Source organism: Sitophilus oryzae, unplaced genomic scaffold (genome assembly GCF_002938485.1).
Source record: "Sitophilus oryzae breed Bouriz unplaced genomic scaffold, Soryzae_2.0 scaffold_810_pilon_pilon, whole genome shotgun sequence".
NCBI lineage: Eukaryota > Metazoa > Arthropoda > Insecta > Coleoptera > Curculionidae > Sitophilus > Sitophilus oryzae.
Window position 1 is genome coordinate 4,616,650 of NW_022147429.1, and position 144,179 is coordinate 4,760,828.

General features: G+C 32.1%; 9 protein-coding genes across 11 annotated transcripts in view; 6 read left to right on the forward strand and 3 right to left on the reverse strand.

Moving 5' to 3' along the window:
• The first annotated feature begins 3,803 nt into the window (after positions 1–3,803).
• LOC115889115 (fumarylacetoacetase) lies at positions 3,804–12,569 on the forward strand. The gene is made up of 9 exons (XM_030909047.1): positions 3,804–3,960; positions 4,158–4,268; positions 4,358–4,479; positions 4,541–4,681; positions 5,086–5,183; positions 7,171–7,323; positions 7,383–7,589; positions 9,711–9,859; positions 12,287–12,569. The coding sequence occupies exons 1-9, from the start codon at positions 3,877–3,879 to the stop codon at positions 12,485–12,487; spliced, it is 1,266 nt and encodes a 421-aa protein (XP_030764907.1). The 5' UTR covers positions 3,804–3,876; the 3' UTR covers positions 12,488–12,569.
• Positions 12,570–20,503: 7,934 nt separating this feature from the next.
• On the forward strand, positions 20,504–21,613 carry LOC115889119 (glutathione S-transferase 1-like). Its single transcript, XM_030909053.1, has 4 exons — positions 20,504–20,780; positions 20,844–21,044; positions 21,124–21,291; positions 21,382–21,613. Exons 1-4 carry the CDS (start codon positions 20,640–20,642, stop codon positions 21,535–21,537), a joined length of 666 nt encoding a protein of 221 aa, XP_030764913.1. The 5' UTR covers positions 20,504–20,639; the 3' UTR covers positions 21,538–21,613.
• Positions 21,614–21,765: 152 nt separating this feature from the next.
• On the reverse strand, positions 21,766–24,447 carry LOC115889111 (synaptic vesicle 2-related protein). Its single transcript, XM_030909041.1, has 10 exons — positions 24,220–24,447; positions 23,964–24,123; positions 23,811–23,907; positions 23,637–23,761; positions 23,502–23,565; positions 23,318–23,443; positions 23,033–23,247; positions 22,789–22,976; positions 22,624–22,735; positions 21,766–22,568 (listed from the first exon to the last, which is right to left on the reverse strand). Exons 1-10 carry the CDS (start codon positions 24,353–24,355, stop codon positions 22,235–22,237), a joined length of 1,557 nt encoding a protein of 518 aa, XP_030764901.1. The 5' UTR covers positions 24,356–24,447; the 3' UTR covers positions 21,766–22,234.
• Positions 24,448–24,577: 130 nt separating this feature from the next.
• On the forward strand, positions 24,578–70,007 carry LOC115889118 (N-acetylneuraminate lyase-like). Its single transcript, XM_030909052.1, has 7 exons — positions 24,578–24,979; positions 25,072–25,130; positions 43,371–43,441; positions 43,497–43,811; positions 52,857–53,002; positions 55,746–55,917; positions 69,753–70,007. Exons 1-7 carry the CDS (start codon positions 24,977–24,979, stop codon positions 69,887–69,889), a joined length of 903 nt encoding a protein of 300 aa, XP_030764912.1. The 5' UTR covers positions 24,578–24,976; the 3' UTR covers positions 69,890–70,007.
• Positions 70,008–76,385: 6,378 nt separating this feature from the next.
• On the forward strand, positions 76,386–96,874 carry LOC115889117 (N-acetylneuraminate lyase-like). The gene is made up of 7 exons (XM_030909050.1): positions 76,386–76,723; positions 76,796–76,854; positions 78,128–78,198; positions 78,259–78,573; positions 81,106–81,251; positions 86,341–86,512; positions 95,800–96,874. Exons 1-7 carry the CDS (start codon positions 76,718–76,720, stop codon positions 95,934–95,936), a joined length of 906 nt encoding a protein of 301 aa, XP_030764910.1. The 5' UTR covers positions 76,386–76,717; the 3' UTR covers positions 95,937–96,874.
• Positions 96,875–98,087: 1,213 nt separating this feature from the next.
• LOC115889122 (ras-related protein Rab-8A) lies at positions 98,088–101,462 on the reverse strand. 2 transcript variants are annotated; one of them, XM_030909056.1, is made up of 7 exons: positions 101,228–101,462; positions 100,719–100,779; positions 100,484–100,656; positions 100,256–100,428; positions 99,719–99,721; positions 98,209–98,348; positions 98,088–98,128 (listed from the first exon to the last, which is right to left on the reverse strand). In XM_030909056.1, exons 1-6 carry the CDS (start codon positions 101,349–101,351, stop codon positions 98,253–98,255), a joined length of 630 nt encoding a protein of 209 aa, XP_030764916.1. In that variant the 5' UTR covers positions 101,352–101,462; the 3' UTR covers positions 98,088–98,128; positions 98,209–98,252. The 2 variants fall into 2 exon arrangements, with proteins under 2 accessions (XP_030764916.1, XP_030764917.1); XM_030909057.1 differs by lacking the exon at positions 99,719–99,721 and having other exon boundaries at positions 101,228–101,461.
• Positions 101,463–105,080: 3,618 nt separating this feature from the next.
• On the reverse strand, positions 105,081–112,026 carry LOC115889042. Of its 2 annotated transcripts, none has more exons than XM_030908958.1 (5): positions 111,839–112,026; positions 106,246–106,566; positions 105,985–106,188; positions 105,282–105,466; positions 105,081–105,223 (listed from the first exon to the last, which is right to left on the reverse strand). In XM_030908958.1, exons 1-5 carry the CDS (start codon positions 111,936–111,938, stop codon positions 105,173–105,175), a joined length of 861 nt encoding a protein of 286 aa, XP_030764818.1. In that variant the 5' UTR covers positions 111,939–112,026; the 3' UTR covers positions 105,081–105,172. The 2 variants fall into 2 exon arrangements, with proteins under 2 accessions (XP_030764818.1, XP_030764819.1); XM_030908959.1 differs by lacking the exon at positions 111,839–112,026 and adding an exon at positions 108,110–108,336.
• A 22,955-nt stretch (positions 112,027–134,981) lies between these two features.
• Positions 134,982–137,507, forward strand: LOC115889003. The gene is made up of 6 exons (XM_030908909.1): positions 134,982–135,513; positions 135,952–136,155; positions 136,251–136,496; positions 136,556–136,755; positions 136,847–137,006; positions 137,062–137,507. Exons 1-6 carry the CDS (start codon positions 135,312–135,314, stop codon positions 137,187–137,189), a joined length of 1,140 nt encoding a protein of 379 aa, XP_030764769.1. The 5' UTR covers positions 134,982–135,311; the 3' UTR covers positions 137,190–137,507.
• Positions 137,508–143,456: 5,949 nt separating this feature from the next.
• The window catches only part of LOC115888992 (transmembrane protein 192), a 1,560-nt gene continuing 837 nt past the window's right edge, over positions 143,457–144,179 (forward strand). The window contains exons 1-3 of the mRNA XM_030908899.1: positions 143,457–143,706; positions 143,767–144,012; positions 144,117–144,179. The exon at positions 144,117–144,179 is cut by the window's right edge and continues 217 nt beyond it. Of these exons, the coding sequence (XP_030764759.1) occupies positions 143,668–143,706; positions 143,767–144,012; positions 144,117–144,179 (348 nt within the window). The 5' untranslated portion in view covers positions 143,457–143,667. The remainder of the gene's footprint in view (positions 143,707–143,766; positions 144,013–144,116) is intronic.

Sequence of the window (144,179 nt, forward strand, 5' to 3'; positions counted from 1 at the left end):
ATTTATTATTTTATGGTTTTTATATCTAGCAGTAACAGTTTACATCAAAGTTACCACACAGGATACAGGTATAATTTCTAACACAACACATTCCAGAAACTCAAAATTTAAACACAAAAATAGGATTTCTGTTCGAATAGATCAAACACGAAAATGGGTTCAGGGATAAAGAACAAGCGCTTTTCAACAAATTTGCACCTATAATTTTGTCACAAATTTTTCATTGTGAGACCCTGAGTCGTTCGTCGTTTTTCGACATTAGTTGAGGTTAGGATAGAATTTCTGCTAGAACGAGGCTAGAACTATAAGTATAAGAAAAAACTAAGTCAAACTCAACCAGTTTTGTCAGTTTCAGTCATTTTTAAGCCCATCCAATATCGACAAACGACCGAATTCACCTCGAATCAGCTCGAATTTCACTAAATGAAAGAACTTAATAATACACGATGCAAAAACAAACAACTGTCAAGATGGATTGTGGATTGTGGGAAATTTTTTGCGCGGGAATTTTAAATTCTCTGTATTACTGGGAGTGGCCAAGCTCATAAATATCCAGATTATCCAGAAGATACCAACAGGATATTGTGTTGCCTTGACGTAATATATATCTATCTGTATGGTTTATTGCATTTTATGTAATATAAAAAGTAGTACATTATTTATTTTTCCTAAATATCTAGACGATATTGTTAGGATATTTTATTATCATGAGCATGTTTGGATATCTCAGCTGGATGTACATTAGATATACGACAGAGATATCCATAGGATATTCTATTCCGAGACATCTATAGGATTTCAGGATGTCTGGAGGATATCCTATAGATGTCTTTATAAGATGATCTTATAATGGGACATTCCAACATTCTATGAATATCTTGCGGATATTGTGTGTTATATGGGATATTAACTTTATTCGTCAATAAATTGATATAAAAAAAATCAAAGTGTTCAAATTTTAATAACGTAGCAAGAAATTATTTTTTTACTATTTTTACACAAAAGAACCATTGTTTCCTTTTATATGGATATGGAGCTAAAACTTTTACTACCAAAAATAAATTTATTATTATTTAATTTTAATTTATTATTTTTTTATTTTATTCTTCTTCTACTTATCTAAAACTCATTTGAAGAAAAATATTTGTAATTTGAAAAAAAATATAAGAAAAACCACCTACGAAATTAAGCCAAAATATTAAGAGAAGAGTAATAAAATCTTCAAAATAAAACCTACGAAATTTTTCAATATGAATAATTAAGAAAATTACTTCCGCGGTCCACACGCAACAACTGAGATTTGTTGCGTCGACAGAATATACCAAATAAAACGTACAGACCAAGTTGTGTCTACATTACAACTTGCCGTTCAGTCTTCTGTATTGTGTCATATTATTATAGAGGACATACCGTATAATCGAAAAAAAAACGGCGTCTAGTTGGCTTGGAAATGACGATCGATGACATTTCCCATATAATTTTACATATAAAATGACAGCGATCTTCATTTCATAGCCATCGCTGGTGCCGTTTTTTCTCAATCATATAGTACAATTTCTCAATCAGTATAGTCACAGATAGTATAGTTTTTCAAAAATGTGCATTTTTAACAAATCGCTGTAACTTTTTTGCTATCAAAAATTTTGTATTTTTGTGAAAACATTTCCAAAGCACCTTTTTACGTAGAATTTAATAGTTTAAGTATAATTTCTTTTAATTAATACTTTAAGAATTAAACTTAAATTAAAAAAATAAATTTAAAACAGATAGTATGATTTATTATATGGGACACCCTGTATACTTTTAATTCATTGAAAATAATTTAAAATTACCTTTCCAAAAATATACCATACTTGATATTTTGCTCGTTTCCTTTCGAGATATAGAGTTTTAAACAATTCGCCCACTTTAAACAGCGCCGGCTGTAATGAAAAAAAAAATTCTAGCTGTAAGCAGCAATTAAAACGGAAAATATATTTGCAATGAGAGATGCAGAATTTTGTAAAAATTTAAACTATTTTTAACGACATCAACACATTTAAACTATATCTAATAACAATAAAAATTAATAGCAAACCAAGACATGAGATTTTTCTACAAGTGTTCGTCATGTCGACCGTCTTCTGTTATGGACAAACGGAACAGTTTTTGAACCTTTCTCGTGGAATTCATTAACTCAGTAGGGGTGAAAGATACCCTCGCATAACCGCTAAGTACTTCTAATTCTATTAATAAGAACTTTTATTCTTCCGCAAAGATAAAAATCCACAGGCACTAAGTCCGGCGGCCACGGCAGCCTCGATGGCCAACGGCTGGAATCTTGGTTAGCTATTCAAGTATTCTCGAAATTGGCTATAAAAATTTGCTGATAACTTCAACGTTCTCAGGCGGTGCCTCGTCTTGCTGGAAAAATATGTTTTCGAGTTCCATTATAGGGGTCCAAAGCCTACGAGTACTAGTTAAAAGTGGAGAACTTATAAAAAATCTGTATTTCGATGGAAACTATAACAAAATATCAATTGTGCTATATTTTTGGAAAGGTGATATTAGGATTAGGATATTAGCAGGAATAATTTGGGCCCGCATAGTCAACAGTAGATAACATTGGACCCAACTACAAAGAGATTATCTAAATATGTGAGGTAGGCTACACCACAATTGGAAATAGTTGAATAAGCTGAAAATGGGGATGATGATATCATAAAAATATATCTATATCATGTAAAGTAGGGATTTTAGGGTATTTGATTAACTGACTAAAATTTAAAAAAAACACACAAATAAAACTGTCTATAATATAATAAAATATGTGCTAACCTTTGAAATCTATGTACAAAAGCTCAAACTTTCACCTCAGTATCGTCTTTGTGCAGTTCTAAAATTTGTTCAGACTTGCTGTCCACACGCTACATTTATTTAATAATATAATTTTTTTTTTAAAACTCTAAACGTTCTCTAACCCAGTGTGAGTACATATTATCAAAGTAAAACCTCTGAAGGCGGGTAAGGGGACAAATAACTCACAATCTTAAAGATGTTTATTTAAATTTTAATGCTTAAAAAAAGCAGGGGGGGGGGCGACATATTTCGGGACTTAAACTATTCCCATCATCAGGCCCAGAAGACAAAAGTCAACCTAGGAAGTACCACCACTCTGAAGAAATAAAATTAGTTAGAGCTGTTAACATTCACACATCTCTCTCATTGTAATTATAAATTGTATAAAAATAAAAATGTATACAATTTATAATTACAATGAGAGAGATGTGTGAATGTTAACAGCTCTAACTAATTTTATTTCTTCTTAGTGGTGGTACTTCCTAGGTTGACTTTTGTCTTCTGGGCCTGATGATGGGAATAGTTTAAGTCCCGAAACATGTCGCCCCCCTGCTTTTTTTGAAGCATTAAAATTTAAACATCTTTAAGATTGTGAGTTATTTGTCCCCTTACCCGCGCCTTTAGAGGTTTTACTTTGATAATTTTTTTAATAACATATTTTTTTTCTGCAACGCTTTGTCGACGCAAATAAATCATACGATAAGTTGTTGCGTGTGGACCGCGCTTTATAATACCTAACTACATCCTCATAACTGGACTATACTATAAAGCATTTAGTTTTCATTGAGTCACTCTGTATGTGTAGGTATGTAGATATATTAAAAATAATTATTCAAAAATCTGAAAAATATATTCATAGCAACTCAAATAAAATGTTAATTAAAAAAATAGTAGTATTTTATTCAGTATTAATTTAAAACAAGTTATTTAAATGTAATATGAATATGTTTATTATGGAGACCTTGCTATTAAACTTATACAAGCTTCAGTTTGAATTAACCTCTAAGATTGTAAACAATATTATCGAACTAGAACAAAATGAAAAGTTTTATTAAATATCCTAAGTATAGTGATTTTCCAATTGAAAATTTACCTTACGGTGTATTTTCTATTGAATCTGATGTAAGTATGTTGATAGTTAATTAAATACTAATTATGTATTATCTTTTATCTTTCTATACTCAGTCCTATTGACTACTCGCATATTAAACACGTTGTTTTAAACACGCATGAGATATGGTGTAATATCAATGTAACGTATTATCGTCTATTATTATTTAAAAGAATGATTAAAAATACCAAGTAAATTTTGTTTTCAGACTGTTCCAAAAATTGGCGTTGCTATAGGAGATTTAATACTTAATTTGAATGAAATTTCACATTTGTTTCAAGGTCCACAGTTGAAAAAAAAACAATATGTTTTTAAAGAGGTAAAACCAGATTATTTCTATTAACACACAAAAATTTATGCGTAGAGAAAATATTTAAATACAAAAAATGTATTCGTTAATAATTACAGAGTTCTTTAAATGCGTTTATGGGCTTAGGACAGCCTGCATGGAAAGAAGCTAGAGAAACCATTCAGAAACTTTTATCAGAAAATGAACCATTATTAAGAGACAATGCTCAACTTAGAGAAAAGTACAAAACGCCCACTGAGTTCTTAATAATTAATGGTTCACTTTTAATTTTATGATTTTAGGGCATTTGTACCCCAATCAAAAGCTACTATGCACCTGCCCGCTAAAATTGGGGATTATACAGATTTTTATTCTTCAATACATCATGCCACAAATGTGGGAGTTATGTTTAGGGATAAAAATAATGCCCTCATGCCAAACTGGTAATTATCTACATTAACTATTATATTACACATTGTGTCTCAAAAAATCTGTGCAGAATTACAACACAAAGTTCTGAATTTTGAAATTGAATAATGTGGTTTATAACCAGAATTTTTTTTAATTTGAATTCTTCTTTATTACTATTACGAACTCTTTTATATTTTAATAAAGTAAAAGAAAATCGAACGCCTCTTAAAAAAGATAAACAAGAATTTCAGTTCAGCCGTATTGAAAAACCTTCGCGGTCTTGCTAGTTCTCTTGATGCTTCTTTAGCCTTTTTATTTAATAGAAAATTCAGGTATTTATTTAAACAAAATTTGTGGTAGAATTCTGTAGAGACATTTCGAGGACACTCTATATACAGATGGTTATAAAGTGTAATAAATTTACACCTCCTTTAAGGAAGTATTTACCAGTGGGGTACCATGGAAGAGCTAGTTCAGTTGTCATATCTGGAACTCCAATATATAGACCTCATGGACAAACATTAGCTATAGAGGGTATAAAAACCAATATACAGGGTTATTTACGAAAATGGTGGATTTGTTTATGGAGAACTAAAATAAATTAATTAATTATTTTTTAAAGGTATTAAGAAAACGCAAGGTTTAGGTATAGGAACATGATATACCTATTGTTCCAAAGAAATTTTATTAGATTATTGAATTTTTAAATCATATACAGACTGTCCCATTTTCGTATATTTTACAGGGTTTCTCGTTTATTAGCAGAGATACAATGATGCGGTTTTCACATCACTTTGCTACTTTTTTTATGGAACTAAAGATGATACACACATATTTGTCCTAGCCCTTTTCGTTCCTCACATACAGGACGAATTTAAAAATATTGCATAAACAATATACAGTTTGTCCCATTTAAAAAAAAACGTAAGTTTGACTCATATTTCTAAAATGACTTCCAGCAAAAAAAACTATTTACGCTACGTTTTCATCTTCTCGATAAGTTATAAGTTAACCGAGATACGAAGGGGGTCGAAAAATGCAATAATTTCAAATTCACCCTGTATTTCACAAAACAAGAGGGCTAGAACAAATTTATGTGTAGCATCTAGTTCTATAAAAAAAAGTAGCACAGTGATGTGAAAACCGCATCTTTGAATCTCTACTCATAAACGAGAAACCCAATAAAAGACACGAAAATGGGACACCCTATACATAGGGCTCAATTTAGAATAAGAAATTTTAGATTTATAAAAAACGGAAAAAAAGCAAGATAAATATATTTTTTATCTCTGTATGCGATATCCAGTCGGTTGCTTTAAGGCACATTCTAACGATTCGTGTACTTGACAAACATTTGTAATTGGTATACACGGTGCGTCGGGCATTTATACAGAATTTTTAAGTTATTTATTATAGGATCCACACCGCATTCCCACAAGACCCTGTATGCCAATAAGAAAAATTATAACAAATCGAAATAGTTTCCAAAAGTGTAATACTTAATATACTGAGTGATTCATTTAAAATATCAAAAATGCTACTACTTTTCAGCGCGAGAGCAGCAGGTGCCTTTATTTAAAAATCAGCGGTTCTCCATAAATGTCTACCCTATACCGGGTGCATCTCAAAAGTGACTCACCCCTATAACTTTTTTTATTTTTTCAGATAAAAAAACGGGATTTGGTTTGTTAGTATATGACATAAATTAGAATTGATTGGCATATTCAGTTGTTTTCGGCTATTTCCTGTTTCACCGGAAATGACTACAACTTTTGATTTTTAAATGGCATCCTCAGTATTTTTTTACTTTCTTCGATAAAAAATGTTACTCTGAATAGAATGACATATCATGTGTCAACTTTTGATATTTTCGCTTAAAACAAATTTGTAATTTCCATTTCAATTTAGAGTGCCATGGCTGTGTTAAAAACAATAATTTTTAATTATAAGGAGCCTTGGAAAAATAGATTTGATCGTCTAATATTTTAGTTTCTTGTCCTGGCCGGTTAAAAGATGCCCAAATCATATTTTTAATCATATCTCAATTTTTTCAAATGGAACGAGGGTAGCTCATTAGCATATTTGGAAAAAGCATTTTTTATGAATAATTTGGTACCACACACTGGTATTTCGAGTCAAATTGTCGTTATGCATGTCGTCTGCATATTGCAATTTCAAATAAACCATATTCTAAAATGACAAAAGGTGACATATATGATATGCCATTCTATTCAGAATGTCATTTTTTATCGAATAAAGCTTAAGTAACAAAATACCGAGGGTGTAATTTAAAAATCAAAAGTTGTAGTCATTTCCGGTGAAACGGGAAGTGACCATCAAAAACAATTGAATACGCCAATCAATTCTAATTTATGTCATATTCTAACATACCAAATATCGTATATTTATCTAAAAAAATTAAAAAACTTATAGGGGTGAGCCAGTTTGAGACGCACCCAGAATGCCATCGCCGAGAATCACCCTTTTTTTGAAAAATAGATTTTATTAAATAGCCTTTTAGGTGCTCCGCCTGTTTTTGGTCCTTGTAAATTGATGGATTTCGAATTAGAAATGGCATTCTTTGTTGGAACACCTAATAACCTCGGTGAACCGATATCAATTTCAAACGCACACAAGCATATTTTTGGATTTGTAATCATGAACGATTGGAGTGGTAAAATCATATTTATTCAGACAAAAAAAACTAAATAAATTATATCCTGATTATTTTAGCAAGAGATATACAGAAATGGGAATATGTGCCATTAGGACCCTTTACTGCCAAAAATCTTGGTACAACTATATCACCATGGGTAGTCACTACGTTAGCCCTAGAGCCCTTTATATGTGAAAACTTTCCTCAAGATCCAGAACCTTTTCCATATCTAAAGCATTCTGATAAATTTAATTTTGACATAAATCTTCAAGTTGATATAACTCGTAGGTCAAAATACGGCATAGTCTAGTCAAATTGTATTTTTTATGGAAAGTTTTGGTGTAGTTCTGATTTATTTTTTTCTTTATGTTTTTTGGAGTGCTGAATTCGAATCCGATATTTACTAACTAAATTTGGTGACGGAACATTGAAGAAAATGCAAAATAAAACGTGAAAAATTGCGATTTTTGAGGTTTGTTGCTAATAACTACAACAAATGTATTTTTTTCAAAAATAATACCTCTACACAAAAAAAGTAGACAAAATTCTCTACAAATTTAATCTTTATATTTTTTCCTCAGACTATCAGATTAGGCTCTAGCGCTGGTTCAAGATAAGCGTATTTTGAGCTATCGCTTCAAAATCGATATTTTTGTTGAAGTCCATGTATATAAATTCCTTTATCTACGACAGTGAGTTAAGAAGCTCTTAACTCACGCATTTTGAGTGAGTTAAGAGCTTCTTAACTCACGCATTTTCATTACCGCACTCCTTGTTCAGATGACTACTAAAGAGAAAAAAAATATTTTGTAAAACATTTATTTTGCACTAAATACCTACTTAATACCAAACAATATGTATATTCAAATATTCATACTTCTGTTTCGATCTTGCTGGAAGCAATCCAGAAATGAATGCTTCTTCTTCAATGTCAGAGGGAATACCTGGGAATACTTTCCGAATCGCTCGTTTTTTAAACTAGTGACATCAATAGTACTGTCATATTGACATTGCCATGCATGGTGTTATTTGAACAAAGGTATTAAGGTAATTGATTTTTAGGATAGGTATATAGTTAAGTGCAATAATTTTTAAAATTCATTGTGTGTTTTTATAGTTAGACGTAGATAAAATATTGTACAATACACGCGAGTTAACTCCATTAAGATACTTGTGTAGTTACACAACTCGTGCTACGCACTCGTTGTGCAACTTTCACACGCATATCTTAATGATGCTGTTAACTCACTTGTATCGTAAATATCTATTATACTTATATAAATATAAATATAAAAATACGCAACCACAATCTTCTAAAAGTAGCCATTAAATATGAGAAGGGAGAAAAAGAATAGGAGCTAAGCTCGAACCGCAAAAAATCATTAGCTCAACGTTTTACGATAATCGGAGGTGGTATAATGGTTGTAATCGCTGTCTATATGACATTTAACTTAGAACTAAAGAAATACATACGATACATACTAAACTTTAATAATAAATGAAGAGTATTGGAGTACAAAATTTAGAAAAGATTCTAATTGCTGCTAATTTTCAACTGGTCAACTGGCGAGAAACAGTCCTTAAGACTCTATTACGCTGTACTTTCGGGTCGCTCTCAGGGGTCGGGTAAAGCGGGTGTGTGGCCGAAGGAAATATATGTATATTATATTTCAGAAATCTGCCTAAAGCTTAGCCCGATCCTGTCATGTTAAGCCACATCCAAAATTCCAAACACACGTGCTTTGATTAAGGTTTGCAGAGCTTCAGCATTTGCCATAAGATAGCGAGCAATTTGTTACAAAACCATATAAATTATATATCACTGTAATGGCAAAACTTCAATCTATTTCCGTATTGTAACGAAATTTTAGATTATCTCTTTATTTTCGAGAAAATTTAGTCCAAACATAAGGAATATTTTGTTGATGTTTGACCATCAAAATCTTAAAAATAAAGAAGTTGTCTAAAAATGTGCTACAATACGGATATAGTATAATCCTTTATCTTCAATTTCCTTCTTCATTTGTGTAAAAATACCTAGCCAGTTTTACATAAAACGTTAAATACCTGACGCTTATTTTGCTACTTTTTCGGACTAGTTTAATGGACTCTTAAAACTTAATTATCAAAAATTATAGAAAAGTCTATTAACTTTAATTTTGAATATGAGGATTATTTACAAAAAGTTGATATTTTTAAAGTTATAAACAAAAAAAAAACACAAAAAATACAATTTTTTTCCAGTTTTTTTGCATTTGTCAAATCTCAGATTCAAATTCAGCACCCAAAAAACTAAAAAATAGAAGAAATTAGAACTACTTCAATACTTTCCTGCAAAAGGCTTTTTTGAGTACAAGTTGACTAGATTAACAGCACACATTTAAATCTATATCTATTTTTTTCAGCAAAAGATTCCAATGTGTCAACAACTGTGTGTCGCTCGAATTTCAAATATTTGTACTGGACAGTTAAACAGCAATTGGTTCACCACACAATCACTGGATGTAATGTTAACCCAGGAGATTTAATGGGCAGTGGTACAATTAGTGGAGATGTATGTAAATTTGTTATAGAAATGATAGGAGCAATTGTAATGAAATGGCGTCACAGTAGGCGTAGAATTTGTATTTTATTTCGAGCTTTACTATGTCTACCGCTGAAATTCTTAATATATTTCTGTCTATGTAATACATTAAAATAATTATAATGTAGTACACATAAATAATTTTTAAAATACCCGTTTCTTGTTTGTAAAACTTAATATTTTTTTACAGTTACAGTTCTTATACAGTTAAATTTACTTGTTTACAGTTAATATTTATGAAGAATTTTCTAAGCACGTATTACTAACACCGTCAAAAAACTTAAGTGATAGATATAGTAATGTTTATTAATACCTCGTCTAATATGACGCCGCTTTTATTCGGGTCTACTGTACTTTATATACAGGGCGGCCCATTAGTGCGAGGAAATCCAATAATGTCTGGTTGTAGCACAAATGAAAAAAAGTTTTATACAGATTCTGGACAGTTTTTAATGGTGCGTATCATAAAAACATTTTGTTGTGTACACATGGTGTCACAAAAAAGAGTTATGATAAAGTTTTAAGTTTTTTAAACTGCACCCCCACACCATTTTTCTGTAGAAAATTGGATTCAGCATAACATTCCGCATATAGTACACTATTTCTATTTGAAGCTAATATGTGGTGTTGCCATTCTATTTCTCATTCTAAAACGTCGGTTATAAACACTACCGGGTACGTCTTAAAACTGGCTCACACCTATAACTTTTTTATCTTTTCAGATAAAAAAAACGAGATTTGGTATGTTAGTATATGACATAAATTAGGATTGATTGACGTATTCAATTGTTTTCGGTCACTTCCTGTTTCACCGGAAATGACTACAACTTTTGACTTTTAAATGGCATCCTCCATATCTTTTTACCTTATTCGATAGGAAATGGCAGTCTGAATAGAATGACGTATCATATGTCAACTTTTGACATACTTGCTTAAAAAAAATATATTTTAAATTTCAATCTAGAGTATCTAGAGTCTAGCTGCTATAGCTGTCTTAAAACACTGATTTTTAATCAAGGAGCCTTGGAAACATCGATTTGATCGTGTCTTGTCCTGTCCCAAAAGATTCCCAAATAGTATTTTTAATCATATCTCAATTTTTTCAAATGGAAAGAGGGTGGCTCAAAATAATTTCGTACCACACACTTGGTATTTAGAGTCTGTCGACTAGACACTTGGTATTTAAACTGTCGTTACATTTATGGCCACGGCATTCTAAATTAAAATTTAAAATGTAATTTTTTGCAAAATAAAAACACTAAATGACCACAATACACCAAAACACTTTTACTTTTACACTGGACGCGCGTTTCGCTAACCATGTTAGCATCATCAGCAGATTATTATAAACTGAGTAGATGATTATAAACTAGTTTATAATCATCTGCTGATGATGCTAACATGGTTAGCGAAACGCGCGTCCAGTGTAAAAATAAAAGTGTTTTGGTGTATTGTGGTCATTTAGTGTTTTTATTTTGCTGTGTAACACCAAAGGTTCCAACCCTCAACTGTAATGTAATTTTTTGGTTAATCAGAAATATCAAAAGTTTACATTTGCTATATCATTCCACTTCATTTTCATTATAGGTATGCTTTATTCCATTAAGAATGTAATCAAATGAAGTAAAAAAATGTCATATAAAAGAATTTGTTATTTAAAAATCAAAAATTGTAGTCATTTCCGGTAAAACAGGAAGCGACCAAAAGTAACTGAATACGTCAATCAATCCTTATTTATGTGATATACTAACACACCCAATCTCGTTTTTTTATCTGAAAAAATAAAAAAGTTATAGGGGTGAGCCACTTTTGAAACGCCCCCGGCAGTGGCGTATCCATCCGTAAGTTTGGCGTAAAATTTTGAACATCCTGTACAATATACGATTACCATATTTATAGCAAAGTAAGTACAGACCATCTAAATTAAATATCTAATATAGTTTTGATTTTAGGACAGTTCTTGTATTTTTAATAATTTTTTTTAAGAAAGGCTGAAAAATATATATATTTTATTTATTTATTAATATCTTTGAAACTATCGAAATATATTTACTCATATTTTAGGATTATGTAAAGTGATCTGAAAAGAAGCCAAAAATGCAATAATACACAGGGTGTTTCATTTAAAAAAAATCATCCCGATCCGCTCACTTTTTTAAGACACTCTATAGAAGTTAAAATATTTTCTTGGAATACATCCTAAAACATATTTTAGACACTTAAACAAAATTCTAAGTTTGTTATTCTAGGAGCTATTGCTGGACCCTGTATATTCGACAATGATGACGATATTGGACTTCCTCTCACTAATGGGCTACCCTGTATATAAACTTAGCAACATATTTTAATTGCACTTATATTAAATAAGAAGAACTACTAAGTAATATTCATTTTCAGGCGTCTGATTCTTTTGGTTCACTTCTTGAACTATCATGGAAAGGAACAAAACCAATATCGCTAAATGACGGAACACAAAGAAAATTCTTACAGGATGGCGATACTGTAACAATGAGAGCATTTTGTGAAGGAGATGATTACAATATCGGGTTTGGAGTTTGCGCTGGACAACTTTTACCCGCCAAAAAATTAGCATTTTAAGAAAAAGTTACATATATCCGGCGATTACGAGTTATAATAATGTTCAGTTTGCACAAATTAAAATAAAATATACTATAGATTATATAAATTCCAAAAATGCTTATTATTTAGTTTGCTATACGTATCTCTAAAAAACGTAAAATCTAACAAGAACAAAGGGCAGCATCAAGAAATTTGTGAAATCTATTTCATTTATGTGTTTAATAAAAAAACGTGTATAGTGTATTTAATATATTACAACCTGGCCATAGTGGCCATTCCTTTTATATTTTACAGGTTTGTCCTTTTTTTGACCTGCTGTGTATCGTGGGTGTTTTGTACAATGTCCTCTATTTTGATGATAAAATATATTGATGTTATATTTGAACCGAGATATAGAAAAAGGAACAAACCCGCAAAATCATCATTATGAATAAACGACGAAACAACTCTGGTAATAAGTAATATTAAAAATGGCGTCTTTTTACTTCCCAAATAAAAATAAAATTATTATAAAACAAGAAAATAAAAATATAGACATTACAAAAGAAAAATAACACGCTGGTATAAAACAAAACATAAATACTGCAACCAAAAATATAAACAGAATAGCAATAATAAAATACATAAACAAAATAAATTAAAAAAAAATATATATTTAAATAATTAAAATTAATAATAATAATAATATTAATGGCTCCCGTATATAGCGTTTAACGCCTTGGGAGTAGCAAGGTACAGCTTGCTATACTAGAGCCGTTCGGTATACAAGGAAGGTAATGTGGCTAGCACTACGCTTCAACCGCCTATTATTACCTCAGGATTGTGAATCCCAAGTACTCATTTAAGGCTGAGTCGACCTAGGTACCCAAACTATTTTTATTTTAATAAAAATAGTCGGCTGATGAAATGCCGGGTGTGGGAATCAACACACACCTTGAGATTGGTAGATGAGAGCCTGTACCTCTACGCCACCGGGCACTTATTAATTAAAATTAATAATTATTTTAATTTTTAATTTATTTGTAATTATTTTTATTACGTTTTGTATACACTAATATACACGATATACACGATTTAAAGGGCAACCGTTTGGAAGGTGGTTCCTATTTATATCTCAGTCCATTTTTTATTTAAATAGAAAAATTGTAGGAGAAACCATTTAGACGTAGGTCTCCAAAACATTTAAACTGCGGCCCTATTATATTCCTTCCTTAGTCTTTTTATTCAAAGATGAAAACTAACCCACCTTTTAGGCTTAAAATTTTAAGCAAAGGATGTTATCGTGGGGACTGTAGTAAAAAAGAAAAACAAAATTATCGGGCAAAACCTACAGTAAGATTAGCCGTGAAAACATATGACTAAAATATGACTACCCGTAGACACTTATGTTTCTGCCTTCCAGCTTCAACAATACGGGAGGAATCAGCAATGATGAACTATAGTACTATTCTTTTAAAAGTTCCTCAATATGGCCGACCTAGTTACGAAAATTGGTAATTTTTTTTTAATGAAAAATAAGTTGGCGTTAGCGAATTCAGAAATTGATTTACTCTTTGGTTAACAATAATATTTTTCAAGATTGTCAAGTTGACGTTAAAGTTAGGTTATTAGCTGGTTGTCATAAATAAAAACATAGATTATTGAAATTATTTAATAAGAATAAAGGTATTTTACCGCAGATCCAAAGAGATTTTACTTAAAGGTATTTTATAAACTTTCTCAGTGAGAATATTAACTCCCCTGTTTCTTATATTTCAGTTAAGGGGACGTAAGAACTATAGGAAGTAAATTTTTGTTTTCATGTTTTGACGATATCTGAGAGTTCCTAGAACTATCAAGATTATTGAATAATTATAGTTGTTTAATAAGTGAAATTAATAGAAGACTTGGAAATAGGATGATGCTTTTCATGTTGTAGTTGATAAATCACCCCATTTCTCTTAATTTTTTTTTTCAGTACAGTTAATCACAAATTAAATTGATGTGTGCAAAAACAGCTATATATTTTCAAACATCTTATTTAAATAGTTCTTTTATATACTATTAAACTGTATCAACTACAAAGTATTTAGCAAAAAATTATAAGGTAATAAATTTTGTATATATAATTTATGAAAATTTATAATATATAAAGATTAGAACACAATCCTCTGAAGGAAAAAGAAATACTCAAAAACTCATTAAATATACTTTATTAAAAATAACAACATACCAAAACATCCATGCAAACTGTAATAATCAGAACATTATCCACATTATACCTTTATTAAATTTGTGTCCACACTCCTGCCAGGAAATCCAGAAATGTTTGTTTAAATATTAACTTATTTTAAATTGCCAGAAACACATCAGAATATATCACAACCACAACTATAGGTTAATCTGTACTAAATTTTATACCGAGTAAGTGATGCGTTAACTAACAAGTATAGGATAAAAAACAATTATTAATATAGAGTGTACTATACAATGTCCTGCTTATTTATGAAATGACTTTCCCTTCAAATGTGAGGAATACCAGTAAAATAAAACATAATTTTTGGTTTAGTTTGGTGTTTGATATTCTAACTACATCTATTACAAACCTTAAGTGCTTTTAGTGAGTAATTGTATTTTTTATTATTCCTTGTGTATCCTGTAAAGTAAAAAAATATTTCAAGAAATATAAAAACAATGCAATAGATATCAAACAGATTCATAAAAACTACTTACAATTATTGTACATAATTATATATTTCAAGTGTTATTTGATGTTTGGTCCCATTACCAACATTACCTTATTTAGGTCTTCTCTACCAACTCAACTTTTAAACCTGTTTTAAACCTTCTTTATATTTTAAAACTGATTTACAACAATCTGTAATGCCCGCGCTGTTTCCTGAAATATAAGTTTTAATCTATTTATTATCATATAGTAGATATTACAAACCTGAAAATTACTGATACGAGGAAACTTCTCAAAATAATTATAATAATACCTTTTACAAACATCTGGACTAATTTATTTTCACGAATTTATGAACGAGCCAATGTTTTCTAATACGTTTTTAAGCGATTTACACATTTTGAATATCTTCCAGCCTATTCGTCAACTCTTGATCGGTGAAAAGATTATTTATAACTATATAATTAGTACTGCAGGTTGCAGGTTAAATAAAAGAACAAAATCAAGTAGAATTTGTGAATAAAAACTAAAAAAATAATGAAAATATTTAGAAAAAGGAACCGTAAACGTCAATGTCAGCCAAGTGTCAGAGTTCAATTGGATTTACCACAGATTATCAATTTGAACGATTTGAAGTACAGTCGATTCCAGTTTAGAGATTTTCGTTTTTTAAGCCTCCCATACTGAAGTCCGCCATATTGGGAAGTTTTAAATGAATACAAGTATAGTGATCCTGAAAAACGAAAAAGGGGGGCAAACGAGGAACGAGGCACCATTTGCGATTTGCGATTTGCGACCTGAAAAACGAAAAAGGGAAGCAAACAAGGCACGAGGCACCATTTGCAACCTAGTAAAGCAGTAACTCAATTCTATGCTCAATTCGCGAGCATTAGGGTGCAGCCACGCTATCCTAAAAACAGCGTATCGGCGTAACGGCGTAATGACGGCGTAATAGATTTCCAGTAATTCTATTGGCTGAAACATTCATCTGTCAGAAATTTTATCTGTCAAATTCATCTGTCAAAAATTTCAGCCAATAGAATTACTGGAAATTGATTCAAGGTCGTTACGCCGTTACGCCGATACGCCGTTTTAGGATAAGTGTGGCACACCTGCTCAAGTCTCATGCATCCGAAATCCGATGACACGATAGATCCGACGGTGCTCTATTGGTCGAAATATTTTGACAACAATTTTTATCCGATATTTTTAACTAATCGTCCGACGTCGTATAAAGTTAAATTTTGTTTAACTTTTGTACGATATCGTGTGTTTTTTAACCTCACTTTTTTTGAAAACATTGGTTTTTAAAAACAAGTTTAGTGGGAAGTGGGCAATTTCGGGATATTTGGCGAGGAAGTTATTTTTATAAGTGTTTTTCCAATAAAACATGACATGAATCTCTATTCAGCGCAGCAGAAAAATGTTAAAACTGTCAAATTTCGGAACGAACTTTCGGATGTATGTGACAGGCTTTTTTTATTTCACACGATAACTTCAAATTTCGGATGTCGTACCATCGGATTTCGGATGCATGAGACTCCGGCTTTACCACCGAAATGCCATCGAAAAACCGCTGAGGAGATAATCAGTGGCGGATACAGAAAGAATACCATAAGAATTTATAGTTTTGTTTTGTGTTCAATGTTACTTATTGTATTTCATAGAAAATACATTTCTATTGAAAAAAAAATTGGGTAAAGGTGTGGATGGATCACAGGTGTGGATCAATGGACCAAACTACATGTTACTTTTAAAAACTACATAAACTACATTACATGTAGTTAATGTAATTTATGTAGAGGGTGTAGTTTATGTAACCTATGCATGTAACTTTCAAATATCAAAGGTATGAGGTGAGGTTATAATAAATTGAAGCTTTAAAAACACATAATGTATTTAAGAAAACAGAAGAAATATGGATTTACATACATACATACCTCATACAAAGGAAAATTATTCATAATATCAATACATAGTTTATTAACGTAGTTTTCATGTGGTTAGTTAGTAGTTTATAATGTTTATATCATAATTTCTTAAACATATCAAGTTAGTGGATTAATAGCAATTTTAGACATATATTTTATCGAAAAGTGTGTCGATAAGACTAAAATAAGCTTTATGTTTTATCTTTTTCTCTTTAGAAGGGAGATGGTTTGTGTCGTAGGATGCATTACAGTATTTGGTAATTACCCAGTATTTAATATCGTGTACTTTGATATTCTTTTCTTAATTTACTGCAATTTCTTGTTTCCTATAATGCCAAATCTTGACAATATGGTGAAGGTTGAGTTTTGATCTTATTAGTTTTATACCTGTGTTTATACAAGACCAAATTAAGACTTAGTTAGTATGTGATTTATATTAATATCTTTCTTATAATATTTGTTATGTCTTAATCTTAATACTGTATTATACTTTGTCTGGAAAATAAATGTTAAAATATCTTAATTTTGCATATCCTATTCCATCCTTCCATTAGGAAAAATATGGTTTATAAATCATATATGCTAAGAAAATCACATAAATTAGGTGTAAGAATAGAGAAATCTTAAGGTAGCAGAAAAATGAATGCAATATATGTATAAGCAGAATTAAATAAGGTAACTGTTAATGTTGCTGAAGCTGATTCTACAATTTTAATTACGAAGGCTACAAGGCCTTTTAAGGCCTCCGTTTTGATGGAATGTTAAATGAAAACTATTATGAACATGACATGGAGCTACAGCATTTAAAAATTAAAAAAAAAGAAAAACTTGGACACATCCCTTTTAATTTCCGGAATTTTTAATAAAGCCCTTTTTAAACGTAGCATAATAATCTAGAGCAATTAGATTAATTATAGGAATCTAGAGTTTTATTTCTATTTAATTTGATTGACTATGGAAATACATAATAAGCGTTCACGTGTTGTGCGAAATATTAAAATAATAATATAAATAATATACCGCGTACTATGACTGAAAAAAAAATAGCGTCAGCGATGACTATGAAATGAAGATCGCTGTTATTTTATATGGGAAATGTCCTCAATCGTCATTTTCCAGCCAACTGGACTCATATATTGACAAAAAAATACTGAAAAGCACATATTTGTTTTCTACTGAAAATAATTCCAAAATAATTTGCAAACTGGCAACATCGAAGATGTGCGCATGCGTAATGTCTGTGACTATATGCAGCAATAACTCGTTTCAAGGTCAGCCACCGGATCCACACCATTACCAAAAATTGTCTTTTTTTCTGATGTTTAACTATACAAATATAATATAACTTCATACTTCCATGATAAGGTAATGGTGTGGATCCGGTGGCTGACCTTGAAACGAGTTTTTGCTGCATATAGTCACAGACACTACGCATGCGCACATCTTCGATGTTGCCAGATTGCAAGTTATTTTGGAATTATTTTCAGTAGAAATCAAATATGTGCTTTTCTGTGTTTTTTTGTCAATATATACAGTATGATCGAAAAATCAGCGTCCAGTTGGCTGGGAAATGTGACTGAGACATTTCCCATATAAATATTAGCGTCTTCATTTCATAGTTATCGCTGACGCTATTTTTTCAATCATAGTACGCGGTATATTATTTATATTATTATTTTAATATTTCGCACAACATGTGAACGCTTATTATGTATTTTTATAGTCAATAAAATTAAATAGAAATAAAATTCTAGATTCCTATAATGTAATCTATGCTATATTATGCTATACTTTATACGTTTAAAGTGCTTTATTAAAAATTCGATAAATAAAAAGGGATGTGTCCAATTTTATTTCTTTGGCACATGTCTCCATGTCCCTAATTTTAATTTTTTAACATTCCATCAAACTAAACTATGGAGGCCTTTAAAAGGCCTTTTTTTAGCCTCCGTAATTAAATTTGTAGAATCAGCAGCTGCTGTTACCCACAGTTAACTTGTTTAATTCTGCTTATACATATAATGCATTAATTTTTCTGCTACCTTGAACTATTCTTACACCCTAATTCTATATGATTTTCTTAGCATAATATGATTATAAAACCATATTTTTCCTAATGGAAGACAGGAATAGATATGCAAAACAAGATATTCAGTATTAAGCATAATAGTATTAAGATTATATTATAAATATAAGAAAGATCTTAATATAAATCACAAACTAATACAAACTAATCTTAATTTGGTCTTGCATAAACACAGGTGTAAAATTAATAAGATCAACCTTCACCATGTCAAGATTTGGCATTATAAAATTACGAGCAAAAATGAAGAAAGAATATCAAAGTACACAATAATTAAATACTGTAATGTATACGACACAAAGCCATCTCCTTCTAAAGAAAAAGATAAAACATAAAGCTATTTTAGTCTTATCAATACACTCTTCGATAAAATACCCTATATAATCTAAAATTGTATATATATATATATATATATATATATATATATATATATATATATATATATATATATATATATATATATATATATATATATATATATATATATATATATATATATATATATATATATATATATATATATATATATATATATATATATATATATAATATTATATTAAAATATTATAATCAAAGTATATTATATTAGTAACATTATAGGTAAGATGTTACCTCTATCTCCCATTGACGTGTATTGTTATGTATAAGACTCGTCATGGTAGTATTTCAAAACATCAATACATATAATCAAAACTATTGTTGCCTGTAAATAACTAAAAATTAAATAACTTGAAAGAAATAAAATAATTCTAATAAGTTTAAAACCATTAAGAAGAAATCCGTACATGATAATTTTTAATTTTAATGTAAATATATAAATAAATGTTATTATTATTACAATTTTATATATTCATAACTCTTTCAATTCACAATCTTTATTATCCTTCTTATCTTAATTTTGGATATCAAGATAAATCTGAAATTATAAAATTAATTATATAGAATTTGTATTATTATTGATTAAAAAAAAATTTTCAACTGCAAATAATTCGAAAATAAACTGCAATTTGGCAACATCGAAGATGTGCGCTTGCGTAGTATCGATGATAAAAATGTAGCAAATATGGCCTTCAAGGTCAGCCACCGGATCCACAATCCACACCTTTACCCATGATAAGAATTTGGCTTGATTCTTGTTTAAAATCTAAATTGTTTATGTTTTACAATATTTTTGTAGGTAGTTTTTAACGTTGTTTTTGTGTAGTTTCTGAAGGTAGTTTTTAAAATTTTAGTAGTTATTACAAAAAACTACGCGTAGTTTTTGGCGTAGTTTCTTGCTTCTACTTAACAACCCTGCCCTTGGGTCGCAATGACCATAGATCTATGCCACAGACCACAAATGCTGTGCTGCGCTCTCAGCTCTAGTGCTGTGGTCAAGAAATATTTAACCTCAAAATCTGCTCAAATTCAAAAAGTTCTATATATATGTTAAAAAGCGGTTTTTTATACCATTATTGTGCAGATTAAACTCTTTTTTACTTAAGTTTTAAAATGGGAGTTACATTATATCATTTTCCACCTAGTGGCCCATCCAGAGGAGCTCTACTAGCTGCGAAAGCAGTTGGCCTAGATGTTGATGTAGAAATCATAAACCTGTTTAAAAAAGAACAGTTTAATGAAAATTTTATAAAAGTGAGATCGATATTTGTGAGAATTGGATTATTGGAGTTTTAACTCAACTATAATTATCTCTAGATCAATCTTCAACATACTGTCCCAACTCTAGTTGATGGTGACTTTGTAGTTTCAGACAGTCACGCAATAGGCCCATATTTAGCAAGTGCATATGGTAAAGATGCAAGTTTTTATCCAAAAGACCCAAAACAAAAAGCCATTGTAGATCAAAGGTTATATTTTGATTGTGGTACATTGTATCCACGAATAAGAGCTATTTGTGTAAGTTACGAAACAAGTATAAAACTTTAACATATAATATATTAAGCTATAACATATAATATATTAAGCTATAAATTAGTTTCCAGTACTATTTCTGGGTGAAGACACAATTCTAGATGAACATAAACAGCCTTTAGAAGAAGCATTAGGTTTCTTAGATGTTTTTTTGGAAGGAAACAACTTTGTTACTGGTGACAAGTTAACTGTTGCTGATTGCTGTTTGGTTGCATCAGTTTCTAGTATTGTGGTAAGTGTTTTTTTTTATTAACTGGCTGAATTCATTGTTTAAACTGATTAATGTGGTATGTTATTTAAATGTAAATATTAAATAATTTAGGCTGTAGGATGGGACATATCAGCCTACAACAATGTGAAAAATTGGGTCGCTAGATGTGCTTTAGCAATTCCAGGATATTCAGAAGCTAATCAAGCTGGAGCTGATGAATTTGGCAAGCTAGTAAGAAGCAAGTTAGCCCCTGGACAGCTTCCTTAAAATTAAGGTTTTTTTAAGATTTTTTTATTTTCATATATTTTTTATAAAAAATAACAAATAAAATTGTCATTAAACACTTTATTTACTTTTAAATATTATTAAGGATACATTTTTCTGATAATAAAAAAATCCCAGCACCAAAATTATCACAATCAAGTTATAGACAAGAGAAGTCTATCTGGTATTTGGCAGCTTTTTTAAATTTATTTAAATGCTTGAGAAATCTTAAAATGTTTATAATTTTTATATGAGTTTATAAAATTAATTTATATTTCATAAATAATATTTAATAAATATTAAAAAATAATTTATGGTAATAAATATATAAAATACTTTGGTATTAATTGCATTAGTAACTAATATCTTACTAAAATGAGTATTAAGTTGCTCAAAGCATAAACAGTATAAAAATATTTGTCTTTCTACTTTTTAGATAATACATTTTGACTAAACCAACTTTAGATATTGAGAGTTAAAAAAATTCTAATGTAATTTGTATAAAATATGTATCTGACATCTAAAGCATGTTTGATCACAATTTATTATAACCTTACAATTACTAAGAGTAATAAAATTCCTTAAGAATAAGAACATTAAGTACAAAAATAGGTAATAATTTAGTAATAAATTAGTTCATATGAAGGACGGATATTGTTTTATGCATAGGTAAATATTTTGTGACATATCTACACAGAAATCATTTTGTTACACTAGATTGTTGCTTTTGCTCAACAGTATTTTCTGGCAATTCTTTCCCTGATGTTTCAATAGGAAGTATTAAACAGGCAACAGCGGCCAAAAGAGCAGCTGTTGCATAAGTGGATGTTGCAAACGTTATTGAAGTTTTTAATAGAACCTGTGCCACATATGGGGTAGCCATAGCACCTAGTCTAGCCATGGCACTACATGATCCCACTCCTACAGATCTTAATGATGTAGGATACACTTCAGGAGTATAAACATAGGCAGCTTGGAATACACCTGCTATAATACCTCTAGCCAGAAACAGCATTATTGTCAATATAGCCCTCCTATAATACACAGTCATAAGATATTAACATCAAGATGTAGATATTTATCGCTTACTTTCCAGGGCACAATACCAGAAAACTGCAACATATAGCGTAAATGACAAATTGAACAGCCATAGTTTTTTTTCTTCCAAATCTCTCTATGATGAATATTGTCATAAAAATACCTGTTAATTAATAATTATCAACTTTAGAAGAATAATTAATATTTGTATTTTACCTGGAAATTCAGCTAATGTGGTCCACAGCAAATCAATATAATCAGTTGTCTGAAGCTGTTTACAATCTGCAGCACAAGTTTCTATAGCTTGAGCAGGAATTTGTTGTTCTGAACATACTATTGATGATGTTTCAAATAATTCTGTGGTCATTAAAACTAAACCATAATAACAAAAAGCACATGAAGCCCTATAATATTCAAAAACTGCATATTTTGCCTTAAAAATAATTGAAAATTGCTTTACCAAATGAACCACAAAAGTAGTGAGGTCAGTCTTAAAGAAGGTACAAGAAGATCTCTGAATCGCCCTCTATGAGGAGCAGAAGTCATTGCATCATCAACAACTAACCTTCCTAATAACATAGGTTTTCCATTATCTTTTGCAATTTTCTCAAGAGTTTCTAAGGCTTTGTCTGTTTGGCCACTAGCAACATGATACCTTGCAGATTCTGGGAGCCACTATAATTACAAGAAGCCCTTAGGATAAAAACATTTTAAAACTTTTTGGTGGTATACATTTTACACTTACAGGGCATATTAAAGCAAATGCTAGTAAAGGACCAGTGGACAATGCTAATAACCACTGCCAACCTAAAGTTGGCATAACAATAAGTGCTAAAGCTACTTCAAAACATGCACCTAATGCCCAGAAACACTGAAAAATTTATAAAAAATAAACTTCAAAAACTAAACATAATGCATGGACAACTTACATCAAGCAAAACAACACATTTGGCTCTTTGTTTTGTTGGTAAAAACTCTGCATATAATGTTACACTAAAAGTATAGGCGATTCAAGCAAATTTCAAATGCCTTTATCTGATATAATGTTACTGTATTTTACTTACGATTGAGGTGTACATCCGATAGCAAATCCTACTAAACCTCTTAATAGTAACATCCACATAAAGCTAGGAGCTATTGAACTTAATAATCCATAATAAAATAATAAAACAGCACATAAACTAAGTGCCTAAAATAGGATTGTTATAAAAAGTTCTAATTTTTTTAATGAAGCATACATGTTTACGTCCATATCTATCACTCAAATTTCCCCAAAATGTAGATGAAAGCATCATTCCCAGAAAAACAATAGTTGTAGTTAGCGCTTGTTGATATCTGAAAGAATCAGTTTGGTGTGACAAGTGATATTAGTAGAAGATACAAATTTTTACCTTGTAATATGCCAACTGCAATGTAAGGCGGGAGATAAGATTGAAAGAATAGTCATCTCCATACTGTCAGCCATCCAACAAAGACCGGTCCATAAAGATAACTTAACTTGAAACCATCCAAATCCTAGAGCATTTACAGCCTGAGTAACTGTAAATGTATCTAAAAGACAGAAGATATATTGAACGTGAAAATATGAATAATATATTGGCTAACACACTACTAAAAGTTGTAAAAAAATATTAATTGCAGTATTACCGTCTGGGACTACTGACACTGAGGCCATTTCAATTTCTTGAGGAATAGTTGTATCTGGATCGACAGGTGCATTTCTTGGCTGAGATATTAAGTTACCTTCAATATCTTGATATCCCTTTGTTCTTTTCGAAACCATATTAAAATTGGTTAAAATAAATTAAAATTTCCTATTGTTTACGTGGATAGTCCATATAGTCATTTAACTTCAGGAGTCCATAACCTATAATTTAAATAATGACATTCAAAGTCTGCAACCAGATATACAGAAAATTATGTTTTTACCCAAAATGTGTTATAATTTTATTATTATCCTTACTCATTATCTATGTAAATGTTTACAAAGTTTTTTGTGACCTTAAAATGTAAATGTCACTAAGGTTAAAATGTTTATAAAACTGAATTCTATATTTAAACCCAGTATAAATTTAAAATTTCGGTTATAGGTATCACATTTTTTATAAGATTTATTTACCATTTATAATCAGGAAATTTTCTTTAATTTGAAATTATTTTGCATTATCTATTATTCAAATATATATTTTTATCAATAAGTCAAAGTGGCATAACTTAATGTTTACTTAAAACATAAGCTTATTTTTGTATGTTATCTTAATAAGCCCTATATTTAATATTCATATTGCTAATGAAATGTTTGTAATTAAATATCTCTTATCTAATAATTAATGTTTTATACACGAAGTCAGCAGCATAATTTTGTAGTTGTATTAAAACAAACCGACAACTGAGATATAATAAAATGGTAAGTTTGATGATCTAGGTGTTTCAAACAATTTAAATGGGTACCTACTTAATATTTATTGAATATTACTTTTATACTTTTTTTACTTTTAGGCCAATTTTACATTCAGAGGCCTTATGGCTCCAGTATTTACAGTTTTTAATAAGGATTTGTAAGTTTTTATTTAATTTAAAAAAAATTGAAAACATATTTCCTATCAATATGAGAAAGATGTTGGCCTTTTCCAGAAAACACTTGGCACCAAGAAATGTAATATAGTAGTTTATACATATTTTTTGCAAAACTAACGTCAAAAAGGCATCAGGTGTTTATTTTTAAGAAGAATCAACTTATTTAAAAAACTATATCTAGAAAAATTTCTATGGTCTGTCCAACGACTCATGAAAGATTTCGACAGACTAAGAAGTGACAGAAAATAGATTTTTTTTGTGAATTAAAATGAGAGACACGACTGTCACTGTCAAGATCCTTTCTATGGACAGACTGTACAGGGTAAATCTTAAATAAGTGCAAATATTTTTAGGGGTAGTATATTTCAACCGCAGAAAACAACCCCGTCTATGAGGTTTTTTCGCAAAAAAGAAATTTTGGAATTTCTTGAAAAAAAAAATTTGGAATTTTTTTTAATTTCTATTAAAAAACATAATTTCATCATAATATGGCAACATAGGTAGTAGATTAAATTTACAAAAATGAAAACCGAGGAAAGGTCCAGTGGTTCTTAAAATTTAAGCGATGTTTTTTTGAAGTTTTCAAAGTTTATCTCGGTTATTTTGGACTTATTTGAAAAACGGTAAAAAGAAAATATGTTTCTTTTAACGAGATCTATCTACCCTGAAAATATTTGTACTTATTAAGACTCACCCTGTATATCTAGATTCTTTACTATTCCTAGATTAATAACACAATGTGATCAGACTTTATAAGTATATACTAAAATTAATTATTCTTGGGCAAATTCTTCTGGGTAATGAAGCTTAGTTTTCATGCATCCGAATTTTTAATGCTTTCTGTGATAAAATGATGTTATTTAATAATAAATTAAATGTTAAAACCATAGGATAAGCAGAGGGATAAGTAAGTTAAGACCATTAGGCTAAAACCTGTCAACGGATTACAACGTTAAAACTATGGACGGATTCAAGAAACGGGAGCAAAAACCGTCCAGATTTGAATGCATATAAAAACTAGACTTTAGATTCGATTTTTTTATCTGATATTTTAAACCCGCTTGATCATAGAACTTTTTGATCATAAATTATGTTGAATGGTCGAGTCCATAGTTAAAAAATGTCGAGACAGTTGAGATTTGGTAATCTGTAATTATCTCTCCTTCGATTTTGCTTTGATATCAATTAAAAAAAGACAACATGACTGATAGTTGGTAGTTACAAAATAGAATATTTTTATTTGTTCATACTATAATATCTCATTTAAGACAATGGAAAAGTTTAATCAAGACTTTATTTGTTATTGGGCTGTTTTTAAGATGAAAAATTGTTCAAAACGTTTGTTATTTAAATAATCTTATCGCTGAAGTAAATTAAATTATGTAATTACTATCCGTATGAGATAAATATCTAAGTTATTTAAAAAAAGTTTCACAATATAAATATTATTAAATTTAGATACTTAAGCCTAATAACACACAGATTAGGTACCTATCCTATAAGTATACAGATAAAAATCTTGTCCCTAATTCGTGGTACGAAAATTGTTTTTATGATGATGTGCAAACGAGTAAAATTTCCTGAGCGCAAAAATAAACTCGCGTAAAATAACAATAAACAGCGTAATAGAGAGATATCGCTAAACCGAATAGCGTGCATGGACGTTAATAAGGCCAGGTGTTATTTCCTTTACGTGAGGTGGTATTAACTCTCTTCATTTAGAGTTATCGGATAGGAAAGAATTCTGTTCGTCTATTTAAACTTAACCGCGTCCGCTATTTAAACTTAACCTAACTTTGAATTTAAAACTTTGAAATTGTTTTGTTTACTAGGTATTTTAAAACTAAAGGGCTAAAGTGCTTATTTCCAGTGATTTATTGTTCAACGTCTGCCAATGGGTTTAGGGTAACAAGCAACAAATTCTCTTAGAAGGGCTAAGTCGTCATCTGTCGTCATCTGCTGTAAACCTAAGCCTCTTTATAGGTTCTTTAATATTGGAAGAGGTGGAATAATCCATATTGTGGGCCGTATTTAATTAAAACTAATCCCAGCTACTTAAATATCAAATTACCTAATAAAACTAAAGTAATAATTCAAAACAATTCAAACATAACCCAAAATAAAAGATCTCGCCGGCCGGCCCCGGTTGTCAAATACCCGCACATGCCCATTTAAGCAATTTTTAAACGTTATTTAGAAATACCGCTTGGTGTAATTGACCAGCAAATTACGTCAGGCGGTAACGTTATTAGCGGGTGTTGCGTTAAAAATTGACTCGCGCATATCGTAACCCTGATAAGGTACGCGTAAATACTGCATGACCAAGACTACATGACGCTATTCGGTTTTCCGATACAGTGTTGCCAGAACTACGGATTAATCCGTAGATTGACGAATTTCGGATATATTCTACGGACATACGGATTTTTTTCCAATAATACGGATTTTCAGTTATTGAACAATTTAACATAATATTATTTGTTTAAAAAAGAACAGCGTCACAGTTGCCTTGGAAATGAAGATCACTGTTATTTCATATGCAAAATGATGTGGTAAATGTTCATTTCCAAGCCTACTAAACGACTTTTATCATACGAAATATGTAGTACCTATACCCATATACCCATAAAAGAATATTTGCAAATTAAAAATTTTATCTATTACCATCGATTAATTGACAATACTAATCATAGAAAGAAATAATAACTGATATTATTTGCCTGTCGGATCATATTTGTGTAATAATAAAAAATTGTATTGGTTTACAATACTTGTTTGTCTCATCTGTTCTTGTCCATGTAATACTACGTAGCTAGTACGTAGATATTGAGAAGTAGTAATGTTTTGTTATTTTTAAAATGTTTATTTTTGATATTCATTTTATGTTTAACATGAATTAATGATCAATAAAATACAGAGTGAGGCTTAAATAAGTACAAATATTTTCAGGGGTGGTAGATCTCAATAACATATTTTCTCTTACCGTTTTTTTTTGTATTTGCACCCCTATGTATCGTGACCATGTAAGTGTAACCATATCAGAGATTATGAAATTTTTAAAAAATGTAGGATTTTTATCATATTTTTATGCGAAAAAATCTCATAGACGTGTTCCTGGGGTCTAAATATACCATCCCTGAAAATATTTGCACTTATTCAAGACTCACCCTGTATAAATACGGATTTTTTTATTCATCTACGGATATTTCGACCAACGAAATACGGATATTACATATTTTCATCTGGCAACACTGTTTCGATATCTCTCTAATAAATGTGCCGGTCAGGGTGCATCCAGACTATTCTAAAAACGGCGTATCGGCGTAACGGCGTAATGACCTTGAATTGATTTCCAGTAATTCTATTGGCTGAAAAATTCATCTGTCAGAAATTTTATCTGTCAAATTCAACTGTCAAATTCATCTGTCAAAAATTTCCGCCAATAGAATTACTGGAAATCGATTCAAGGTCGTTACGCCGATACGCCGCTTTTAGGATAGTGTGGATGCACCCCCAGGCGCTGTGCACAATTTTACAGGCCATAAGTGGGCGTGCTATGTGCGCAAACTAGTAACCTAACTAGTGCCCGATTCCGAAAATTGGAACCACGAAAAATAATAAAGAAAAAACAAAGTCTATAATCTGTATAATCTGTGCTAATAATCACTATGCGTTGATGCGTCGATGAGCACGCATAGTGAGTACGATGATGATGGGGTTCATTGATATGATTTGTTAGTTCGTTTGGAAATTGGAAGAGCAGCACATATGCTGAATGTCGCCAACTTATTTAAATATTTTTTGCATTATTTATGTATAATTTATATACCGGGTGCGTCTCAAAAGTCGCTCATCTCTATAACTTTTTCATATTTTCGGATAAAAAAATGAGATTTGGTATGTTAGTATATATAACATAAATTAGGATTGATTGACGTATTCAATTGTTTTCGGTCACTTCCTGCTTCACCGGAAATTACTACAACGTTTGATTTTTAAATGGCCCGTGATGCCACCCTCGGTATTTTTTTATTTGATAGCAAATGTCATTCTTAATAGAATGACATATCATATGTCAACTTTAGACCTTCTCGCTTTAAAAAAAATCGTATTTTAAATTTTAATCTAGAGTGCCATGGCTATGTTAAAAACACTAATTTTTAATCAAGGAGTCGTGGAAAAATGGATTTGATTGTCTAATATTTTTCGTGTCTTTTCCTGGCCAGTTAAAAGATGCCCAAATTGTATTTTTTATCATATCTCAACTTTTTCAAATGGAGCGAGGGTGGCTCAATATCTGGAAAACGAATTTTTTTACGAATAATTTTATATCATGCACTTGGTATTTCTAGTCAAAATATCGTTATGAACCGAATGTTAAAATTTTAAATAAACCATATGCGAAAATGTTAAAAGTTGACATGTCATACGTCACTATATTCAGAGTGCCATTTTTATCGAATAAGATAAAAAAATACCGAGGGGTCATTTAAATATCAAAAGTTGTAGTCATTTCCGGTGAAAGAGAATGTGACCGAAAACAATTGAATACGTCATTCAATCCTAATTTATGTAATTAGTATATTACCTACAAACTACCTTCAAACCTACTGAATCTCGTGTTTTTTTATTAGATAATATAAAGTGAGCCACTTTTGAGACGCACCCGGTATTAGGGTAAACCTGTTGGTTGTGGCACAGAATATCTAGCTACGCAACAGAAAAATACTCGAAATGAAAGAGCTAAATTTGCACAAATAAAATACTAGATGGCGCGACAATATCATAATCAGAATATAATTGGAAATTTTCAACTTTCGGTTTTGGATCGACGTAGATCGACGGCACGTCGACGGCCTTGAAGCTCGGCTTAAAATGCACAGTTGCCAGATTCAAAGAGATTTTAATTGGCCTCCCATTCTTTTTCTGGTGTATAATAATTCCTTTCTATTCTTCGTTTCTTGTCAGATACACTTATATTAATTATTCGTTTGGCTTTTAAAATAGTTTTAATTTTAAGTATGTTATTAGAAAACATATGCTCTCAAAATACATTTTTAATATACACCACTTTATTATGTTAACTAAGAAACTAACTTTAACTACCTTTAAAATTAATAATATACAGGGCGATTGATAGTGATATTTATTAATGCTGAAACGTTAGTAATGAAATATACGTTTAATAATAATGGAAATGATTTATCAAAATGCAGTACAAAAAATGTTAATTGACTAAAAAAATACTATAATAACAATTTTTTTCTGTTTGTCACGTTATTTATATAGACCTAGGTAGATTTTAAAAAGTGACACAGGTACAATTAATAATATATTAGTTCGGCATAAAAGTTGCTGTCACGACATCGTACAATAGATTAAAATTCATAAAATAAATTAAAATTATTAAAATAAATTAAAATTATTAATTAAACAAATCTTTATAAAGAAACACAAGTATATCAAAGTTGGGCCCAATCGAACGCCAGGAAATGGTATCGTAATATGGTACTACATTATGGTACCTCTTGATATGCTTCATGGTACCATAATATTACAATGTCACTGAAGATACGTAATATACCAAGTTTAAGCCCAATCGAACGCCATGTATCGTAATATATGTACTATATTACGGTATCACTTGATATGCTTCATGGTACCATAATATTGCAATGTCATGAAAAATACGCAAGTATATATCAAATACCGTGCGATACCGAAAAAACGGCGTCCAGTTGGCTGGGAAAAAGACGATCGATGACATTTCTCATATAAATTTACACATAAAATGACAGCGATTTTCATTTCATAGCCATCGCTAACGCCGTTTTTCCCGATCATACAGTATGAACACAATCGAACGTCAGGAAGTGGTGTCATAATAGTAGAATAATACTTATTATATTGTCGCCGAATTACGATCAAAATTCAGGATTCAGTTAGAATCAAACGTCAGGAAGTGATTTTAATTCAGCTCGTATGATTTAACTCCAACTAACATGGCGAGTTAAATACTTAAACGTTTGAAAAAAAAAGAGCTCTAATTTATTTTAATATGTTTAAATGATGTAGCAAATTTGAAGCTAGGCTTTATCAGGAAATATTACAATATAAATTACACAATGGCAACACTGCATAAAATTCTTTTAAATTTCGTTTGTAGAAAACTGTTTTCTTTTAAATTTATCGCCCTCTGTTATGTAGTAGTGAAACTACCGCATCAAAATATCTGATTTGGAGACAGGCTTTTAAAGCCTGTCTCCTTTTGAGACCTACGATTTTATACATGTAACGAGGCTTCTGTTGCGTAGCTAGATATTCTGTGGTTGTGGGCACCCCTGCTTATTTAACAGCTGCCAGCAGGGTTCGGAAGTAGTTAATTAAGACGTAATTTACCTGATTAACTACGTGTAGTTTTTCTTCAAAAACTACGTCTTTTCCCGTTCATTAACTACATGAAAACTACGTTAATAAACTATGTATTGATATTATGAATAATTTTCCTTTGTATGAGGTGTAATAGAGATAATATGATGTAAATATTATATTTAAAGCCATATTTCTTCTGTTTTCTTAAATTCATTATGTGTTTTTAAAGCTTCAACTTATTATAACTTCACCTCAAACCTTTGATATTTGACATAGGTTACATAAACTACACCCTCTACATTAACTACATGTAATGTAGTTTATGTAGTTTTTAAAAGTAACATGTAGTTTTCCGAACCCTGGCTGCCAGTTACATCAGTTACAATCTTACAACCACAGAACAGATTAAAACAGAACGAAATCTTCCGTACAAAAAATTAGGACAACATTTTGGTACGCCATCTATGACACGGATTTAGAACTACAAATTAAATTAAAAAAAAAAGAAATCTGCAATTACATTTTAAAAAGAAATCTGCATTGCATTCAAAGCAATTTTGGCAGCGCCATCTATAGTATTATATTACACCTAATTAATTTAATATACCGTATGTTCGAAAAATAACGATTCCAAGTTAACTTAAAAATGACGATTGATAACATTTTCTTTGTAAAGTTATATGGTTAATGTCATCAATAGTCATTTCTAAGTTAACTTGAAGCCGTATTCTTCGATCATACAATATTTAAACTAGGATGATTTTATACCAGATAATTTGTTTCAAGTAAAGTTAAATAAACATCTTATACAATATATTTTTTAAAAAATATGTTGTAAAAGATGTTTGATTTAATATACTTGCCAAACAAATATCTAGCCTATAATCGTTAAACAATACACATGCGGTAAAAATCACATTACAATATTTTCTATACCAAAATCAAAAAGTACTATCAGATTTAACTTAATAATAGGTGTATGATTAATAACACATGTGAATTGATTATATACCAGATATGACAAGGAAGTTTATAATAAAAATAACTTATTTTTTGTTATAAATTTTTATTTATTTTTTCTTTTTTTGTAGATTTCGAAATTTTACAATACAAATGCGGCTCATTAAATTTATAGGCAACTAAAAATTAAACATTACAATTATTGCTCGGATAAAATATATACAACTATTTTTGTATTCTTTTTGTTTTCTAAATTTCTATACCTAGGTACATGGTAATACTAAAGTAATACCGTATGATCGAAAAAACGGAGTCAAGTTGGCTTGGAAATGACGCGGTCGATGACATTCCTCATCAAATTTTACATATAGAGAGAGAATGACAGCGATATTCATTTCATAGCCAACGGTGACGCCGTTTTTTTTCGATCATATTGTACCATACGATTACGAAAAGCTGCATCAAGCTACCTTAGGAATGACAATTGATGGCATTCAAAATGTAAATTATATTAGTAAATCTAACCAATTAATGAATATCAATCTTCCATCGATAGCCATTTCCAAGGTACAATTAACCTAACCTAACCTAGCTGTTATCGAGCAGGTTATATTATTATAAACTAATTTCTAGGTACTTACATATAAAGAATAATCCACTCTAAATGGATACACAAAATAAAAGTTCTTAATTTAAAATAATACACTATAAAAGGCCGGGCACACAACATAAAACGTCTTTACTTTGAGAATGAACACTACGACACTCACAACCACAAAACACATACCTCTCAGCTCCAGAAAAAGTTAGGCACTGATGGCTGCCGGGAAAAATGACGAAATATTACGATGAGACGGGTGGCGGGAAGAAACTTTTCCTTCCATCTTACTCCGCCCATGTATTTTTAAATCGACAGTGGCGCCATCTGACAGCAGGATTTGGCAATTCTTGTTCCAAATCCTGCCATTTAAGTTTTTGCACCGTGCTTACAACAGCCTTAACAGTTGCCAGTTGCGGCAAAACTAAGTAGAGTAATATCAAACTTGTACCATATGATCGAGAAAAAAAATCGGCGTCAGCATTGGCTAGGAAATGAAGATCGCTGTCATTTTATATGGGAAATATCATCGATCGTCATTTTCCAGTTAGGGCCATTTCGCACCAACACAGTCCAATCCAGTCACGTCGGACGTTGCTGAATCCAATCTAGGACAGTCATGAGAAAAACAAATGCGGGACTAAAGTTGTTTTCATACAAAACACGTCGTGTACAGTCCAGTCGCGTCCAGACAAGTCAAGACTGATAGTGATTCGTTCGGTCGAATTTTTATGCCAGTCATTTGCGATATTTGTACACAAATTGATGTGGAAAATTTAATTGTTTTGGTTAGAAATGAAGAGGCGATATATAACACCAAGCATTCAAAACATAGAAACGGAGAATAATAAAAAAATAAAATAAATTTCTCCTTCACCTTCTTCTTTTTTCTAATCGACGTAAAAGTATTAGGGTACGTTTATGTTGGAGCTGCGATAAACGATAAAAGCAGTGAATTAGCGCTGCTCTTATCGTTGCCCAACTGCCAAGCGTGTCTCGACGCGTTGCTCCAATATAAACACCTACATATAAATTAATATAATAATATTCTTTGCTTCGCTACGATCGCTGCTCTTATCGTTTATCGCCGCTGCAACATAAACGCACCCTAACTCTAAAGCCGGGACCACCAGTTATTAGCCAACACCTGACACTATCCCACGTGTTGCGATGTGGGTTAAATTTTAAAATTAATACTAGAATTTGTATTCTTACTGATTGAACACTCAAAAAAACGTTTTTGTTTTCTATTGCATTCGAAAATAACCGTTAGAAAATAGCTGCGGGACTAGAGAGGCAAGCGGGGAACAACACGCCGTAACACACGTCGGTGATATCTGGGATCGACGAATCGACCATCACACGTGTTATAGCGTCGGATGGCGTGGCGTGTGCCTAGTGTGTATGCAATACATGTAACTAAATGGGAAAACATACGCACTGATCTTCATGACATGGGGTAGCATGGCATCGCGTGGCGTAGCGTGTGGGCTAATGGGGTCCGGGCTTAAGAATCTCGTCCATTTTCAAAGCGTTCTGTTGTTAAACTGCTTATTTTTGCTGAAAACACGTTAAAAAATGTCATCAACAAACATCGGACGCGTTTGGTGTGAAAGCAGTGGACTGTAGTAATTTGACTGGACTATAGACTGAATCTGACGGGACTAGACTGGAATGTGTTGGCGCGAAATGGCCCATATTAGGGTAGACGTTCGGATTCATCCGGACATGACCGGATTTTCACTACGTCCGGTTGGGTCCGGGCGGATATATCACAAGCGTCCGGATTTTAATGTTCTATTAAAAATTTCCCTATAATGCAAAATAATACTCGTATATTAGTTTCAATTAATTTAGTTACTTAAAAAATTGTCGATAAATGCAGCAGTCTAAATTTATTGTTTTACTTCGTAGGTTTTAAGTTTTGAAAGTTATAAAAATGTATTTTTTGCTATTATTTATAAATAAAATAAAAATGATAACTATCGCCCTTGTCTATATATAATATCTATAATCAAGGCTCTCACCAATTAGTAGAAATGAGCAAAAAACCGTAAACTGCGATTCAATCGCAGCGATTTTGAAATCGCAATAATTGCAACCTGCGATTGGCTCTCATAGGAATCTGCGATTGCAATTCTATTTGGGAGTTTCAGTTTAGGCAACCAGTATTACTAAAGCTGCGATTTGCGACTTTGTTGTGATTTGCGATTTTGTGGTCTATTGAAGCATTTTATAGTTAAACTCCGATTGAATTTTCTGTCTGATAATTATAGAGAAGGTATTATTTTTCTTGAGCCACTATCATAATATACCGGGTGTTTTTCAATAGTGGTTCATCCCTGTAACTTTTTTTATTTTTTTCTGATAAAAACAGATTTGGTATGTTAGTATATGACATAAATTAGGATTGATTGACGTATTCAATATTTTTAGTGACTTCCTGTCTCACCGAAAATGACTACAACTTTTGATTTTTAAATGGCGCCCTCGGTTTTTTTTTTACTTTATTCGATAGAAAATGACACTCTGAATAGAATGGCATATCATATGGCAGCTTTTGACATTTTGCGTTTAAAATCGTATTTTAAATTTCAATCTAGAATGTCACGACTGTATTAAAAACACTATTTTTTTAATCAAGATGCATTGGAAAAATAAATTCGATCGTCTATTGTTTTTCGCGTTTTGTCCTGGCCAGTTAAAAGATGCCCAAATGGTATTTTTAATCATATCTCAATTTTTTCAAATGGAACGAGGGTGATTTATTGGGATATTTAGAAAAAGTATTTTTTGCCAATAATTTGATTTGGTAAATATCAAAATCGCAATCGCAGTTTCGATTATTGGCAGAATTACGATTGGAGAATCGCAGTTTTACTCATCTCTACCAATAGGTAATGTAAAAAATGTTACTTCCTTAAAAAATTATGACGTCCTGTTTTATCCGGATTTTTGGGAAGACTTGGCCGGAGTGGACAAGTTTTCATCTGGTAACCCTATTCCTAATCAACTGGACGGTTTTTTTTTCGATCATACGGTTGTTTGACAGTACATATAATATAATCTGAGCCAATACCGTGTGTAATTGGGCATAAAACCGTATATCGTTATTTATGTTACTGTAATACATTTTAACAGTGTTTCTGTGAATTCTGTGAATTTCCGATTCGGATGGATCATTTTTTTCAATTTACCATCACTTTTTCACCACTAAAGGCCATTTACTTCTGTTTTTTGTCACTGAAAACTTCTAAAATAAATAAATTCTCTTTTTTCATCAATTCCAATGCATTATGATTCAATTTTTTCCATTTTATGCGATTTTTCAAGGTTGCCCACAACCGGACGGATAAATTTTTTTGGTCAAAATTGAGCACTTCACATAATAAGTGGCTGCAAAACGTTGTCTTTCGTTTGAATCGATATAATTACTTAAAGAAAAAGTTAGCTAAGGTCTCTAGCTTTCCATTGGTGTGCATATCACTGCATAATGTTGACTATGAAAAGATATGGGTGAAAAACGCAAGTGTGCCCACAACCGTCAGGTCTCCTGTAATAGCCGGAGAGCTGGCGACATATTTAGAGAACATATTTTAGGCAAGTTAGAATAACAAAAAAAAATAAAGTTTAATAACTTGTGAACCCAGAATCCTGGGAATCTGAGGAAGTCTGGCTGGGGGGTTGGGGGTATTTCGCTACTGCCCAACCCATAACATTTGCAAAAAATAAATCCAAAAAAACATTCTTTAGGCCACTTGAAATTTGTTTATTCTTAAATTTTATCATCTATTTAACCTAGAAATAAGCATGCCGACTTTTTTCGGTTTTAAAGTACTAACCAGACCATTCCAAGACATGTTTAATTATTATACCTGGAAAACATACTTTTTCATTCTCAAAATTTTTACAGCGTGTTTATTAGATGATATTAAAAAATATGAGTTTAAATGAGCGCGACAAAAACTTCTTATGAGTATCCTATAAGCCAGAAAGATAGTTTATTGAGACCCGTCGGCAGCCGATGCGGCTGACGTAACAGTTGAGTTGGTATGTACTTGGAAATTTTCATAAAACAATTTTTTCGGTTTCATTTCAATTATTTGCAGGCTTTTAATTCAGAGATTATTTTGTTGGAATTAAGTTACCATATCTAAGATAAATATGTATTTATAATATAAATATTGACGTGCATAGTGTAAATAGTTTAGAATAATTACTGTAAATAAATATTTTAGTAACTACTAATTTCGCTACTAACTACTAAATCACAATGGATAAAAAACATTGTTGTGTAGTTTTAACTGCTAAAAAGTTATTATGCTGATGTATGCTTACTATACTGACAAAGTTATTGTTTTTGATGAAGGCAGACTACAAAATGCAAAGAACATTTTTAAAAGTGCACTAACAATATGGTTTAAAATTTAAACCCAGAAGTGGTTTTACCAGAAAACGTAGTCCCGACAAAAGGCAACCATGTACAGTGCTAAAAATAAGTATTCTGGAACATTTATTAAAGTACCTACCATTGTTAATCTTTCTAAATAGATTCAAAAGTAAAATAAGTGTGCCACTTTTATGCTTAGACGTTAAATATGTATTTATAATATAAATATTGACGTGCATAGTGTAAATAGTTTAGAATAATTACTGTAAATAAATATTGTCAATCAGGTCGCAAAATTAATAATAATATAATATGTCACAAAATCACAATGGATAATTATACATTTTGTGACGTTTGTTTGTAAAAAGTTATTTTGCTGATATTGTTATCGATACTGCCAAAGTTATTTTTATGATGAGGGCAGTCATTTTCACGCCGTGCCTGTACCCCATGTCCACTGATGTTTGCGAATAATTTAAGTAGTAGAGGCTTTGGAAACAGTTGAATGTCAGAGATTGTTGATTTTCGGCCCAGAGAAGACATTGTTTGTCAAGCTAGTTAGAATTATATTTTAAAATATCAATTTCTGTTAAATATATTAATCTCCCAATTACATTATGCTAATTTTTAAATAATTATTCATCTTTTTATTCTTTCAGATACAAAATACTTAAATTAAAAAGTATTCTTATTGAAAGGATTTCAATAGCACATTTAGTGATTAAAAAAAATATTTCTTTTATTTATTCAATATTAGTTAATTATTTAGTTTTTACGTCAGCCGCATCTTGACCGGATCTCAATAAACTATCTTTTAAAAATGCTTATAGATACTCATCAAGATTTTCTTATCGCGTCATTTAAATTCTTTATTCGTTACGTCTGGCGATATTAAATCCCATTGAATTCGTCTGGCAATTAACACATATTTTTAATATCATCTAATAAACACGCTGTAAAAATTTTTAGAATGCCTAAAGTATGTTTTCCAGGTATAATAATTAAACATATTTGGAATGGTCTGGTTACACTTTAACCCGAAAAAAAGTCTGGCATACTTATTTCAAGGTTAAATAGATGCTAAAATTTAAGAATAAACAAATTTCAAGTTGCCTAAAGAATGTTTTTTGGATTTATTTTTTTGCAAATGTTATGGGTTGGGCAGTAGCGAAATACCCCCAACTAGAGACCTGCACGGGCCGATTTTTTGATTCTGGACCACCAGTTAATAAACTATACATTTTTTAGATAGAGAAGCTTGCCTAAAATGTGTTCTCCGGCCCGGTTTGTGTAAAAACCATTAAAATAAAATGATCAAAATAAAATTACAAATATACGTATGTATACGCAAAATAAAAAAACATAAACATAAATAACCTAAAAATACCTGTTATAATACAAGATGTCTCAAGAACATGTACAGAAGTAAAGTTGTGTTTTTTTAAAGTGCGGAACCGGCCCAGCCCGGGGCCCGACCCCTATTGACAGTTCGAGACCGACCCGGCCCGAGGCCCGGGTTCGGGCCGGGTCGGTCTTGAGGCCCGTTCGGGCTACCCGGCCCGTGCAGATCTCTAACCCCAACCCCCCAGCCAGACTTAGGATTCTGGGTTCACCAGTTAATAAACTATAGTGTGACCAACGGATCTGTAGCTACGGGGTATCGGCAGGGGAACGCAGTTGTAAACAAAACACGCCCAATTTCATTCATAAAATAGGCATGGGCGTACGGTGTTATATGAAAATAATGTGTATCATAAATATAATACTCAGATTAATATTTTTTTTCAAAAAACTTTATGCTGTTTGAATCGTTACTGTTGAGTTAGCAGATAAACACTAAAAGCTTTTATTAAAGCTCCCTTAAGTATTTTGAATCATTTTATTATTGTGTTGTTAATATAATAGAAGAAATAATTACAGCTGAGGGTTGGACCCTTTGGTGTTACACAGCAAAATAAAACACTAAATCAGTACAATCCACCAAAACACTTTTAATTTTACACTGGACGCACGTTTCGCTAACCATGTGTGCCATCAGCAGATGATCAAGACTGAGTCTTGAGGTATATTTATTTATATATCTGTACTAACTATATTTTTTTCTATAATACATAATTCTAGATATAACTATTTCCAGCAAAAAAATCTTGAAAATAGTTAACTTTGGAAGCGCAAACAAAACATAATTTTACTCACTAGTAGATCCAATATTGCCTATTACACCAGATATGGTATCGCTCCGCCAGCAGTTTTTAAAGGTTAGGTCATTGTCTACCCATATGTTTCATCCAAATAGATAATACTTGGCTATATTTTCGAATTTCGCGTATATATTTTTGCAATGCAATCTCTCTCTGCAATATAATGGGCCGCTCCATTAATAATTATCTGTTATTTTGATATTTACGCCAAAAAAATTCATTTGATTTTAATAACCCCCTAAGCATTTCCCTGCAAAAGGAAAATTCGATTCTTCCTGCAATTTTTGCAAAAGCTTTCTAATTGTGGGGACGAGTTTGAATTCGAGATAAAATTTATTTATCAAATTCCTGACCACTTCGAAAAAGTCGTCGAGCTTTTCGACAGCAGTCTCACGTGGTCGTTTCTTTCCAGAGCTGGATATCATTTTATCGGGGTTAGTTTTCAGCCTTTTTTTATCTTCTGTGTGATTTTTTTATAGCGGATACGCTAACTCCGGTATAAAAAAATATCCGCTCAAGTTTACGTTTAAGCGGCGGCAACTTAAGCGAACGCTCTGTAGCTTCTTCATCGCATTATTATGAACACAAGGAAATAAACCAAATGAGATTTCATCCACGTTATTATTAACTTACCTATATAAAGTAGCTATTATTTCTCTTGTCTGACTATGTAGCGTCTTACCCTCAACAAATTTATTCATTTTAAAATACAAATATACGATCAAGCTTGATATTAATAATTAAAAACTACGAACGAAAAACATTATAACAAGATAACAAAACAATAAAACACAACTTAACTATCAAATATACGAAAAATATAGGAATAAAGTTTAGGATAACCGGTTGAAACTAAGAAGAAACGGCGAATGCAGATTCTGTGGGGAAGATGGTGAAACACCAGTACACCTCACCACTGAGTGCGCCGAGACGACAACCATTCGTGCCATGAATTTTGGTACGACTGATATTGGAGATGGAGAACTACCCTCTATAAAACCGTCCCAGATACTGGCTTTTGTCAAAGCCCTGGGACTGTATGATGAGTTATGATTCAAGAAAGGGGGACACAATGGATCTGTAAGGTCGAAGTGATTAACCCCCCTCCCACTCATTCTAAATTCTAATTCTAGGATAACCGGTATAAAATAATGAAATAAAGTAATAATGATCAAAAAAATGACACCGCCACTGGATATTTCAATAGTATTCAATATTCCTACTCTTTTCAGAAGAGACCCTGACGTTGGGGATAAAGCAAGCGAATAGGAAAGGCGTAAAAGCCATGGTAACCGCGTGGTAACAAATCCTGTGACGCACTCTCGCCAATCATGTTCGATGAATAGGCGGCCATGCGCGGCGATGTCGGTTTGCCAATGATATCGTTGAGCAATCTTCAACTTTTATAATAAGCAGATTATACAGAATGACAGAAATAAGTTATTAAATAAAACATATCGAACAATATGAACTACGTTAAAATTCCTTAGTAATATACGTCAGAATATATGCTAAACACATTATATATAATAAAAATATATTAAATTTATAGTTCATGTCTGGCAATTTTGCAATTTTATAGATAAACGTGGCAATGTCGATTTTTTTTTTCTCGCATTCCTTCCGTAGCTTCAGATCCGCTGGTCAAACAGTATACATTTTTAGATACTCTAGCTTGCCTAAAATATATTCTCTAAATATGTCGTCAGCTCTTAGGCTATAATAAAGACACTTTAATATTGTTATTATTAAATTCGTACATTTATGTTCGTGATATTTCTTTTGATGGTTCGCCAAAAAACCGACCTTCCGCCGAACCATCGCAAAAACCGATCACATCGACGCACATACGGTAAAATGCTATGTTTAGCTCGACAAAAATCCAAATTACAATTTTTTTTTTCGTATGTTCATTCACTCACTGTCGTTCTTATAGAAATCTGTGGACCCAATTTTAAATGTAATAATTTTTTTTCGAGCAACTACAGCGGTGCAAGCGCTACCGAGAGTTGATGAAGTCCGCACTTTCTGGAAAGAGCGTTAGCCTTGCACAAACATGGAGCGCGAAAGAGTGTCATTTACACCCAGCACAGCCATTTCAAAATTAATTGTCATTATGGACAATATAGCTACAGATATGTAGTACAATTAAATAACATCAATATAGTAAATTTGAAGTGTTTTGAATGTAGATAAAATATATTTTAAACACACTATTTTGGGTTTATTTTGTTATAATTTTGTTTTCATAATGGGTTATAGTGTTGAGTTAAGTAATACAGGTATAAAAAAAAAGCTTTCCCAAATCTGCCCTTTTTTTGAAATAGCCCTTTATTTGCAGGAAGTCGCACTAATTTCTATACCAGTCCTGTAATATCAAGAAAGGATTTTTTTAGTTTTCAGAAGGCATATATTCTAAATTATGAATTTCTAAATTTATTATAAGCTTTTTTCATATATTATTGACAGTAGAAAAAAAATCAAATGGATGTGCTGGGTGTAAATGACACTCTTGTGCACGAAAGGTGCGAACTGTATCAATTTTCGGTAACGCTTGGACTACTCTAGTTGAATGGAAAAATTTATAATATTTAAAATTAGTCTTACAAATGTAATACGAAAAACAATGTGTGGATAAACATACGAAAAAAAAAATAATCTAGATTTTTGTCAAGCTGCCGTGTGTGCGACGCACTGGTATATCAAATCAACGCATTGACGAACCCCATTCGCGCATAGTGTGTATGGGGCTTTAATATACATATACTCCCCGGCACAAAATTTCGCCACCCTAAAAATTTGACTAAAGTCTGATGTTTCATAACTTTTTATTTTGTAATCCGATTTTTATGATTATGGTATCAGTGTGAAGATAAATGTATTGGCATTATTTTTTTATTATTTTAATGGCTTATATTTTTCGGGTAGGTGGGTTCTTACCGGGGTAAATCAAAACGTTGTTTTTTGCAATAAATTCAAAACACCCTGGGGACAAAAACAGGCATTTTGGATAAAAAAAAACACTTTCCTGTAATCTACATGTATTCCTAACCATTTCATTTTTTGAATTCTTCCAATACCTTTATTCTTTTATGAGCTACACATTTTTAAGTAAAGTATTGGCTTCAGAGATTCTTTTATTGACAAAAACAATAATTTATAATAATTTTAATAGCGTGTATGTCCACTTCTCGCAGCAATAACGGCTCGAGGTCTTCGTCGTATCGAATGAATAGGGGTAGTTATTCTTTCTTGATCTATACGTTGATGAATATTTAAAACGTTACGATTTTTTAAAAAATTTTAAAAATCGTAACTCCATGTAGCTAGCGAAACGCAGTTTTCAATTTAAGATTAGGAATAATATTTGAAACAAAATTTGTAATAACATCAAAATCAGTCAAAGTCGCAGTTTTTGAGATAACAAAAAATTAGAAAAATTCCTTTACTTTGAAACCAAAAAAACTGCCTACCAACTTTTTATTAATATATTTTAGTATGGGCGGCTATACGTGCCTCCCGGCGCCAATTTTTTGAACAATAGTACCGTGTGCGTACACCGGGTTACGCATTTAAACGTTAGATTCAGTTTGTAAGTTAGATGATATACTCTATTGTTAATAGTGTACTAGCTGTATTTGAGAGGTTCTTGTAACTATATTTTGCATTCTGTACGTAAAAAGCTTTTTTTCTAATATAGATCAGTAAACACGGAGATTATTCCACAATATGCCAAATTTTTGCACGACTCTGGAGTACCAGCAGTATTGGGTAAGAATATTCAGACTTGATCAAATTTTATCATGTTTTGATGATTATGTTTTAGTCCACGGAACTAGTGGAGAGGGTATGTCTATGACCGTCGAAGAAAGAAAAAAGGTCGCAGAAAAATGGGTTTCTTCTGTCAGATGTACAAAACAACACGTCATGGTCCAGGTCGGTGGTTGTCCTTTACCTGATGCACAGGAACTCGCCAGGCACGCTGAAAAAATCGGAGCACACTCAATTTTGTGCTTGCCAGAACTATATTTCAAACCCAGCACTCCTCAAGAGCTGATCGATTACTTAAAACTTATTAGTCAAGCTGCACCTAATACACCACTTCTGTATTACCATATTCCAGCATGGACGTGTGTTGACAGTAAGAACAATTATGCCTTATATTAGGATATTTCAATGTAGAGTTCGGTATAGTCTATCCAACGAGATAATATATTATCGAGGGGTGTCTTACTTGGGTAAAAAATGTACACGTACTGCCAAAATATCATCTTTCTACCAAGCGACTGCCGATGACTGCAAAGAAGACTGCCTATGATTGCCATGTAATTATTTCAGGCGACTGCGGTAAGACTGCCAATGACTGCCAACGACTGCCAAGAAAATGTACATGTAATTCCACTAGTGAGACACCCCTCGTATATTATACACTCAGATGCAAAAAAAACGCAACGGGGAAATTTTTGGTCATATTTAAAGTGTTATATTTTTGTTATTTTTAGCCCTATTTTTATGAATTTTTTAGCAAGCTGTATATAACTATATCAACTTTAATTCGTAAACTCAGTTTTTTATAAACAATAGTAATTGGCATATTATACAGGGTTAAACGAAGGGTTGTTTTTTACCTTAACTTTAAAACACCCTGTGCAATAATTTCGTGTGTAAATTTTTCTAAAATATAATTGTACGGTCAGAACCATGTCGCCTAAGCATTTTGTTTTTTGGATCATGTCAATACATGCCTTGATTAATTTTTAAGAGCCGGCGGCGGTCTTTTTCGTTTGCGGCACATTGTCGATAAATATCAAAGGATTATTGCGACAATGGCAATTTTTGTTGGAATATTGTATCAAAAATTTAAATTTACCGGCACCCTAGCGGAAGTAGATGAGAATGTCATATGGGAACTGTGTATGGGAATTATGGGTAATAAAAAAAGTAGTCTGAAATAAAAGAAGGTGTGTGTCAGGGCCATGTAAGTAAAATATTAAAAATGGTTCCAGCAAAAGTTTCCCAGTTATGACGGATGATGGCGCTGATCGTCAAAATTTTTGGACAGGGATTTTGCTTACCGACAATACGACGTGAGCTACGACCGGACCAGGACCTATCAGAATGATCAGTCTTTCTTGGACATTTGCCGCGGAAGTGTGTGTAATTTCTGTTGTGATAAGTGTGGTTGTGTTTGCAGTTTGATTTTTCGGTTTTGATATTATGTTAAAATTAATTTTGAAGTATTGTATCACCTGTTTTTATGTAATAGTACTTTTTTTAATTCTATGATTGTTTCTATGTTATGATTTGTTAATGTTTGTTTAACAATGTTATACCAAAGAGGTTATACTTAATATACTTATCAATTTGCATAGCCTAACTTTTTTATCAATAAACTTTGTAGATTTTGAGATTATTTAATTCCTTTTGTTTCCGTTTGTAATTTTATTTTTAAGACATATTATGTGATTGTTTCACATAATATGTTTTAAAAATAAAATTGCAAATAGCGAATAAAAATAATTAAAATAAAAAAGTGTATTTTACAATTCCCCCCGGCCCCGCACCCCTTTGGCTAACCTATAATGTCAGCTATGTCGAGAGATGGCGTTACGAAAATGGAACCGATTTATTACAAGGAACTTGGGCTTCTTTTTCGTTAGTATATTCTGTGGTGTGTGTTGTATCGAGTACAAAATAGGTCGTTTTGGTGTTTTATTTATCCTAAAATCTAATAGGTTATGGGCCCAGACACCAGCCCAAAACGCGAGTTTCGGTAGTTACGGCAAGTTTACGGAATTTCGGTAGTTACGGAGTGAAAGGGAAGAGAAAAAACGTCGTTTTTCGTTGCGTCGTAATCGGGTATCGGTGGCGTTCCTTTTTTTTCAAGCCGTCAACTATTTGGCAAGCGTTCCGAAGCTAGTTGGTCGAGAAAACTACGACGAATGGTGCTTTGCGGTAGAAAACGTTTTTGTACTCGAGGGACTTTCTAAATGTTTGGAAGCACCGAGACAGAACAGTGTACTTCTGGCAAAAGCTAAAGCGAAGTTCGATGTTGACATTAGATCCTTCCTTATATGTGCATGTTAAAGACGCGGCCACATGCAATGAAGCTATGAAAAAGATCCAATCACTCTATGAAGATGTGGGATTTACCAGAAAAATAGGGCTTTTGCGACATTTAATATCCTTGAGATTGAGTAGTTGTGAAAATATGGAGTCGTACGTGAATCAAGTGATTGAAACATCACAGAAGTTAAGGAAAACCAAGTTTGATATAAGCGAAGAATGGGTAGGTTCCCTTCTGCTGGCCGGTTTACCAGACAAGTACGCCCCCATTAGAGGTGGGTTGTGAAATCGCAGTCCGCTACTTTGTCACAGCTCCAACAACGTCGCAGTATGTGACTGCTCCAGTTACAAGAAAATCGCAGTGACATTTCGGAGCAGTTTACAAGTTTAGGACATCTGCGCTCGTGAGTAGCAATAGGAGCAATAGCAGAACAATAGTGTAAATTCTGAAACTGCTCCTAGCCCCGTCGCCTCAAGGTCAGACTGTTCCAGTCACATCGTCGCAGGTCGCAGTCGACTGGAGCATAGTATATTGAGTATATTCTGTGGACTGGAGCTGTTGGGAGTTTGGGAACAGGAAACGTAGCAGCGTTCGCTTTTTCTTTCATGAATCTAAATAAGATATTTATGTATTATATATTAATCACAAACAGATGTTTTTGACAAAGGTAATTTTTAACTTGTTAGTATGTTTATTTGTTAGTTAATTTGGTATGTATCTGTGTTTTGTTGTATATCCTAAATCTTTTATTTGATCTTATACATTCATGTAAGTTTTATTATTTATATCTATTTTTAAGGTCTGATGATGGCTAAATAGTCGAAACCGGTCACTAATAAAGAATTTTTTGACAGTTTCGACTTTGAATTGAATATAACATTAAGTTTTTACCATGGGCCACCACTCTGTGAAAATGAACAGACTCTTTAAGATATTTATAGCAAAGTGCTTGGTACTTAGAAACACTCAAATTCTTCTGAATAGACTAAAAAAATATAGCAACATCTATCAAACTAAGACAAAAGAAAAATCAATATATTCATTTTCGTAATAGACGTAATATCTGAAATATATTCCTACAGTATAGTACCGTACAGTCGCGATTTTAAGAGCTCTAGGGGCCCGTAGTTCGGAAAAGTTCGAATCTTGTTCGTAAGGGCCCGGGAGGCTTGGGGCCCGTCGGTGACTTACCCCTTACTTATTGCACAGACGTTAAAATCGCCACTAGTGATCGAAATAAAAAACGCCGTCCAGTTGGCTTGGAAATGACAATCGATAACATTCCCCATAAATTTTACATATAAAATGCCAGCAATCTTCATTTCATAGCTATCACTGACGCCGTTTTTTTCGATCATACGATATAAATAAATAAAAACTAAACGATGATGTTGCCTATCATAATCACACCTATAGTCCTGTACTTTTTTAGTAAATGCAACGAACGGTGCCGAACACCGAGTGCGATTTTTCGGAGCAATTAACCTATAAAACTACATTTTTAATTTATAGGTTAATTGCTCCGAAAAATCGCTGCTACTTGTCACAGTGCTTTTATTGGAGCAGTCGCAGAGCGTAGCAGCTCCACAAAAATCGCAGACTGGCCCACCTCTAGCCCCCATGTTGATGGCGATCGAGCATGTAGGAATCGCAATCACAACAGATACCATCAAAAGTAAATTGCTTGATATGCAAGAAGAAAACTCTGGCAGTGTCGGCAAAGCAGGTGCCTTTGCAGCAAGCGGTAGTAACTTCAGAAATCAGTCAAGAGGTGGCAGTAATTCTAACAGAAAAGTGTCAATTAACAGTAGTAATCAATCTGTGGATGACCGGCGTGATTCTGACAGACGCCAAATTGACAGAAGTAAAATAATTTGTTTCAAATGTAAACAACCTGGACATTTTAAGTCGAAATGCCCAAATTTAAGTGTTTCTTCGTCGAATTCTTCGAAATATGCTTTCAGTGCTGTATTTTTAAGCGGAAAATACAATAAGAATGATTTTTATTTGGACTCTGGTGCGAGTAGGCATATGTCTCCCAATGAAAATGCATTATACAACAAGAGAAAACCAGACATTGAAGAAATTACTGTTGCTAACCACGAAAAATTAGCAGTGAAATGTTTAGGCGATATGGACATTTCTACAAGTGTAAAAGACACACAGAACAATATAACTGTTTATGGTGTTTTGTGCGTGCCTAATCTGACGACAAATCTTTTGTCAGTGAGTGAACTGATTGCTAAAGGAAATAGAGTGTCATTTAACCAAGAAGGTTGTTCGATATACAGTAGGAATAACGACTTGGTGGCTACAGCAACTCTAGTTGGAGGTGTGTATAAAGTAAACATGAAAGTTGAAAAATGTATGCTTGCAGCGTGCGATGACAGTGAACTTTGGCACAGGAGGCTTGCACACATAAATTGCCAAGACTTAAACAAGATGAAACACTGTGTAAGTGGCATGGAGTTGAAAGGAGTAGCAAGAATTGACAAGTCAAATTGTGTGGTATGTTGTGAAGGCAAACAAACCAGGCTACCTTTCCCAACCACAGGAACACGAAGCAACCAAGTGCTTGAAGTTATACATGGAGATGTTTGTGGACCTATGGAGACGATTTCTATTGGTGGCTCAAAATATTTTTTACTTTTAGTCGATGACTTTACAAGAATGTCATTTGTCTATTTTTTGAAGACAAAGGATGAGGTGTTCAAGTATTTCCAGGAATTTAAAACAATGGTCGAAAAACAACAAGGCAGAAACATCAAGATATTCCGCAGTGACCAAGGTGGTGAGTTCTGTAGCAATAAGTTCGAGAGATTTTTTCAGGAAGAAGGTATTATACACCAGAAGACGAACGCTTATACTCCTGAACAAAATGGACTTTCAGAAAGACACAATCGAACATTGGTTGAAAAAGCAAGATGTTTACTGTATGATGCAGGTCTACCAAAAAGATTTTGGGCAGAGGCAGTAAATACCGCTAACTATCTACGGAATAGATGCATAGCCAGTGGACTAAATGGAAAAACACCCTTTGAGAAGTGGACAGGGAAGAAACCGGATGTTTCAGGTCTAAGAATCTTTGGCAGTACAGTAATGGCTCATATTCCTAAAGAGAAGCGTCTTAAATTTGACAAAAAAGCTTGTAAACATATTTTAGTTGGTTTTTCAGATCATATCAAGGGTTATAGGATCTACAACCCAGACACTGATGATGTAACAACAAGCAGAGATGTTATTATACATGAAAACCTGAAAACCAATAAAATGAATGTTAGCTATGGCAGTGAAGTAACAGAGGAGTCAGTTGAAGTGGGGGAAAATAAGCAAAATACACAGGTTAGTGAAAACAGCTTACATAGTTCACTTGACAGTCTATATCAACAGTCAGAAGAACAATCTTCAGTTCATATGGACTCTACAGACAGTGACTATGAACCAGATGTGCCAGACACGACTTTGTCTGATCCAGAAGCAGCAAGACGATCTCAGAGGCCAAGGCGAGAAAAGCAGTTCACTGATTATGTTACGTATCTAACTACTGCTGAGCAAAATGAAAGTATTGTTCCCGAAGAAGTTCTAGTGACAGATGATACTCCTGTGAGTGTTCTAGAAGCCATGTCGAGGCCAGATCATGCAGAATGGAAGCGAGCTATTGAAGAGGAACTAGCTTCTTTTGAAGAAAACAACGCTTGGGAAATTGTGGACAAGCCAAAGGACGCCACAATAGTGAAGTGTAAGTGGGTGTTCAAAAAGAAGTGTGATAGTGAAGGTGATGTTAGATATAGAGCTCGTTTGGTAGCTAAAGGTTTTTCTCAGAAACCAGGGGTGGACTACAATGAAACTTTTTCTCCTGTAGTGAGACATTCTAGTTTAAGGTTATTATTTGCATTGTCTTTAAAGTTAGACTTAGAAATAACACATTTAGATGTAAAAACAGCTTTTTTGAATGGTTATTTACAGGAAATAGTCTACATGGAACAACCAGAATGTTTTGTAACTAAGGGTAATGAGAGTAAAGTGTGTAAACTGAATAGAGCCATATATGGTTTGAAGCAATCATCAAGAGCTTGGAATCTTAGGGTTAATGAAGTTTTATTAAAATTAAATTTTAAAAGGTCAATATTTGAACCCTGTATTTATACAAAAAAGGATAACAATCTCTTGACAATAATTGCTCTTTATGTTGACGATTTTTTAATTTTTTCTAATGATTGTAAAAACAGTAAAATTTTAAAAGAATGTTTAAGTTCTGAATTTAAAATTAAAGATTTGGGTCAAGTTAAACAATTTTTGGGTATGACTATTTGTAAAAAAAAGGATTGTTTAATGTTAAGTCAAGAAAATTATGTTAATCAGGTTCTTAAAAGATTTAATATGCTAGATTGTAAAAGTGTTACTACTCCAATGGAAAGTTTTGATTTTAATGAAAATAATTGTGATACAAATGTTAATAATTGTCAATATCAAAAACTAATAGGTAGTTTAATGTATTTAGCAGTATTAACACGTCCAGACATATCGTTTAGTGTTAGTTTTCTTAGTAAATTTAACAATTGTAATAACAGTTATCATTGGAAATGTGCAAAAAGAGTACTGAGATATTTGAAAGGAACAAAAAATTATGTAATTAAATTTACTAAGGATGATATAAATTTGCTAGGATATGTTGATGCTGATTGGGGATCAGATAAAGCTGATAGAAAGTCTTATACTGGATATATTTTTAAGCTTTCAGGTGGCCCCATATCATGGAAAAGTTCGAAGCAGAAAACTGTAGCCTTATCCAGCACGGAGGCAGAATATATGGCACTCAGTGATGCTTCTAAAGAGGCCATATATTTACGCAATTTAGTTTACGAGCTGACTGATAAATTGGATAGTGTAACAATTTTTAATGATAATCAGAGTGCCATTAAGTTATCAATGAATCCAATTTTTCATGAACGCTCTAAACATATAGATATCAGGTATCATTTTATAAGAGAAACAGTTGATAAAAACACTATTCAGTTAAAATATTTAGAAACAGAAAATATGATAGCTGATATATTAACAAAAAGTGTTGGAGGTACAAAACATATGTATTTTGTAAAGGGGTTAGGTTTAGAAAAAGGTTAGTTATTTTTATATTTTTGATAAGTGGGGGTGTTGGAATATTGTATCAAAAATTTAAATTTACCGGCACCCTAGCGGAAGTAGATGAGAATGTCATATGGGAACTGTGTATGGGAATTATGGGTAATAAAAAAAGTAGTCTGAAATAAAAGAAGGTGTGTGTTGTATCGAGTACAAAATAGGTCGTTTTGGTGTTTTATTTATCCTAAAATCTAATAATTTTTGATCCAATTATTTATGTGTTTTGTTTTTAAAGAAATACCCGCCAAAAATTTTGAATGTCCAGTTTGGTGTAGCAACGCGCCTACAAACAAGGGATAATTTGCCGCCGCCGCGCCTATTTTTCTTCGGTGCCCTAGGCAATAGCCTGGTTAGCCTATTGGGTAACCCGCCTCTGAGGGTGAGTCTTGAATAAGTGCAAATATTTTCAGAGCTTGTAGATCTTGATAAAAGAAACATATTTTCTCTTTACCGTTTTCCAAATAAGTCCAAAATAACCGAGTTATTCAAGTTTGTCAAAATAGTTTTAATATTTAAGTTTGATTTATTTTTAAATAATTTTGTGAGCCACCTGTTTTTTTTCTGTATTTGGATCCATTCTTTTAGTGTCGTAACCATAGAGTAAATCAGTAAGCATGGTAGATTAAGAAATTATACCGTGGATAAATTTGCGGTGAACAGGCAGTTCTAAAAAGTTTTCTAAAATATACAGGAAAATTAAAAAAAATGCATGCCTCTTTCGCGTTGTCTGCCGGAATTTTAGCGACAGGAAAAATGTCTGCCAATTTTCCACGTTTCTTAATAATAAATAAAAGCTATTTTCGCAATTATAACTCGTGTACCTTATAATATTTTTAGTGTCAAAATTTCACCCTTTCGATTGGCCGCCCCCGCTTTAAGCCCCTGGATCGCGCTGGCAGACATGACTATTTCATAATGGCTACACAAAAGGATACTTCACAAGAAAAATTAGCCATGTAACGATAAGGTTTTTTATGTAGCCATCTCTTAGGCTATAATTACGCTCTCCTTTATGCGTTAACATTTTTTCGGCAATTCATTAACATTTGAAATTGACATAACACAACACCGACGCCTAGTTCGAATTCCTTTTCACTTATTTTTTACTACCCGAAACAGCATTACATCGTACCAACCTCGTTCCTGAGTGTTTTACAGTCTCAATAACTGCACTAGCAAAAAACGAAAGTACTTAAATATTATGATAAAACCACGATTTCGATATTATTTTAATGCGATCACCATGACGGTGGCTTGAAATATGTACCGATAATTTCTGATTTCTGCCGTTTAAGCACTGCGGTCGGAATTGGTTGAAATCAACTGAAATGCACCAAGCCTATAAAATTAATATAATCAAATCGTTACTAATACAGAGACTGAATATTTGACAAGAATGAAGCTAGCTTCCCTTAAAGGACTAATAAAAGTTAGTTCTTTAAATTCTAGTATTGAATATAAACCGAGCGAGTCTCCATAGGTTCCGCCTATCAAACAAGGAGTCAGAGTTCGAGACCGGGTCTGGGCGAAGACTTTTATTTTTATTTTCGTTTATATTCTGATAGTATTAAATAATCCTGGTGATTCAAAAAAATATTTAATACTTTACTATCAGAATATAAACGACAATAAAATAAAAAAGTTTTTGCCCTGACCCGGTCTCGAACTCTGACTCCTTGCTTGATAGGCGGAACCTCTACGCGCTGCGCTATGGAGACTTGTTCGATTTATATTCAATACTAGAATTTAACAGACTAAATAAAAAAACTATAGGATCTTTTTCCGATGCGCACTATGAACGCAACGGGTATCGGCAGCCAGATGCTGTTCCAGAGAGCGTAGTAAAAGATATATCAAAGAGCCAGCTTTCTTAAAATACTTTCTCGAAAACGTTGCTAGCTCTTAGACTATATATGTTCCTAATTTGTACTTTTCAAATTTTTATCTTGTGTGATAAATGAACTAAATGTTTTTCAGTTAATATGGAACAATTTTTGGAGCAATCAGTGGGACAAATTCCTACATTCCATGGCATTAAGTATACTTCTAACGATTTAGCAGAAGGTTACAATGCTCTTAAGGCTGCTAATGGGAGATATGCAGTATTTTTAGGGGCAGATACGGTAAGTATTTCATTTCAAAAACGGACATCGTTCGGTTTTTTCCCTTACACTTCATATGATGAAACTATTTTTTTTAAACTGTTCAAAAAAAAGAAGCCACCAAAAAAGTTTTAAAAACTTTAAGGATTGCTGAGTTTTTTGGAAAAAACGGATTTTTTTGAAATTCAATTTTATTTTTTCCTGTCGTTACTTTATAGAAAATCAAAAAACTAATTGCACATTCTCATAGCCAGTTTATTAGGACTATCTGTCAGTATTTTTCGATTTTCAAATTAGCTGATAATTTGTGAGATACAGAGGCCAACTTAATTTTTTTAAATACGGACCTGCATTTTTTATTTCAGATTTTGAAAGGACTCGGTCTCCTGACTGCAATGATATGCCACACTTAATATTTTTTTTGTTTTGAACATTTGAACATAATTTATTTAAACTAATTTCAAGTCCGGCTCAAAAATTTTTTAGTATACAGGGTGCTACAAATTCGAGGTACGAGCATTGGTAACTCGGTAACCGTAATAGATACGAACATGATTAAATTGGGGCAAAGTTGCCGCTTTGGGATGTTCACCAAGATGCCATCAAAAAAGTTTTAAAAATATCAAGGATTGCTGAGTTTTTTGGAAAAAACGGATATTTTTGAAAATCAATTTTATTTTTTCCTGTCGTTACTATTTAGAAAATCAAAAAACTAATTACACATTCTCATAGCCACTTTATTAGGGCTATCTGATAGTATTTTTAAATTTTCAAATCAGCTGATAATTTGTGAGGTACAAAGGCCAACTTAATTTTTTTAAATACGGACCTGCATTTTTTACTTTAGATTTTGAAAGAACTCGCTTTCCTGAGTACAATGATATGCCACACTTAATAATTTTTTTTGTTTTGGAAATTTGGACACAATTTATTTTTGCTAATTTCAAGTCCGGCTCTGTTTTTTTTTAATATTTAATATAATCATCGTTAACAATATTGATAAGCTTTCAAACTTACCAATGACGTGGGATAAAACATTGAATATGGAAAATCAAATACAATATAACAAAATAATTTAAATATAATATATAATATAAACAATCAAATCATTTCACCGGAAGATGAATTGGAAATGGTAGATCAGTATAATGGCCAGCGAGATTCCTGGACCTGTCGCCAAGGGGGGGACATTACTTGACGTCATTTGTAAAAGTGAAATCAATACATCTCAACATTTACAATAAAGAACAAAGAGTACAAAATGCATTCGGAAGTATAAGAAGAATGTTCAAAGAGCTATAAATAAAATTGAACGAAAAATAAATTTGTGTAATAGGGAGGGTGGTAACCCTTTCGAACATGTGGAGCATTAGAAACTAGTTTGTAGAAATTGATTTATTTATAATAACTACGATTAATATTATGCATATTATTAGATCGCACAATGAGATTTCAAATTAACAATAAAAAAAGTTAAAAATAATATCTGTATATTGCTGACCTGGATATTATTTATTTGAATCTTCCAATTGTTTCGATTTTCCTGATTCTCAATGATAATTACCACTGATCAATATTGTTGCGATGAATATAATCAGATAAAAAACCAGATTAGGACTTAGGAAATTATTTTAAATAAAAATTAAGTAGTTTTGTTGTTATTAAGAGACCCAAAACAAAAAAGTATAAAGTGTGGCATAGCATTGTACTCAGGAGACCGAGTTCTTTCAAAACCTAAAATAAAAAATGCAGGTCCGTATTTAAAAAAAATAAGTTGGCCTCTGTATCTCACAAATTAGCAGCTAATTTGAAAATCTAAAAATACTATCAGATGCCCTGATAAAGTGGCTATGAGAATGTATAAATATTTTTTGATTTTCTCAAAAGTATCGACAGAAAAAAATAAAATCGATTTTCAAAAAAATCCCTTTTTTTCCAAAAAACTCAGCAATCCTTGTAATTTTTAAAACTTTTTTGATGGCGTCTTGGTGAACATCCCAAGGCGGCAACTTTGCCCCAATTTAACCATGTTTGTATCTATTACGGTTACCGAGATACCAATGCTCGTACCTCGAATTTGTAGCGCCCTGTATATTAGTAATTAAACTTTTCGTTACGTAATCGAGGGCGCGATTTTTAAATCATTGTTGCCAACCATGGACGTATTCAGCGCCGTGCTGACCTGACTAACTGGAATTTAAATTTCGCGCTGGGGATTCAGGTGGTAGCTCTGCTGTAAAAAACGTCAAGTTGTAGCATTTATTTATTCCCTGACATTGTCATTCGTTTTGACACTTCAGTTTTGTATTACGAGTTTTTGGTTTAAATAAATAGTGTTATGATTAAACTTGAAAATGTTTACTAGCAGACCTTGCAGTCGAACATTGTCCTTTTTAGAACCTCTTTTAGTGCGAAGTGTACAATATAGCTTAATAGCCGTAAAAAACTAATCGCAACTTTATTAGAATATTTTGAAAGGGAAACCGGTAGTAATGACCGTTTATGTCCCTGAAGAGCTCTTAAGAACGTGAGTTTTGCTGATAAATTTTGTAAATAATAACTATTTATATATTTATAATTAATTTATTTTTGTTTCCTAAAATATTTTGATTAAAAGTAAATATATAAAAGTGGACAACGCTGTGCTGGTCAAGCTTCATCGCGTGACTAAAAGTTTATTTTGTATGAACTGTATATTATTAACTAAAGACTGTAGCGTTTTATACACTTAATTTATTACCTAATAGATTTTAATTTGATTTAGTTGATAGAACCAGCTTTTGCTCTGGGCTTTGATTCCATTATTGCCACATCTCTAAACATTATTCCTGGACATTCAGTAAAAATCGTTGAAGCCATCCAGGAGAATAGAATTGCAGATGCTAGGGCAGTCCAAGGAAAACTTACCGCTGCATGCAAAATTATAACTAAAGATGGTATGTTGGATTTGTTAGTTTGTTTTATGGTGTTGCAAAGTTTATATCAAAATATATTTACGCAGTGTTTAATGGAAATGAATTTATTCAAAAATTTAATTTGAAAATAAACATACCCATCTTAAATAATAATTGAAAATAAAAATTATGAGTGAGTTAAGTATAGTCTATCTGACAAAATAATACAGGGTGAGTTTCCTACGATGTTCTCTATAGGTATCTCGGAAACTACTGGAGATAAAGAGTCGCTTAAATGGGGAAAGAATTGCAGTTTTGTGGGGTCATAAATATGCGCCTTTCAGATTTTTGAAATAGTTCATGGCTTATATATATACATATATATATATATATATATATATATATATATATATATATATATATATATATATATATATATATATATATATATATATATATATATATATATATATATATATATATATATATATATATATATATATATATATATATAGCCAATTCTGATCATTTTTAAACAATTACACTTAGTTAGCCATGGAAACAAGTTTAATCGTCTTTACTCTCATAAATGCGAAGCTGTCAGACCCAAACTTTGTAAATTAAAATAAACAAAAATTGTAAATATGAATTTTTCAAATGAAGAAAAGCGTGAAACGACATTTTATACATGCGGTCAAGAAAAGTCAATTAGAGATTCAAATAAAATATTATTTCTTAAAATAACACAATTTAATATAAACAATTTTTAACGCAAAACAAGACTCTTACACTTGGAACAGATTGGACTCAAAGTTTCTTCCCTGATCTGAATAAAGCTCCATGGGAACACCAAACCTGCAGATCCATTCTTTAACAAGGGCATCAGCAATCGTGGACGCTTCTTGATTTGGCAACGCGTAGGCCTCGACCCATTTGCTGAAGTAATCCATTACTACCACAATGTATTTGTTGCCATCGTTCGTCTCCGGGAAAGGACCAGCCACGTCGATCGCTATTCGTTCGAAGGGACTACCAACATTGTACTGGCGCATAGGGGCCTTTATGTTTTCCAATATTAAAAATTGATTTTTAAAAAATAATTCTAACTCAGAAAACCAAAGATTTATTTACTTTTAACTTATTTAATTAACAATAGAAAAAATTGATATGGTGACGGGCAGAGATTCGTTCTGCACTGCTGTCGATAGATCAATCCGTCGTTCGAAGTCCTGTCTTCGCTATTTATAATTAAAGGGTATCTTGCATCAGCACAAAGACATTATAAAGATAGACCGGACATCTCATTCATAAATACTCGTTGGAAGTGTATCAAACATTCCAATGTGTCAAACAAGGACAGAAGAGACAGAGAAGTCTAAAATTTCCGACCCCGGCAACTAGGCGCATTTGGATTGTTCTAATGGCCAGTAGCGTATCGTTTTTTGGAAGGAATTTAATTAGTAAAGTAAAAGTAAAGTAGTTAGTAAAATTTTTACTCCATATTAATATACTACATTAACACTTTTTCGTCAGATGAGTTTTGTCATAAGGTCTAATATAATAATATAATTAATATCCCATATATACTTATGTTAAAACGTTAGTAGGTAGTTTTCGAAAATCGCTCCAACGTCGATTTTCAATTTAAACTTTCAGTTACTTCTATATAAACTTTCAGTTACTTTTGAATATTTACAGGGTGACTCAAGTTTCTGAAACAGTTCTATATTAGGTTTGTGGTTGGTGACTTTTCTGTCAATTTTTTTTCAGAATATGGAGGCAATGGTAAAGCACATTTTAGACATTTTTGTAAACATAGGTGGCCGGAACATATTTTCAAACTAAAGTTGTAGATTTACCATTAAATTTCCATTCCAGAAATACCTAGGATTGCCACCTGTCCTTTTTTGAAAAGGACAGTCTTTTTGACTTTTTTTGACTTAAAAAGTAATTTTTATTTACGTATTTTGCCTGAGAAAATTACCTAGAGCAAACAGAAATATTCTTTTCGTCCAAATTTAATTAGAGATGTTATAAAACTTATAAATAATTTTTTCTTGTTTAGAATAGGCACATTATTTAGAACTTCCCGTTTAGTCTCAAACGATAGTTTAGGTTTTAGTTTTACCTTTTTTGATCTTAAAAAGAACTTTTCAAAATTAGTAATTAGTAACGATTTAGTTAGTTCGCAATCGATAGCTTCCTGTGAAGTACTGTGTAATAGTTGTTTAATCTTATATTATTAATAACTTCCTATACCTAAAATGAATATTTAATGAGAAAATTGTGTTTTTTTTGAAAATATAAGACAAGATTTGACTTTGGGTCTTCTTCTTGTATTATGATGGCTCTGATACGAGGCAATTACCTTTTAGTCTCTCAATAGAAGGCATTTATCATTAAAAGTATCAAATCTGTGTGCTACAGTATGGGATTTCTGTCGCATAATATTGAATATTACGTTTATTTACAAACCCATTACTTTTAAAGGTAGCTTCATCAGACAATCAAATTTTAGAAAAATATCTGAATCTTCATGAACTGTATTAAGCATATGTATTGTGGTTTGAATCACCGTGTATGTTGACAAACATATTTTGAAAATGTGCGACAAACCAAAAACGTAATAGGTAAAAAGCTTTTTTGGAGGCCTGGGTCACTCTGTATATAGGTATGTATAAAACTAGTAGCCTAAAAATTATTTACAATTCGTCCCATTTAAAAAAAAAGGTAAACACACCGTACAAATAACTCTAGGAAGAGGTATTTGTACGGTGGTAAAAAATTGTTTAAACGAGGCCGAAGGGGCAGATATAATAATGCAATAAAATGTAGAAAAGGGCGGGTAAACACCTACGTATTTGTTGAGCAAAATTCCTTTAGAATATCGTATATAATGACCAAAATATGACGCAATTTTAAGAAAAAAATGTCACTTTCTGGCTTATAATAAAGTTTCAAATGCAACGTTTATATTCAAATTTGTTATGATCTACAACAGTTAAGTAGTAATTGAGTCGAATAATAATTCAATTACCGGCTACTACGTTCCTGTTTTAATAGCTCAAAATTCAACAAATATAATTAGAAATTATTTTAATTGTGAGAGGCTCCCTTGTGGGACGCCTATGTACGGCGATTACGGCGCGGCGGAAACAATACCTACCTGTGAAAAGACAAATTCGGGTAATTTGAGCTTATTTTTTCACACATTTGACACTGTCGTACCATATTGAAAATTCGCAGATTCAAAAGTACGTTAAACAAAAAGCAAAAACTACTGAAAACACTGAAAAGTTCACTTCGGACTTGATTCCGACTACAAACACACCGTAAGCTAAACGTAGTACGCTATAACGGACCAATGGTCGTTGCGAGGGGTGGTGGGACGGACGGCTCATTTTCATTCTGGAAGACTAGCAGCGACGTTGCCAATAGTTCTAGACGTTTCAGCACATTAAACAATAAACATGTCCTTTAATAGTAACGCATATATCCTCTGGTTAATCACGCATACATCTTTAAAAATAAACTATTAATTTAATTAAGAAATTGAGATTTATTGATATCCGGTGAAGGTTTTAAAGTCACCTTTTCTACAAATCAAACTAAGCAGATAGGCGCAAATTTGAGATGTGGCAATGTCGCCTTCTCTATCTCATTTGGTTTTTACAGTACGTAGTCAACCTCCGATTGTTTGATCGGGTTAAAATGCACAATGTGATATCTGTTCTTCCTAAATCTATGCATCAGCATTATTGAACAATGAAGGCTGGATACATAACTGGGCTTTACCACGCTTTTGTGGCCCATTAATGGCTGCGCAAATGTCACATTTCTTACACCAGGCCCTCACATCTTCTTTGCAGTTCACCCAGTAGAACCGTTCACGCAGCTTGCCAAGTGTCTTGGTAACACCAAGATGTCCACCGCTGGTTCCATTGTGAACTTCCGCCAAGACTTCCGGGACCCTCTTCTTTGGAATGACGATCTGCCTTCTCTCTTCTTGTCCCTCTGGTCTCTCAATCACGGCGAAGTAATCCGTTATCTATTACCAATGAATTCAGCTGGGACCAGTACGATTTCACGTTCGGCGAATATCTGCAAACTTCCTCCCACGTTGGTCTCTGGTCCGCGTTTTTCCAGTTAATCACCAAGCCCAACTCTGGATCACTGATTGATATATATATATATATATATATATATATATATATATATCTCTACTATATATATATATATATATATATACTCTATATATATATATATATATATGCCAATTCTGATCATTTTTAAACAATTACACTTAGTTAGCCATGGAAACAAGTTTAATCGTCTTTACTCTCATAAATGCGAAGCTGTCAGACCCAAACTTTGTAAATTAAAATAAACAAAAATTGTAAATATGAATTTTTCAAATGAAGAAAAGCGTGTAGGATTATTGGTTCAACTTTTCTTGACCATACATTTTCGAGGATACGTTGATCGGTGAATGTTACGTTTTTTAGAAAACGGTTTTTAAGACATGTTAGAAAAGTTAAATTTAGTTATAGTCAATTTTTATCTTTCTTGACTAATTTCACTTATTCTGTTATGATTTATAACTTATAAAATGTCAGAATATATTACTAAACGGTTCTTTACAATTTACATTACACAAACTAATAATTAAAAAAATAATATCACTACATACATTTTAAGTTATTTTAGAAAATGTTCAAAAAATCCGCCCATGTTTTGAGTTGCATCTTTTTAAAACTGAATTACTACTATACTAATTGTTGCGGACCCGTACCGTGTGAACTCGGCCTTCGGCTTGGGCACTCGGCTATGACTCATACGCCGGCGACGCCGACCTTCTAGAACGGCTAAGAACCTTAGATCTAAGAACTGACGGGACAAATCTGGATTGTCTGCTGCTCTCATATATAAGCAGACACCTGAGGCCTGAGGAAGATAGAGAAAAACAACCGGTCGACGCGTACAGTTACAATCGCCGAGCTAATTCAAAATAAATTCCTGTTAGATAAATAGTTAGATAAATTGTAAATAATGTTGCGAGCCGGTGTGGACTCGACCTAACCTCACAATATGGCCCGCCCTCGGATAACCTTAACATCGCATAGACACCGCAATGATTCATTCGTTCGAGAAAAATCGAGTCCCACTGGAATGGACTAGTACATACGAGAACATTCGAAAACCTTCTCTACGCACCTAACGATCTATGGACAATTCTAGAGTTCTTTACCTGTCGGTATAAAAGCCGGCGGCGGTAGCCTACAGAGGACAGTTATAAATATACCAGTGCAGTTGACGCGCGAAAATTAAAAATAAATTCTTAGTTATAAATCGTTTGTAAATAGTTCTATAAGTCTTTTATCGTTATTGTTTTTGTTAATTAGTGTTAAATAAATAGTGTTTAAATAAATTGTGACTTTCTATCCACACGGAACCGACGAAAAACGTAACAATTGGTGTCAAGTGTGGCGTGTGTGATAGACTAGAGAAATAAAAAGACTGACGATGGCTCCGAAAAAATTATTTTTTATAAGACCTGAAAGTGTCGGAATTAAAATGCATACTGGAAGAGAGAGAATGCGAGACAGATGGAAAGAAAAGCATCTTGCAAGCTAGACTGAGAGACGTTTTGGTGGAGGAAGGTGAGGATCCTGACACATTTTACTTCGAGCTGGAAGGTGACCTTGACTCGTCATTGAAAAATTTACAAGACAATTTAAACGACAATTTGAATAGTAAAATAATTGACTTGGAAGTTAATTTAGAAGAAAATCAGTGATAAAAAATTAATATTTTTAGAAGATAAGATCATAGAAAATTCTAAAGACATACAGGCCAGCTTTAATAATAAAATAATTAATTTAGAAGAAAGATAACAGAAATTATAGAGAATTCTACGGAACTACAAGACAAAATAACACCATTGAGGACGATGTAAATAAAAAAATCGAAATTTTAAAACAAGAAATAGAAAAGGCCAATTCACCAAAATGTCAAAAAACATCGGAGGCACCGAAACTAGTCAGAAAATAAGTATATCTCAAAGTCAGTTATTAAGCCTCACAGTTTGACTGAAAAACCTCTTGGGCCAATTATTTTTTGCCAGTTTGAGGCGGCTGCGAGAGCGAACAGATGGACAATCGCTGAAAAAGGCTACCGCGCTTTGACTGTCGCACTGCGAGAGATGCGACTGATATTCTGCAGACATTGTCACCATCGGAACAGGGAGATTATCAGCAATTGGTACGACATTTAGAAATGAGGTACAGCCAAGCTCATTTTGGGACATGTCTATCATTCCCAGCTAAAGATCGCATTCAAAAAGTCAAATGAGTCTCTGCAGGAGTTTGAAGCCGACGCTGTGGCCGCCTCGTTCGCCTTGCGTACCCTGCTATGCCGAAAATGTTATGGAGCGCTTAACAGTACAGGCTTTTATTGATGGTTTACGTGACAACGAGACAAGGCAAACACTTCTTTTAAGCTCATCCAACGCATTTGGGGAGACGCCTAGCACGTGCCCTGGAATTTGAGGCCGCGAAAGAGATGCTCTAGGTCTCTAAGGTTGTACGGGCTGTTGAGGGGAGAGTTCCGACGATTCCAAAGTGGAAAGGATTGTGCGGAAAGTACTGGATCAGTATATGAGCAAGAAGGGGGACCAATTCGCTGTTTGGAATTGTGGACAGATGGGAAATCACGTTGCAAAGGAGAGAAAGAAGTGAAAGTCTTAAGGACTTGACTGTGGTTGATAGTTGGCAAACCGAAGATCTTGCAAATGACCAAATCAGTGATCCAGAGTTGGGCTTGGTGATTAACTGGAAAAACGCGGACCAGAGACCAACGTGGGAGGAAGTTTTGCAGATATTCGCCGAACGTGAAAATCGTACTGGTCCCAGCTGAATTCATTGGTAATAGATAACGGATTACTTCGCCGTGATTGAGAGACCAGAGGGACAAGAGAGAAGAGAAGGCAGATCGTCATTCCAAAGAAGAGGGTCCCGGAAGTCTTGGCGGAAGTTCACAATGGAACCAGCGGTGGACATCTTGGGTGATACCAAGACACTTGGCAAGCTGCGTGAACGGTTCTACTGGGTGAACTGCAAAGAAGATGTGAGGGAGCCTGGTGTAAGAAATGTGACATTTGCGCAGCCATTAATGGGCCACAAAAGCGTGGTAAAAGCCCCTATGCGCCAGTACAATGTTGGTAGTCCCTTCGAACGAATAGCGATCGACGTGGCTGGTCCTTTCCGGAGACGAACGATGGCAACAAATCCCCATTGTGGTAGTATTGGATTACTTCAGCAAATGGGTCGAGGCCTACGCGTTGCCAAATCAGAAGCGTCCACGATTGCTGATGCCCTTGTTAAAGAATGGATCTGCAGGTTTGGTGTTCCCATGGGCTTTATTCAGATCAGGGGAAGAAACTTTGAGTCAATCTGTTCCAAGTGTAAGAGTCTTGTTTTTCCGTTAAAAATTGTTTATATTAAATTGTGTTATATTTTAAGAAATAATATTTTATTTGAATCTCTAATTGACTTTTCTTGACCGCATGTATAAAATGTCGTTTCTAGACGATGCGGTTTGCATTGTTGATGATTATTTTGACTGACGTCGCCATTTATCCAAAATATTAAATTCAGATTATAATTGTGTGGAAAATATTTCTGGGACTGAATAGAAGGAATGAAGTATTATACAGGTGAGTGTATTTTGTTCACTCACGGGCATAACTAAGGATTTGTATGAGAGTAGTTTAATATTATTTAGTTAACAGTTATCCACTGAGCTTTAGTAGTAGATAGAAGGGTATTTTAGTACTATTTTTTGTGTGTGTGTGTTTTATAGTAGACAAGTATTTATCAAAGGGCATTTTAATATTGTTTAGTTGAAAGATAGATGTTTATCAAAGAGTGTTTTAGTGTTATTTATTATAGATACGTAATGGACAGCTATTTATCAAAGAGTATTTTAGTAATATTTATTGGGTGTGATTTATAGTACCTGGCAAATTATCAAATGGTGTTTAGTATTATTATTTTGGAGTGTTTTATATTTTAACGTATGACCCAAATTGTTTAACAACAATATTAAGCTATGTCGCTTTGTGGCCATCCCTTTTGTGCGTGGGAAAGACGCCTTGTCGCTTAGCTGCGGAACAACAATAATAAGCTATGTCGCTTTGTGGCCATCCCTTTTGTGCGTGGGAAAGACGCCTTGTCGCTTAGCTGCGGAACAACAATAATAAGCTATGTGGTTTTGTGGCCATCCCTTTTGTGCGTGGGAAAGACGCCTTGTCGCTTAGCTGCGGAACAACAATAATAAGCTATGTCGCTTTGTGGCCATCCCTTTTGAGCGTGGGAAAGACGCCTTGTCGCTTAGCTGCGGAACAACAATAATAAGCTATGTCGCTTTGTGACCATCCCTTTTTGTGCGTGGGAAAGACGCCTTGTCGCTTAGCTGCGGAACAACAATAATAAAAGCTATGTCGCTTTGTAATCCCCCTTTTGAGCGTGGGAAAGACGCCTTGTCAGCAGCTGCGGAAAAACAATATTATGCTATGTCGCTTTGTGGCGCCATCCCTTTTGAGCGTGGGAAAAGTGCCTTGTCGCTTAGCTGCGGAACAACAATATTAAGCTATGTCGCTTTGTGGCCATCCCTTTTGTGCGTGGGAAAGACGCCTTGTCGCTTAGCTGCGGAACAACAATATTAAGCTATGTCGCTTTGTGGCCATCCCTTTTGTGCGTGGGACAGACGCCTTGTCGCTTAGCTACGAAACAATATTAAAATATTTAACTATTTTATATACTCGATTATGGTGATGTGATCATATTGCGTTTTCAGTGATGCTCAAGTATATTTTATTTTTATAGATTGCAAATTGCGTGATCATAGAAGTGAGAGCATTACACAAGTGTCCCGGCATCTAAGGTGAGTTTAGCTTCTTTTGTTTATGTTGTTTGAATATTAAATTGATATTAACACCATTCATATATTATGCTATATAAACAAAAAAAAATATTATATTTTTCTTACTCGCTCTTACACAAGGCGTCTGTGAAGTCCTGAACATCCGCAAGACCAGGACGACTGCTCTACATCCACAATCCGATGGGATGGTTGAACGCATGAACAGAACTATAAACCGTTATCTGGCCAAAGTAGTCTCTGACCACCAAAGAGACTGGGACAAATTTCTTCACCTGTTCCTGTTGGCCTACCGTTCATCCGTCCAAGAATCTACAGGGCAAACTCCAGCCAGCATCGTTATGGGACGGGAAGTGCGTCTACTCTGTGATCTGAAATTTGGTTGCCGACCGGGAGAAGAAGTCACCGGAGAAGATTATGTCCACACCCTACGTCAAAGGATGGACGACATTCATCAGAGAGTCCGCCTCAATATTCAAAGTGCTAGTGATCGAATGAAGGAACACTACGACATCCAAGCTGAACATGGAGGATACCAACCAGGGAAGTTGGTGTGGCTATACAACCCGCAGAGACGTCGTGGGTTATCTCCGAAAGCTTCACAATCCTCGTGGGAAGGGGCCATACGAAGTCATGGATAGGATTAATGATGTCGTATACCGTATCAGAAAATTTGCCAAAAAGGAAAACCGAGGGTAGTCCATTTCAACCGTTTGAGCCCTACCAAGGCGAAATAGAAGATCGTGCTGGGACCGTGAGAACCTGCAGATCCCCTGATTCGGAAGGAGATGTCTTTTGACGATTTCATGGCCCGATACAACAGCAGTGAGAAGGCTCGCCCTATGGCGTAACCAAAAGAAGATCAACGAGACCTCTTTTCCGTGCCTCCTGATTATTCGCTCGCTCATTGTGGCTCGAGATTTGCCGGATGTTCAGAGGAATCGCTGCGACGTTCAATGAAGTTTGGGCGTGTCGGAGAACTACGCCGACAGGATCAGAGGTTGGAAGCGTCTTGAGGCTAACCGACAAGGCATGGTCAAGCAAGGCACATCTTCTACCTGGTCACCAAAGGAATGGTCCCCGAGTAAGCCGACTTATCTCTAATCTATGGAAGAGCCCTGATTGAACTGAGAGAAGCCCTGCTAAACAACAACATTGCACGATTAGCCATTCCGAAGCTGGCGTGTGGACTCGATGGTTTGAGTTGGCGTACAATCCGGAACATGATTGAAGTCTTGTTCAGATTTACGGGGGAATCGAGATCCTCGTTTGCTGCTACAACCCAAAGCTGAGATCGGGAGGAGAAAACTGTAGACTGCTATATCTACCAGACTTCGCAATGTACCAGGGAGCCAGGTTTACCAAATACTTTCATTCACCGTATACATCGGGACGAGCATGTGCCCCAAGAAGGGGGCAGTGTTGCGAGCCGGTGTGGACTCGACCTAACCTCCACAATATGGCCCGCCCTCGGATGACCTTAACATCGCATAGACACCGCAATGATTCATTCGTTCGAGAAAAATCGAGTCCCACTGGAATGGACTAGTACATACGAGAACATTCGAAAACCTTCTCTACGCACCTAACGATCTATGGACAATTCTAGAGTTCTTTACCTGTCGGTATAAAAGCCGGCGGCGGTGGCCTACAGAGGGCAGTTATAAATATACCAGTGCAGTTGACGCGCGAAAATTAAAAATAAATTCTTAGTTATAAATCGTTTGTAAATAGTTCTATAAGTCTTTTATCGTTATTGTTTTTGTTAATTAGTGTTAAATAAATAGTGTTTAAATAAATTGTGACTTTCTATCCACACGGAACCGACGAAAAACGTAACAATAAGTTATAATAGTTCTTTAAGTTTTTTTAATCGTTATTGTTTGTTAATTAGTGTTAAATGAATTGTGTTTAAATAAATTGTGACTTTCTATCCACACGGAACCGACGAAAAATGTAACACTATTCCTACAGAAGGACCGGTCGACTTAATTAAACTTTTCTCGTACCGCCACTTCGAGCGCCTCTCTTAATTCATAAGTTCTTTTGTAACCCTTATTGTTAACTATACCGCATAAAAAAATTATAACATGGATAGGTCAGGTGATCGGGGAGGCCCATGTAATTAGTCCACCTCTTCCTATCCCTGCGTTTGTATAATTATGATATAAATATTGGGTGGTGTGTCATAATGAAAGTCATGTTGGAACCACTTTATTGATGCGCGAGTATCTACACGCTTTTCCTCATTTGAAAAATTCATATTGTTGCGGACCCGTGTGAACTCGGCCTTAGGCCTGGCCACTCTGCTACGACTCATACGCTCGACGACGTTCTAAGAACGCGGCTAAGAATTCTCGAGACAAATCTGGATTGTCTGTTTCTCTCCTATATAAGCCGGGGCCTGAAGCCGGAAGAGGACAGAGAAAAGCAACCGGTCGACGCGTACAGTTGCAATCGCCGCGCTAATTCCTTTTTTTTTAATTCCTATTTCCTTTTAGATAAATAGTTAGATAAATTGTAAATAAGTTATAAATAGTTCTTTAAGTCTTTTTTTTAATCGTTATTGTTTGTTACTTAGTGTAAATAAATTGTGTTTAAATAAATTGTGACTTTCTATCCACACGAACAAACCAAACCAAACCAAACCAAAAACGTAACAATATTTACAATTTTTGTTTATTTTAATTTACAAAGTTTGGATGTGACAGCTTCACATTTCTGAGAACAACGGCGATTGAACTTGTTTCCATGGCTAACTAAGTGAAATTGTTTAAAAATGATAAGAATTGGCTGTAACTCAGTAATTTTTCGAAGAAAAGATATTATAGCTTACATCACTAAAAAGCTTAAAAAATGGCGCTTTTTATGAAGTCATGGCCAACTATGGTTTCTATTTTAACAAACCTATGTTTGTGTCATATGTCAAAAATGACAGGCTTTAGAAAAAAACAGAGAACACAGTCTCACTAAGGATGTGATTATCTACAACTTTTATCTGAAAACTTTTTGTCTAAAATAGCTTATAATGGAATTACGGACAATTTTTAAAATAGCCAAAATTTGTTTTTTTTCGAAATATCTAGTAAGCCATGAACTTTTTCAAAAATCTGAAAGGCGCATATTTATGACCCCACAAAACTGCCTTTCCCCATTTAACCGACTCTCTATCTCCAGTAGTTTCCGAGATACCCATAGAGAACATCGTAGGAAACTCACCCTGTATATGATAGAAATGGTTGTTGTTTGTTAAATGTTAATTCAAAAGTAGATTATTTATTTCAAGTAATTTTAATAATGTCAGGTTGGTAATGTCGGCGTCATGTTAGTTTGGGGATGACGATGGGTGATATTCACTATACAGGGTGGTCCGAACTGTATTGCGGAGACTTCGGCAGCACATTTTGCTGCTATGCTGACATAAAAATAAGTATTAAAATCGTATAAATGTATGTCCTAAAATGCTTAGTTTCATTTTCATTTCGATTTTTTTCCAAATAATTTCCGAAATAACGTCAATATTTGGATGAAAATTAGTATCTGCGAGTTTTTTGACATAAGAAATTTGATTTTGAACTCAATATGACTCTTATTTGTAGGGGGTGTCACCTACATGTGTTTTAACTGTTTTGAAGAGTAATAACTTTTCGTCCGTACCTGTATAAAAGTACTGAGTGAAATAAATATACATTTCCGTGACTTTTTACGTAAAATATGTCTCTTTGTGAAAATCGCTATGAGTAACCATTCTCAAGATATTTAGAATGGAAATAGTCAATACATGTCATTATTGGCAAAAAATAAATACGTTGAGTAGATAGTTATTATTTGATTTAAATAAAAAAAATATTTTTTTAAATTAATCATAAATTTTTCTGCGAAGAAATGATGATAAAACAGTTTCTGTTGAACTTTTGGCACAAAAACATTTCAAATCTATGATTTCAGTCTAATAAACTATATTTAGTCAACATGTTTAATTTATGTCAGTGATTGCAGGTATTGATAATTTCGATTCCAAGAACCCTTACTCGTAGCATAGTATATATATATATATATATATATATATATATATATATATATATATATATATATATATATATATATATATATATATATATATATATATATATATATATATATATATATTCTGTGACCTCTCAATATATATATTTTATTATAATTTTTCTTGGCTTTAGGTCAGGTAAAAATATATATATAAAATATATTATTTTTATATATATATATTTCATGACGTTTCGACCTGGTAGGATCTTTATCAAAATTTATTACTTGAACGTAGATTGTTTACTTATTACAACTTATCATTTTCTTTCTGAAATTTTACAACACTTAAGTGTTGTAAAATCCATTAAATGTGTATGTCTCTGTGCAAAAATTGTGACGACTTTATTGATATGTTTGTGTTATGTGTGTGGAAACCAATTTGGATATATTTTCTTCGCTAAGATTTCAGAAAGAAAATGATAATATATATATATATATATAATATAACGTATATATATATATATATATATATATATATAGAACCCTTACTGTAGCATATATATATATATATATATATATATATATATATATATATATATATATATATATATATATATATATATATATATATATATATCTGAAGAACCATTACTCGTAGCGATTTTTCCAAAGAGACCTTTTTTACGTAAAAAAATGTCGTAAATTAATATTTTTTTACTCAGTAGCGGTATACATCAGGTACGGACGGTACGGACTAAAAGTTATTACTCTTCATACCCTGTATAATTTTACATATAAAATGATAGCGGTTTTCATTTCCAAGCCAACTTTGTATTGTATGGTATTCTCTCACTGGATATACTATAACGTAGCTATAGACATACTAGACGATTTTAGCAAAATAAAATATTAATTTTGGATCGTTGTAGGTGCTTGGGTTCCAACTATGAAGGCAGCCATGAATTTCGTTACTCCAATTAACGTTGGTTTAGCAAGGCCACCTCTGAGAAACTTAACGGAAGATCAGATCAAAACACTTCACTCAGGACTGAAGAGGTTTCTCTAAACTTTAAGAACTCCCGAGACCAATATCATTAAAAATGGCTGCTGCTTTGACGAGAATTCTTTATTGTATTTTTTCTTGAATAATATTAAATATATTTTTATATTATAATACCTACCTACTTTATTTTTATATATTTTCCATTTCTGCCAATCTAGTACCGCATGATCGAAAAAAACGGCGTCCATTTGGCTTGGAAATGACGATCGATGACATTCCCCATATAATCTGTACTAATATATAAAATCCTTAAGTGACTGACTCACTGATTAATCACGATCCTGCTCAAACCACTCAACGTAAGAAGCTCAATTTTGGCAAACAGGTTGATTCTAGGGTGTAGAGGTTCGATAAGAAGGGATTTTTCGAAATTCCAGTTCCAAACCACCCCTCACATATTACAATATTTTTTATTTAAAAAACGGTAAAGTTTCCGAAAAAACGTTTAAACACGTATATTTTATTTTGTTTTTTTACATATTTTAAGTTTTTTTAAAAGTGTATACAGGGTGTTTTGAAAAATCTGGTCATTCATTAATCACGATCCTGCTTAAAGCGCTTGACGTAAAAAGCTGATTTTTGAAAAACGGATTGACTTTAGGGTGTAGAGGTTCGATAAGAAGGGATTTTTCGAAACTCGAATTCTAAGGGGGTGAAACAAATATTAGAATATTTTTTATTTAAAAACCGGTGAGTTTTTCGGATTTATACCTACAGGGTGTTTCATAAAATATGACCATTGAGTAATCACGATTCTGCTTAAACTTCTTGACATTTAAAGCTGATTTTTGGGAAACGGATTGACTGTGGGGTGTAGAGGTTCGATAAGGTAGGTTTCTCGAATCTCAAATTCCAAGAAGGTGAAATAAACGCCCCTCAAATATTACAATATTTGTTATTTAAAAAACGGTTAGTCTTTCGGGAAAACGCTTGGACACGTATAATTTATTTTGTTTTTTTACATATTTTGAAATTTTTAAAAAAAATCGTACAGGGTGTTCCAAAAAGTTGGGTAATTGATTAACCACGATTCTGCTCAAACTTCCAAAATATAATAATATCGCCATATTGTTTTTTCTCATACTGACATAAACGTGAGAAAATTTTATCCAGTATGTATGTTAATGGAAATTCTTGCTTTGCTTTATCATCGCCATTACAAATGATTAATTCGACGCGAACGAAGTCGCGGGTACACGCTAGTTTTACATATAAAATGACCGTGATTTTCATTCATAGCCATCGCTGACGCCCAAGGTTTCCAAACCGGAATTCCGGGATCCTGGTGTATATTTATTCCCGAAATCCCGGGAACCCGAAAATCTTGAAAAATGTAAATGGAAAAAATATATTTTCGTGTTTGCTATATTATATTTTGTTTAGCAACAAGAATTGTATTTTTTTACATACTGAATATGAATGTTACTTTGTTTTGTCCATTTTAATACTTAAAGCTCTTTTCTCATTTTCTTTTTGATATATTATGTACCTGTATTTCTTTAGATTAAATTTCTCATTCTGATAGTCAATGCAGGGGTTCTGCGATTACAGGATTTCAAAATGGGATCCCGATCCCTAAATTTGGAAACCCTACTGACCCCGTTCTTTTTCGATCATAAAAAGGACTAAAAACGATTAAAAGGGTTTTATAACACCACCGTCATGCAGCAAATACATACCTTTAAAGAAGACTCTAAAATTTAACGTACGAGTATTTGCTGAAAAGAAATGAAACAAAAATTGGACCAAAAATCAATTGAGTTCAAAAAATTCAAACCATTCGACCAATAGGAGAACAGCATTTCGGCGCATGTGTATTAAATCCATTTACTAAATAAGGATGAACTTTGTCCTCAAACTATACACTTTCGATTTTTGTCTTTCCAATACCGGAACATAAATCCTCTCATTGCGTATATCAGTGGCGGCTCGTGACCCGTGTGACTGGGTAGGCGACAAAATTTTAATTGCGTTTATTTTGCCCTCCCCCCCCCCTATTTACATAATACCCTGCCCAGTTTGTAAATATATGTTATCTCTGGGTTAAAAACATAACACAACTTTTTATAGGATTCTTTAAATTTCGGATGCGCAAGAGATAAATAAAAATAATTGAGACATACGTGTACCTATCTGCAAACCTTATTTCTAAATGTATAACAATGTTATCTAATATTTCATAAAATAGAATTCGCAAAGATATTTGACTTTTATTAACATATCGGATTGAAATAGCACAGAGACTTTTCTGTAATATCTGTTGTACCGAATAAAATAACGGCGCTTTTTTATTTCGGACTCTTTTATTTCTGTGGCGTGTTCTGAAATACAACCGGTTATATTATTTTTAATAATTTCGAACAAGCCCAAAAATGTTTTTGGAATTTTCATGTAAAAGTTTTAAATGCTACGTATAATGAATCATATGAAATATCCCCTTAACGAAATGTGATATATCTCCTTATGAAATATCCGGAATATCCCCTTAACATCTAAGCCTACCGAGCCTCCACGACTTCATGCGAAGGCGACCGGAGATTTCGCCTAAGCCCCGCCTTAATATGATACAACTCCGACTTACGTCGCGTCGCTACCGCACAATGAGTTAGACAGAGACAGAAGACTGCCGTACGTCGTGCATCGACTCTGATAGTAGGCGATGTAGAAATCGCCGAACAAAGGCACTCCAACGGTCAAAATTATTTTGTTTTCTATCGCAGCGGCACAGTCAGCGGTCAGCGTACGCCAGCGGTAGTGAATATGTTAATATCGTTAATATACAAGACCACAAATATTAAAATAATATTGATTATTAAAACACACTTCCGTATATTAACAGTATTTTTATGTATTGGCAACATTAATATAGTAAACGCCACGAATGTTTGGGAGTGATTCATCGCATGATGAAGTTAGAATCGACACGCGCCCTATCATTTTTACATCAAAAACGTAAATTTTTACCGCAGACGTAGGTTTTTAAAGGCCCGGTCTAATCATCTGCCTGCGCTCCTCCTACTTATTCTAAAATGTTAGCGTGATTGACAAAGACGATACTATATCGCGTTTCTTTGATTGATTTGTTTTTGAGCGTCAGTCCATTGGTGTGCTTGCAGTGCGATCAATGGGGCATTCCAGTTTATATTTATAAACAAATATATGTTTTGACAAGACTTTGACAGTTAAAACAACAAATTACAACAGATTATATATCGATTATTATATATATCGGCACTGGAATTAAGTTTCATGTGACCTTGAACAGATTAGTTCACATGGTAGCGACCGATGAATCACTCCCAAACATTCATGGCGTTTACTTTAGTAAATGATGTAATGTAATAAATCGCTTAAATTCTGCCAAAATCTTAGGGTAGGCGCTGCCTACCTTGCCTACCCTGACAAGCCGTCACTGCTGTTTATTCTTTAAAGGTATTTGTATAGATTTATTTTAGATCTTTAAAGGTATTTTGTATAGATTTATTATTAGATCTTTAAAGGTATTTGTATTAGAGAGATCATAGCATAGATCTCAACAATAAATATTAAAAAAAAAACTGCGGTAAAGCTTCTGGAACCAGAAATACCTCGAGAAATACAGACAAAAATTTTAGTATTTTGTTCCTTATTACTAAATAATAGACATTTATAATAAAAATTAATTATTAATAAAAACGTTTCTAGACACAAACCCATTTCTAAAATATTGTTTTTCTCGAATTTTAAACTACACTATTTAAAATCGTTTTTACTCAATATAAAAATAAATTACAACCTTCTTAAGACCAACTGGCAGTAAAAAATAAAGAAGAATACGGGCCAAGTACATGACGTCTAGAGCTTGACCTTGCCAAAATTATTATCGATTGTCATTCCCCAGCCGTCTTCGACGCCGTTTTTTTTTCAATCGTTCGATACGATCATCACGTATTTCAATAATGATGCATTTATAAAAATGCACCGATTAAGAGAAAGCAAAATAAAAATACTAAATCACCACAATACACCAAAACACTTTTACTTTTACACTGAACGTGCGTTTCGCTAACCATGTTAGCATCATCAGCAGATGATTAGAGTTTAATCATCTGCTGATGATGCTTTTTATTTTGCTGTGTAACACCAAAGGTTCCAACCCCCAACTGTAATGATTAAGAGAAAACTAAAAAGTTGAAAATACAATTATTAATTATAAAAAAACTTTTGAAAATAAGCTATTATTTAAATGCTCTAATAAGACAAACTTCATCCATCAATTTATTACATTACACAATTTATATGATACTAGCGTGTACCCGCGACTTCGTTCGCGTCGAATTAATCATTTGTAATGGCGATGATAAAGCAAAGCAAGAATTGCCATTAACATATATACTGGATAAAATTTTCTCACGTTTATGTCAGCATGAGAAAAAACAATATGGCGATATTATTATATTTTGGCAGTTTGAGCAGAATCGTGGTTAATCAATTACCCAACTTTTTGGAACAGCCTGTATGATTTTTTTAAAAAATTTAAAAATATGTAAAAAAACAAAATAAATTATACGTGTCCAAGCGTTTTCCCGAAAGACTAACCGTTTTTTAAATAACAAATATTGTAATATTTGAGGGGCGTTTATTTCACCCTCTTGGAATTTGAGATTCACAGTCAATCCGTTTGCCAAAAATCAGCTTTAAACGTCAAGAAGTTTAAGGAGAATCGTGATTACTCAATGGTCATATTTTATGAAACACCCTGTAGGTATACATTTTTAAAAAATCTTAAAATATGTAAAACAACAAAATAAAATATACTTGTTTAAGAGTTTTTCCGAAAAACGAGTTTCGAAAAATCCCTTCTTATCGAACCTCTACACCCTAAAGTCAATCTGTTTTTCAAAAATCAGCTTTTTACGTCAAGCGCTTTAAGCAGGATCGTGATTAATGAATGACCAGATTTTTCGAAACACCCTGTATACACTTTTAAAAAGTCTTAAAATATGTAAAAAAACAAAATAAAATATACGTATTTAAGCGTTTTTTCGGAAACTTTACCGTTTTTTAAATAAAAAATATTGTAATATGTGAGGGGTGGTTTCACCCCCTTGGAACTGGAGGTCCGATTAAATTTATATCTCCGAAACTAAAGTTCCACGAAAAGTCGTAATATATCTACAAATTCATTTACCCACTAGTAGATATAAAAAGCATTTTTGGTAAACTCTGTCTCAAATAGTTTCTGAAAAATAAAATTAATTTTCTTAAAAAGGTCCTATTAAATTTATATCTCCGAAACTAAAGTTCCAAGAAAAGTCGTAATATATCTACAAATTCATTTACAAACTAGTAGATATAAAAAGCATTTTTGGTAAACTCTGTCTCAAATAGTTTCTGAAAAATAAAATTAATTTTCTTAAAAAGGTCCGATTAAATTTATATCTCCGAAACTAAAGTTCCAAGAAAAGTCGTAATATATCCACAAATTCATTTACCCACTAGTAGATATAAAAAGCATTTTTGGTAAACTCTGTTTCAAATAGTTTCTGAAAAATAAAATTAATTTTCTTAAAAAGGTCCGATTAAATTTATATCTCCGAAACTAAAGTTCCAAGAAAAGTCGTAATATATCCACAAATTCATTTACCCACTAGTAGATATAAAAAAGCATTTTTGGTAAACTCTGTTTCAAATAGTTTCTGAAAAATAAAATTAATTTTCTTAAAAAGGTCCGATTAAATTTATATCTCCGAAACTAAAGTTCCAAGAAAAGTCGTAATATATCCACAAATTCATTTACCCACTAGTAGATATAAAAAAGCATTTTTGGTAAACTCTGTTTCAAATAGTTTCTGAAAAATAAAATTAATTTTCTTAAAAAGGTCCGATTAAATTTATATCTCCGAAACTAAAGTTCCAAGAAAAGTCGTAATATATCCACAAATTCATTTACCCACTAGTAGATATAAAAAGCATTTTTGGTAAACTCTGTTTCAAATAGTTTCTGAAAAATAAAATTAATTTTCTTAAAAAGGCCCGATTAAATTTATATCTCCGAAACTACAGTTCCAAGAAAGTCGTAATATATCTACAAATTCATTTACCCACTAGTAGATATAAAAGCATTTTTGGTAGACTGTCTCAAATAGTTTCTGAAAAATAAAATTAATTTTCTTAGAAAGGCCCGATTAAATTTATATCTCCGAAACACACACGTCCGCGGCAAATGTCCAAGAAAGACTGATCATTCTGATTGGTCCTGGTCCGGTCGTAGCTCACGTCGTATTGTCGGTAAGCAAAATCCCTGTCCAAAAATTTGACGATCAGCGCCATCATCCGTCATAATTGGGAAACTTTTGCTGGAACCATTTTTAATATTTCACTTACATGGCCCTGGTGGGAATGTCAATGTTAGTCGGGAACTATTTTGAACTAAAGACCTATTTTAAGGAACTGTTCCTCTGGAGGAACTAGAACTAAGGAACTAGTTCCTCCCAAGGAACTAGAATTCGCACCTCTATGCTGGACTTCTGTAAAATTTAACTTATCCATCATTACTTATGGGGGGTATCCCTCTACGATTTCTTTAAAGCAGGTAAAAGAATACTTTGCAGATGCGTATTTTATTTTCATATTTTTAAGACACGCTACTACTTCACGTTGCCGCTAAAGGTTACCAATTCATTCAGAGAAATCAGATTTCACTTTTACCTTTTGTAAATTATTTGAAGGCTGAATTTAATTTATGTGAAAAGAGTGTTGTTTTTAATCCGCAACCGCGACAAATCAAATTAGTTTTTTTAATGACCGTTTATGATTTGTGCAGTGAATTGATGGAAAAACGCTTACAAAATGCTGGTAAGTAGTATCTTAATTTTATAAAACTAAATTATAATTGATATTCTAAAAAATATTATTTTTTGTTTTTAGCTTAATTTTACTTTTATCGGGATTATGGCTCCCGTTTTTACGATATTCAACCCAGATTTGTAAGTTTTGTAATTAAAGAAATATATATTACATATACAATATTACAATTTTATTGTAAATCAGCATGCTTTGATTTTGTTTTTTTTTCATAATAATTTTATAATTTTATAATTTTTTTATAAAATTTTGATTTTGTGCTTTTAGGATTGATTTACCTCTTAATAAGTATGCATTAAAAAAATATAAAATTGAATAAAAACCATTAATAAATACCTACACAGTGTTAATTTTTTACATAAAATACAGAGTTTTCCTGTTAACTATAATAATAGTAATTAGGTAATAATAATGATAACATATGATGAATAAAAAACTTGGGAATTTTGTTTAAGTGCAAACCTAGAGTATCTGCTAGGATGTATTTCAGGAAAATAATTTAACATCTACAAGGTGGCTCAAAAAAGTGTGAGTGGATCGGGATGGCTCTTTTTAAATGGAACACCCTTTATATTATCGCATTTTTGGCTACCTTTCAGATCACTTTACATAATCCTAAGATATGAGTAAATATATTTCGATAGTTTCAGAGATATTAATAAATAAATAAAAATTAATATATTTTTTCAGCCTTTCTTAAAAAAAATATTACAAAAACAAGAACTTTCCTGAAACCAAAACTATATTTGGTATTTATTTTAGATGGTCTATACTTAGTTTGCGCTTTGCTATACGTATCATAGAGGGTGTTCAATATTTTATTTGTTCCGTTTAAGAAAACTAAGAAAAATTATTTTATATTTTAGAAAGATTAAAGTAGAATTTTGAGCATCCTGTATGATTTAAGATTACTATATTTATAGCAAAGTAAGTACAGACCATCTAAAAGAAATACCTACTATAGTTTTGATTTCAGAACAGTTCTTGTATTGCCGCTCTGAAACTATCGAAATATATTTACTGATATCTTACGATTATGTTATATATTAAAGTGATCTGGAAAAAAGCCAAAAATACAATAATATACCATTTAAAAACAATCATCCCAATACACTTTTTTAGGCCATCCTGTAGAAATTAAAATATTTTTCTGAAATACATTCTAGTACCTATTTTAGGTTCGCACTTAAACAAAATTCTCATGTTTTTTATTCTAAGAGCTACAGATGCATTATTGCCGGACGCTGTATAGTTAGGTAATTTGAGAGAAGATTGCCGCACAAGTGTAATGAATTCTTTATAATTTCTATATTTTGTAATTGTAATTATAAAAGTCTTAAAATATATATGTCAATTTATAATATTGCCAAATTTTTCATGGAATATATTTTTTAGTTCGATAAATGTAGAAAAGGTTCCTAGCTATGCTAATTTCTTATCAGACTCGGGTATACATGGGGTCTTAAGTAAGTATATTCATCATCTATCCGAAAAAAATCTTCATTTAACTACTACTTCCATTTTAGTTGGTGCTACCAGTGGTGAAGGCACATCTTTATCAGTCAAAGAGCGAAAAAACTTGACAGAAGCCTGGGCTCAGGCGGTTAAGTCGACTCATCAACATCTGATGGTTCAGGTTGGGGGTGCACCATTTCCAGATGTCTTGGAATTAGCTAGACATGCTGAAATCGCCGGTGCTGATTCAATCCTCACCATGCCGGAACTGTATTTCAAGCCGAAGAAGCCACAAGAACTGATAAGCTATCTTAGGTTTATTAGTGCAGCTGCACCTAATACTCCTTTGCTGTATTATCATAATCCAGGACATACATCAGTAAACAGTAAGTTAATAAAGAAAAAAGTTTGCATCTCGGCAAATGGAATTCTCGCAATTTTTTGTATATCTTGTGATATCGTCTTCTATAGTGAGACATTTTTCAATATAGTCCTTTTGCATAACATCGTACACAGGGGCGTATCTACAGGCAGAGGGATTATATTTGCTATATCTTCCTTAAACTGCATTTATCCACTCTGAATATAGGCCTCTCCTACCCTTCTCCATGTTTCCCTGTTTTGTGCTGAATTTAACCACCTTTACCTGCCAATTCCCTAATGTCATCCGCCCAACGTTTTGCACTTCTTTTATTTTGTTTTGGTGAAAAGAAATTGCTATATTAACCTGGACATTTTAGAAGTGTGGTCTGGATTTTAACGTATAAGACAGTGCTGTAGGCAGTGTAATGGCAAATCAAATGTATTAAAGAAAGAAAAAAGGTGAGTTGAATTTCCGAAAAATGTTGCATCTAGGTTTGGAACTTTATTTTTCACAATTAGTAACTCATTTTACTACAGCTGTAATGGATTTTATTTAGCTTAGATATATTATCCTCATTTCAGTAGTATACATGAAAGTTTTAAAATAATTTATTTTCTTCTATACACATTTTCCTACAAACGTAAAAACCGGCAACACTGTATGCCGCTTTTTATTTTGTCTCTCTGTCTATCAACCGGTGATTTATATTATTCTCTGTCTTACACGTTAAAATCCAGAGCACAGTTCTAAAATGACCAGGTCGGTATATGTTTTTAAATTCTCTAACAGAAAGGAAAATCTGTATCTAGGGGAAACAATGTCTAAACAAGGACTAAAATATCCAATAACAAGAAGAACGTTTCTTTTAGAATGTTTTCGATATCTCGTCAGGGGCGGGTGGGTCTAAATTTCTATTCTGAATATAAAGTTTTAAACAGTGGACAATTTCCCAATCACTATAAATATCAAATTTAATTATTCGCAAGATTAATTTATCAATATCTTGAAGTTGCTGCGTATTTGCAATATAGAGATAAATCTTTATTATTGATTTACCAAATAAATTTTTTTGTAGAATTAGTCCAGCATGTCCTATACCCATATTAAAAAAATATATGTCATGTGACTACATTTCATGGATTCAAAGTTAAATTTTATAAGGCCTGTATTACACTATAAAATTTCTTTCCAATAGATCTTTTATAAAAAATATTTGATGAACAATTTGGCAGTGTAATATTCAATATTTTATAAAATATTGTAAACTAAACTCTAACATTTTATAAAATATTGTATATTACACTGCCAGATTCTTCATAATATATCTTTTCGGTCGGTAATATTTTATAAAATCATACATATTGCACTGTCAAATTCTTCAAAAAATATGTTTTATAGTCTAAAAGCCCGGTATTAGACTACTATTACACAAGATCATATATACAAAAGATCTTTTATAAAAGATATTTGATGAAAAATTTGATAGTGTTAATACAACATTTTATAAAACCACACATATTATACTATCAAATTCTTCATAAAATATATTTTATAAATAAAATCTTTGACAAATAAATTTTATAGTGCGGCCTTAGACTATTACATTTCTTTGTTAAAGGTCGTTTATAAAAGATCTTTGATGAAAAAATTGATAGTGTAATATACATAATTTTATAAAATATTGCATATTACACTGTCAAATTTTTCATCAAATTTCAGAATAACTATCATCTTACAGTAGCATAAAGAAAAGAAAATATATATTCAACAACCTTTCTTACTGGTTCTTTTTTGATATTTTATAATATAACTTCACTTCTTAGGTCGCTATTAAAACCTAAGAAGGCTCAGAAGTGAAGTTATATTATGTCTAGATCCGCCTCTGTATTCAGAGGTCACTGTTGCGTATGTAAACAACATTTTTAGGGTGAATTGATAATGTCATATTTTTATTTGATAACTTAATAAAAAAATTCCAATTACTTTTGGCGGACATTGTATCAAGTTTGCATACTACATAGCATCCGCCTCTGTATTCAGAGGTCACTGTTGCGTATGTAAACAACATTTTTAGGGTGAATTGATAATGTCATATTTTTATTTGATAACTTAATAAAAAAATTCCAATTACTTTTGGCGGACATTGTATCAAGTTTGCATACTACATAGCAATGGAAGTGGTTGTTGAGTAAAAGGCGAAAAAAGGATATGACGTTTGAAATAGCAGAGAGACTGGTGGCTAAATCGAAAAAACACAGTTTTATAGATATTTTCAGTGCACTTTGATTTGAATTAGAAGGTTGAGACAATTACCTTCGCGTACTTATCGAAGATATAACAATTTAAATCGAAAATATTATAAGACTGAATATCAGTTAAGCAATAATAATTCATTTGTATTAACTGTTTTTTTTTGATATGCTGTTTTATTTGTCTGTATGAAATTGTAACAATAAAATAAACAATAAACTTTCATTATATTCTAAATATAGTGTAACAATACATGCATGTTACACTATAATATGTAGATTATAAAATTTGAACTAATTTTTAGTTGATATGGCTGATTTCCTTGAACAAGCAGCTAGTCAAGTACCAAACCTCAAAGGTATCAAATATACTTCAAATGATCTAGCTGGAGGTTATGCGGCTCTAAAAGCAGCTCATGGGCGATATAGGGTATTTATTGGGGGAGATTATGTAAGTAATAAAGAAGCTTGCTTAATGTATCATGTTTCGCCGAGTTTTAAACTTTAATAACATACAGGGTCTTCCAATATTCCGTGGATATAGAACTAATACGTATTTTTGGAATCAAAATAACCAAATTGGACGCAATTTACCTATAAAGAAAGATAATAAAAAGGTACTACAAGGGTACTACTTTTATTTACTTTCTCTATGAATTTACCTCTACAGGGTGTTTCAAAAAACATGTGCCATCTCTCGTGGAGAGATTCCTCACGTAAAAATAAGATTTATTTTTCATATCAATATAAGTCCGATTCTGCTTTGTTTCGTAGCTACAGGGTGTTAAAATCTTAATATTTCGATTTATTCTAATTTTCTTCCAAATGCTTTTAGCGATTCCAATACATACATACATACATACAGCCGTTACTCGCTGACGAGTATTCGACACACATAAAGAAAATGGTCACGCAAGGCGTTTTCTTTCATGAGCTTTTCTGTGACTGAAAAGCCCGATACGTGATGTTATCTGCCTACCGCACTCCGGACATTCAAAAATCTCATTGCTTTGTTGCCTCTCAATATTTTTCTAAAAAAAACATGTACGCCACTGACCTTTTTTCTCTTTTTAGCAAAATAGTGTAAGCAGTTTAATGTCGATTAAAAGTTGTCTCTTGATATTTTGTCGATTTCGGCCTCGTTGATGAGATAAACGCAGTTTTATTAATTATATATAAATAGCAACCTTTAAAAAACGTTAATATAATTAACTTACGAAAGCTTTAAGTAGGTACTCATTGATTCCTCGTCAAAAAATATGAAAAAAGTTCTTTTAAACATGGGTATAGAAATGCATAGTTTTATAGTTGCAGGATTTTTGTAATTATGTTAAATACCATTAATTTTTATTTGAAATTGCTGTAGGTTGGACTAATAGTAATAATAACTACTAATAGTAACATTTAATAATACATTAGGTAAAATATATAATTTGTTAATTTTAGTTTTATTTTAATTTTATTAAATGCGATTAATAAAATTACGTTTATATACCTAATCAAGGAGGCCGAATTCGACAAAATATCAAGAGATAATATTTAATTGGTATTAAACGAGCTACACAATTATTTTGATATCAAAAGAATAAAGTCAGTGGCGCATATGTTTTTTTTGGAAAAATATCCCAGTGATAACACATATGTACGTCCCTGATGCATTTATTAACACTTTTTTAGCATTAAAATATGTAACACTCATAGTAACTTTTATCCTCAAAATTCCATTCAAATCACTAAAAGTACTTGGAAGAAAATTATAATAAATCGAAAGATACTTTTTTGTAGGGCGTTCAAGAATGTGCGATTGTCTGCGAGAGAACAAGATCGACAGAAAAAAAAATATTTACAAAAAGTGGCGAATTTCCATGTAATTTAAATGGGAAATAAATTGTCTTTGGGGCAAGGTTTATTGTGAATATTAAGGGTTTACAATGGTCTGTTATTTTTTTAGACAATAAATTAAAAATTTAGAGGGCGTCGTGAGAGAAATGATCAACTTTGTAAATAACGGACACCTTAATATGTATGGTAGGTATGCCAAAAATATTTGTGTAAGTCTAATAACTAGATATTTTTTTTTCAAAAAGTATGCGCGGTAGGTACGTATCCGAGTGAATCAAGGATATGCAGTATACACAGAAGAATATCTGCAGAGGATTATCTTCTCCTGAATAAGCAGTTATTTCCATATCTTTCATGAGCTTTTCTGTGACTGAAAACATAACACTCCGGACATTCAAAAATCTCATTGCTTTGTTGCCTCTTTACTTTTTGGTTGTCGCTGTTAACTGAGTTTACAATTCTTCTCCATTGAGTTCTATTGTGAACTGCTTCTTCCCAATGATTCTGCATGTTAATCCCCTTTAAGTTTTCGTGGAAAATATCCTTGAACCTTTTGAGTTGTCCACCCGGCCTCCTGTTACCGTCTACAAGCTCACCGTAAAGCAGAGATTTTGGTATGCGGTTTTCTTGCATTCTGCATACGTGACCAGCCCATCTTAAGCGGGATTTTGTAACCATAACTTCAATACTCTCGCAATTAGCTTTTTCAAGGACCGATACGTTTGAGACATGATGGAACCATCGGATCCTTAAGAGTTGTCTAAGGTGTCTTTGTTGCAACTTGTGTAATGCGTTCATGTGACGGCGGTACGGCACCCAGGTTTCACTCCCATATAACATGGTGGGGATTATAATTGCTCGGTACAATGCAAGTTTCGTTTTTGTACACAAGTCATGATTGTAGAAAACCCTGTCTTTTAATTTCCAGAATGCTATTGAGGCGCTGCTAATCCTGTGCTGAATTTCAGAGTCAATATTGGTCTTTTCCGAAATCAAACTGCCGAGGTAATTAAATTCCGCCACATATTCCAATAGTTCTTCTCCGATTTTTATAGCATTGTTGTAATCTTCCGGAGGAGTGCACATGATTTTGGTTTTGTCGATGTTTAGCTTAAGGCTCCTGCAGTTTGCTGTCCACTATAATGGAGAGCGCTGCCATGAATATGTTGAATAGGAGAGGCGCTAAGACACATCCCTGCCTAACTATTGAAAACTATTGGAAACCAAACCAAAGAAAACGCCTTGCGTGACCATCTTCTGATGTGTGTCGAATACTCGTCAGCGAGTAATGGCTGTATTTCCATATAAAAACAAAATGTTCTCACACTATTGACATTCCTGATTATTCTCTGTTATTGTACTCAACCTTTAACTAAATTTAAATATTGTAACTGTAATTTTTGAAAATACATTTTTTTAAACGCGGCTCCGAGTTGTGATTTCGTAATTCGGTGCCGTTTTCTTACAAGAGGCAAAAAATGTAATAAATATTAGAAGGACCATTTTATGAAAAAATGAGTCGTCGGTACAGTTGGAAAATATTTCGACTAAAATTTATGTAGGGGTGGAGGTAGTTCACCCTTCCCGTATATTTTCTTGATTTTTGTGAAAGTTCAAATCAAATCTCATTCAAATTGGAATTTTCTCATTCATCTTAAAAAATGTATTTATTTTTTTAAGTTTGATGCCTTTAAATAATTGTACCCAATAAACTTATTTTGATTCCAAAATTACGTAGCAGAGTTCTATGTCCACGGAATATTTGGACACCCTGTATAATAATTAATACGTATATTGAACCAAAATATCCAGGCAATATGAAATACCTTTTTTGCCAACTAAATAGCTCAGATTACACCGACAATTCATTATTAAGTTTGTTCAACGAGGCAAGGAAGATTTCGACAGACAAGATCCACTGTGCCACTGTTCTTAAAACATCTTAAAAAATGTATTTATTTTTTTAAGTTTGATGCCTTTAAATAATTGTACCCAATAAACTTATTTTGATTCCAAAATTACGTAGCAGAGTTCTATGTCCACGGAATATTTGGACACCCTGTATAATAATTAATACGTATATTGAACCAAAATATCCAGGCAATATGAAATACCTTTTTTGCCAACTAAATAGCTCAGATTACACCGACAATTCATTATTAAGTTTGTTCAACGAGGCAAGGAAGATTTCGACAGACAAGATCCACTGTGCCACTGTAATGTATTCTCCTCGTTGGACAGACTTTACACAATATTCACTGTAAATAAGTAATATTCTGAACCCTGTTATAAACTCAGATGCAAAAAAAACGCAACGGAGTAATTGTTGGTCAAATTTAAAGTGTTATATTTTTGTTATTTTTAGTCCTATTTTCATGAATTTTTTATCAAGCTCTCTATAATAATATCAGTTTTAATTTGTAAACTAAGTTTTTTATAAACTTTAATATTTGGCATATTATACAGGGTTAATCGAGGAGTTGTTTCTTAGCCTACCTTTAAAACACCCTGTGCAATAATTTCGTGTATAAATTTTCTTAAAATATAATTTTACAGCCAGAACCATGACTCCTAAGCATTTTGTTTTTTGATTCATGTCAATACATGCTTTGGTTAATTTTTAAGAGTGAATAAATCAGAAATGAACTGATCACGATCAATTTGCAAATTTTTTGAATTATCATTACATTTTTATGTAATTTTTTAATGACGAGATGTATTTGATGACTATTGTCGTCATATTACGCTGCATTGTATACTCTGTACTAAATAAAAAAAAACGTTAAAGACTAACGATACATTTTTAATAAACATTAAGATAAGAGAACTAACGATATTAAAGAAAATATCTGTAATACCCAAGTATACAAACAGAAAAAAAATTGTAAAAAATACAATACTTTGCATTGCCTCCCTTGGCTACTATAACTGCCTGTATACCCCTTTGATACGTCCATTCATACTGTCATTGGAGCTGCATATATCATATTGCGTTATGCTTTCCAATTCTTCTTCAAGGAGCAAGCGAAGTTCATTTAATGAAGCTGGTACCGCTTCGTGACCTCTAACCCTCCTGCCAAGCGTTTCGCAAACGTCGAACATGATGGGCAGTTAATAGTAGTATATAGTGCATAATAATTACTAAAGCTGCCTTGTCATATTGAAAAAAACTTCAAAAATAAATTATAATTGAAAAAATTGCAAATTGTTGGTGGCAAGTTCATTTTCCATTTCCATTCATCCAGTCCATTTCATCCAAGGTATGTATTGACATGATCCAAAAAATAAAATGCTCAGGATACATGGTTCTGACTGTAAACTATATTTTAGAAAAATTTACATACGAAATTATTGCACAGGGTGTTTTAAAGTTAGGGTAAATAAACAACCCTTCGATTAACCCTGTATAATATGCCAAATACTAAAGTTTATAAAAAAACCTTGGTTTACGAATTAAAATTGATATTATTATAGGGAGCTTGCTAAAAAATTCATGAATTAGGGTTAAAAATAATAAAAATATAACACTTTAAATTTGACCAAAAATTACTCCGCTGCGTTTTTTTGCATATGAGTGTAGTTAGCTAGAGTTTAAATTATATTTTAGTTTCTTTTAAATCAAAATATCACTCAAAGATATAGCATAGACACAATAACGTGGCCACTGAATCTATTAAATAACAGAAAAATATTTTTAGCTAATAGAACCCGCATTTGCATTAGGATTTGATTCGGCTATTGCAACATCGATGAACGTTTTTCCGAAATATTCTATTGGCATGTTGGAAGCTATAAAGGAGTCGAATTTGGAAAAAGCCAAATCTTTACAACAAAATTTAACAAGGGCCATGAATATTGTGACAAGATATGGTATGTAAAGGAAAAAATAAAAATATGAGTAGTTCTTACAATTCAGATATTTAGTACTGAGAATAGTTATAACTATACAGGATGTCTCTTGAATAAGCGCAAGTATTTTATGGGGGTATTTTTTATGCATTTCTTAAATATTTTATAAAAAATATTCCTATAACAAATATACCTACCCAATATCTATTCATAAAAAAAAGTTATACTAGCTGTTGTAATAGGGTTGTAATATTTAAATACTTTTATAAAAGATATTAACACCATATACCTACTTAATATACAGGGTGGTCCGAACTATATTCCGGAAACTTCGGCAGCATATTTTGCAGATAAAAATAAGTAAAAAAGTTAGTATAAATGTATGTTCTAAAATACTTACTTTCGGAGACACAGGGGGTAGAAGTTTCATTTTTATTTCGATTTTTTCCAAATAATTTCTGAAGTACCATCAATATTTGGATAAAAATTAGTGTTGGGCAGTTTTTTGGTATGAGAAATTTGATTTTTATATCAATATGACTCCTATCTGTAGGGGGCGCTACCTACATAAGTTTCAACCTTTGAATAAGAAGACTAAGGAAGGAGCATAATGCCACGGCACATAAAACAATCGGCACGCCAACTCTACTCAGATTCCATTGTTTAAAATTTCTATAAAATTTGACCTTGTCGGCGCCATTATGGTTTCCTAGTCAGGGCCGGATTAAAACGTATTAAAAAATTTCTCAGAAAATACGACAGGGTCGTATTAAAAAAATACTGTAATTGACTGAAACTGAATTTTATTTACAATACTTTTGTCCAAACAAATGAATCGTTAACCGCGCATACTTCTCGAAAAGTAAAAATGAAAAAATCAATTAAATAATTAAAAAACATGCAACTAACAAAAACATGCCAGGAGTTACAAACAAGAATTAAAAAAATACCAATAAAATATTTATTGAACAATATAAAGAGGCTACGTACAAATTATGCCCATCAATGGGCGTAGCAAATTTTATTAATATTCAAATTTCACAAATTAATAAATCCACAATTTTTTTTGAGAAACTTCTATTTTTTTCATGGCAGGAAACAAAGTAGGTACCGCATTGTATTTAATACGGTTACAAAGTGAATTGGTAAACATTTTAAGAACACAACCTGTACTTGTGGGCCTTATTTATATCTTCAATCAAGTCTATTTATCAATTAGCTGCAATTGCCCATGTTCTTGCCCTAAAAATGTATTGTTAACTTGTTACTAATCTATTGTTATTTTCGATATACTCATTTTATTTATTTTTATAATTTTATTTAAATTAAAAATATAATTATTTTTAAATTTAATGTTGAATGTCTAGATACAGCATTAAATTTTACTAAATATTTAACATTTTAATCTTGCTAATATTTTATATACATATGTATAGGGTGAGTCTTGAATAAGTGCAAATATTTTCAGGGGTGGTATATTTCGACCCCAGGAACACGTTTATGAGTTTTTTTCGCTAAAAAAGATATTGAAAATCGTGCATTTTCTTTTAACTTCCCTGTATATTTTTCTAAAACTTTTTAGAATTGCCTGTTCACCGCAAATTTTCCCACGGTATAATTTCTTAATCTCTGATATTACCATAGTTACGGCTTTACTCTATGGTTGCGGCACTAAAGGGATGCAAATACAGAAAAAATCCGGTGGCTCTCAACTCAACATTTAAAAAAACATTTTTTTTTTAAACTTAAATAACTCGGTTATTTTGGATTTATCTGAAAAAGTAAGGAGAAAATATGTTTCTTTTATCGAGATCTGCCAGCCCTGAAAATATTTGCACTTATTTAAGACTCACCCTGTATATAAGTTTGTTAACATTTAATATAGATGCTGAATAACTTGTATTATTTTTAATTAGATCTTTCTATTTAGCTGAATGTCCTAATATGTATACTACTGTTTTTTTTAACTAAAATATGTTAAAATAATTAATCACATATGTATATACATACCTAATAGGATCTCTAGGAAACAGAAAGAAACTTTTATTGCAGTTTAGTCCTCTACTCGGGCAGTTTTTTGCTGCACAACTTCGCCCAGGCATTTTAAAAACACGTAAAAATTAATGATTTAAAAATGTTCAGAAAAACAAAAATAAATTATATAATACAAGAAACGAAAATAAACTAGGGTAATGGCACGGCACATAAAACAATCGGCACGCCAACTCTACACAGATTCCATTGTTTAAAATTTCTATAAAATTTGACCTTGTCGGCGCCATTACTCGAATCAGTCAGGGCCGGCGCAAAACGTATTAAAAATTTCTCAGAAACTACGACAGGGTCGTATTAAAAAATACTGTAATTGAACTGAAACTGAATTTTATTTACAATACTTTTGTCCAAACAAATGAATCGTTAGCCTGCGCATACTGCCGTGTAAAAATGAAAAAATCCATTAAATATTTCACTGTAGAGAATGCATGGTTAAAATTAAAAAAGTGCAACTAATAAAAACATGCCAGGAGTTACAAACAAGTGGGGATTAAAAAGATACCTGTTAAAATATTCATTGAACATTTGAATTTGATTTAAATTTTGTGGATTATGCCCATCAATGGGCGTAGCAAATTTATATTATTTATTATTTATTCTACAAATTAATAAATCCACAATTTTTTTGAAAACTTCTATTTTTTCATGGCAGGAAACAAAGTAGGTACCGCATTGTATTTTATACGGTTACAAACCGATCATTGGTAAACATTTTAAATTCAACTGAACATATACACAACCTGCATTTTGGGCCTTTATTTATTACCTTCAATCAAGTCTTTTAGATGCAATTGTTAATGTTCTTACCCTTCAAAAGCGTATTGTTAACTTGTTACTAATCTATTGTTATTTTTGATATACTCATTTCTATTTATTTTTATAATTTTATTTTTAAATTAATAATATAATAATTTTTAAATTTATTGTTGATGTCTAGATACAACATTAAATTCTACTAAATATTTAACACGTTTTAATCTACATAATATTTTATATTTTTATAGGGTGAGTCTTGAATAAGTGCAATGATAAACCGGGGTGGTATATTTCGGCCCCAGGAACACGTTTATGAGTTTTTTACGCTAAAAAGATATTGAAAATCGTGCATTTTCTTTTTTGTCTTCCCTGTATTCAAAGGTTTCAACCTTTGAATAAGAAGACTAAGGAAGGAGCATTTTTCTAAAACTTTTTGAAATTGCCTGTTCACCGCAAATTTTCCCACACGGTAATTTCTTAATCTCTGATATTACCATAGTTACGGCTTTACTCTATGGTTGGGTGGCACTAAAAGGGATGCAAATACAGAAAAAAATCCGGTGGCTCTCAATCTCAACATTTAAAAAAAAAAACATTTTTTTAAACTTAAATAACTCGGTTATTTTGGATTTATCTGAAAAAAGTAAGGGGAAAATATGTTTCTTTTATCGAGATCTGCAAGCCCTGAAAATATTTGCACTTTTTAGTAAGACTAAAGAATGTACATACGTTTAGTTAACATTTAATATATGATGCTGAACTTGTATTATTTTTAATTAGATCTTTTTATTTAGCTGAATGTCCTAATATGTATACTACTGTTTTTTTAACTAAAATATGTTAAAATATTTAGATCACGTTAATTTATACATACCTAATAGGATCTCTAGGAAACAGAAAGAAACTTTTATTGCAGTTTAGTCCTCTACTCCAGTTTTTGCTGCACAACTTCGCCCAGGCGTTTTAAAAACACGTAAAAATTAACGATTTAAAAATGTTCAGAAAAACAAAATAAATTATATAACATAAGAAACGAAAAATAAACTAGAAAATAAATATATAAAACAATTTTTCAAAAATAAAACAACAACTATAAAATATAACTCAAGAAATAAACAAAATAAATTAATCCGTACGCTACTGACTCGAATCAGCCGAAAGAGTGCGCAGTCGATGAAAGAAACTACGACACTGGTTACTTTCTGTTGATGGAAACCAGAGATATGGAAGTGGGAGAATGAGCTTCGACGAGTGCGCATCCAAATTTTTGTCGACGGCAAGATGGCAGACATCTTCCAGGTCTCGCTGTCACTTCCCCTCTTTAATTGACATCTGTTTGTTTTGTTTTTTTTTCGTTCGTGTTGTTATCTAGTTAAAATTTATTATTATCTCAATCAGAGTCTCAATTATTCTAAACACTAATTCAAAAAGGCTTATTGCCTTAAACTAATTTACGTTAAAAGTATTGTATATTGGCTCATAGTCATTCTCAGAAAGCTAATATGCCGGGAAAAATGATTAGTTTTATAACTAAGTTTATACAACATAATCGTGTTTATGATGATCCAAAACGGCGTTTATTTTAGTTTTCCTAAAGGCGATTTAAAAAATTTTGATTGTAATTGGGAATGGTCAAAAAAATAAGTGTATGATGTGGCCATTTAAAGAGGATGTTTTTATTACGTGTGGAGGAAGAAGATACTTGGAATCAATGTTCTTGCTTCTGTAAAACAGTGCACTCTTATAGTGTCCATGAAAGCACAAGTTCATTGAGTGTACTAGAAATATGTCTGTTAAGATTGGGATCTTACTTGACAAGAAGATTATTTGGAGTTTAAGAAAACATAAGAGGGTATTTTAATCGAACAGCGAAAATTTAACATTTTTATTGTAAAGTTTGTTGTAGGTAGTTGTAGTTTAACCCTAAATATTTCTAACATTAGCAGCAGCAGTGTTCAGAGTGTCAAGAGGAGGAGAATTCAGTTAATTAGATTATTTACAGTTACAGGTATGAAGGCTTTTGCAAACATAGTATCGAAGTTCTATAATCAACATTTTTAGTATTCCTACAACTGTAAAAACAAGGAACATTGGACTGAAAAGATGGCGAGATTTATATAGGAAGAAAGGGTATTATGCCAATAAGAAAATTAAATTGTAGGCACCTTTTCTTATTTAAAAACTGTTATGGGGGTATATTATTAATTTGTATCTGTGCTTGGAAATCACTGAGAAAAAAATCATATAATATCGCACTAATTGTCAAACTTCAGATGATATTTTAAAGAGTGTTAAAAAATGAGACTATTAGTCATGAAGCTTACAAGGTTACTTTGTTTCAATATTACACTTTTATTCTTGTAAAATCTACTGATGAAGTTCACAAAAGCATTTTGCAATGGCGTTAAATTGTGGCCAGTTGATTTATAGCAAAGGTATTTGATGCAATAAACACTTAATCGGTACCCAACTTCCAGTATGTATTTTAGTAAGTCTGTATCAATCCCATGATTTCAAATTCTTTTTAAAGTTTTTGACAATTATTACAGTTGAGAAGAAACTCTTTTATCTTAAAAAAAAATTTCTTAAAATTCTGAGATCATATAATCTAATTTTTACTTAATAATAAATTAGGTATATGTATGTTGTACACACAGAATTTTGTTATGGACAAATAAGGATCGATTCATCTTCTTTTGCGCAAAAAATAAATGATTTTTTCTAGTATTACGACAAACCATAATCAGTTTTTGACAAACTTACCGGTAACATCTGTTTTTTTATAATAAAATATTTAGGAATAATTTGGGTTGTTTATCAATATATTAATGACTTGAATTTTGACAAATTGAATTTGTATCAAAATAATTTTACGAAATATAAAATTGATGTTCTATTACAAGATTGAGTTTTTATTTCTCCAGGATAAATACTAATAATAATACCCTTAATAAAATCAATGATGTTTATGTATTATGAAAATATTTGTCAGAGGACATATTATGTAACAGTTTTAATCTGGACTTCTTCGTACCATCTTCCTTCTGCTTAAATATCCATATTTTTCTAGGTTTATATTAAAATACAAGGTAGGTAATCATCAAAATAATTATGAACCAAATGTTTTTTATGAATATACAACTTGAACAAAAAGGTGTTTAGAACAATTCTTTCCAAATTTGCAAACATTTTAAATTGAAACGCGTAATTCAGTACTTGTAAACATGAAATATTAAGTAAATACTTATTTAATATCATTTCGAGTAGTTTAACGACGAAAAAGTTCATCTGTCCGTAGCGGTCTTTTGTCAGAATATTCGTATATTTAGTGTATTATATACTGAATATTGTAATGCAGTTTTGAAACTGATAATTAAATAAATCATATTAATGTTAATGTAACCATAATAAATGATAGAATTTCACTAAATTTAAATTGCCCCCCGTATGGTTTGAAAACAGCAAATTGATATTTGATTACTTATAGATTACCACCTACTATACAAAATGACAGGAAGATCTGGATTATTCCAGATTTGAGAAGGTGTCATTCCTCTTGTAATATGGCGCCCAACTTGATTAGACCTTCTGCGCATGTTGACGCTCATTCTCTATCCCTTCTATTTCTCTGATGGAAACTAATGGCGGCGTGCGCTACGGTATGCGCGTAGCGTTCCCGCCAAAGAGAGTTAGCCTGCCGTGATGCCGTGATAATGCTATCCATGTATATACCATGTATTCATGCATGGTGGGCGGAAAAGGCACCATAAAAGCTCTCTAGGGTGGGGATCATGTGGGGATCCTTGACAGTTCTGTTTGACGATTCATTTGACACATTTGAATTTGATTTTAAATTTTGTGGATTTGTCAGTCTTTATGGAGCTTATTTTATGTTATTTATTATTTATTCTACTACTTATAGTTGTATAAAGGTAGTAAATCTAGATGGAAATTGTGGCAGAACTTAAATTAACAGTGACACTATCGCGATTTACTGAAAAAGACTCTAAAATAGTTGGTTGGACTCTAAAATAGTTGGTTGTGTAGCGTGCGGTAGATCTCGGCAACAATTGAGTGAAATAATGGAACAACTTTTCGCTAGTAAGTGACTAAAGAATATACATACGTGTAGTAAACCGATCATTTATGAAATTCACTTAAATTAACTAAATTATATATTTTTCTTGCATTTTAGCTTTTATTTATTACTTGTCAAAGATTAGATGTCAAAGAATTTAGATACGTTAATTTGGCTTACCTGCTTCAGTAGCGTATCGGATGTTTGTGGTAATAAATACTTATTATAACTTATCTATTTTTAATAGAATTATATATTTTTATAACAATTTTAATAATTACCAACATTTATTCACAACGTAAAATAAAACAACAAATTATTGAGTCTACGTCACGTCTACCCTACATCATAGTTTTACATTTTTTTAATAAAATTAGAACGACACTGATAAACCGGAATTTAAGTCGGCCATATTTGAGGCCCATCGCGGTGTACCTAAGATTTTTGATATACTCCTTCCTTAGTCTTCTTATTCAAAGGTTTCAACTGTTTTGAAGAGTAATAACTTTTCGTCCTGCATAAAACTACTGAGTAAAAAATATAATCTCCGTGACTGTTTACGTAAAAAATATCTCTTGGTAAAAATTGCTACGAGCAACCATTCTCAAGACATTTAGAATGGAAATAGTCAATACATGTCATTATTGACAAAAAATAAACACGTTGAGTAGATGTTATTGGACTGAAATAATAAATTTAAGAAATTTTTATTTTTTTAAATTAATCATAAATTTTTCTGCGAAAAAATGATGATAAAACAGTTTCTGTTGAAGTTTTGGCACAAAAATATTTCAAATTTATTATGTATTTTAGTCGTATAACTATTTAGTCAACATGTTTAATTTTTGTCAATGACAGGTATTGATAATTTCGACTCCAAATATCTTGAGAACCATTACCCGTAGCGATTTTTACCAAGAGACTTTTTTTGCGTAAAAAATGTCGTAAATGCATATTTTATTACTCGGTAGTTTTATACAGACATCAAAATCAAATTTATCATGTCAAAAAACATCCAAACACCAATTTTCATCCAAATATTGACGTTATTTTATAAATTATTTGGAAAAAATCGAAAGAAAAATGAAACTTCTACACCCTGTATCTCCGAAACTAAGCATTTTTGGACATACATTTATACGAACTTTGTTATTTATTTTTATCTGCAGAATACGCTGCCGAAGATTTAGGAATACAGTTCGGATCACCCTGTATATTCGTTTATTAAAATGTTGGACCGATTTACAGCGCTTTCAGATGGAGCGGACAGTACGCGCGGAGCGTCCGCGATAGCTCATCCGGACGGAGCATACGCGACCCATGTGAAATCGTTCATATAAACTCATGGTACTTGCTCGATGAAGTAATTTAGTGTGAATCCATTAGAATTACAAACGGCAGAGATTTATGTTGAAATCGTAAAGTGACAGAAATTCGATATTCGAATGCATTTCATTCGCAAACTGTAGTGCAGAACTAGTTTCTTCTGATGGTATATTTTTATTCCCGAGGATCTATAATCAATGTCAAAAAATTTGGTCATGTCAAAGCTGTTTTATATCTTTTTTCGAAACAGCTGTATGTTGATCAAGTTAACTTCTGCCTTTTCCAATATATTTTCTAGTGCTTTACAAATTTTTACCGCATATTTTACCGACATTTCGTTTTGCATTAAGTACTTTGCACTGTGAACATTAGATGGTACTAATTTGATTCTCGACTTAAGACAGTCTTCACTATTTCCAAACAAAATCCCTTTGATCTAAGTGGGTAACTTTTTTTCGTAAATAGGGGTATCGGCAAAGTTTGCAGAATAAAATATATTAGTGATTGATGTGGAAAAATGATACGCGTTGTAGAAATATGTTAATATTATAGGCAGAGTTGCGAAGAGAAGATTTTGCCATTTAGGATAGGATTTTACTGGAAATTAGTCGTTAATTAGTTGGAAATCTGATTTAAATAAAAATTAATTAAAATCAAAAAATTGATTTTTTGCACCCAGCTGGGCAATAATCTATTGAACAAATTGTCAAATAGCGATCGTGTGCAAGATAGTTTCTGCATCGAACATATCGTTATATTGGCAAAGTTGGAATGGCATTTTACTGAGATCACAAAAGTAAGTTGTATTAATCTCCAAATCTTCAAAAATCTAAAATGAACGCCGAGGGAAGTACTTACTATTGCTCCTTTTACACAATAGCCCGGAAAATGTAAAAAAAAATTACAAAAATCTCTACCTTACTGTATTGGGTGTGTTCTGGGGTCGAAATATACTACCTGTTAAAATGCGTGTGTGCGTACTTATTTATAAGAGACCCTGTATAGGAAGTACCACTATACCACAGTTAAAACCATTAAATTAAGAACGTACTAACTTGACTAAGTAATAAATTAATCAAATATATTAATTTAGGTTCGAAAGTGTCTGGAATGAAACTAGCGATGAACCTTTTCACTCCAATAAATGTTGGATTAGCTCGACCACCACTTCAGAATGTGAATCCAGCAAGAATTGAAGAAATCAAACATAGTTTAGAACAGTTCTTTTAGTATAAGTTATTAAATATATAGAAATAGGAAAAGCAATTGGACTGTTAGTAAATTTTAGACTGTTAGTGATAAAAGGGCTTAAAATAAATGATCTTGTAAATTGTCATAAAGTTTATTAAAATTATAAAAATCATCTATTTTTAAAATGTAATTTATTTACATAGCATGTAATATAAAAAAATAACTAAAAGAGCAATATGTCAATAACAGTTTCTATTCATATTATACAAAGTGTATAAAAATCTAAAAGTTATTAAAATCAATTTAATAAGTCAGGCATGTGTAATATAAACTGTCTGAAGAAACTGAACTTAATTTTTTGTTGCCAAAAAAGTTTCTTAATATGCTGTCCTTATAAAATAAAACCATTTATTATATAGTATTGATTGTGATTTGCTACAATACGTTTAAAATATATGTTCTGTTATTTACACAAGTACCAATTAAAACAAAAAATACAAATGAAATAGTTTAAAAACTGATTTCAAATGATCACATTGGCCTCTTTTGGACCTTGAGGCCTAAGAACAATGTGCACACATAAATATCCTATATAAATTACCTAAATATAGCGGTAAAAAAACTAATTACCTCAATCACAAGTTTTTTTTTTCAAAGAAACATAGGTATTACCTCTTTGTGTTCAACAAAACTATAAAAGGTAAAAAAAAACATTAATTTTAAAATTTAGAATTATGCCATAGTGGAGGGTAGAGTGTTTAAAATTATAAATCGACAGTTAACTATTCTATAAATATCAGTTATCCAAATGTGTCACTGGTAGGATAATTACTTACATTAAAGATTTTTTTATTAAAAATATTTTCACAAGTTTTTAAACTGATCCCCTTAAACCCTCAATTACAAAAGTAAACAAAAAAAACATAATGTACCCTAGAACTCCAAAACATTCACTCTAGACTACATTGACTACATTAGTAAATAATATAAACATGTAATAGTTATAAAGGGTGTCTTAGATTTTAATCGGGAAAATTTAATAGACGATAGAACTTGCAAAAATAAAACAACAAGTTCATATCAACTTGTAAGATTTAAAGCTTCCTTTTCGAGATACAGGGTGTTAAAGTTACTTCAAAAATAAAAAAAAATAAGATATTTGAAAAACTATTTAATCGATTTTGATATAACTTGACCCATTTATAATACTTATTATGGGACTTAATTTGATGTAATTAGATTTAATTTTAATGGCCAGGGGCGGCGGTAGGGCATCACTGTTAAATTATTTTAAAGGAATAAAATAGGCGCGCCACTGCATTTTTAGAAGTTTAATATTATTTTTGGATTTAGTAATTAAAAATATTATTTTTTTGTCTCCTGACTTTTTTGTCTATCTTGGTTACTTCTTGCGAAAAAAAAAATTCTAATTGGTAATTAATATTATAATTAGTATTCTAATGGTACCCTGTATCTCGAAAAGGAAGCTTTAAATCTTACAAGTTGATATGAACTTTTTGTTTTATTTTTGCAAGTTCTATCGCCTACTAAATTTTCCCGATTAAAATCTGAAACACCCTATATCTATAAAATTTTGTAGTGTCTTCAATATATTGATATAATACATATGATATTTTAAATGTAAGCGCAAATTCAAACTTTTAGACCATTTATAAAGAATATAATTTTCTCGCGCAACATGTGTGGCAAATTTCTACAGGGTTATTTAAATATAGTAACCTTTCTGTAGATTAAATATACCCACCAAATGTAGTTGAAAGGTTATGAAATGCCCAATTTCAAAAAAACATATAAAAATTATTGAAATATTAATTTGCATACATTTAAAATATCCCTTACTTTAGAACATGCATATTATTTAGATAAATAAAATTCCTTATTTGTCCACTATAATTAACAAAATATCAATGCGTTATCACATGTCATCATTTAAGATTCCTCAAATACACATAGATTTCATAGACACAGGATTGTGGTGCACATAGCGTGATATATATTTTTATACAGATAAAAATGTCAATAAAAATATAATAATAGAGGATATGGAACATGAAGGGACATTGATAATTTTTGTTGACAGCTTAATGATTAAAACAAAACAGCAAAGAGGAGCACCTTAATCGTTGGTTCAAGTCACATCTAATATTAAACATCTTTTATTCTTTTGTGATCACTGCACATTCACCAATCTCAGTTTTTATCCAAAATATCTGCAATGATATGAATTTTTGATGATGTACATTAATACTTAGTAGGTAGAATTAATTTTTCATTTCGGTGGAGTATTTACCTTAATATAGATGGCGGTAGGTTAGAGTATATGTCAGCATATGGTCAGAGTAGGGTGCATCGGGATAACCAACTTGTAGGTTTCTTTTGTGGTTCAGAAGCTCGCAGTTGGTGGCCGCCTTTTGGAGGATTGCTAGCTTCCTATATATAAATATTACAAAATCTGTAGTTCAAAACCTATAATGTCATGATTTTAATTATTATTTCACCAAAAATCGCAAATTCGGACTTAAATGGTATACATAAAAAAATATAACTAATTTAATAAATATAAGGTTTGAATAAGCTTCAAATTAACTAAATACATAGAAGAATTGGATTTTTTATATGACATAAATACCTAAATATATCTAACTTTTGAATATATATATTATTAATGTATTCTAGCTTCAAAAGATATGAATATTTCAAAACAAAAGATATTATTATGATAGATAAAGACAGGAAGAACACATTTGTGGCTGTAGTTTATTTTTACTTTATAAACAAGTTATCAAATAACTCTTTTGTTATGTGTAATACTTTAAATATTTTTAATGCATATTATGTGTTTATATGTTTCTCTATGATACATAATTACGTTGTATAAGTAATTATTATTCTAATATTCTTATCGCATAATTTTAATAATTAATTAATGAAAAAAAAAACATTCCTAAAAATTTGACTACAGATAATATTTTTTCACTTAATTCAATTTTTGTTTATCGGTATTAGTATGCCTTAACTAACAATGTTTGATACTAGAAGAGACAGATGTTTTACTTAAATTATTTCATGCAGTAATAAACCTTTACCAATTATAAAACTAAAAAGTTTTATAATTTAGATACAGGATTTCACTGATTGTTAAAATATTAAATTGTTAATCATTTTCGATAAACAATTTACATCCAAAAAAGTGAAATTTAATGATTTTTTTAAGTTAAAAAAAATAATGAAATATTTTCTTTTATTTAAGTCCCATGTGCAAATTCATGCCATATTTAGAGGATACACTTCTAGAGTTTACAAAATCAGATAAACTGACAAGATTAATTTTACATCATTTTCTGTAAAAAATATAAAATATTTGCAAATTGAACTAAACAATATGTACCATATGATCAAAAAAAAAACGGCGTCCAGTTGGCGTGGCAATGAACAATGATGACATTCGCTGACGGTTTTTTTCGATCATAAAATAAGTCAAGAAATTTACTAAAATTTAATAATATTAATCATTACATGCATTCAATTTTGCATTGTTTTTTTTATTTCATTCTGAGTGATATTACCAAATCTTAAATATTGTTAGAACTTCAAACAAGAATTTCTCAAGTTAAAAAAAATTACATCAATTACCCAAAATAGCAATCAGCTAAATTCAATTTTTTAGTATTTAAAGTAATATGTGCTATGTATAATTTAATATGACGTTAAGTTTGAATGTGATATAATGAAAGCTTGAAATCAAACCCTTAAAACAGCCAGCTAAACAAATAAGCAAAGAAACCTAAAACATTATTTACCTTCTGCCAGGAGACAAGGACAGCAGTAATAGAAATAGAAATGCATTAGTAAAAATATAACACTGCAAATATATAACTTACATAATATAAAATAAATGAAAGAAATAAAAAATTATCTAGTATCTTATAATAACTTGAAATATAAAGTCAAAATGTTACATTTAAATCATCACTACTTAAAAGCTGTCAAAGTATATAAATCTTATACCGTATGATCGAATAAAAACGGCGTCAGCGTTGGCTATGAAATGAAGATCGCTGTCATTTCATATGTAAATTTATATGGGAAATGTCATCGATCGTCATTTCCAAGCCAACTGGACGCCGTTTTTATTCGATCATACGGTACAAACATTATAGTGAATGTTATTGTTGAAATAGGTATTGGTAAATAAGAATTGAGAAAAGCTCTATATCTTATTTAATATGTATTAATAAATACATCAGTTAATTCTTGACTCAATTTTGTAGATATTGTTAAAAATATTGTTCAAGTCATTGATAACAGAAGAGACAAAATATATAAACCAAACTTACCAATTTCTTTTCCATTTTTGTTTTTATATCTCTAGCTAATGTAAAGAAAGCCTCTTCTACCCTAATACTAGCTTTTGCACTAGTCTCTATAAATTTAATACCGTACTCAATAGCTAACTGTTCTCCTCTTTCCCTAGAGACTTGTCGTTTTTCCTCCAGTTCACATTTATTTCCTACAGATATTTAAAATAGTATTCTAAAAGTCTAAACCTTATTTTTATGCATTACCTAAAAGCATCTTTTCCACATCAGCAGAAGCATTTTCTTCAATATTTCTGATCCAGTTCTTAATATTTTCAAAACTTTTTTCATTAGTAATATCATACACTAACATAATACCCATGGCCCCTCTGTAATAAGCTGTCGTTATGGTTCTAAACCTTTCTTGGCCTGCTGTATCCCTTAAAAAGATAACATGGTATGTAATTTATTTTTGTCACCTATTAAATTATATGCCTCTTACCATATTTGTAATTTAATTTTTTTGCCATCTAAATCTATTGTCCGTATTTTAAAATCAATCCCTAGAAAAAAAAATATGGGGTCTACTGATATTCTTTACAAATTTTCAGTAAGTTGTTTCTAGTTAATTTTCATTAAAAACTTTTATTTAATTTTTTAAGTAACAATTAACACAATAAAAAATTTAGTACTACTCTGTAAACAAAATATAACTGTTAATTTTCGAAAAATAATGATTAGTCACCAATTCCTCAGAAATAAAGAGATGTAAAAATTCTTGTTAAATTCAACCCAATGGAATGTAAACAGAGATTTTAAATTACTGAACCAAATAATTATTTTAATTAAAAGTTTTACAGTTGAGGTGTGGTTAACAATAAACACAAAACGCTCGAATTAATAACTTCCACACTAAAGTAACATATAGAATAGAAAATAAACTGTACATTTGCCAGTGATCATAAATGGAAAGTTCACAGGTTGTAAAAAATAAAACTTGATGTTACTCACCTATGGTTGAAATAAAGGTTGTATTAAAGGCGTCTTCTGAAAATCGAAATAACACACAAGTTTTTCCTACACCGGAATCACCAATAAGTAATAATTTAAATAAATAATCGTATGTTTTTGCCATATTTAAACAATATTAAACTTGATTTCACTACTGTTTTTCCAACAGAAAAATTACACTCCGCTTTTTACGTTTACTTTTTTCAGAAATAACATACGTCATAAATGTCAAACGTCAAACATATCTTTAGGGACTTAAAGAATTTTAATTAATTAAAAGTCACTAGATATTTGAATTTAGGTAATCTTTATATGCAGATATTATAAACATGTTATTATAAATTTAACACTTTATTTTAATTTTACTACCCAGTAAGGGTAATGGTGTGGATCCGGTGGCTGACCTTGAAACGAGTTTTTGCTGCATATAGTCACAGACACTACGCATGCGTACATCTTCGATGTTGCCAGATTGCAAGTTATTTTGGAAATATTTTCAGTAGAAAACAAATATGTGCATTTCAGTGTTTTTTTGTTAATATATACCGTATGATCGAAAAAACGGCGTTCAGTTGGTTGGGAAATGACGATTGAGGACATTTCCCATATAAAATGACAGCGATCTTCATTTCTTAGTCATCGCTGACGCTATTTTTTCAATCATAGTACGCGGTATATTATTTATATTATTATTTTAATATTTCGCACAACACGTGAACGCTTATTATGTATTTTCATAGTCAAAAAAATTAAATAGAAATAAAACACTAGATTCCTATAATTAATCTAACTGCTCTAGATTATTATCCTACGTTTAAAAAGGGCTTTATTAAAAATTCGAGAAATTAAAAGGGATGTGTCCAAGTTTTTTCTTTTTTTTTTAATTTTTAAATGCTGTAGCTCCATGTCATGTTCATAATAGTTTTTTTAACATTCCATCAAAACTACGGAGGCCTTAAAAGGCCTTTTAACCTCCGTAATTAAAATTCTAGAATCAGCTTCAGCAACATTAACAGTTACCTTGTTTAATTCTGCTTATACATATATTGCATTTTTCTGCTACCTTAAGATTTCTCTATTCTTACACCTAATTTATATGATTTTGTTAGCATATATGATTTATAAACCATATTTTTCCTAATGGAAGGATGGAATAGGATATGCAAAATTAAGATATTTGAACATTTATTTTCCAAAGCATAATATAGTATTAAGATTAAGACATAACAAATATTATAAGAAAGATCTTAATATAAATCACAAACTAACTAAGTCTTAATTTGGTCTTGTATAAACACAGGTATTAAACTAATAAGATCAAAACTCAACCTTCACCATATTGTCAAGATTTGGCATTATAGGAAACAAGAAATTACAGTAGATTAAGAAAAGAATATCAAAGTACACGATATTAAATACTGTAATGTATTCTACGACAAAAAACATCTCCCTTCTAAAGAGAAAAAGATAAAACATAAAGCTTATTTTAGTCTTATCACCACACTCTTCGATAAAATATATGTCTAAAATTGCTATTAATCCACTAACTTGATATTTTTAAGAAATTTTGATACAAACATAATCAAAGTATATTATATTAGTAAAATTATAGGTAAAATCACAGTAAAATGTTACCTCTATCTCCCATTGACGTGTATTGTTCTATAAGATTCGTCATGGTAATACTTCATACATCAGTACATATAATCAAAACTATTGTTGCCTGTAAATAACTAGAAATTAAATAACTTGAAAGAAATAAAATAATTCTAATAAGTTTAAAACCATTAAGAAAATATCCGTAAATGATAATTTTTAATTCTAATGTAAATATATAAATAAATATTATTATTACAATTTTATATATCATTCCTTAATTTTGGATATCAAGATAAATCTGAAAAATTTAATTATAAAATTAATTATAGAATTTGTATTATTATTGATTAACACTCAAAAAAAATTTTCAACTGCAAATAATTCGAAAATAAACCGCAATTTGGCAACATCGACGATGTGCGCTTGCGTAGTATCGATGATCAAATGCAGCAAATATGGCTTTAAGGTCAGCCACCGGATCCACACCTTTACCCCCAGTAAGTTTTAAAGTGTTAAAATCGACCTTCTACATGTAACATTAAAACTCTGGGGAATTGTTTATCATATATAAAATTCAATCATATATAGAATTTACGTAGGTTGGTATCATAGGTTGGCATGAATGGTTCCTTCTGATGACAACCTGGTGACAGCTGACGTTTGACGTTCTTTTTTGCTTTGAAGAAGCTCGCGTGTGGATTTCTAGCCTGAATTTATACCATTATTTTTAATAAATATGGGTTTCCAAAATATCTGGTACTCACATCCACGTAAATATGGTCAAGGATCAAGATCTTGGTATGTTAATAGCATTTTTTTGATTTACATACGACTAAAATTATTTTTTACTTCCTATATTTCTAACACATTTTGGTATCATCACGTTTCTTGAACTATAGTAATAAATTGTTATTTATCTATTATGATTATATATGGGTTATTATAATACCTTTTTTGTTGTCTTTTTGTAATTATGGTTATATTTCTGTTTATTTTACAATTATCTTGGATGTAACCTAATTTATAAATAATTAAAATGTTATATTTCAGCCGGGCCTGCTCGAACAGACATGGTCTAATCCGCAAGTATGGCTTAAATCTTTGCCGTCAATGCTTCAGGGAGTACGCTGGAGATATTGGTTTTAAGAAAGTAAGTTACTCAGTAACTTTGTATATTAGGTATTAATTTAGCATTCTCTTTGTTTCAGCTTGATTAAATGATTTGCTGCACTGCTTTGTCAAAAAGAAATAATTTAGGTTTATTACCATGTTATTTTATATTTTAAGGTGATACAGTAAACTATTTAATTAAAATCAATGTTTTTGTATTTACACCAAGATGTTTCAAGTGACGTTTTCGTGATGTTTGATAAATCATTTATTTTTTGATCTAGATATTATTAATGTTTATTCAAAAACAAGTACATGTTATCATTGTCAAATGCTTATTTGAATATTCTTAAGGTAAATAGGAGAAATATGAAAGGAATTTCTTTAAGCATTTTTAGGGTCTGGGAATGTTACGGGTAAGTTTAGGACTAGTATGCGAAGACTGAATCCACCATAACTGAAGTGTAAAATGAAAATATTATTAAGCTACCTATCACCCTTCTATGATTAAAATAGACACTACTTCAATACAGTTGAAATGGGAAACTATTAAATGCATTATAAATCGCTAAGTAATTTAGAATAATTTAAATTAAATCTTTACTATAGATATTTCAAATATAAAATGCTAATGTTTATCTGTGTCGTCTCTACTGAAGTAACGACTTGCTCTAGAAAGTTGCTTTTTTTACTAAAAGATAGCTAATTTGCTCTTCTAAAAACTGTCGTCGCTGGATTTTTTGTTTTTCATTTAGTTAAAAAAAATAAAAAGTATTTTTTTCTGATGTCGTGGCGGATGCGCCAGGCTTCAACTAGTATAAAATAAAATGTTATACTTAAAACTTTTAATTGGTATTCTACCAAGCCCAATAATGCTTTTTTTATGATTAATGAAATGTGCTCAGGGTATTGTATTGTACTTGTATTTAACTAAGAGTGGATTCCAGGTGGGACCCTCCACTGCGGCCGCGAGGGCCTATTGTGGCTCAGTTTTTACAAGCTCTTTAATAGAAAAAGAGCATTAAAGTTCACCCTCAAGACCCGCCCAGGGTAATAAATCTTTGATGTTTCTGATTAAAATTAGGATGGTCAAGATCATGGAGGCAATTTAATCCTTTGAATAAAAAAAACTTCTCGAGTAATCTATTTTAAATAAATATAATATTATTTACATAATGGCATCACATTATGGTATTTAATCTATATGTATTTTTTTTTAAATCTCCACCCTAATTATTAGGATATTCTTTCTATGAATTTTCTTGCTGTTTCCTCTGGAATTATTTTCTGAAATTTAAGTGTTTGGGTATATTAGGCTATAAAAGGATTATATTTAAATTTTTACCTGTCCCAAATCAGCAACTAATGCTAAAAGCGACTTTCTTGGAGGTCTACAATACTTCTTGCCTTGTTCCTGGCAACACAAGTTAGGAAAACAGTCCAGAGGGTTCTCGCATGGTTTAGGGTGAAGATCCAGATATGGTGGTGGTGGAGGTGTACACTGCATATAACCGGTTATTGTCTTTAGGGCTACAAATTAATTTTGTTTAAAAACATACTACTTTTTAGCCGACCATACCAATAGATATGGTAGGCTATTAAGATCGGCAAAAAAAAAGTTTTTTTAATTTCACTCAAAATGAGTTATTTGGGTCATAAATGACCTAAATACAAAATATTTTCATGGTGTCTGTCTAGAGACGGCAGACGGACAGATCTGCCCTCTGTAACACGATAACTCAAAAACCGCTGAACCGATTTTAACCAAATTTGGCACAAAAATACTGTGGCACCCGAGAATCTGGCTATTAGTTATGTGGGGGTACGGGAGGGGGTTAAAAATTTTGAAAAATTGTAACTCCAAAATTACAGTAGCTAGCGAAACGCGGTTTTCAAATTAAGATTAGGAATAATATTTGCAACAAAATTTATAATAACATCAAAATCAGTCAAAGTCGCAGTTTTCGAGATATTAACATATTTTAGTATGGGCGGCTATACGTGCCTCCCGGCGCCAATTTTTTTATTTACAATATAATCTTCATTACGTTCTAAGACAGGTGATGGCAATGGCAGAGATTCCCAAACGGGTATAGGAGTGCGACAATATCTTGCTTTCTCTCCATTTTCTAGTGTTTCACTACAGCATATTCGAGGGGAACATTCCTCATCAGAAAAACATTCATGAACATCTGATAATTCTGCTAAGGGATCTTTTGGACATTTTCTTTCAATAATACCAAATAGTAATGCTGCAAACAAAGTAGTTTGTTAGATTTTATTATTTTTTATTAGTGCAGGTAACTTACGTTCGTGTTTTATTTCAGTTTTGGGCGGTTTAATTCCTTTTACACATCTGTTTTCACAACATAGCATGTCATGACCTAAGAATCCACAATTTTCTGTAGTACTGCAGGGAAGTGAAAGCGAAAACAGTGGTTTAGGAGATTTTTTTGAGGGGCATAAATATTTTGGTTCCTTTTGAATTCCACTAGTCACTTCGTTTTCTTTTTTTAATTTGGTTTCTTCATTTTTTGTTTTAGTTAATTCTTGCTTATTGTCTTCTGCAACTGGATTGGATTTTATGGCTTTATTCTTCTCCGGTTTATCAAAGCTTAGAGAATTCTTTCCTAAAAAATTGTATAATTTTTTTAAATAAGACTGTATGATCATAAATACTGTATGATCATAAATAATCATACTGTATTTATGATCATAAATATACAGTGTGATCAATTTTAAAATTTTCCGTTTACTATATAGGGTGTCCTGTACAGTAATACCCTTGATTAAGGGTAATACTATTTTATTTTGTTCTACTTTTAATACCACTATTTTTTTTATGAGCTAGAACAGAAATTAAATAAGTATACTTTCTAAACTGCTCAAGAGACTGATTTAATAAGTACTATAAGTAGCATATAGAATGTTTCTAATATAATGAAATTTCTTGATATATGCCCATGATCTAATTTACAGCATTTCCTAGAGTTGTTACAAATTAAAATTGAACCGGTTTTGTAGTCATAAATATATGCAACAGGCGTAACAACTTCGAGTACCTATCTGTTTATATTACTTTAATTCACTGATTTTTATTTTGTTGAAACAAACAGTATATAATTAGCAGTGAAATTGCAATCGAATTCGAAAACTTAAATAAATAAATGGCCATTCGCAATATGTTCCTAGTCAATCAAATATGGATCAGAGTCTGGCAATAATGCGTTGGGCATCTGTAGCTCCTAGAATAAAAACTTGGGAATTTTGTTTAAGTGCAAACCTAAATTATGTACTAGGATGTATTTCGGGAAAATATTTTATGGCTCAAAAAAATGAGAGTGGATTGGGATGATTTTTTTAAATGGAACACCCTGTATATATTATTGCATTTTTTGCTTCCCTTCAGATCACTGCGCTTTCAGATGGAGCGAAGCGTCCGCGAGTTCCATGAGTTTAAATGAACAATTTCACATGGGTCGCGTATGCTCCGTCCGGATTATTTCGTCTGACGGCTATCTTGGACGCTCCGCTCCATCTGAAAGCGCTGTTAGCTGTTACATAATACTAAGATATGAGTAAATATATTTCAATAGTTTCAGAGATATAAATGAATAATAGAAATAAACAAAATATATTTTTCAGACTTTTAAAACAAACTTAAGTGCGTCTAGCACAAAGCCCCAAAACTGCTTTTTTGTCGAATTAAAAATGGATTCATTCGAAAAAAATAATGTTTTACGTTGAATACTATCTCTTTTTTTTATTTGCTTTGTTTTTAAAAATGTTTTTTAACTTTTTCCATATTTTGGTAGGTACGTAATAATTAAACAATCTCTATTATTCTGTTGCAAAACTTATTATAATTTCATACTTGATGGCAATCTGTTATATCCGTTATTTGATCTGAATCAAAAATATTACGTGATTTGAGATTATCTGCAAGCCGCTAATTTTCAATTTCGTAAGGTTCCTATTCGTTAATCGATAGTGACCTTGTTCTAATTTACGAAAACAACATCTTTTGTGATTTTTTCATCTATCATTCAACTAATAATGTTGTGGGGCGTACATATGTAGGCAAAAATCCTCCAGACAAAATCACAAAACCTTGTTTTTTTCGTATCAGGATATTCCAAGATTATATAATTCATTATTAAGCCCCATACTCACTTATAAGAGCTGATGCGTCGATTTGATTCATCCACGCACGCATAGTTCGATGCGACGCGGTTCGTCCATGCGATTCTATATAGTTCGTTTGGAAATTAGTTCATTGTATTCGTGATATTTATCTTGATGGTTCGTCCACAAACCGACTTCAAACGAACCGTCGTCGCATCGATGAACTGACGAACCGAATCAGAGCATTGATTGCGAGTATGGGGTATTACCTTAGATTAAGAATAAAAAGGTATTACTAATCTAAAAATATTTGCAATAAGCATTTTTTATCTTATTTGTATTCTAGAAATTAATTTAAATTTATTAAAGATATATTTAAATAATTTTTGACTACTGCATTTACGTCAAATTCCCTCATCGTATTTTTAATCAAAACCTAATTTTTACGTATATTCATGAATAGGATAGAATACACTTTTCACATGGTTTTGATTAAAAATACGATGAGCGTAATAATTAGACTGTACGGTGAGTTATAACTCAAGAAAGGGCGGGGACACAATAGATCGTTAAGGTCGCGTTGACTACCCCCCTTACACTCATTCTACAATCTACATTCTAAGTAATCACTTGTGATATTTTTATATTATTATTTGGCAACTTTTCCCTATTCTGCTTTGATTTGCAATGCACGCCATTGGATGTTTTCTATGTAACCAAATTATATATGAGGTGTATGGAGAGGATTAATGATTCTGTTTGTGTTGTACCAATAATGTTAAAGAATGAAGAAATTTTTGGTGGGAATTTTACATATACCGTTCTTATAAACAACTTAATTAGAAGTTTTTGAAAGTAAAAGTAGCATAACAAATATTTTTCATAAACATTTTTATAATTTGTTTATATTAATTGATTATTGATCATTTAAACTGTAGATTCATAAGCTGAAATACAAAATTAAATTCCAGAAGTAAAAACCATGTTAAATTTTCATATAAATGGCCGAGTTATGACGAATATATATTATATTATATATAATATAATACTATTGTTAACCTTGTTTATCAAAAATATTGGAGCTATAATTAGATCTCTATAATATTAGAAATAATAGTTTTGTTATTTCTTTTTATCTTCTATGAACTGTATGTAAATGTAAATCCAAGACGGGGTCTTTGTCATTGTTATTATCTTGGTTTCAATTTCTGCCCTTGGCTTAAGTGACTATTGTTAAATAGTTTCCTGTTTAATACTACGAGTAATAGATTGAGACATTAAAAGTACATTTCAGTACATTTGTTTAGTAGGTATATTTCATTACTTAACTACAAAAATACATTTCTTTTGAAATGTATTTGTGAACGTGAAGCAAAATTCACATATACAGGGTGAGTCTTAAATAAGTGCAAATATTTAGGGGTAGTATATTTCGACCCCAGAAAAACGATTAGGTATGAGGTTATTTAAAAAAAAACATAATTTCTTGATAATATGGCAACATAGGAAGTAGATTAAATTTACAAGAATGAAAACCCAGAAAAGATCCAGTGAATTTAAGCAAAAAATATATTTTTTTGGAAATTTTCGAAGTAAATAACTCGGTTATTTTGGACATATTTGAAAAACGGCAAAGAGAAAATAGGTATGTTTCTTTTTATCGAGATACAGATGTCGATAAAAGAAACATATTTTCTTGTAGACCAGCCCTGAAAATATTTGAACTTATTTAAGACTCACCCTGTATATGTGAATTTTGCTTCACGTTCACAAATACATTTCAAAAGAAATGTATAATATGTATAGATATATTAGATCCTGTATAGATATTTTAGATCAATCTTATTATGTCTTATATGATGAATGTTTGAAGGTCATTTTAAAGGTGCTTAGCCGTTTAAAAAAACGTTTGCAGAAAAGATAAATCGACATATACATACATATACCGTATGATCGAATAAAAACGGCGTCAGCGATGGCTATGGAATGAAGATCGCTGTAATTTTTTATGTAAAATTATATGGGAAATGTCATCGATCGGCATTTCAAAGCCATCGCTGACGCCTTTTTTATTCGATCATACGGTACTTAAATAAAATATGTACCTAGTTTTCAAAATATTTGCAAATTATTGTTTTCCTCTCAAGTACAAGGCTATTCCTCGTATTATTTTGATAACAAGCCCAAATATATTTATTATTATTTATAGCTAATTATATTATATATTATAATATAGCTTATTATTATATATTAGCTATAATTCATAGCTAAATGTAATAATTTAGTAGCTACTTCCGGTTAATTCCGAACCAGTATACCAGTATGAAACCAGTAAGTATAAAAAAAAAACAGTATAAAAACCACGTATACAGAGTGGTCCGAACTGTATTCCGGAAACTTCGGCAGCATATTCTGCAAATAAAAATAAGTAAAAAACTTCATATAATTGTATTTTCTAAAATGCTTAGTTTCGGAGATACAGGGTGTAGCAGTTTCATTTTTATTTCGATTCTTTCCAAATAATTCCTGAACTAACGTCAATATTTGCATGAAAATTGGTGTCGGGGAGTTTTTTGACATAAGAAATTTGATTTTGATGTCAATATGACTCTTACTTGCAGAGGGCGACACCTACATAGGTTTGAATAGTAATAACTTTTCGTCCGTACCTGTATAAAACTACTGAGTAAAAAAATATACATTTAAAACGTTTTTTACGTAAAAAAGTTCTTGAGATATTTGGAATCGAAATTATCAATACCTATCATCATTGACATAAATTAAACATATGTTGACTAAATAATTATTAGACTGAAATCATAAATTTGAAATGTTTTTGTGCCAAAAGTTCAACAGAAACTGTTTTATCATCACTTTTTAGCAGAAAAAATTATGATTAATTTAGAAAAAATAAAAAATTTCCCAAATTTATTATTTCAGTCAAATAACTATCTACTCAACGTGTCTATTTTTTGTCAATAATGTCATGTATTGACTATTTCCATTCTAAATATCTTGAGAACTGAGAACGGTTGCCCGTAGAGATTTTTACAACTTAACAAGTATAGCTAGAGACGTGAGAAATATAAAATAACAGGCGACCGGTGCTATCCCCAAGTCTCTTCCTATATTTGTACAACTTGTACTAAGAGAAATAAAAAGTCATGGAAATGTTTTTTTTTTCACTCAGTAGTTATAAACCTGTACGGACGAAAAGTTATTACTCTTCAAGACAGTTAAAATACATGTAGTATCATGTCGCCCCCTACAAATAGGAGTCATATTGACATCAAAATCAAATTTCTCATGTCAAAAAATTCTCAGACAATTGGTGTGAACTGGTTCATCCAAATGTTGACGTCATAACTTTGTTACTTCAGAAATTATTTTGAAAAAATAAAAATTAAATTTTTACACCCTGTATCTCCAAAACTAAGCCCATTTTAGGACATACATTTATACAAACTTTCTTACTTATTTTTATGTAGAGACCGTGGCGGATACAGAGGGGAGGCACATATGGATTCCCCCCCCCCCCTAAGATCTGTAAATTGTGTTAAATATTAGGCTTTTTGGTTAAAAATAACGCCCTAAGAAGCATCATCTACATTACTTTTTATTTTGGGCTCCCTCTAAAATGAATTCCTGTATCCGCCCCTGTCTACAGAATATGCTGCCGAAGTTTGAGGAATACAATTCGGACAATCCTGTATATAAATAAAGTTAGTACACCACCCCAAGTACATACTTAGTAATTAAAATATAAAAATTTCCCACCTGTACTAGAATATAGAGTAATCCTTTCTTGACACTGGACGGCTTGATTGACCACAAATAATAAGCACGATACAATTATCAACCGGCATTTAGGTCTCATTATTTTTATAAACAATCGCTTTGTGGCATTTCAAAATGTCGTTTTTCATACGCTGTGGCGTCTAGTTAGATACTGGTTTACGGATTTTGCTTTCACATAAACGAGTAGATTACCCCCGATGTAGTCAACGCGTATATACGATTATGCAATACAACAGGTATTTACTTGGTATTTTCTTTTTTAAAATTTTCTCCAAGGATGTCTTTTATTTTTATGAGTAGATATTTTCAAATTTATGAATTTTTAATGTTTTGTCCATTTATGTTCAATTTTTATAACATTTTACATGTTTTAAATTCTTTTATTTGTACTAAAATATCTATAACGATTAACGTAACAATCAATTCATCGAGGGGAAGGGGTGGGGGGTGTCTAGGGTTGAAGCCAGGCCTGGGGGTGGGCTCTACGGTTGAAGCCAGGGGTCGCCTAGGGATTTCGTTTTTTAAAAAATGAAAAATAATATCGTTAAAAATAAATAATACATTTTTTGAATAAAACGATGAAAACAAAATAATTTTTACTACATCACAAGCAAATAAAAATTAATATTTAGCCAAGAGTCATCGTTCAGTCAAAATTCAAGATTTCTCAGGGGGTACCCAGCAGTACATGGGGCAGTGGCGGCTGGTGGCCATTATTGTAGGGAGCTCAATATCTAAAAATATAACGTCGATTTTTTTTAAGACGCGCCCTCGGACGCCCCCATATTTAATTGGTTTCTTACAAGGTACTTTTTTTTAGTTAAAGGAAAATAAATCTAAAAATAAATATAAATTCTGTTAAAATAAAACCTACTCTTACATTTTTAAACAGGTGGTCTAGACCATACCTATTTCGACAAAAATCGAGTCAATGTTCTTTACACAAATTTTTCACCGTAGAATTTAAAATACACATAAATAATAATGTCGCAAAAATATAAATGCATATATACACATACACAATTGTTTAAAATAAAAAAAATACACACCATGTTGTCTATTTTTTAAAATATCTATTCCAGAATCAGTCAACCACCCAGACCACAGTTCATCATTTATCTATACCCAGAAAATTATGAATTATTACCTACACAAATTTCGCGCTACACCTAGAAACTAGATGGGATTTCTTTCGATATTAAAAATTTAAATATTACTTTATATTGACTAAATCAAACATTATATGTGATAAACGATACAAAAACTTAGGTTGTTTTATAATTTGTGTTTTTATAAACACCCAAACTGCCCAAACGGCGAAGTTTTTCTATGACGCGGTCAATGGATGGTCAATGGCCAATATAAAGTATAACTATCGCACCTTAACCCGTCATATTTTATATACGTAGTATATCTTACCTTGTTGGCGTTACGAACCGCGGCATTTGGAGTTTAATACGTGCAAAACATAGCGGGAACGAAGGACAAAATTAAATTTTGACCGGCAGTAGAGAAAATGGGTAAAATAAAACGGTTTGAAATTGGACAAATTGATGGTTTTTGGGAATAGTTTAGAATATCTTAAGCCGCGTCCAAGCTACTCGAACAAAATGTTCGCGAACATATATAATTAAACAGATACTAAGTGAAAATTGTGAGATAAGTAGATTTATAAATAATAAAGCCAACAAGTACAGCTAGCCTAGGCCTATTAAGGAGCGCGAACGGCTAGCTTGTACGCCAGAGCGTGCGTCTGCCTATGCTAGAGCGCGCGCGTTCTTTTTCCGACGGGTGTCGGTAAATCAAAAGGAGCGAACGGCGTGCATTTCGGCGGACATTGTACCGGACACTTGGAAGGGTCTCATTTAATTTCGGGCGTCCATCTGTGATTTTTATTTTTTCGAGTATTCGACAGTGGGAACGCAGTTATTGACTGGGATCGTAAAAAACATTTACAACTAATTTGTTTACACAAAGAAAAGATTTTATAATTTTAATTTTATTGTGGGTTGAGTGTGAATAGCTATGTAGCTAGACTTCGTCCATATAATTTCATTTTTGTTAATAAAGACCTTTATGATTATTTTTATTAAAAACCGGAATTATTATGGGATTCTGAATAAAAATTACTACTTAATAGGAAGTTTGACACCGGAAATGAAATTTTACCATTACATTCTTAGAAATAAATATACCGGGTGTTTCTGAAAAGCGGTTCACTTCTATAACTTTTTTAATCTTTTAGATAAAAAACGAGGTTTTGGTATGTTAGTATAGGACATAAATCAGGATTGATCGACGTTTTCATTTATTTTCGGTCACTACTTATTTCACCGGAAATGACAACAACTTTTGATTTAAATGTAATGTAATACCCTCGGTATTTTTTTACCGTATATGATAGAAAATGACATTCTAAATAGAATGATATAATTATATGGCAACTTTTGACATTTTCAATTTAAAAATGGCCATAAATAAACGTAACGACAATTTTACTCCAAATACCAACTTTGGTACCACATCCAAATTATTCGTAAAAAATGCTTTTTCCAAATATGCTGAGCCAGCCTCGTACCATTTGAAAAATTTGAGTTATCATTAAAAATACGATTTGGGCATCTTTTAAGCGGCCATGAAAGGATATGAAAAAAAATTACACGATCACATATATGTTTCCAAAGTTCTTTGATTACAAATTAATAGTTTTAACTAGTAGTGGGAACTATCGAATGAATACTATCGAAACATTCGATAGTTGCAATTCATTCGAATAATTCGATAGTTAGTAAGAAAACATTCGTTGAAAACTATTCGAATAAAAAATATCGAATAGATCCGTCATCTGCCTTGAAATATTGTATTCTAGTAATTCGACAGCAAAAACCATTCATTTATAAAATTCATTCATTTATGAAATTCTATTCTAAAAAAAAAATTCTAAAACATTCGTTGAAAACTATTCGAATAAAAAATATCGAATAGATCCGTCATCTGCCTTGAAATATTGTATTCTAGTAATTCGACAGCAAAAACCATTCATTTATAAAATTCATTCCTTTATGAAATTCATTTATTCGTCAGGATCGATTATAATAAAATATTAACTGAATTTTAGTTGTCGCCCGGCGACGTAGGTTTCTTTCCGAGAAACCCGACAGCAGTCGGTGGCAATGCTATGAAAGAACCGGCATCTTTGATTTTTTGCGGAGTCAGATATAGATAAGGACACATTATTTTTTTTATTGAGGTGCTAGTATTTATACAGAAAATACATTATGAAGGGCGCTGTTGCCATATTTTGGTATTAGTTGATATTAGCAAAGAATATTATTGATTGGCTTTAGTTAGTTAGGGTTAGTATGTCTATATATTCTGCATTTTTTTTATTAATATTCTGTTGTTACACTGCAATAATACTTGTTATTTTGGATGTAGGAAAATTATTTTTAATGTTTTTACGCAAAGACTGGTTTAAAAATAATAATAACAATAATAATTTGTTATACCTATTAACAACAAAATTTAAAATGATTTAATATAAATATTTTTTTAAGTAGTAGCAAAATATAAACAACAAATTAGATGTCAAAATTATTTATATTAGATCCTATTTAGAAATAATATAGTCTCTAAATTTTTTGTGTGTGGCAACGTTGGTTTATTAAATAATAATAATTACAGAACTAATTTGTTATATTAACAACAAATTTTAAAATCATGAAATATAAACATTTATTAATTTTCTAAGCATGCAGTGTAATGGAAGGAAAATATAAATAAAAAATTACAAATCAAAATTATTTATATTAGGTGCTTTATATTACTATTTAAAAATTATATTTACTTTTACTGGCATTTACTTTAAAAAATAAATGAAATATTTCTTCGCAAAAAACTACATGTAAGAAAATTAGCATAAACAAAATACAAACATCGTTAACTTTTTTTTTTAAATTGGCACGTGTAAAACTTTTATTTTAATTTTCTCACCCCATAGTTTGAGTTCGATAACCATTTACTTAACCACATTACTTAAATATGATTATTAAGTTCAACTAATTCATATTATTAAAACATCTAAAATACAAATATGTATTTTTAAAATTAATTGTAAGTTCATCTCATCTCTTAAAAATTGCTACTTCTCAAAATTTCATTAAAAAATAGACCATATACCATATAAAATTAAATAATTGAAAGATCGGACTACGGAAAACCACACAAATTTTCGGAAAAAATTTTGACCACCTGCACATGCACACAATCGTCAATAAATAAAATTAAAAAATAACTACTATTTTAGTATTTTAACTATTTTAATAAACGCAAAAATAGCACAGTATTTATACGGCGAAGTTATAAAAATTTGGAAGAACTAATAATGCACTGACGCATACAAAAATCAAACGAATACTATATTTCATTTGTCAAAAGCATTCGATAGTCGTGGCTCAACGATAACCATTTAGTCGCACAGCGAGGTTGTCACATATGCTTTAGTATACAAATGAATGAATGATTTTATTCGAATAAAACCATTCGATAGTTGAAATCATTAATTCATTAACCATTCGATAGTCTCATTCATTCGATAGTTCCCATCGCTAGTTTTAACTCAGTCTTGGCACTCTAGATTGAAATTTAAAATGCTATTTTTAATTAATTGGAATTGTCTAAAATTGACGTATAGTATGCCATTCTATTCAGAATGTCATTTTCTATCACACAAATAAAGTAAAAAAGTACTTAGGATACAATCTAAAAATACAAAGTTGTAGTCATTTCCGGTGAAACAGGAATCGACCAAAGGTAATTGAATACGTCAATCAATCCCGATTTATGTCATATACTAACAAACCAAATTTCGTTGTATTATCTGAAAAAATAAAAAAGTAAAAAAGTGAGTTTGAGAAACACCTGGTAGAATCGGCTGAAAATGAATACAGGTCTTAAAAATACACTATAACGAATAATCTACCAAAAGACCCCTGTGACCCTCCGCTTGCTAAATAGTGATTCTTCAACAACAAAAGTTCTTAAACTGTTTACCGGTTAGTTTATTTAATAAAATGCTTGCACTCGAAATCCGGGCACTCGAAAAAAGAGCGACTACCTAAACGCATTCTAGATCTATAGAACAAACTGGTTGTCGCATTCTTCCCCGCACCTCAGTCCTCGGGACCGATGCGATGGGCTGTGCCGCCGCGCCGTTTACGACCTGCTGCTACGAGTATATAGTGTGAATTATATATGTTCGCGAACGTTTTGTTCGAGAAGCTTGGACGCGGCTTTAGAAATGATGAAAAAAAGTTATTTGCAAAAAGTATACTTAAAACATATTTACTGTTAATTTTAACCTGTTAATTTTGTCATGAAACAGTGGCGTATCATTAATTCGATAATTAATTTATGAATAATTAATTGTCGTGCTGGACAGCATTCATTGCGAACTTACCACCAGGTTCAGCATTGGTCTGGTTGTACCAAAGATGCCGAAGAATGGGGTTGGAAGAAAACAAAAACAGGCATTACTCCAGTCACAAAGTTGACAGATCCAGCTCCAAAATCCCTATTGGCATTTTTATCCTGTAAATGCAAAACCAACAACTGTGGTAAAGCCCGCGAATGCAGAAAAGCAGGATTAAAATGTTCAATGATTTGTACATACTGCAATGGGAAATCCTGTGACAACGTCACTGAAGTGTCACTCGACGAATCTGATGAAGAGGAGCTGGACTTGCTTGTAGATATTCCTCTGGCGCCTGAAGATGAAGAGTTGGACGAATTGAGAGACCACCCTGATGAGCTCAGCACTGCAGACACGATCGACTTTGACATTAATGAGCCAGGTCCGTCTGGCTTGTGCAGATAATTTAGAGTTTTTAATTTACCTAGTGGAGTAGGCCTCCGGCGAGACCACGTTAAAATACCCTCTTGGGTGGTGTGGAAACAAATAGACATTTTCAATAATTAAAATTAATTATTCATAAATTAATGAGCGAATTAATGATACGCCATTGTTTCACGACAAAATTGAAGAAACTAAACTAAAACTAGTTTTAGTGAACCCTAATCGACATTTGATTTCGGAAAATCGACATACATATACTTTATACATATATTTTACGCAATATTGTAAAATTTCCAGAGATTTTGTGCGTAAACGGTTGACTTTAGCGAAAATTTTCATAGAAGCTTTTTTATAGGAAATGTATTCTCTTTAATTTTGCTCTCTTCAAATTTTTGCGGAAACCGCATAGTTTTTGAGATATTTACAAAATACCGATTTTGGGCGCCATCTTGGCAAGATGGCGGCGCCGGCGGCAAGTCTGGAAATGTGCATTTTATTGATTTTAGTTAGGGACCCCAAAACCTATAAACCTGCAAAGTTTCAAAACTTCCGGAATTTTTTCCAAGCAAAAATCCCCATTGACTGAACTAAAAAATCTAAATAAAATTGGGGGGAGAAAAAATGTCCCGATTCCCCAAAAATTCCCCACATAAATATTTTAAACAAAAAAAAAATAATAAAAATACAATATTTATTTATCTTTATTTGGTTGTTTTATTCCATAGTTTTGTAGAAAGCATTTTGTCAGAGGGATTTAACTGTAAAGTACCTACGACCTCCTTGTTTTTTAATCCCTTTCCTAGTAGCCATTAAAGAATTTTTGGTCTTTGTGTGAAGGCGATTTCGGTTTTCTGTTTTAATATTTTTGAGATCACTAAATTTTCTTTCAATACTGATGCATTTGCAAAGAGAAGCACAAAAAGCAGATTATAATTGTTAAGTTGGAAAATATATATCGTCCCGCTCTGGGTTTTTAAAGCTCAGAAAAAGGGGAATACCCGAAGTTCATGTACGTAGTGTGACGTAGTAGTATGTGTGACCATAGTTTAAGGAAAAAATACTATGGTAGTACCAAAGATTCAGACTGTAGTACACATAGACTTAAAATAAAATTATTTTATTTTAAGTCTATGGTAGTACATCTCTACATAGGGATATGCGGCGGGCAGCGTTTCAAAAAAAGGTAATGGTGTGGATCCGGTGGCTGACCTTGAAACGAGTTTCTGCTGCATATAGGCACAGACATTACGCATGCGCACATCTTCGATGTTGCCAGATTGTAAGTTATTTTGGAATTATTTTCAGTAGAAAACAAATATGTGCTTTTCAGTGTTTTTTGTCAATATATACCGCATGATCGAAAAAACGGCGTCCAGTTAGCTGGGAAATGACGATTGAGGACATTTCCCATATAAAATAACAGCGATCTTCATTTCATAGTCATCGCTGACGCTATTTCATCATAAAATGTCATCATTTCATCATCTATTTTCATCATAGTTCATAGTACGCGGTATATTATTTATATCAAGGATTTATATTATTATTTTAATATTTCGCATAACACGTGAACGCTTATTAAGTATTTATAGTCAATACAATTAAATAGAAATAAAACTCTAGATTGCTATAATTAATCTAATTGCTCTAGATTATTTAGCTACGTTTAAAAAGGGCTTTATTAAAAATTCGGGAAATTATATGTCCAAGTTTTTCCTTTTTTTAATTTGCTACTTTAAAGATTTCTATTCTTACACCTAATTTATGTGATTTTCTTAGCTATAATATGATTTATAAACCATATTTTTCCTAATGGAAGGATGGAATAGAATTTATTTTCTAGACAAAGCATAATATAGTATTATGATTAAGACATAATAAATATTATAAGAAAGATCTTAATATAAATCACAAACTAAGTCTTAATTTGGTCTTTTATAAACACAGGTATAAAACTAATAAGATCAAAATTCAACCTTCACCATATTGTCAAGATTTGGCATTATAAGAAACAAGAAATTGCAGTAAATTAAGAAAGAATATCAAAGTACACGATATTAAATACTGTAATATATTCTACGACACAAACCATCTCCCTTCTAAAGAGAAAAATATAAAATATAAAGCTTATTTTAGTCTTATCAACACTCTTCGATAAAATATATGTCTAAAATTGCTATTAATCCACTAACTTGATAATTTTAAGAAATTATATTAGTAACATTATAGGTAAAATATGTTACCTCTATCTCCCATTGACGTGTATTGTTCTATAAGACTCGTCATGGTAATATTTCAAAACATCAATATACATATAATGAAACTATTGTTGCCTGTAAATAACTAGAAATTAAATAACTTGAAAGAACTAAAATAATTCTAATAAGTTTAAAACCATTAAGAAAAAAAAATACGTAAATGATAATTTTTAATTCTAATGGAAATATATAAATAAATGTTATTATTATTCAACCACTTCCATATCTCTGTTATTATTACGTACAATTTTATATATTCATAATACTTTCATTTCACAATCTTCATTATCCTTCTTACCTTAATTTTGGATATCAAGATAAATCTGAAATTATAAAATTAATTATAGAAGTTGTATTATTATTGATTAACACTCAAAGAAAAAATTCAACTGCAAATAATTCGAAAATAAACTGCAATTTGGCAACATCGACGATGTGCGCTTGCGTAGTATCGATGATCAAATGCAGCAAATATGGCCTTCAAGGTCAGCCACCGGATCCACACCTTTACCCAAAAAAATATTGATTTTATTCACCATCAACTATCGATATCTTAATTATCAATCAGCAATAAAATATTGGGTAATGGTGTGGATCCGGTGGCTGACCTTGAAACGAGTTTTTGCTGCATATAGTCACAGACACTACGCATGCGCACATCTTCGATGTTGCCAAATTGCAAGTTATTTTGGAATTATTTTCAGTAGAAAACAAATATGTGCTTTTCAGTGTTTTTTGTCAACATATACTGTATGATCGAAAAAACGGCGTCCAGTTGGCTGGGAAATGACGATTGAGGACATTTCCCATGTAAAATGACAACGATCTTCATTTCATAGTCATCGCTGATAATAATAGAAATAAAATTCTAGATTCCTATAATTAATCTAATTGCTCTAGGTTATAATTTTTTTTAACATTCCATCAAAACTATGGAGGCCTTAAAAGGCCTTTTAGCCTCCGTAATTAAAATTGTAGAATCAGCTTCAGCAACATTTACAGTTACCTTGTTTAATTCTGCTTATACATATATTGCATTAATTTTTCTGCTACCTTAAGATTTCTTTACTCTTACACCTAATTTATGTGATTTTCTTAGCATAATATGATTTATAAACCATATTTTTCCTAATGGAAGGATGAAATAGGATATGTAAAATTAAGATATTTTAACATTTATTTTCCAGACAAAGAATAATATAGTATTAAGATTAAGACATAAAAAATATTATAAGAAAGATCTTAATTTAAATCACAAACTAATTACAAACTAATCTTAATTTGGTCTTGTATAAACACAGCTATAAAACTAATAAGATCAAAACTCAACCTTCACCATATTGTCAAGATTTGGCATTATAGGTAACAAGAAATTACAGTTAATTAAGAAAAGAATATCAAAGTACACGATATTAAATGCTGTAATGTATTCTACGACACAAACCATCTCCCTTCTAAGAGAAAAAGATAAAACATAAAGCTTATTCAGCTTATTTTAGTCTTATCAACACACTCTTCGATAAAATATATGTCTAAAATTGCTATTAATCCACTAACTTGATATTTTTAAGAAATTATGATACAAACATTATAATCAAAGTATATTATATTAGTAACATTATAGGTAAGATGTTACCTCTATCTCCCATTGACGTGTATTGTTCGATAAGACTCGTCATGGTAGTATTTCAAAACATCAATACATATAATCAAAACTATTGTTGCCTGTAAATAACTAGAAATTAGATAACTTGAAAGAAATAAAATAATTCTAATAAGTTTAAAACCATTAAGAAAAAATCCGTACATGATAATTTTTAATTCTAATGTAAATATATAAATAAATGTTATTATTATTATTAGAATTTTATATATTCATAATATTTTCATTTCACAATCTTCATTATCCTTCTTACCTTAATTTTGAATATCAAGATAAATCTGAAATGATAAAATTAATTATAGAATTTGTATTATTATCGATTAACAGCAATTAACAGTCAAAAAAAATTTTCAACTGCAAATAATTCCAAAATAAACTTCAATTTGGCAACATCGACGATGTGCGCTTGCGTAGTATCGATGATCAAATGCAGCAAATATTGGCTTCAAGGTCAGCCACCGGATCCACACCTTTACCAAATATTGAAAATTCCCCCATTTTCCCCGTCTATTGCTAATCCCCACCAAATCTGCAATCGGCTCCAGCAGTGGGATTCTGTAAGCTCCGTAGCAAGAAATTTCCTGTCTAGCTTATGCTATTTGTATACGATTAATTATGTAATTAGTCACTAGACAGGAAAGGTAAGGAGGTAAAGGTGTGGATCCGGTGGCTGACCTTGAAACGAGTTTTTGCTGCATATAGTTACAGATACTTCGCATGCGCACATCGCCGATGTTGCCAGATTGTAGGTTATTTTGGAATTATTTTCAGTAGAAAACAAATAATGTGTTTTCAGTGTTTTTTTGTCAATATATACCGTATGATCGAAAAAACGGCGTCCATTTGGCTGAAAAATGACAATCGATGACATTTTTCGAATAAATTTACATATGAAATGACAGCAATCTTCATTTTATAGCCAGGCCGTTTTTTTTTAATCATTCGGTATTATTATTATTTACATTATTATTTTTAATATTTCGCACAACACGTGAACGCTTATTATGTATTTTCATAGTCAATAAAATTAAATAGAAATAAAACTCTAGATTGCTATAATTAACCTAATTGCTCGATCTAGATTATTATGCTATATACGCTTAAAGTGCTTTATTAAAAATTCGGAAAATTAAAAGGGGTCGTGTGTCCAAGTTACTTCTTTTTTTGAGTTTTTAAATCCTGTAGCTCCATATCATGTTCATAATAAGTTTTATAAAATTCCATTAAAACTACGTAGACCTTTAAAAAGGCCTTTTAGCCGCCGTAATTATAACTGTAGAATCAGCAATATTAATTATTGTTTAATTCTGCTTATACATATATTGCATTAATTTTTCTGCTACCTTAAGATTTTTCTATTCTTACATCTCTATTATGTGATTTTCTTAGCATATATGTTTAATAAACAATATTTTTCCTAATGGAAGGATGTGCAGAGGTATTAAGATATCTTAACATTTATTCTCCACACCACAAAGCGCGTAATATGTAGTAGGTATTAAGACATAAAAAAATTATAAGAAATATCTTAATATAAATCACAAACTAACTTAAGTCTTAATAAGTTGGTCTGTGTATAAATCTAATAAGATTAAAAATGAACCTTCACCATATTATCAAGATTGGGCATTACAGGAAAGAAATTACAGTAAATTAAGAAAAGAATATCAAAGTACAGGATATTAAATACTGTAATGTATTCTATGACACAAACCATATATCTTATAAAGAGAAAAAGATAAAACATAAAGCTCATTTTAGTTTTATCAGCATTCATTGATAAGATATATGCCTACAATAATAATTGTCCACTCACTTGTTATTTTTTAAAAATTATGATACAAGCAATATAATCAAACTAGGTAAAATGTTACCTCTATCTCACTGACGTGTATTGTGCTGTAAGACTCGTCATGCTGCCGTATGATCGAAAAAAAAACGGCGTCAGCGATGGCTATGAAATGAACATCGCTGTCATTTTATATGTAAAAAATGATACGGGGAATGTCATCGATCGTCATTTCCAAGCCAACTGGACGCCGTTATATAATCAAAACTATTGTTGCCTGTAAATAACTAGAAATTAAAAACTTGGATGTAATAAATGTGTCATATTGATGATGCAAAATAATTCTAATAGGTTTAAAACCAATAAGAAAAAATCCGCAAATGATAATTTTTAATTCTAATGAAAATATGTAAATAAATAAAATAGTATATTATTATTATAATATTATATTACTTACAACTCCGATTACAATCATAATACCTTAACTTCACAATCACCATTATCCTTCTTACCTTAATTTTTGATATCAAGATAAATCTGAAATTAAAAAATTAATTATAGCATTTGTATTCTTACTGATTATACTCAAAAAAACATTTGTTTTCAACTGCAAATAATTCGAATGAAACGTAACTCCTGGCTCTTTCTTATCGCTGCTGCTTTTACACTTGAAAGCTGAACAACTAATCACCATTGTAATAAAGTTTATACAAAGTTTACTACACACAAACTATTAAAAATCGCTAAAATTGTCGCTGGTGACACTGGTGACCAAATGATGACTCATTGTTTGCCACCAAAACAAAAAAAAAGGTCACAAATTCTCCTGCAGCCCGTATAGGGGCGTTACATGTCCTTATATCATGGTACAAAGAATACAAAGTATGATCGATAGCGGCTCCAATTTCATTCAGTTCGCGCATACGGCGCATACCACCTGTGACGTCACTAGGAAAATAATGAATGAATAAAAAATAAAGAAAATTGGGGTTATGGTTAAGAAGTGTTTATTTTTAAGACTTTTTAGTTCGTTTAATTTAATAAACTAAAACCAGCAGTTCCAAAAATATATTTAAAAATAATAATTATCTATTAACATGGATTTGGACGATAATAGGTAAAAATGGCAATGGTGTGGATCCGGTGGCTGACATAGACTTAAAATAAAATATAGACTGAGCATCTCATTCATAAATAGCTGGAACATGCGGTCAGACACTGTCTTGTTATTGTTGTGTTATTGTTTTAGGTTATAACGAGTGCGACACGAGCGATAGATAGGTTGTCTCTGTCGTAACGGTCGTTCCCTGACGACTCTGCCGAGAAACACAACACTGTCTTTGTTTCTCAAGTACACCTGAACTCTCCGTATCATAGCCGGGTAATTTTTTTATTTTAATGAAGCTATAATTAAATTAAAAATATATCGTATTTAAACTTTTTTATATTTTATTAAGATTTAGGACAGGTTTTTTAAATATAAGTTTAGAAAAAACAATTTAGAGTCCAAAAAGGATAAAAATAATAAAATACACGTTATAGAAGAAATTTTATAATTGAAATTAGGTAATTTTTGAAATTAATAATAAATTATTAATTTTAGTCAAACATTTACAACCCCTAATATTAATCAAAACAGGATCTATTCCACAGATATAATAGAATCGGCGACAGGGAGAGAAAAAAAAATATGATTGTTGTAATTTTGTTTCTGGTTAAGTGATGTCTTATTATGTAAATTAGAGAAAACATAAATCTGTTCCATTAAAGCAAGGAAGGTGATAAAATAAAAACTACATTTATTTAACTCGGTACTGTCTTTATTATACCAGGTGCGTCTCAAAAGTGGCTCATCCCCCATAATTTTTTTATATTTTCAAATAAAAAAACAAGATTTAGTATGTTAGTATATGAAATAAATTAGGATTGATTGACGCATTCAATTGTTTTTGGTCACTTCCTTTTTAACCGGAAATGACTATAACTTTTAATTTTTAAACGGCGCCCTCGGTATATTTCTACTTTATTTGATAGAAAATGACACTCTGAATAGAATGACATATCATATGTCAACTTTTGACACTTTCGCATATGGTTTAATTGTAATTGTAACACGTGGTTCATAACGACAATTTGACTCGAAATACCAAGTGTGTGGTATCAATATATTCATAAAAAAATGCTTTTTCCAAATATGCTAACGAGTCACCCTTGTTCCATTTGAAAAAATTGACATATGTATGATTAAAAATATGATTTGTACATCTTTTAATCGGCCTAGACAAGACACGAAACCCATTAGACGATCAAAACTATTTTTCCAAGGCTCCTTGATTAAAACTTAGTGTTTTTAACAACACCATGGCACCCTGGATTGAAATTTATAATACGATTTGTTTTTAAGCGACAATGTCAAAAGTTGACATATGATATGTCATTCTATTCAGAATTCTATTATCATTTTCTATCGAATAAAGTAGAAATATACCGAGGGTGCCTTTAAAAATCAAAAGATGTAATCATTTCGGTGAAACAGAAAGAGACCAAAAACAATTGAATACGTCAATAAATCCTAATTTATGTCATATACCTACTAACATACAAATCTGTTTTTTTATCTGAAAAAATAAAAAAGTTATAGCGGTGAACCACTTTTGAGACGACCCGGTATATTAAAAAATATTGTCTCATAATGTAATATCATATTAAAATTCTTGTATGTTATTTTAGATTCTGAAGATAATTTTAGAATAAACCGGAATATATTTTTAATAAAAACATTATTAATTATTAACAGGGTTATAATTATGATTTTGTTACAATGTAAGTAAGTAAATAATGTAATATAAGAGAAAAAATTCAGATTTTACATTTTACTAAAATATTATCTAAATAAGCGCCTTTCTACAACAACGCCACTGGCTCCCAATGGGCAAATTGAGAGTTGTCTACCGGTCGAAAGTCGTTTCAAGACTTAAATGGATTATTTAAGTCAAATTTCTTGCAAATTTGGCACTGGCGAACCATATTTTATAGTTCTTGAACAGAAAAAGTCAATAAAATAAACACTTAAGGACTACAAACTAAGAAAATGCGTTAATACAGCCGGGGACATAGCGGCATCAAAGCTTTACCGCACACTTGCCACGCGTACTACAAGGTAATAAATGAATGAATAGGCTCCCTCGCCTCTAATCGGTGTTATCATATTGTAAAGAACTTATCCTTTTTAAACAGTATCCGACTTATAATTTAGTAGTATAAGGACTATTTAATACATCTATGGAATATTAAAACCTACTTTATTAAACTGTAGTATTAATATCTCAATATATGTGTATAACAAGAAAAAAATATTGATAATATTAAAGACGTGACAACATAGGCTGGATGAGGAAGGTTAGGTCGACTGTGCCCCAGAAGTAAACATGTGTACAAAAGGTTGTTTGTCCCGCGTTGAGATGTAAATAGTGTGGTCTATATTTTATTTTTAAGTCTATGGTGGCTGACCTTGAGGCAGAGTTTTTTGCTGTATATAGTCACAGACACTACGCAGGCGCACATCTTCGATGTTGCCAGATTACAAGGATTATTTTGGAATTATTTTCAGTAGAAAACAAATATGTGCTTTTCAGTGTGTTTTGTCAATATATACAGTATGATCGAATAAACAGCGTCTAGTTGGCTAGGAAATGACGATTGAGGACATCCCATATAAAATGACAGCGATCTTCATTTCATAGTCATCGCTGACGCTATTTTTTTCAATCATTCAAACACATGAAACGTGAATGCTTATTATGTATTTTCATAGTCAATAAAATTAAATAGAAATAAAATTCTAGATTCCTATAATTAATCTAATTGCTCTAGATTATAATCTTAGATTAACAATAAAAATTATAATGCTACGTTTAAAAAGTGCTTTATTAAAAATTCGGGAAATTAAAAGGGATGTGTCCAAGTTTTTTCTTTTTTTTTTAATTTTTAAATGCTGTAGCTCCATGTCATGTTCATAATAGTTTTTTTAACATTCCATCAAAACTACAGAGGCCTTAAAAGGCCTTTTAGCCTCCGTAATTAAAATTGTAGAATCAGCTTCAGCAACATTAACAGTTTTACCTTGTGTAATTCTGCTTATACATATATTGCATTAATTTTTCTGCTACTTTAAGATTTCTCTATTCTTACACCTAATTTATGTGATTTTCTTAGCTATAATATGATTTATAAACCATATTTTTCCTAATGGAAGGATGGAATAGGATATGCAAAATTAAGATATTTTAACATTTATTTTCCAGACAAAGCATAAGATTAAGACATAATAAATATTATAAGAAAGATCTTAATATAAATCACAAACTAAGTCTTAATTTGGTCTTGTATAAACACAGGTATAAAACTAATAAGATCAAAACTCAACCTTCACCATATTGTCAAGATTTGGCATTATAGGAAACAAGAAATTGCAGTAAATTAAGAAAAGAATATCAAAGTACACGATATTAAATACTGTAATGTATTCTACGATACAAACCATCTCCCTTCTAAAGAGAAAAAGATAAAACATAAAGCTTATTTTAGTCTTATCAACACTCTTCGATAAAATATATGTCTAAAATTGCTATTAATCCACTAACTTGATATTTTTAAGAAATTATATGATACAAACATTACAATCAAAGTATATTATATTAGTAACATTATAGGTAAAATATGTTACCTCTATCTCCCATTGACGTGTATTGTTCTATAAGACTCGTCCTGGTAGTACCGTATGATCGAAAAAAAACGGCGTCCAGTTGGCTTGGAAATGACGATCCATGCCATTCCCTGTATAATTTTACATATAAAATGACAGCGATCTTCATTTCATAGCCATCGTTGACGCCGTTTTTATTCGATCATACGGTATTTCAAAACATCAATACATATAATCAAAACTATTGTTGCCTGTAAATAACTAGAAATTAAATAACTTGAAAGAAATAAAATAATTCTAATAAGTTTAAAACGATTAAGAAAAAATCCGTACATGATAATTTTTAATTCTAATGTAAATATATAAATAAATGTTATTATTATTACAATTTTATATATTCATAATACTTTCATTTCACAATCTTCATTATCCTTCTTACACAAAGTTTTTTAAATATTCTTCTAAACTGGATGGGAATAATGATAGGTTTACAAGATATTGGAATTACAAGAATTACAGGAATTACAAGATAAAGTTGTCGTACCAAATTTTTATGAGTGCAACTGTACACTCAAATCTCGCGACAAGCTTTTATATTGTTACGTTTTCGTCGGTTCCGTGTGGATAGAAAGTCACAATTTATTTAAACACTATTTATTTAACACTAATTAACAAAAACAATAACGATAAAAGACTTATAGAACTATTTACAAACGATTTATAACTAAGAATTTATTTTGAATTTTAGCGCGTCAACTGCACTGGTATATTTATAACTTCACCCTCTCTAAGCCACTGCCGCCGGCTTTTATACCTACAGCCAGAAGAAATCTAGAATAGTCCATAGATCGTTAGGCGCATAGAGAGAGGTTTTCGAAAGTTCTCTTATGTACTAGTCATTCTAGTGGATCTCGATTCTTCTCGAACGAATGAATCATTGCGGTGTCTATGCGATGTTAAGGTCATCCGAGGGCGGGCCATATTGTGAGGTTAGGTCGAGTCCACACCGGCTCGCAACACTGCCCCCTTCTTAGGCACATGCTCGTCCCGAGATTATACGGTGAATGAAGGTATTTGCAAAGCTGGCCCCTGGTACATTGCGAAGTCTGGTAGAAATAGCAGTCTACAGTTTTCTCTCCCGATCTCAGCTTTGGGTTGTAGCAGCAAACGAGGATCTCGATTCCCGTAAATCTGAACAAGACTTCAATCATGTTCCGGATTGTACGCCAACTCAAACCATCGAGTCCACACGCCAGCTTCGGAATGGCTAATCGTGCAATGTTGTTGTTTAGCAGGGCTTCTCTCAGTTCAATCAGGGTCTTCCATAGATTGAGATAAGTCGGCTTACTCGGGGACCATTCCTTGGTGACCAGGTAGAAGATGTGCCTTGCTTGACCATGTGCATTGTCGGTTAGCCTCAAGACGCTTCCAACCTCTGGATCCTGTCGGCGTAGTTCTCCGACACGCCCAAACTTCTCATTGAACGTCGCAGCGATTCCTCTGGACATCCGCAAATCTCGAGCCACACAATGAGCGAGCGAATAATCAGGAGGCACGGAAAAGAGGTCTCGTTGATCTTCTTTGGTTACACCATAGCGAGCCTTCTCACTGCTGTTGTATCGGGCCATGAAATCGTCAAAGGACATCTCCGAATCAGGGGGATCAAAGCTGCAGGTTCTCACGGTCCCAGCACGATCTTCTATTTCGCCTTGGTAGGGGCTCAAACGGTTGAAATGGACTACCCTCGGTTTTCCTTTTGGCAATTTTCTGATACGGTATACGACGTCATTAATTCTATCCATGACTTCGTATGGCCCTTCCCACGAGGATTGTAGCTTCGGAGATAACCCACGACGTCTCTGCGGGTTATATAGCCACACCAACTTCCCTGGTTGGTATCCTCCATGCTCAGCTTGAATGTCGTAGTGTTCCTTCATTCGGTCACTAGCACTTTGAATATTTAGGCGGACTCTCTGATGAATGTCGTCCATCCTTTGACGTAGTGTGTGGACATAATCTTCTCCGCGACTTCTTCTCCCGGTCGGCAACCAAATTTCAGATCACAAGGTAGGCGCACTTCCCGTCCCATAACGATGCTGGCTGGAGTTTGCCCCGTAGATTCTTGGATGGATGAACGGTAGGTCAACAGGAACAGGTGAAGAAATTTGTCCCAGTCTCTTTGGTGGTCAGAGACTATTTTGGCCAGATAACGGTTGATAGTTCTGTTCATGCGTTCAACCATCCCATCGGATTGTGGATGTAGAGCAGTCGTCCTGGTCTTTCGGATGTTCAGGATTTCACAGACGCCTTGGAACAGATTGGATTCAAAGTTTCTTCCCTGATCTGAATGAAGCTCCATGGGAACACCAAACCTGCAGATCCATTCTTTAACAAGGGCATCAGCAACGGTGGACGCTTCTTGATTTGGCAACGCGTAGGCCTCGACTCATTTGCTGAAGTAATCCATTAGTAGTTATTAGTCCATTATTAGTACCACAATGTATTTGTTGCCATCGTTCGTCTCCGGAAAAGGACAAGCCACGTCGATCGGTATTCGTTCGAAGGGACTGCCAACATTGTACTGGCGCATAGGGGCTTTACCACGCTTTTATGGCCCATTGAGGGCTGCGCAAGTGTCACATTTCTTATACCAGGCCCTCACATCTTTTTGCAGTTCACCCAGTAGAACCGTTCACGCAGCTTGCCAAGTGTGTTGCTAACACCAAGATGTCCACCGCTGGTTCCATTGTGAACTTCCTCCAAGACTTCTGGGACCCTCTTCTTTGGAATGACGATCTGCCTTCTCTCTTTTTGTCCCTCCGGTCTCTCGATCACACGGCGAAGTAGTCCGTTATCTATTACCAAGAAATTCCACTGGGCCCAGTACGTCTTTACGTTCGGCGAATATCTGCAAACTTCTTCCCATGTTGGTCTTTGGCCTGGGGTTTTCCAGTTAATTACTAAACCTAATTCTGGGTCACTGGTTTGGTCATTTGCAAGATCTTCGGGTTGCCAACTATCATTAACCACAGTTGTTCTTAGGAGTTTCACTTCTTTCTCTTCTGCTCGGGAACAATGCTTACAGTCCTTAGCGCAAGGTCTTCTGTAAAGTGCGTCGGCATTTCGATGGATTGCTCCAGCTCGATGTTCTGTGTCGAAGTCAAATTCTTGTAATCGTTCAATCTAGCTATCTGCCCTTCAGGATTCTTAAACTGCAACAGCCATTTCAAAGCAGCATGGTCTGTTCTTAACAAGAACTTTCTTCCATAGAGATACTTGTAGAAGTGTTCCACTGCTTTAACTACTGCTAGTAATTCTCGTCTGGTTACACAGTAGTTCCTTTCCAGTTTTCACAAGGTCTTACTAAAATAACCAATTACTTTTTCTTGACCATCCTGGATCTGAGACAGAACGGCGCCTAACCCAACATTGCTAGCGTCGGTATCCAATATAAAGTTTCCGTTGCCAAGAGGATAGCTAAGTATGGGCGCACTAGTCAGGGCCTTCAATCTTCGGAATGCCTCGTCAGAATCTGAGTCCCAAGAGAAACGCCTTTCGTCTTCGGTAAGTCTGGTCAATGGTTTTGCGATGGTGGCGTAACCTTGTACATAGCGGCGATAGTATGTGCATAGTCCCAAAAAGCTTCGTAGTTCATGTTTGTCTTTGGGTATCGGCCACTCTTCCACTGTCTTGGTCTTCTGTGGATCTACCGCAACTCCCTGGGAGGAGACTACATGGCCCAAGTAGTGTGTACCTTTTCTTGACACAGATGACATTTCTTGGGGCTAAGTTTCAAACCAGAGCTCCCTAGTCGCTTGAAAACTTCTTCCAAATTCTTCAGATGATCGTCAAAGGATTTCCCAACCACTATGATGTCATCCAGGTACACGAAACAGGTAGTCCAGGATAGTCCCTTTAACACAGACTCCATTAGTCTCTTAAAGGTAGCTGGCGCGTTGCACAATCCAAAAGGCATGACAGTAAATTGCCACAGTCCGGAGCCCACCGAGAACGCTGTTTCCTCTCTGTCTTGGCGCCATGTCGACTTGCCAATATCTTCAGATCCAAAGTAGAGAATATCGTCGACCCCGCCAGCGTGTCTAGAGTATCGTCTATCCTCGGCAGGGGATAGCTATCCTTCTTTGTAACATTATTGAGCTGCCGATAATCAACACAGAACGTGGTGGTACCGTCTTTCTTCTTTACTAGTACTACCGGCGATGTCCACGGGCTGTTAGATGGTTCGATGACACCCTCTTCTTTCATTTCTCGAAGGATTTTGTCAGCTTCTTCACGTTTGGCGAGCGGCAGTCTACTCGGATTTTGTTTGATTGGTCGTGCATCTCCGGTGTCAATTTTATGTTGTACTAAATTGGTACGACCTCTATGTCCTGCTTCTCCTTTATCAAACACATCTTGATACTTGATTATCAGGTTTCTCAATTTTCTACTATCTTCGGGAAATAATCCCTTAACGTTTACTAACTCCTTAACCATTTTGTCCGGAATTTTTGAAATCGAAACTTTGGAGGCTTCCACGCTTCGAATGACTGAGGAGGCCGAACAACAGTACCCTAACAGGGTTCCCTTCTTCAAGGATACAGAATGATAATTCGTGTTCATTACTCTTACCGGTACAGACTTCTTCGCTCGTAGCAGGGGTTTTCCAACAGCGACCCCTCGTCCTATTTCGCTGTCATGGTTCCTTGGCTCCAACAGAATAATACTCCCATTATTCGTTTTACCTTCCAGGCGACCATCCAAAAATATCTCACAGCGCTCAGGGATCGAAACATCTTCTGCTACTACCACGCGAAGCGTCTCCTCACATTTTCGATGTAGAACCACTTCTTCTTCATTTATTTTCAAAATTTCTTGTTTGAGGTTTAGTTCAAAACCTCTAGTGGTCACGATGTCCATTCCGAGAATAAGTTCATCTTCGATGTCTGCTACTAACACTCGATGATTAAAACAGGTGCTTCCGATAACAAAATTAAGATCTACCTCTCCATGGATGAGAGCGCAGCTTCCTGTAGCTGTACGTAGTCGCCATTGTGTTGTTTTAATCCTTTTTGATGTTTTAAGGATATCCGGCCTGATGATCGTTTTGGTCGCACCCGTATCCAACAGCATGGTCCGTAACTCTCCATCCACGAAACTAGCCACAAAAATGCTGTTGAACTTGTGTTGTAGCGATGCGACTTGAACAGTTTTCGTTGGAACCTGTTGGGTACTGCTCCATATGTGTCCCTTTGATTCGACACTTGGCGAAACCGAGTCCACGTCTTTTTCTTGACAGTGACTTCTTACGTGTCCTGCCTGGCCGCAATTCCAGCAACAAGTCGGTCCTTTCTTGCCCATGTACTCCTCCATGACTTTCCGTACAATGCTTTCCACGGATTTGTCGGAACATTGGTTGACCGCCCGTACTCTCACTAGAGACCGAGAACTGTTTCGCGGCCTCAAATTCTAGGGCACGTGCTAAAGCATCCACCAAGCGCGTTGGGTGGGCTAGAAGAAGCGCTTGCCTTGTCTCCCTGTCACGTAAGCCATCGGAGAATGTCTGTACTGCCAACCGCTCCATAACATTCTCGGGCGTAGCAGGATACGCAAGGCGAACCAGGCGGGCTACGTCGGCTTCAAACTCCTGCAGAGACTCATTTGACTTTTGAATGCGATTTTTTAGCTGTGAATGATAGACATGTTCCAAATGAGCTGGCCGTACCTCATTTCTAAATGTCGTACCAATTGCTGATAATCTCCCTGTTCCGATGGTGACAATGTCTGCAGAATATCAGTCGCATCTCCTCGCAGTGCGACAGTCAAAGCGGTAGCCTTTTCAGCGATTGTCCATCCGTTCGCTCTCGCAGCGGCCTCAAACTGGCAAAAATAATTAGCCCAAGCGGTTTTTCCGTCAAACTGTGGAGGCTTAATAACTGACTTTGAGATATACTTATTTTCGACTAGTTTCGGCCCCTCCGATGTTTCTTGACATTTTGGTGAATTTGATTTCGCTATTTCTTCTCTTAAAATTTCGATTTTTCTATTTACATCTTCCTCAATCTCTGTTATTTTGTCTTGTGTATCTGTTATCTTCTCTTCTAATTCCCTGGAATTTTCTGTTATCTTTTCTTCTAACCCCAGGTAGCAGGGCACGTCACAATGACGTTATTATATGGTGATAACTCGTCAATACTCGTCATGTATTCCAAAATAACCAGAAATTGATAATATAATGACGTCAGATAAATGACGCCAAAATGATGTAATATCATATCACGTCTTTTTAACGTGATTTTCGGGTGATATAATATGTATAAGAACATTATGAATTTTTTATTGCTTTTTCACGATAAAATTAATGTTTTCTAACCTCGCGCGATATATACCAAATTCTACTACTCAGTTCGTTCGATTTTTATCCGTATTTTTTAACCGATCAACTACTTTAATTGATATTTGACGTTTTTGGTTTTGAAAAATTGTGAGGTTATGATCGTGGCGTGGGGCTGAGTGGTTTGGAGGGAAAACGGAACGAAATAATAATTAATACCTGTGATTAATACCAATTTCCCGTCTTCATGTGGTTTTTGATTATGGAATGGCGAATGGCGGTTTGATATTAAATAGATAAACAAAGGACAAAGGATTAGTATTGCTGTGACTGTTGATCTTCGGTGCTAGGTGCTACTATATTCTATATTCTTGTAGATAAGTGCAGGGTCACCTTTCTGGTAAGTATTATAAATTATAAGTATAATATTTACAATTTTTTCAATTTAATTGGGCATTATGTAGTCAATCAAAGAGTCTCCATACACTTTTAAGGAAGTATCTAATGTAATGATATCCTGAGGGCTATCCGTATAGTTGTAAATCAATACATTTTATCTCAAGACGTTTTCTATACCTATTTGTTTATCATAGAACAATTCAATTTATCAGATGTATAAGTAAGTCGAGGTGTAAGTGTATATATTATCTGACCAACGAATCTGAAGCTACGGGGCATCGGTGATTCCAATTATCTCTCCGTCACTAAGTATACCTAAATTGGTTACCCCTAAATTACCTAATTCTTAAATTTTTGTGTTTAATTTGTATTTTGTTTGGATTTTTTTTCTATTTTTGTAGTGTTGGTGTTGGCTTAGAATAAATCTGTAGTGTACGTTATCCATACAAGATGACTTATGTGGGAGTGGAATTTTTAGACAATGGTGGAATAGGTTTGGTCCACTCGTCGTGGCTTACCCCTTTGAAGAAAGAGGCATTTTGGCCACCTTATAAAACATCTAATCTTTTCAATAGAGCAATTTCTACTCCTGAAGAACCTAGTCAGAGTAGTTGGAAATTATATCCTGTTAAACGTTTGTTTTTTGAATGTGGTGTGTATAATATCTTTAATAGTTTTTGAAATTGAATCTAGAAATCTTTGGCTTTTTCTTAGTAATTTATTAATCTAATCTCTGGTGTAAAATGTTACACTTTGAGTACCTAAGTTTAAATTCTGAAGGTATGTTGTTACGTCATCTATGTCACTAAGCATATTCTAATGGAATTTATTGGTGGCAGCACTATGATGTAACATCATATCATCAAAATTCAAACTTCAATCAGGTTTAACCATATACATATGGGATTTTTATAGGAAGCATTATATAAAATAATATTTATTAGGTTGTATTTTCCTTGGAATTTTCAGAACAAAAACCTGGGTAACAAATAGTTTTTTTTGCAGTAAAAGTCAGAATTAGATTGTATATTTGCCATAAGTATTTCTAACTTTATGTGCACCTCGCCTAATTAATTTAATTTTTTTACAGACAGCTTAGAAAAAGCTCAAAAGAATTTAAAAAAGTGTGAAGAAACATCAGACATACAGTCATCAGAATCTGACTCAGCCTTGGGCACTAGAAAAAAATTCAGTGTGAAGAGGTATTTATCTGATTATTCCACCAGTGAAGGTGAAGAGGATGAACCACTTTCAAAATTTCCAAGGCCGCCTACTTTTCCAAAAGTAAAACCTGGTAAATATAAATAACAACAAACATTTTGGCAGTTTACAGGGATGTTTATTGCTGTTATGTCTTGAATCTAATAAATACATACTATTTCTAAACAGATGACTCAAATTGTCAGAAAACATTGAAAACCCCATCAGCTAGGGGTTCCAATAGTGATATTTCTGTATCCAACAAAATTACTCCCAATACCCAAACATTGAGAGAAAATTTGAATGTGTCACATGATGTGTCATCACCATCACTTATTGATGAAGATCAAGATATAACTTTGACACCTTGTATTCAATCAACTTTATCTGACAGTAATAGAACTGAGACTAGAACCATAACTGTGTCTGCTAATGGTATAATATTTTTTTGTGGGTCTATTGCATTAACTATCTGTTTTTTTTTTCTATTTTAGGTTTGGACAAAATTTTTAAAGAGGTGAGAAAATTAAGGGAAGAAATAAAAGAGGTTAAGGGATTACTTAAACAAACAAGGAACATAACTACTGTTTCTTGTTTACCTGATATTCCAGTGGAATTTCCTCTGGAAAGTATTGCTAATTTGCAAACCTTGGAGGAGTATCTAAATTCACAGGAGGACAGTTCCAATGATTTGGTAATGATTATTATTGTATTATTTAGTATTTTTGTCATTATAGCAAGACATATTAAGTACCTAGTTTTTTATGATTAATTTTCTATTTTAGGCTTCATATTTTTCAACGCTAGGGGGTAATGGAATCCCTGCTCAGGTCAATAGAATTTTGAGAATGGTCATGTCAGATTTTTTAGCTACACATTATAATTTTGCCGGGCAACGAAATAAACAAGCTTTCGGAAACACAAAATTAGTGAATGTCATCATACGTAAGTAGACGACTAAAAAATATGAATATAGCATAAACATTTTTCTTATGTCTAGGCGCCATACAGATTAAATCTCCATCTACAACTACAGTGGTTATTGAGAATGCAGTAAAAACTTGGTTGAAGCATGCTAAGCAGAGAATGGAAAAGAAGCATAAGCAAGGACAAAAGTTTACTCCTTAATTTATTTTATTATTACCTAATGTAAGTGCAAGTAACATTTACTATTATTTTTTTAAATGTCAAAACGAAAACCGAAAGAATTTGTTGGTGCAAGGCAAAAATCTAGGAGGGCTTTAATAGCTTCACAACAATTTGCACAAAATATTTTACAAGATAAAGATAGTTGTAAGGACACTGTTGCCAATAATCTTAGTGAATATGCTCAGGTAGATAGTAATACTTTTAACATTATACCAAACTGTGATAATAGTACTTCAAGTTTAGAAATTGTTCAGTCACAAACTTTAAATAATACTGATTGTAGTGACACTTCATCTATTCAAATTCTCCATCATCCTCAATTTCTGACCAAGACGATTCACATCAAGAAAATACAAAGCTTTGTCAGCAGTTAGTTGAATGGGCAACTGTGAAACATAAAATAACACACTCTGCTTTAACTGACCTTCTCCACATACTTTCGCCTTACCATCCTGAACTACCTTTAGATAGCCGAACCTTGCTAGCTACTCCTAATTCAACTGACATCGTTACTTTGGAAACTGGTCAATTTTGTTATTTTGGCCTAAAAAATGTTATATCAAAAATTGTGTCAAATAGTTCAATTAATGGAGAAATTCAGCTTTGTTTTAATGTTGATGGTATTCCGTTATTTAAAAGTTCAAAATCACAACTTTGGCCGATTTTATGTTCAATTAAAAATATTCCCTGTAGTAATCCTTTTACAGTTGCAGTTTTTTGTGGTAAAAGTAAACCTAAACCTTTAAATACATTTTTAAAACCATTTATAGAAGAACTAAATACCTTCCTTCAGAATGGATTTATAAATGGGTCAAATGAATATGTTGAAATCAAAGTGCATAGCTTTATTTGCGATGCTCCTGCACGAGCTTACTTAAAGTGCACGAAATCGCACACAGGATATTCCTCTTGCGATAAATGCACCGTCCGTGGAGAGTATTATATGAACAAAGTTGTTCTTGACAGCTTAATATCTCAAAAGCGCACCGACGAAGCGTTTAGACAGCAACTTGACGAGGACCATCATATTGCGCAAACTCCATTAACTGAATTACCGATAGATTTGATTAAATCTTTTCCAATCGATTACATGCATAATATTTGCTTAGGCATTGTTAAAAAATTATTAAATACTTGGATTGGCGGCCCATTAAAAGTCAGACTTCCAAGTCAAAAAGTAAAAATTATATCTGAACGTCTACTTGATTTAAAAACACATATACCGGTAGAATTTAATCGAAAGCCTCGCTCTCTCGATGAGCTCCAATACTGGAAAGCGACCGAGTTTAGAATGTTTTTAATTTACTTGGGTCCTTTGGTTTTAAAAGATCTTGTAGATATTGCGATTTACGAGAATTTCCTTGCATTTCATTTTTCGATCTCTATATTATTGTCAAAAAAACATATTAAACAATTTGGAGTTCTCTTCGTAAAAGATATTATAAATGTTTTTATTCAACATTTGAAAACAATATATGGTAAAGAGTTTATTATTTATAATGTGCATTTGTTATCACACATTTGTGATGATGTAGAAATATTTGGTGTGCTCGACAACTTTTCAGCCTTCCCTTTTGAGAACTATTTAGGACAACTAAAATCTTTAGTAAAAGCTCCTACAAATCCTTTACAACAAATTCATCGTCGGCTAGTTGAAAGAGACCTATTAATTTCAAAAATAAATATTGAATTTAATCATCTTAAACTTCTTCTAGAACACTCGAGAGGGCCGTTACCTGTTTTAAATAAACAAATTAAATACCATAAACAGTTCGGTAAAATTATTTTTCATGAAACAACTCTGTCAGTAATAACTCAGGCAAAGGCAGACTGCTATTGCTTGTGCCAAAACGATAAAGGAAATAATAAAGTTATTGAAATTCATAATATTATAAAAGCAAGTGATAATGAGATTTACCTTATCGGTAAAGAATTTCTTTATTATTCTGATTTATATTCATATCCATACCCCTCTAGTGAATTGAGTATATATGTTGTCAATAATTTATCAGATCTTAAGATCTGGTCAATCACCAGGATTATTGGCAAATGTGTCGTTTTGCCATTTAAGGAAAAAGGTTTTGTAGCATTTCCAATTATACATAGTATATAATTTATAATAATTGTAAATATTTGATATGTATGTACGTTTTAATATAGGTAGCTATATTAGCATTTCAAAAATGTAATGGTTTCATTTTTCTTTGCAGTAGTATCTAGTATATAATCACGTTAATATCCACGTACCCAATATTACCTGTAATATTACGTTAAAATGACGTCTGCAATATGACGTCATTCGTCTGAGACTTTGATAGGAAGTGATTTTCACGTCATATTTACGTCATTTAATTCGTCATATCTCGTCACTTGCTGACCAGAATTTAACGTCATTTTACGTGACATTGCTTCCTGAAATTAAGTATTTTATTATTAAAGCTGGCCTGTATGTCTTAGAATTTTCTGCGATCTTATCTTCTAAAATATTAATTAAATCCTAGGATTTTCCATAATCTTATCTTTCAAACTGTCTTCTAAGTTAATTATTTTATTATTCAAATTGTTCAAGTTGTCGTCTAATTTTTTGAGGGAATTCTCTGTCATTTTATTTTCTAATTTTTGTAGGCACGAGTCAAGGTCACCTTCAACTCAAAGCAAAATGTGTCAGGATCCTCACCTTCCTCCACCAAAACGTCTCTCAGTCTAGCTTGCAAAATGCTTTTCCTTCCATCTGTCTCGCACTCTCTCTCTTCCAAAATGCATTTCAGTTCGGACACTTTCAAGTCTTCAACAATTTTTTCGAAGCCATTTTCAGTCTTTTTATTTTTCTAGTCTATCACACACGCCACACTTGACACCAATTGTTACGTTTTTCGTCGGTTCCGTGTGGATAGAAAGTCACAATTTATTTAAACACTATTTATTTAACACTAATTAACAAAAACAATAACGATAAAAGACTTATAGAACTATTTACAAACGATTTATAACTAAGAATTTATTTTGAATTTTAGCGCGTCAACTACACTGGTATATTTATAACTGCCCTCTCTAGGCCACTGCCGCCGGCTTTTATACCTACAGCAAAAGAAATCTAGAATAGTCCATAGATCGTTAGGCGCATAGAGAAAGTTATCGAATGTTCTCGTATGTACTAGTCCATTCTAGTGGATCTCGATTCTTCTCGAACGAATGAATCATTGCGGTGTCTATGCGATGTTAAGGTCATCCGAGGGCGGGCCATATTGTGAGGTTAGGTCGAGTCCACACCGGCTCGCAACAATATAAATAAAATTCTGTAATGAATCGGATAAATTTGAATTTTTTTTGACAGCTGTCAAAAATTCGGGTCATGACTTGCAAGAAAATGTATTGTCATCGGGACTGAACCTACATGCCAAATTTCAATTTCCTACAATGAAAGGAAGTGCTTCTAAAGATTTGCCCCGAACAAACATACATACAAAGCAAGTTAAATAAAAGCTTTATAAAATAAGCTAGGGACTGCTTTCCATTAGTGAGAGATACCTCTTACCATAACAACATTAGACACCCGAGCTGGTTTAAACTCTCTGTTCCCTTCTGGTCCTCAAAACCTACAATATTATCCACGACCACTATTATAAAATAAATTGCACTTTGATTATATTATTATTATATTATGATGAATATTAACAAAATTTGCTATGTCCATTAATGGACATAATTTGTACAATAGCCTCTTTAGATTGTTCAATAGATATTTTATTGGGTATTTCTTCAATTCTTGTTTGTAACTCCTGGCATGTTTTTAATTTTAATTGTCTATTCTCTACAGTTCAAATGTTTTAATTGATTTTTTTCATTGTTGTTACTTTTCGAGGAGTATGCGCGGTTAACGATTCATTTGTTTAGATAAAAAGTATTGGTAATAAAATAAAATTTAGTTTCAGTCAATTACAGTATTTTTTAATACGACCCTGTCTATCAATAGTTTATTTTTCTGGGAAATTTTTGGTACGTTTTAATCCGGCCCTGACTCGGCACCCATAATGGTGTTTTCAAGGTCAAATTTTATAGAAATTTAAAACAATGGTATCTGGGCAGAGTTAGCCCATAAAATAATTAACTAGAAAGAAGTGTCAACTCTGTGTTAAATCGTGGAAACACGATACGCCACCGAAAGCCTTAGTTGTCGTCTGGAGAACTAATTTTCCAATTGACAGGTTGACATGATAAGGACATGATGGCTTAATTTTCACTTCCGTTTCCGGTTATTTAATGGCGGGCCCTCTTTCAGTTCAAATGTATTTTGTATTTTTTCTTTTCATAAATAAAACCAAAAAATAATTTATTCACATATATTTATTTGAAGTATGGAACAACGTGACTAAATAAACATAAAAATATAGAGGATTGTATTGTTTCAATACCAATTAGTTAATTATATGTACTTTTAACGTAAATTAGTTAAGGTATAAGCATGACTTACAGTAATTTGTAAATAAACACACGTATTCGCAGACTTCAAGGACAGAAAACGGACACAGGGACATGAAAACGGGAGCCTTATACAAAAACCTGAAAACAGAAAAACAAATTTTTTTATACTAAAATTAACAATCTAAAAATATCAATAGGTATAAAATATAAATATACTGTTTAAAAAAGCGTCCATTATTCCCAAAGAGACCTGGCTTATAAATCAAAAAGAAGCAAAAAGAGACTTTTAGTCGGATAACATAATCAGATTATCAGTCCGATTTATTGCATTATTGACAATAAATCGCACATATTGGAGATAAATGATGTTGGCTATAGTTAAAAATGATCTTACCTTGCTGTAAATTGTTTCCATTTTCAAAAAAATCGCCGATCAAAGAGATTATAACACCATTTTCTTGCATCTAAAAAATGTAAAAACAGTGTTTATTTACTACCTATTTTTCATATACATGGGACATACCTACTACGGCAGAAACGTCATTTTCTCCAGGATTCTTCATGTAATATATATTTTATATACTTTATTACCTTTATAATTATAAATTTCAGCCGAAATATTAAATTGAACTTCCAAAACGAAACTAAACGGAATGAATTAAAATGGCGTCGAATATTTTCGACACAATTTTCGAATTTGTTCTAGAACAAATCTGAAGTTGTCTCTGAAACTGAAATCTGTCAATTCTAAACTGTGAAGTTAGACAATAGTTAGACAAAAACAATGCTGTCCTTGTCTAGGCGGCCATACTTGTCGTGAGGAGAATGACAGGAATGACACTAATGACTGTTTCCAATTTTCCTATTCACTGTCACCCCCTGAGTTAGCCTGCCGTGTGATTTATATGCCGTGACAATATCTTGACGATTTGAACTGGCGCGCGGAGCGTGCTATAGCGCCTGTTATCACCAGGGTTCGGAAGTAGTTAGTAGTTAATTAAGAAGTAATTTACCTGATTAACTACGTGTAGTTTATGTTCAAAAACTACGTCTTTTCCCGTTTATTAACTACATGAAAACTACGTTAATAAACTACCTATTAATATTATGAATAATTTGGCTTTCTATGAGGAGTATAAATGATATGATGTGAATGGTTATATTTAAAGCCATATTTCTTCTGTTTTCATAAATACATTATATGTTTTCTAAAGCTTCAACTTATTATAACCTCACCTCAAACCTTTGATATTTGAAAGTTACATACATAGGTTACATAAACTACACTCTCTACATAAACTACATTAACTACATGTAATGTAGTTTATGTAGTTTTTAAAAGTAACATGTAGTTTTCCGAACCCTGGTTATGATTAGTTATGATCAGGGTTCGGAAGTAGTTAATTAAGACGTAATTTACCTGATTAACTACGTGTAGTTTTTCTTCAAAAATTACGTCTTTTCCCGTTCATTAACTACATGAAAACTACCTTAATAAACTATGTATTGATATTATGAATAATTTTCCTTTGTATGAGGTGTAATAGAGATAATATGATGTAAATATTATATTTAAAGCCATATTTCTTCTGTTTTCTTAAATACATTATGTGTTTTTAAAGCTTCAACTTATTAAAACCTCACCTCAAACCTTTGATATTTGAAAGTTACATACATAGGTTACATAAACTACACCCTCTACATAAACTACATTAACTACATGTAATGTAGTTTATGTAGTTTTTAAAAGTAACATGTAGTTTTCCGAACCCTGCCTGTGACGTAGCGACCAACCTGCGCAATATCATCCCTTGTATTCTTTGTACCATGTCCTTATATTCTTTAGTCATTGCTGCTTCGTCTTCTTATTTCTTATTCAAAGGTGAATTGTGAATTCGTTCTGTGGATGTGTCTGTGGATCTGTGGTGATTTAATTTTTGTTTATTAATAGGATTTTGCGATTTGGCGATAAACTCACAGATAAGTAATTTATATTTATAGTAATGATAATACCTATAGAAAAGTATGATTCAATATGGTAAGCTTATCTAGAAGTGTAAACACAAATTCAGGGGTAAATATTTATCTATTTAGTTTTAACCTCAAATTGAAAAACAAATTTGGTAATTTTTAGGGTGCAACATTTTTTAGTGAATCGGTAAATATGGAAGATCAACAACAACTTCAGCCCATTTTGGATTCGGTTGTTGGTTTTACACCTCTGAAAACTCACCATCTATTTAGTGCTCATTTGTTGTTTACATTAATTTTAGATATCGTAGCTATAGTTTATGCTTTTAAGCATCCCGATGAAGGCAGCAAATGTAAAGAATACTTTATTATAATTTATTTTCACATTGCTTACTGGTTTGTTACATTGGTAAGTATTTTACATGGGTATTTATTAGGTCATATAAAAATATATATCTTACAGTAGATTGGCTTGTTAACCCATTGAATATGATAAAATATATTTTGTTTTAGATAATGCATTTTGTGACAAAATGTCTTCATAATAAAATTCGGTTAAATGGATATTTCGATTTT

Coding starts and splice junctions, on each gene's coding strand:
- LOC115889115 (XM_030909047.1), top strand. CDS start 3,877: ATGAAAAGTTTTATTAAATATCCTAAGTATAGTGATTTTCCAATTGAA. Junction 5,184..7,170: donor ACAAACATTAGCTATAGAGG/GTATAAAAACCA, acceptor ATAGCCTTTTAG/GTGCTCCGCCTGTTTTTGGT. Junction 7,590..9,710: donor TCTTCAAGTTGATATAACTC/GTAGGTCAAAAT, acceptor TATTTTTTTCAG/CAAAAGATTCCAATGTGTCA.
- LOC115889119 (XM_030909053.1), top strand. CDS start 20,640: ATGGGAGTTACATTATATCATTTTCCACCTAGTGGCCCATCCAGAGGA. Junction 21,045..21,123: donor CACGAATAAGAGCTATTTGT/GTAAGTTACGAA, acceptor GCTATAAATTAG/TTTCCAGTACTATTTCTGGG. Junction 21,292..21,381: donor CATCAGTTTCTAGTATTGTG/GTAAGTGTTTTT, acceptor TAAATAATTTAG/GCTGTAGGATGGGACATATC.
- LOC115889111 (XM_030909041.1), bottom strand. CDS start 24,355: ATGGTTTCGAAAAGAACAAAGGGATATCAAGATATTGAAGGTAACTTA. Junction 22,736..22,788: donor CACATTAGCTGAATTTCCAG/GTAAAATACAAA, acceptor ATTAATTAACAG/GTATTTTTATGACAATATTC. Junction 22,569..22,623: donor CTGGTATTGTGCCCTGGAAA/GTAAGCGATAAA, acceptor TGTGTATTATAG/GAGGGCTATATTGACAATAA.
- LOC115889118 (XM_030909052.1), top strand. Junction 43,442..43,496: donor TGGAGTACCAGCAGTATTGG/GTAAGAATATTC, acceptor ATTATGTTTTAG/TCCACGGAACTAGTGGAGAG. Junction 43,812..52,856: donor AGCATGGACGTGTGTTGACA/GTAAGAACAATT, acceptor AATGTTTTTCAG/TTAATATGGAACAATTTTTG.
- LOC115889117 (XM_030909050.1), top strand. Junction 76,855..78,127: donor ACGATATTCAACCCAGATTT/GTAAGTTTTGTA, acceptor TATATTTTTTAG/TTCGATAAATGTAGAAAAGG. Junction 78,574..81,105: donor AGGACATACATCAGTAAACA/GTAAGTTAATAA, acceptor ACTAATTTTTAG/TTGATATGGCTGATTTCCTT.
- LOC115889122 (XM_030909056.1), bottom strand. CDS start 101,351: ATGGCAAAAACATACGATTATTTATTTAAATTATTACTTATTGGTGAT. Junction 100,780..101,227: donor AACCTTTATTTCAACCATAG/GTGAGTAACATC, acceptor TTTTTTTTCTAG/GGATTGATTTTAAAATACGG. Junction 100,657..100,718: donor AAAATTAAATTACAAATATG/GTAAGAGGCATA, acceptor TATCTTTTTAAG/GGATACAGCAGGCCAAGAAA.
- LOC115889042 (XM_030908958.1), bottom strand. CDS start 111,938: ATGAGACCTAAATGCCGGTTGATAATTGTATCGTGCTTATTATTTGTG. Junction 106,189..106,245: donor AACTGAAATAAAACACGAAC/GTAAGTTACCTG, acceptor CTTTGTTTGCAG/CATTACTATTTGGTATTATT. Junction 105,467..105,984: donor GCCATCACCTGTCTTAGAAC/GTAATGAAGATT, acceptor ATTAATTTGTAG/CCCTAAAGACAATAACCGGT.
- LOC115889003 (XM_030908909.1), top strand. CDS start 135,312: ATGACTTATGTGGGAGTGGAATTTTTAGACAATGGTGGAATAGGTTTG. Junction 135,514..135,951: donor ACGTTTGTTTTTTGAATGTG/GTGTGTATAATA, acceptor ATTTTTTTACAG/ACAGCTTAGAAAAAGCTCAA. Junction 137,007..137,061: donor ATTAGTGAATGTCATCATAC/GTAAGTAGACGA, acceptor TCTTATGTCTAG/GCGCCATACAGATTAAATCT.